General features: G+C 37.6%; 1 protein-coding gene across 3 annotated transcripts; it reads right to left on the bottom strand.

Annotated features, from left to right (window-relative positions):
* Positions 1–405: 405 nt before the first annotated feature.
* COP1 (COP1 E3 ubiquitin ligase) lies at positions 406–114,774 on the bottom strand. 3 transcript variants are annotated; one of them, XM_080649242.1, is made up of 20 exons: positions 114,110–114,774; positions 105,408–105,467; positions 102,542–102,639; positions 97,443–97,519; positions 96,270–96,389; positions 89,564–89,632; positions 76,865–76,924; positions 75,040–75,116; positions 65,026–65,083; positions 59,152–59,266; positions 55,348–55,483; positions 48,817–48,960; positions 46,385–46,493; positions 45,939–46,020; positions 45,254–45,370; positions 33,467–33,584; positions 30,027–30,151; positions 28,771–28,931; positions 7,434–7,478; positions 3,664–4,963 (listed from the first exon to the last, which is right to left on the bottom strand). In XM_080649242.1, the coding sequence occupies exons 1-20, from the start codon at positions 114,520–114,522 to the stop codon at positions 4,946–4,948; spliced, it is 2,202 nt and encodes a 733-aa protein (XP_080505368.1). In that variant the 5' UTR covers positions 114,523–114,774; the 3' UTR covers positions 3,664–4,945. The 3 variants fall into 3 exon arrangements, with proteins under 3 accessions (XP_080505370.1, XP_080505368.1, XP_080505369.1); XM_080649243.1 differs by having other exon boundaries at positions 97,455–97,519; positions 114,110–114,768; XM_080649244.1 differs by lacking the exons at positions 3,664–4,963; positions 7,434–7,478 and adding an exon at positions 406–1,026 and having other exon boundaries at positions 114,110–114,768.
* Positions 114,775–121,896: the final 7,122 nt, after the last annotated feature.

Genomic DNA, 121,896 nt, shown 5'->3' with positions numbered 1-121,896 from the left:
CCAAAAGGGTCCTAAACCACCAATCACAGACTAGCACTAACCGTAGGGCAAACACAGGGCATATAGGAAAACCCATAAAATCATCCTCAGAGACACTGCAAATACTCTACACAGTAGTTGGTGAACCCAGGCTGTTATCATCTTTGGAAACATCAACTTAGAATTCACGAGTCCTTACCTACTTCGAAGCCAAGATCTCCTTCAGAACTTGGGCACTAGGGAGTTTGCTTCTGAAACTGATAAAGGGCAAATGATTCACAAAGAATAAATTAAAATAATATGCAAATGAACAGATTTCTTGATTCTCATATTGAGAATCTATAATGACCTCAAATAAAAAGAAACAAATAATTGCAGGCACTCACATATCTGAGTAACTAACTCACAAGAATGACTAAGGACTCTATAGTATAACCTTATTTATTAAGATGAAGAGTACCATTCTCAGTCAGTAGAACTTAGGAATAAATATAGAGTACAGGGTTTACTATCTTGCAAAATTATACAATTTGTTAGTGACAAAGTGGAGACTGTAAACCTCCCCTAAACTCCGCATTTGCCTTTCTTTGTGATAGCTGAAACAGATCACTGATTTATTCCGTGTACTTCTCCAGCTTGAACTCGCACTACTGGCTTTCACTTTGTTTGGTATATGTTGAAGCTATCCTCAAACCTTTATTATTGACAAATTTTTTTTTTAGATTTATAGAAAAATTGCAAAGAAATCAAGAGTTCCATACATACTGCACCCCATTTCCCCTATTATTAACAACTGACATTAGTATGGTACATTTGTTACAATTAATGAATCAACTTGAGTCCAGTACTTTATTCAGATTTCCTTAGTTTTCATGCAATGTCCTTTTCTGTTTCAGGACCCATCCAGGACATCACATTACATTCAGTCATGTCACCTTAGCTCCTCGTGGCTGTGACAGTTTCTCACTTTCCTTGTTTTGATGACCTTGACCGTGTTGAGGACGACTGGTCAGCTAGTTAGTAGGAAGCCTTTCAGTAGGGATTCATCTGAAAAAATTTTTTTTCATTTAGATTGGGGTTACTAATTTTGGGAAGATCCCAAAGTTGAAGTGCCATTTTCAGTACCTCATATTAAGAGTATATACTAGCATCAACATGACTTACAACTTTTCATGATGACCCCGATCAACTGGCTCTGGCAATATTTGTCAGGTTTCTCCACTGGCAAGTTACTCATTTTTTTCTTTTCTTCCTCACTGGACTTTGTGGAAGGAAATCACTATGCACAGCCCTATGTAGAAGTGGCAATTATGTTCCATGAAAAATTTCTCTCTTGTTTCCATTTATTTATTCATTCAATCATTTATTTGTTGCTCAAATTATTCCACCTTTGGTCAGTAGGAGCTACGCATGCCTTCTTTTTTGCTTCCTTTGGTCTTGAATGTATCCTTGCTTTTCATGATTCAGCTGAGAAGTTACCTCCTCCAAGGAAAAAAATTCATGCCACCACCCCTACTCCCACTGAACTTTATCTCCTACCATTCTAGGCTATGATTTTTCCTATTACCGTACATCTAAAATTTATATTGATTATGTGTTTATACACTGTATACTTATCCATCTTTCCCTCTGGACAATAAGCTTTTTGATCATATCTTATTTATTTTATATGTAGTACATAGTGCCTCACTTGCACAAAGCAGGAGCTCAACAAATATTTCTAGAATGATCATTATGGTTTTTTCTTTAGTCTAGGAATGCCTAACATATTAACCAGAAGCCACACTGAAGTTGGTAACTAACTGCTCTGGGAGGAACTACAAGGTGCTACTGTTGTGTTAATCCGTCATGTAACACAACAGGCTCAGGATCTAAGTTAACACTTCCTTATGTCTCACTTCTAAGTAAGCCTATTTCCTGACCATTAATCCCAGTTACATTTGCATAACTACATTAAGAGCAATGAAATTACCTGATTGTTTAAAACCAAAGGCTAGTTAGCTTCTAGCACTGCTCACCTTAGAGAAGTGGTGTCCCTAAAATAGCACATATTTTGGTCATGAGGTTCCCAGGTGACTTAGTGCTAGTTCAGAATTGCATAACCACTGAAGAAATAAATTTGCTGAGTTGTATTCTTCATTGTCAGGACTTATGAGAAAATGACTTTAAAAACTGATCAAGACTCTCTCAGATATAGGAATTAATGCTGTGGTAAACGATTAAGCTGAAACAGTTTTTAGGTTGGATCATGCTATCATCCTTGTCTAAGTCACCATTAACTTTTGACTGATCACCTTCCTAATTATACTCTTGCTCCATCCATCCACTCACAATAAATGAGATCATGTTGTTCCACTTAACCCTTCCTTGGCACTGCTTTTATAACAAAATTCAAATTCTCAACCATGCCCTAAAAGGCTGCACATATCTAGTGGGCTCCTCTACTTCTTCAAACTCACCCCATACTTCTCTCTTCCTTGTTCATTAATGCCAGCCACGCTCATCTTTCTGAAGCTGTGGCTCAATCCCATAAATTTTCTGATGTCTAGTAACTCCATCTTGTTACAAGAACTTTACAAAGTTCTTCATTCTTTAATGTGTCTAATGCACATGTTGTGCCTAAGAAACCCCTACAAATCTGCTGAAATAGAGATTAGACTGAAAGATAAAAATCCAAATTCTTCTTGAGTTAAAAGGTGTTTTTTGGGGGGTGTTAAAATGTACATTATCTTTAAGTTTTATTTAACTGTTATGTCATTTTTCCAATAAATAATAATAGTTTGATGTTGACATCCTACAAAAACTACCACAAATTTAAAAATTGTTTCTTACTATTTACAAGAAGTTAAAACACAAACTTAAAGTACTGCCTTAAAATAATTAAAAAAAAAAAATCAGTCCCTTTGATAACTAAAGTACCTTGTTACATCCTTCCAAACCCATGAAAATTAACATGACCCCCCAAAAATAAAATATTTTTAAAAATCAGGTCACATAAAATACCACAACAATCTGCTTCTATTTTAGCACATTCAAAGAGACATGAACTCTCTGCTTCCTGTTTTGATGATTTTTCTGGACCCATCTGCCTACATGAAGTTCTTCAAGAGAAGAACCTACACTTGAATATTCCTTCTGTACCTCTGCAAAAGGTCGCTCATTAGTCTTAGAAACAAAGGTCAACTAACACTGTTCTGACTGATGACAGGCATAAATTTTGAATGACAGTGACCTTTCCTCTCAGAATTGAGTCCAAAAGTTTATCAACTCCCAGAAGTTAGTAAGATATAACTGTGAAGCTGAAAATCCATGTTAGCAGTAAACTCATTGGATGGTAAAAACTATTCTGGCCCTGGCTGGGTGGCTCCATTTATTGGGGCATCCTCCCGTACATCAAAAGGTTGCGGGTTCGATTCCCAGTCAGGGCGCATGCCTAGGTTGTGGGTTTCGATCTGTGATTGGGGTGTGCGTGGGAGGTAATAATCAATGTTGTTTTCTCTCTCTCTTAAAAATAAATAAATAAATAAATAAATAAATAAATAAATAAATAAATAAAACATATCATTGGGTGAGGATTAAAAAAAACCTGATCTGAATTGATGCAAGACTATTTTTAGCCTTTATTAAACCCATGTAAAGTAAAAGTTTTTTGGTTTTTTTTTGCTGCAGAATATCAATGTGTTTGAGAATAGCACATTTATTTTTCCAGACTCTATTGGAAGGTGTTACAAAACATATATCATTCATATAGTTATTCATACCAAGTTTCTCCAAGTGTCTATTTTAAAAAAATATATGGAGTTAATTCTGTTTATATCTTTTTCTAAAAAGCATTCAGATTTTTAAAGTAGCTCAAATAGAAAGCTTTACATTACTTTTGCTTAACCTGCTACTCTACTAACTTCTTTCCTTCTACAAACTGAAAACTATTTAGAAAAGTAACTAGACAGTCTAAGAGATTACATGGCTTGGAAATTTGGGTAAAAGGGCTTCAAATTCTTTACCTCTATGCCAGGGACTGGCAAACCATTATCTGTGGGCCAAATCCAACCCTCCACCCATTTCACTGCTATGCCCACTTGTTTACATACTGTCTGTGGCTGCTTTCCTGCTACAAGACAGAGTTGCATAGAGATACAAACCTTATCACCTGCAAAACTGAAAATATTTACTGTTTGGCTCTTTACAGAAAGTGCAGGGGTCGAACTAAGTTGATTTGCCTGCATTTAGGGCTTATGACATATATGTGTGACACTTCAGAGGCAAAGATACCTGTCACAGGCTGACATTCCCTTTCTGTGTGAATGTAGTCTTAACAAGTCAAAATTTTAGATCTTTGGTCAGAATCAGAGGGACTGAGGAGTATAGTGCTTGCTGATGAGAGAAATCTGGTCAGAGAATGAAGAAAGGAATTTGTATGGTAAAGTTATTAATATTCCCACCTACTGTAAACATTAAATTCACTGAAAGGAAGCCACATTCTTTTATATTTACGTTGACATGTATAATTCCAAAGAGGTGGGGAAATATGGGCCTTAAAAACTACTCACGGGTACATTATTCTACAGCTCATGTGTGCTACTTCTTGAGGAGATTGCCATCTCTTGCCACAACGGACACAAACTTTCCCAGCTCAACTGTGGCTCAATAAACTTTTATTATTTTTTGTTATTTACTTTTATTTAAAAGAATTTGTTTCCCTATCACAAAAATTAGATAACTACACCATCAACAGCAGCAAAGTCCACAGAGTTACATTGATGGTGCAGAGTTCACTGGGCATTCCCAATGTCCCAAAGGGCATAAAGGAGGGGGGAAAGTAAAAGAAAAAATACTCAAAACAAATTCAAAACTCATGATGATGTTTGGGGGGGGGGGACTTGTCGTGACAGTCTCTATCTTCTTTCACTGTTGGCTGCAGATATACTTCAGCAGGACCAAGTATAATTTAACTTGAGTAAACCTTTCATACCAACTCCAGCACCTAATTAGGGGGAAAAAAGGATCAGTTTAATAAAAAGTTTAAAAACATAAAGAGTTTACTAGTAATGCATCTTTACTATATTGTAAATGGAGAACTAAATCAGGAAAACTTTCTCTAACTGCTAAAATGCCAAAAAATTTGAAGGAATTAGTCATTAATCCTTTCTTGCTTTCAATTCAACAGTTGGATGAATGCTCTGAGATTAGTTATCTCCACAGTTAACTAGAAAGAAACTGGCCGATGCATAGCATGGATATAACATTTCTGGAACATATACAGGGTGTGGCAAGAGCAGGTTCATAGTTGTATCCACTTTTGAATATAATGCTAAATTAATAAATAATAATATAAGAATAAACTCTTATTCTTTAAAAAATATATATTTTATTGATTTTTTACGGAGAGGAAGGGAGAGGGATAGTTAGAAACATCGGTGAGAGAGAAACATCGATCAGCTGCCTCCTGCACACCCCCTACTGGGGATGTGCCCGTAACCAAGGTACATGCCCTTGACCAGAATCAAACCTGGGATCCTTCAGTCCGCAGGCTGATGCTCTATCCACTGAGCCAAACCAGTTAGGGCTCTGTGTTTATTCTTGTATTTTTATTTATTAATTATTATAATCACAAGTGGATACAACTATAAACCTACTTTTGGTGTCTTTCCATATTCTTAAGAAAAGTTTAAGTATTGCTGTTTTGGATTTTAAGCTATTTATTTCTCCCATTGATAAACAGTTTATAGTATCAAGGTATATAGGACCTAATATTTTGCCTTTGCCTATTGTTTCACATATTTTCTAGTTAATCATCTGGTGTCAAAATATTTTGCTAGTTATTACAGTAGAGTCTTGTCATACAAGAAAGGTGAGATATTGCTAAAATTAAAAATGACAAGAAGCAATGATCAGTTATAAAAAGAATAGAAGAAATGGCTAAGAAAGAACATAGAACATGAGAAAAATTACAACCCACTGTCAAAAAGAATGTAAGATGGAGAGTGCAATTCTAGGTGGCAAAGAATTAAAGGAGCAACTATTCCCCCTTCTGTTAGTGCTAAGGCTTGACTTATACCTGTGCTTCCATAATGGTTTTTATCTTTACGGTTAGCAAGCACGCTACTTAATATAAGAGGTCAATGCTGTTGAACAAAATCTTAGATTTGTCACTAAGATTCTGTAAGTGCTTATGTACCTTTGAGCTTACTTTAGCAATTCCAATTGCCTCAAAGTTCAAACTTACAGAAGAATAAGGTGTAGCTTTTTCAATAAATGGCTTGTCATGAGAATAAGATAAAGGGAGACTGAGAGACTACAGAGAACCACTTAAAACAGAGATTGCAAGACCTTCTACCATCTTGCTTGAGGCTTCCAGAACGTAACACTGATCAGTTCAAAAGCCTGGCTTTCGTTTAAGCTGACCATGGCTCTCTAATGAGGCTTTCCAAGTGGAGAAACTAGCTGCCTAGAAAGGAATGAGTTTGGCCAGCTAACAGTGCAGTTCTGCTTCGAGTTTGCTCCCTTCATCTGTAGGACAGGATGTTAAGCTTGGATTTTCTCCCTTGGTTGCTAGGTCATTCCCCACTTAGGATGAGTGAAAGGAAACCATGGGAAAATTAACACGATGTGGCAGGGGAAATATGATAGATATTTTAAAAAAATAAACAACTTCTTGATATCTCTATATCAACAGAGAATATGTGGAAAGAATTGATATCCACAGAATAAGAGATTAAACTCCTATACTAAAAAGCTCCTCCAAAATGGTATTTTATTTAAAAAGTTCACTGCTTAGGTCAGGATTTATTTGTCCAATGTATTGTACCCAAGTGCTAAATACCCAATGGTATAATTAGATACAACTTTTACTTCCGTAAGCTCCTAACTACAAAGAAAAGTAGGTGGAAAACTATGTATGAATTTGACACCAAGACTGTGTGCCCAGAGACATTTAAGTTTGGATCACACTAATGGCAAGATCACAAGATCGATCAATTTTCAACAGAACACTAAAATACCTTTTCTTTCCTTGGCAACTGAAGAAAAACCCACTTGTCAGGGAAGAGGACATGAAGAAGAGTAAGATATTTTTAAATCTGGTGAATGTCTAAGCATCTCCAGCTCTATCTTGGATGCCCTGAGGGTCTCTGGACTGGCATAGAAAAGAAGCTGAACAGCGCTTGGCCCACAGCAAATGCTTAACAGCCATTGCCTGTTTTTCATTCTGACCACTGATCAATCCACTGAGCATTCATATAGCCTATAACAAGTACTATCATCTTCTCCATAGTTGCAAGCTACTTATTCTTTTCCCCTTCAATCAAAACCATTTCCAAGTAGACATAGACCCATGATTTGGAAGTATCTCTAAGGCTAGTATAATTCTGTATTTCCATGTTATAGTTATAGTCCATTATAGTCTAAAAATTGAACTGAATTTAAAATGGAGATGTATAAAATAAATAGCTTACCTTAATTGTACCCTGACTGTTAGCAGCAATCAGCACATTGGACTCCTAGAAAAGAATAAGAACTTTTAAAAGTATAGAGAAGGATTTTCTGGAGGGCAGTCCAAGAGAATAAATTCCTCTTCGTCCTTCTTTCTTCTCTTCACCCCAAGAAACTAATAGAATCTAAAGCGGGGAACCAACTTTAACATGATTTTAACTACAAATTTTAAACACAAAATTCCTTATTTTGAGGTTTAAGTTTTAATAAAAATAATAAAGTTGGAAGCAGAGTAGGAAACTTTCAAATGTAAAGAAAAATAAAAGAATAGATTACTACTAGAAGGAAAGCTAAAAGAAACAAAGATTGGAAGAAAACACCAATAAAACTTGAGAAAAACAAAGTGCATAATCCTTTCCATAAAAAACTCCCCTTTCATTCATTTTCTCCCATAAAACACCAGTAATTGAAGCAAATGCTGCCAACATCTCTGTCATAAATCTCTATGGACAGCTATTCAGTATTAGGAAAACAAACAAGTGTGAATATCCATCTGGGAGAAGAAAGGCTGTCTTTCTTTCTAATTATTCTATCACTCAGTATATGCATTTTTAATAACTTTGGTGATTACTTGAAATAGAATGTATGCGGTAATATATTTTTATATTCTAAGCTTTAGGAAAAAATCATTTCTCTGGCAAGAACAAAATGGACAAGACTGAGTTTAACAGAAGGGAACTCATTAAGTAAGAAGAGTTGAGACATGTCTCCTGCTGGAAAGGAAGAGTCTGGAGCTTAGAAGTGTATAAAGTCTTTTTGCGTTTCAGAGTAGGCAGCTAAAAGGAGATAGACAGACTCAAAATGCCACAGAGGCCACATGGCTGATGGAACGACCAAGTCCAAACAACAGCTATGAGAAACAGGTAATATAGTCAAGCCTCAATGAAGAAGAGGGTCTGCTGAATATCCTACAGGCTTCATGACAAAGTGATGAAGACAGAAAGAAAACTCTTGATCTGCATCTGAGAAAGTCAGGCATCTGTGCTCTATAAACTTGTACATTTCTATTTTTTTACTTCCCTTTGATTCCTAGTAAAGTTACTTTTGGAAAATGCTCATGTTTTTGCTACTGGTGTGACAGGAAATTATTTTCTCTACTACCCCTCAAAATTTTAGTATCAGAACATTCCTTGGTTATAGTTGGTGGTGATAAAATCCATGGTCCTAATTATATCAAGAAGGAATAAAAGACATGTTTTTGCTGGCGTGGGCATGAGAACTCCTGATAGGGGGGTTGGAACAACAACAAAAAAAACCCTCAAAATATGGCACCTTGGCATATTGTATACTTTAAGCTAAAGGAATTTGAGAAAACAACAGAAGTAGGAAGATCACTCTGGCCACTCACAACTCAAATCAGGTCATAAAGCCCTCAGGTGAGAGGTGCCCACCCTATACGCAGAAGAAAGCAACACCCTTATCTCCAAAGACAAAACGATGCCAAGAAGAATCCGAACAAACAGGCCTTGCTGTTTCCTTCATGCTCTGTAACCTACCACATTTCTACACGACTGCCCCTCTTCCTCACACTTAGCACCAATTACACAGGCTTGTTTCTTTGGGTCTTCATTTCCTTGTGAAGGTTCCTGTGTCACATAAAGCTTAAATAAATCTGTATGCTCTTCTCCTGTTAATAAGTCTCTGTCATTTATTTTTCATACCTGGTCAGGGATGCTAAGAAGGTTAATGAAAACTTTTTCCTCTCCTCCTCCACTATTTTCCTAGCGGAGGTTTTCTCTTAAATCAGCACATGTATTCTTGAAAATAGTAACAGGGGTAATACAGTATTCACTATTAGAATTAGTTTCAATATCCACTTTAGACCCAGACATGATCCTTCTGTGAACACCTTCCAGATATGAAGCTACAAACAGCAGTGACTGATCTAGTTTCTGTTTGAGCAAAGACTCCAGTCTCCAAGAAAGCCCTGGCCACCATCTTCAAACACTGCAGTCACCCAAAGCTGCTCTCTCTGTTATGGGAACATACAATGATAGGATGGTGAAAATTTTATGACCAAAGCTTTATCTTTTTCTGCCATTTTAATTCTAGTTCCCTTAAAAAATACACACACACACAATGATTTCAGAGAGGAATGGAGAGGGACAGATAGAAATATCAATGATGAGAGAGAGAGAGAGAGAGAGAGAGAGAGAGAGAGAATGAATGAATACTGGGAATCAAGCCCAAAACTCAGGCTTGTGCCCTGACTGGGAATCAAAACATGACCTCCTGGTTCATAGATTGATAATCAACCACTAAGCCACACCAGCCAGGCTCTAGTCACCTTTTAATACAAAGGAGGAAGGCAGCAAAACCTGGTAGAGATGAAGGCGCACCCTCTCTGCCAGTTTTAGAGGTCATAAATTACATAATTCAAACTTCTAATTCTCAGTGGAAGAAAATCTTGGAAAAGTGTGGTATATTATCATACAGTATGAAAGACTAGGCTCAATTAAATAATACATCACCACATAAGAGGAGTCTGAAGTCTGTATAATTACTACACTAAACCTAAGTAGGAAGACATCTGATAACTATCCACCAGGAACAAACAATGTCTTTTGTAACCTCAGGACTATTGTGGCATTAACAAGCGATCCCATATCAGATGCTACCAGAGGGTTAACACTAAACATCTTTTCCTGTGGAGACATAAATATCTCATTTACAAAGAAGATAACACAGGAAGTAAGAGCCCAGTTGGAACTGTCTTTTGGGACTGACATATAGGTGACAAAGTGTTGTCCTAAGAATTCTTAGAAACACTCAAAACTGTTCATACTAACAAACAATGAAAAAAAAAGTTTACATCTCCATATACCTCCTTCCTGCAAAGACCATGAACTTATAAAAAAGAGATTTAGGATAACACTGTCTTTCAGATAACCTGGTATTGGTTGACAATAAATTAATTTTTGCATGCAACAGAAAAATAAAACCAGTTATTATAAATGGTGAAGGAAGGAGACTTGAATTGGGTAGTGAAAACACAATACAATATACAGACAATGCATTATAAAATTGTATCCCTGAATCCTATATAATTTTATTAACCGACTAGAGGCCTGGTGCATGAAAATTCATGCACTGGACGGGGGGGGGGGGGGGGGGGTCCCCTCAGCCCGGCCTGCCCCCTCTCATAGTCTGGGAGCCCTCAGGGGTGGGAAGTGACCCGGCAATCGGGGGAAGGCGACGCCCCCATCACACCTCTGCTGCTGCCAATGCCAGCAGCTCAAGCCTCGGCCAGCCCTGGTTACCTGAGCCTTGGTTGGCCCTAGGCGGCTAGGCAGCTGAGGGAACTGGGGACTCTGGAGGCAGGCACGTGGAGTGGCTGGACCCGCCTGGGGGTGGGCCCAGCCATGCCGTACGCCTGCTGCCCTAGCGGGGCTGTGGGGACTGAGCACTGCCATCTTTGAGGGCATGGCAGTCAATTAGCATATTCCCTCCTTATTGGCTGTGGGCCCCACCATCTTTGTGAGGGCGTGATGGTCAATTAGCATATTCCCTCTTTATTATATAGGATGTCAACCCAATATATTCCACAAAAAAACAAAGGTTGCTAAAAGTTGGCCATAAAACCAAAACAATAAAATAAAACCTGGTATTTTTCTTAAGCATAGAGGTATGAAAGTGGTAAGTTTAAGGTTATTACTGTAGGTTTCAAGCGATTTTTGTTTGCAGTTTGAATGACTGGTAGTTCTTAGCTGCAGCTGTAGTCTGCTAGAGCCCAAATGTAAGTAAGTTCTGGCTTAATGAGTTGTTTTCACTTGCTAAGTGAAATAAACACGCTAGCCAGTAATTCTCATTTTCTCCCTCTTTCTTGGAAACTGACAGTTTTGTTATAAACTCTCCTCAAAGTTAAGCTAATAATGCACCTAATATTTTCTTCTTAATATAAAGAGATTAAGATAATGGAAAAATTAGCAGCAAATGTTTTATAAAAATAGAAGACACACAAAAACCACCTTGCTTATAAAGTAATATTATACTCACACTGATACAATGCTAGCTTGCCTATAAAAGTGCCATCATAGCTAATATATTAAAATCCTAATTAATTATTTGCAATTAGAGGACTTATACCTAGATATAAACATAATTGATTTTAAATGTGAACTAATTTTTATTATAGATTTAAATATGTTAAAAGAAATCCCAAATAAGTCCCATTTCTGGCCATGGCAGAGTAACTGGAACACATTTGCTCTCCTAACAGCTAAAAAAAATTAAACAAAATATGTAAGATAACACTGAACAACAAGCAGTGCAAGACTGTGATTCTTATGAGAAGGGAAACAAATGAGGTGAGTCCGATAATGCCCTGGCTTTCTGCTTGGAGGCAATTTCTGGAGCACATAGGAGAATCCAAATAGAGCACAGAGGAATCCAAGCAGATCATAGGACACAAAGATGTAAGTTCATGGTATCTGTAGGGCAGCTTGAATTTGTATAGCAAAGTAGCATAGATTGTCCTATTTCCTCCCTTGCACCAAACTTAAAATTTTTCTGTTAAGATGTAATCGTTTTATTAGGTAACCAAAGGAACTTGTGTTCGCAATTAGGGAATACATACTATAAGCTGCTCTTAGAGGTGGATATTAAAAATATTTCACATCCCTAACCGGTTTGTCTCAGTGGGTAGAGTGTTGGCCTGTGGACTCAAGGGTCACAGGTTCGATTCTGGTCAAGGGCATGTACCTTGGTTGCGGGCATATCGCCAGTAGGTGGTGTGCAGGAGGCAGCTGATTGATGTTTCTCTCTCATCGATGTTTCTAACTCTCTCTCCCTCTCCCTTCCTCTCTGTAAAAAATCAATAAAATATATTTTAAAAAATATTTCACAGACACAGGCACCAGTCATAAAAACTAGTACAGCTATGCCATTACACATCTGATTGTCCCTGATTTTAGCATATCCTTGGTCACAGAATTATAGTTCCAGCCAATCTTTAAATATAACAGTAAAGAGATAATAAACATCCATCTTCTAATGGGATTTAAAATTTATACAATGAGGATCCAAGTCTGAGCTTCAAACGGCAAAGAAAGATGTGTAACTTAAGGTGTTGGTACAGTGTACAAAAATACTCACTTGCCTTTACATTCAAAGAAGCCCACCTTTAATTAATATCACCAGCTTTGATTTGTTATGAAGGGGCCACTTGATTCCTATATTCATATATCTGGTTTGAGTAGAAGCCTACTGTCATCTACTAGATTTACTGAATTTTGTGCAGAAGAAAATTTTAATGGGAATATATGACATTGCAAGAAAGGGTGAGGACACATGTAGTTACATGGGAGAACATGGCAACAAGTAGACTCAAAAAGACAGGGGCATGCAAAGGATTTAAAAACACAGCGACAATGTTTATAGTGTGTAACATTTAAAAATTAATTAATTACTTAATTTAAAAAAGAGTTGACAAAGAATAAAAAGAACACAGGGAAATTTCTTGGACTTGGTTGAGACTTCTAGAAAGTGATAAAGAGCAGTGACAACACCTCTAAAGTATATTGGACACATACGTTAAGATAGGTTCAGTCATAAGGCAGTCTATTCCCGTGTTCATAATTTTTAGCTGGAGGTCATTTTAGTGAAGGGTCTTGAATCTAGATTTGAATTTATCATACAAAGAAACAGAGCAAAAATAATACAAGTATGTAGAAAATTTTAAAATGGTTCATTAAAATGAAGACTAAAATAGACTAAGGACTTCTAAAGATCCTAGAAAAATAAGACTAGTTATTCAACAACAGTTTGATGCAATAACTGCTCAGAGTGAAAGATATGGGGTTTTCAAAACCACAAACAGGATTCTCACACAATCAGTTATAAATAAATTGCCAGCTGTGGCTTGCTTATTAGCATACCCTGGTGCTGTATATAATATCTCAGTGCATTAGAAATGCCACTGTCACTCCCGCCCCGTCCCACACCTACAGCAGAACACACTCCATGAAAAACTAAATTTTAAATTTAGTACTAAGACGTTAATAATTAATAACCAGCTTTTCCCCCTGGAAGTGGTCATTTTGGAAATTTGAGTACAAGTAAAAGAATACATAAATTATATTTTGGAAAGTGCACTTTCTTAATGACAAATCAATTCTTAATGAGAAAGATTAATGAAAGCCAACTCTGATGTGCTCCTTCAGATCTAAACTACTGATTGACTTTTACTGATAATCCTGGACTAGTTAAACCAATGTGGTCCCTCAGAAAAATAATATTTCTATTTTCATTCCACTTTTTGTCTTTAGTTTCCTGAAACAATCTCTATTTTCAAAAACCATAAGATTACTCATAAACCAGTTAAGATGGATGCAGAGGTAACCTCACTTGGTGGTCTATTAATAATCCAGTATACTGTCAGGAAAGGAAGAAGAGAATAAGGGGGGGGTGGGTGTGGGGAATAAATGGTAATGGGAAGGAGATTTGACTTTGGGTGGTAAACTCATAATATGACACAGATACCCTATATAATAAAAGCCTAATATGCTAAGTATCTGGTTGTCTGTTCAACCAATCAAAGTATAATATGCTAATGATATGCTAAGGCCACTCAACCGCTCACTATGACGTGCACTGACCACCAGAGGACAGTCGACTGGTTGACCAGTTGCTATGACATGCACTGACCACCAGGGGGCAGATGCTCCGACTGGTAGGTTAGCTTGCTGCTGGGGTCGGCCAATCGGGACTGAGCGAGAGAGGCTGGACACGCCCTGGAGCCCTCCACAGCCCTGATTGTGCACCGGTGGGTCCCTTGGCCTGGCCTGCACCCTCTTGCAATCCAGGACCCCTCAGGGGGGCACACTGACTGTCAGGTAGTTCCTGCTATATAATAAAAACCTAAGCGACTGTTATGGTGCAACAACTGGAACGACTGGTCACTATGATGCACACTGACCACCACGGGGCAGACAATCAATGCAGGAGCTGCCCCCTCGTAGTCAGTGCACTCCCACAGGGGGAGCACCGCTCAGCCAGAAGCCAGGCTCACGGCTGGCAAACGCAGTGGCAGTAGTGGGAGCCTCTCCCACCTCCACAGCAGCACTAAGGAGCACCAAGCCGAGCAGTAAGGAGTGAGCAGGCAAGTGGTAAGGAGCAAGGGGTCCCGGATTGCGTGAGGGTGCAGGCTAGGATGAGGGACACTCCCCACCCCCCCCCCCCGCCCAGTGCACGAATTTCGTGCATCAAGCCTCTAGAGTGTGTGTGTGTGTGTGTGTGTGTGTGTGTGTGTGTGTGTGTGTATGAACTTATATATACATAACTTTATTAACCAATGTCACCCCAATAAGTTCAATAAAATTTTTTTAAAAACCCAGTACACTTAATCAGCAGATATTAACAAATGGCAAAGAGAGCAGTACCTGGAGTGCAGGTTTCTCAGCTTGTATGGAGGGGAACGATCGGACTTAGACAGCTGTGCTAAGCCAGACAGAGACCTCCATGTTTATGTAGGATCACTGCAATTTGTAGACAAAGGCATTTTTCATTTGTCCACACGATTGATACCTGCAGGTCCCATTTTGGTGTGCTTCATTACTAAGCAGCCTTTTGCTATCCAGTCTTTTTTATAACAACTTCCTGACTGCATTAGATTCTCATTTAAACACACTTTAATGCATTCAAACAAGTTATGAAAAATAAACAGGATTTTAGAACCATTAAAAAGAAACACAACATACAAACTCAGAGTGATCTTTACTCAGGGAGAAAGGTTGTAAAAAACATGTACAAGGGAAGGAGGACCGAGATACACAAAAATATCCCATACATTCACCACCCTTCCTTCATTCCCAATGCTTTCCAAAGTCTTCTCCCTTCTCATTAAGAACCTAATCAACTTAATTTCCCTTACCACACAGCACTCAAATATTACCTCCAGACACCTAGTTTCCTTCACAGGCCATCCCAAACTCTAGGCTTTGGGATGCTCTCCTGCATAAAGCTGGAGAACCATGTGCTTGCAAGGCGCATCTGATGGGGAAAAAAACTCTGTCTTGAGGAGTGCATATGAGCATGGAACTGTGAATATCTAGTTACTAGTGCTATTTGCACAATTCCTCCAGAATACTCTGAGCAAAGCTGTTTCAAGACTTCTGTACTATTTTAGCTATACCATGTAATACAGTGGAAACTACAGTGGATTTAAGACAGGGAGACCTGGACCTGCATTTTGGGTCTGTCATAGTATTTCTTAACCTTATTAGAGACTCAATTTCTTCAACTATAAAATAAGTGATCTTAGGTTCTTTATAGAATTTTTATAAAAACTCAAAGAAAACACAGTAAAGTATCTAACCAAAAAGGAACAGGCATATTATACATACCCAAAAAATACGTGGCAGTTATTCTTATTAAAATACCCATTTCTTTATAATCAAAACTAGAGGCCCAGTGCACAAAATTTGTGCATGGGGGCGGTGGGGGGGGGGGGGGGTCGCCTCAGCCCAGCCTGCACCCTCTCCAATCTGGGACCCCTCGAGGGATGTCCAACTGCCGTTTAAACTGGCAGTCAGACATCCCTCTCACAATCTAGGACTGCTGGCTCCCAACCGCTCGCCTGCCTGCCTACCTGATTGCCCCTAACCACTTCTGTCTGCCAGCCTGATCACCCCCTAACCACTCCCATGCCAACCTGATCAATGCCTAACTGCTCCCGTGCAGGCCTGGTCACCCCCAACTGCCCTCCCCTGCTGGCCCAGTCACCCCTAACTTCCCTCCCTTGCCAGCCTGGTCGCCCTAACTGCCCTCCACTGCCAGCCTGGTTGCCCCTAGCTGTCCTCCCCAGCAGGCCTGGTTGCCCCCAACTTCCCTCCCCTGCAGGCCTGGTCACCCCCAACTGCCCTCCCCTGCTGGCCTGGTCCCCCCAACTGCCCTCCCCTGCATGCCTGGTCACCCCCAACTGCCCTCCCCTGCAGGCCTGGTCCCCCCCAACTGCCCTCCCCTGAAGGCCTGGTCGCCCCCAATTGCCCTCCCCTGCAGGCCATCTTGTGGTGGCCATCTTGTGTCCAAATGGGGGCAGCCATCTTTGACCTCACGGGGACAGCATCTTGTGTGGAGTGATGGTCAATTTGCATATTACTCTTTTATTAAATAGGAGGATACCAATTTCTTTACAGTTGTTGCAACTATGACTACCACTGTATCAGTCTAGTCACTATATTTATGATCTTATAAAATTGATTAAAACCATAAAGTAAATTCTCCAGTTAAGTAGCCTTAAATTTTAATATAATTCGAACTCCTAAAAATCTAAGTAGCTGCTGGTGTTGATATTTTTTGCTCTTAAAGTAGAAGCAAGGAATATAACTGGAATCACACTAATGAAGTACAATTATAGAAGAATATACCTGAATGGCAGCTGGCGGAGTGCACTCTATAGGTGTATCAGCAGCTGTGAGAAGCCAGAAATGAATGAGATGAAATGGTTAAGAAAGGGATAGAATAGTAGGGGTTGGGTTAAAAAAAGGATAAGAGAATTTAGATAAGTGGGAGGGAGAGAACAAGGCAATACAGATATATGGGGAACAAAATGAACACAAGTTCAGAGGTAAGATTAATAGCATGGGGGCAATAAAGAAACTTGCTTAACAGATTATTTTGTGCTAGAAAATAGAAATAAGGTTGGACAAGTAGCATTACTTCAAATTCTTAAAAATCTTGAACACTGCTAGCAGTTTAGATTTAATGCCTAAGATCAAACACATGAGGAAAGAGAAATAATTAAAGGAGAGTGACATCTAAACTCACATCTATGATTACTCTATACCAGTGGTTGGCAAACTGTGGCTCACGAGCCACATGCGGCTCTTTGGTCCCTTGAGTGTGGCTCTTCCACAAAATACCACAGCCTGGGTGAGTCTATTTTGAAGAAGTGGCGTTAGAAGAAGTTTAAGTTTAAAAAATTTGGCTCTCAAAAGAAATTTCAGTCGTTGTACTGTTGATATTTGGCTCTGTTGACTAATGAGTTTGCTGACCACTGCTCTACACTTATTTTAAAGGCTGACTTCTAATTAATTACTTAAATTTGAAATCTGAGCTACCTTTGAATCAGTTCTTCTGGGTAGTTTTTCCTATAATTGAAACTGGATTTTCTTAAGAATCTTATTTAATTGTGAGGGTAAAAATACAATTTTTACAATTTTTAAATTAGATAAAGGCACCTGAAGTGAAATATAAAATAATCAAGTTGAAGAAATAGATTTATAAAATTATATCCTCATTTTTAATAATGGTCAAATATACTACTTGGAGTTACATGCAAATACTGAGTTTGAAAGAAAGTTTTCTGAATGTCCTAGGATCAATTAAAGGTAATGAACAATGTTTGACTCTGTGAATTCCTATGTGTAATGATTAAGGATATTTGGTAGCAGTATAAAAAGCTAATCTAAAGAGAATATAAAGCATTGGTAGTAATCTGTGAAGGGAGGAAAGGAAGAGGAATGAGGAGATGAAAAACACAAATAAATGAAAAAAATATAGGATGTTTCAAAAAAAGTATTATTGCTGTTGGATGAATATTTGAAGATAAAAACGAGATGCAACAATAATGATTTAGGAGTTTTGGGCTTAAATGACTTAGAAGAATGATAAAGCCAAAAGGAAGCAAGGATGTTAATCTGTCGGAAGCTGAAAGGAAAAATCAAAGAAATAGCATTTAACAATAAATTCCCAAAGAGCTCACTGCTGGATTTAAATTGCCCTCACTTCTTTTTGTGGCCAGTTAGGGTCTTTGAACATTTAATTAATTTAACTTGTAAATTCAACAAATTTCTTACAAAGCAAATGTAAAAATAAAAAAGCTCAAAACCTGATTATGTTATAGCACTTGATTATATACAAATCCCATGGGCAGTGTTTTAAAAATAGAAATTCTGAAGCTTCTGAGTTGGTGAACACACTGAAGTGATGGAAATGGAAAGATGGCTTGCCCAGAGAAGGCATGGGAGCCCCATGCCACACCACCCCCACCAATAACTGTCTCTATGCATCTTTTCCATTTGGCTGCTCCTGGGCTATAGCCTTTATAATAAACTAGAGGCCCGGTGCACAAAATTCATGCACGGAGGGGGGGATGGTCCCTCAGCCTGGCCTGCGCCCTCTCGCAATTCAAGACCCCTCAGGGGATGTCCGACTGCTGGTTTAGGCCCAATCCCTGCAGTCGGACATCTGGCAATAGGACATCCCTCTCGCAATCTGGGACCGCTTGCCTGTCTGCCTGCCTGCTCACCCCTAACCACTCACCTGACTGCCTGCCTGCTCAGTGCATGTCATAGCAACCGATCATTCTGCCATAATGGTTGCTTAGGCTTTATATATTTTTATATCCTTATATATATACACACACGTATATATATATATATACACACACACACACACACACACATATATACCTAAGCGTGTGTGTGTGTGTATATATATACATATATACACACACACACACGCTTAGGTATATATATATATGTGTGTGTGTGTGTGTGTATATATATATATATATATATATATATATATATATATATATAGAGAGAGAGAGAGAGAGAGAGAGAGAGAGAGAGAGAGAGGAGAGAGAGGGAGGGAGGGAGATTGGTAAGCATTTGATCAAATTTGGCTGATTAAACATCAAGACATGCTGCTTCCTGGGAGACAGATCTTGGGCTCCAGCTTTAAGATCCTGATTTAGCAAAAGTATTACAAGAATGTTCTAGCCTGCCCTAACCGGTTTGGCTCAGTGGATAGAGCATCGGCCTGCGGACTGAAGGGTCCCAGGTTCGATTCCGGTCAAGGGCATGTACCTTGGTTGTGGGCACATCCCCAGTAGGGGGTGTGCAGGAGGCAGCTGATCAATGTTTCTCTCTCATCGATGTTTCTAACTCTCTATTCCTCTCTGTAAAAAAATAAATATATTTTTTAAAAAAGAATGTTCTAGCCTTTCTTTTTGCCAATGAGATGAAAAAGAACCCCAGCCTCTTACTACCCAATGTTACCCCTTAGAATTGGTTTTTACAACCTCTTCCAAAGTGACCAACTTCCAAAGAGACCTTGGAAAGCCTTCTTATGTGGCTCTTGGAAGGGTTTGAGATAGTGCCTGTCACTCCTGTGAAATGAAGAGGTCTATAGTAGCCATTGTTGGAAACACTTTTTTTCTCATTCTCATATGCAAATACTATTGGATCTCTACAAATTTCCACAAGTGGGACCAAGACTAGATGTGTCAGGTATGGGACCTTTACTTCTTTCTCCCATGTAATTCTAGGCTATTTAATAAAATAAGAGATTTATATGTCTTATAAAGACACACAAAAATGAAGGTTCCTGGGTCTTACCTTTAGACACTCTGACTTATAAGTCTGGGGTTTAGAAATTTGCTTTTTAAATACATATTCCAGGTAATTAATAATTCTGAAGTAAATATTAGTAGACCATACTTTGAAAGACTGGTATAGATATTGAAAACTGTCTATAAATGTTGAATCCAGAGAAAAAAGAAATCTGCACTTTTCTGCTTTGGGTTGGGGGTGGCAAGGAGGAAATTGAAGAGAAAATACTTGTTTATTTATTTTTTAAAATAACTTGGATTTAGAGATCTCACACAAACAGAACAGAATTCCAAGATTAATAGGACAGGAGTTTTTAACCTAATGGGGCTTTTAAGTTTAGTGAGAATGATTATACATTTAAAAATTTATTTGTAACACTTCTATAAAGTTATTTGGTTAAAAAAGATATATATTCAGTACTTGAATTTGAATCACAGAAATTTAGTAGAAAAAAAAACTTCACAAGTGGAGATCTATGAGAATTTAAAATAAATAAACTAGAATGGGAAGCTGAAAACTGGGGGATGTTACCTACACTAGTGCAGTTTACATATACTACAAAATGTCCACTTTTCTTTCGTATTCTCATTCCCATGTTTTAAAACTAGTTATGACAAAGTAAAACACATGAAGCCTGCACAACTTCATAAAATGCCGTTTAGAACTTTTTGCCCACATTATCAAGTGACATTGTACACTCAAAGAATTCAAGTAAAACTGGGGTAAAGAATGGGTTAACACATGACAATTTAGAAAATGTTGATTTTTACTGCATATGGAAGCATAAGCTCTTGAACGTTTCACATTTTTAAACAATGTTTACTGTTTATGAGGTAATGTGAGGAAATGAGAGACGTTCTTATGAGACAACTTTGTAAGATTTACAGTTATGGAAAACTATAATGGACTTCCTGGTAAAGCAGGAGATCCCTGTTGCAAGAAGTATTCAGAAAGTTTGAAGGATACTGCACTAGAATTATAAATCTTTCCTACAATGGAAAAGGGTAAGGCTAGATCAATCTAATGCCAGTCATCCACCCAATGATTACTACTTCTGTGGCTACAAAACTCAACACTTTGTACTTAAAGGGCTTCCAGTCAAATGGCATCACAGTATGTATCAAACAGAAGTACAAGAAAGGATATCTGGGAACAGTGAGCAGCAAGGGCAAAGGCACAAGGGTAACAAAACAAAACGAAATCCATCATGTGGTGCTTGAGGCTCTGTAAGCAGTTCAGTGGTGCTGGGTGTTAAATGTGCCCATGCAAGTGGTAGGTGAGCATGCTGGGGAGGGCTGGTGGGGTAAGGGGGCGGATCAAAGAGGATATAAGATGTCACATAAGAAAGCTTAGATTTTATTCTGTAACCAATAATCATGTTTTTCCATACATATACTTCAATATTCACTCTCTTTCCTTCTACTACTAATATGGAAATTTGTAGGAACTATCAACAGATAAACATTTAAAGACCCAAGTTAAATTCCTTCCCATCTCAAAATATTTTGGACATTTTTAAGCACAGTGGGATAATAATAAAATTTTAGGTTAACATATAATTGAGAATGCACTCTCAAATTAATATATTTTTTTCTTATAAGAAGGCAATAACAAAACCAAAAGCAAACACTCACCCCCAACACACACACACACACACAAAATGGAAAAAACCAAGTAGCTCAAAGATGTGGGGCAATTCTAGGCTTCAAAACTGACATACTTCAGAAGGACAAGCACTATTTAAAAATTTATATATATATTTAATGAGAAAAAAAATTATAAAAACCATTCTAATAGAGGTAAAATTCCATTACAGTATATATGAAAATGTCAACTAGCAAACCCATTAAATCATATTTTGTTGTTTTCATTACAATATTCACCATAAAATATCTAATGAAACAAATGCTTTCACAGAGGCTGTCCATACATTACTGAACATTAAGGTTAAGGAATATTTACATTTAATGTGATTTACGAAATGAAATAAATTATAGGTTTGCTTTAGTTTTCCACCACCTGCTTGTCTCCTCTCGTTTCTACCCCACACACAACTCTAGTATGGACACTGAGGGAAGGTGGGGGCACTTAGGAGGAAATGGGAGCCACAGTCTTCCTGGAAGTCAGGGTCCATGCTCAGAATCTTCTTTCCTTCCGTGCCCAAGACAGACAAAAGTTCATTCAGATTGGCCCTCTTCCTGGCAGGAAAATTTTCTAAAGTGTTACAAACCATCCAGCTAGAGGAAAGAAGAAAGGAAAGGAAAGATAAAAGGAAAAAGGGAAACAGAAATGAAGAAAGGAGAGAAGAAAGAAAAAGATGCTCCTATGTTGTCTTCTCAGTGTTCACTGAAGAATTTAGGATGAGAAATAGCCTGTAAGTTGGGAAGTCAAAGTATTTTAAAGGTAGCTTTTATTTTTGATTAATGAAAAAGATCACACCTTACATTTTTGTTTGTGTTTCTTCCTGAAGGCTAAGAGAATAGCAAAATCTAACGGAAGTTAGATATTCATAATTACAATTATTCCTTCTTTAGCATTCCTCCAGAGCCATTTATGCCTCTTGGTTACAATGTATAACAAATCTCTCTCCAGTATTAAGATGAGTCACCTGTTTCCAAACTTGATTGTTCGTATAATTTTCCAAGGAACTTTTCAAAATACAAATCTTTACCCTCCTGTTTCCTCCCCCAAAATATGGGTTCATGGGTCTAAGAGTAGGACTGTTTTGTTATTGGGGGGAAGAGACCCCAAGAAGATTTTAATGATCACTCAGGTTTGAAAATCATTGGTATAAATAAATTTACTATAGATTTCTGCACTTTAATGGAAGCAGACTGGCTTTTCACATGTGCTTTAAATTCCCTAGTGTTCAGTACAATCTGATGCTTTATACAAAGCATTCACTAAGTTAGAGAGGGATGCCTATCTCTTAGATAAAAACATAAAAATTGGAACAACAGATATGTTAAGTCTCCTTGAGAGAAGACTGAATTGTGAAACAGCACTAATGAAACAGAGAAATAGAAGGAACAGGCTACAAATCTAACAAAAATATCAAGCCAGTAATACCAATTTCCCTATAGCTACACACACTTTAAAATTTCCATTTCTTTTGAAAATAGGCAAAGGCCTGGAGGTTATATCTTAAGGGGAAATGGTAATTATGAAAAAACAAACAAACAAACAAACAACAAAAAACAAAACAAAACAGGGGCCCAGTGCACATTAAAAGGAAATTAATTAGAAGGTGGCCAGCGGGGCAGAGCGGGGCAAGATGCGCCAGACACGCCCTGGAGCAAACCTTCTGGGACCCTGTCGGCCGCCAGCCGTACCTGGGGCTGCGCTGCAGCTGGAAGGGCGTCTGCATAGTGAGCAGGGTCCCTCCAGCAGGTGGGGTCCCTCGGCCTGGCGTGTGGGGATTGGGCTGACACTGCAGTCCCACATCCCCCTAGGCGGGGTCCCGGAATGTGAGAGGGCACTCTGCAAAGTTGCTTTCGCATGGCAGCTCCTGCGTTGACCATCTGCACCCTGGTGGTCAGTGCACATCATACTTACCAGCTGGCTGGCCAGTTGCTTAGCCTTTTATATATATGGATTATATAGGTACCAATGAATGTTCATGTTAGAAAACTTGTTTTTTTAAATCAATGTAGTCCTGATGAGTCTTAAGTGACTCTATTAGATAGAAGCATCTCCAAAATTTCTTTAGTTTCAAAAATTACTATTTAACTAATTATACAACTTACAAGATAAAGGCCAAACCTTAAGGACTGTATCACTCATTATAAAAATTATATATTAGTTACACATTATGTGCAACAATCTGCTTGGTGCTAGAAGTAATTAAAAACTGAATGATGTTAATAGCAAACACACAGCTCTTATTATATGCCAAAAACTATTCTAAACCCTTTATGTATATTAACTAATTTTAACTGTATAAAACATCTAAGAGGCAGGTTACTATTATCATCAGCACTTTATAGACAGGAAACTGAAGCACAGTGCAGTTAAGGAGATTCAGCAAGGTAACAGACGTACTAAGTTTGGGCACTCTGATTGGAACCTGGGCAGCCTGGCTCCACAATCTGTGCTCTTTCTTACTCAACATGCTATGATGCCTTTTTTCAAGGAGTTTGCAGATTAGCAAGAAATGTGTGACATGAACACAACAGTACAAGGCACTATATCAATTCATTCAGCAAATATTTTTAATGGATAGAAATGAGACGTTTAGGTAAAGAAAAGGTCTGCTTAAGAACAAAAAATTTTAGTTAAAAACAGTTTAGAATAAGTGTTTCATTGCATAAAATTTTGTTAGAAATAAGAACAGAAAGAATATATTTCAGAAGGAATATATGACTGAAAAGGATGTTTTTACCTAATATGGTTATAATTTTGTATAGTATAGGTGATAACATAGTTGATTTCCAAGCCAAGTTTTTTTTCTTTTTAAAAAAATCCTCACCCAAAGACATGGTTAGGGAGGGAGGGAGGATGGAGAGAGGAAGAGAGGGAGGAAGGGAGGAGTGGGAAAGAGGAACATCTTACATTGGCTCCCAACTCACACCCAGTAAAAGCCAAAAAAGTCCTGACAATGCTGTACTGAAATGGCTCTTCTTCACCATTCTGAAATATCTGCTGCTCTCCACCTAGCTCACTGTAGTGCAGCAAAATACTGCCTTCTTTCTGTTCCTTGAACACTAACCACATTCTTACTTAAAGGCTTCTGAACTGTTTGCTTCACCAGGAAAACTCTTCTATATTTCAACATGGATTATGCTTTCATCTCCTCTAGTCTTTGCTCTAAGTCAGCTGCTCAGATAGGCATTCTGTCACCACCAATTGAAAACTACTCCAGTACTCCTTACTCCAGCACTCTCCCACTTTTGGGCTTTGTGTTTTTTCTCCACAGCACTCGCTCATTCCAATACAACAACTTATTTACTTTGTTTTCTGTCTTCCCCAGCACATAAAATTGTAAGTCTCCTATGAAGGCCAGAACTTTTTTTCAGTTTTGTCCACAGTTTATCTTAGGATCTAAAACTATGACTGCACATAATATTTGTTGAATAAATGAACAGGAGTCTTTCACACCTTCTGCCTCATCTAAAATAATAAAGTTATTCTTGTGGCTAATAAAAGAAATAGTATAAAAATCACTAGAGACTCAGTGCACAAATTTGTGCATGGGTGGGGTCCAGCCGGCCTGCCCTAATCGGGGCCGGGCTGGCTGGGGGGAGGGGGCACGGGAGGATGGCCGGGGTAGGGGGACTAATTGGGGGTGGGGCCAGCCAGGGGGAGTTGCCATGGGCAGTTGGGTGGCTGGCCCCTCTTGGTCAAACTCCTGGTAGAGGAGACAATTCGCATATTAGCCTTTTATTATATAGGACTAGAGGCCCGGTGCACTAAATTCGTGCACGAGGGTGTGTGTCCCTCAGCCCAGTCTGCACCCTCTCCAATCTGGGACCCCTCGAGGGATGTCCTACCAGGATCGGGCCTAAACGGGCAGTCGGACATCCCTCTCACAATCCAGGACTACTGGTTCCCAACTGCTCACCTGCCTGCCTTCCTGATTGCCCCTAACCGCTTCTGCCTGCCAGCCTGATCACCCCCTAACCACTCCCCTGCCAGCCTGATTAATGCCTAACTGCTCCCCTGCCCCTAACTGCCCTCCCCTGCAGGCCTGGTCACCCCTAACTGCCCTCCCCTGCAGGCCTGGACCTCCTCCCAACTGCCTCCCCTGCTAGCCATCTTGTGGTGGCCATCTTGTGTACACATGGGGGCAGGATCTTTGACCACATGGGGGCAGCCATCTTGTGTGTTGGATGGTCAATCTTCATATTACTCTTTTATTAGCTAGGATAGAGGCCTGGTGCCTGGGTGGAGGCCAGTTGGTTTGCCCTGAAGGGTGTCCCGGATCAGGGTGGGGGTTCCCTTGGGGTGTGGGGCGGCCTGGGCGAGGGTCCTGTGGTGGTTTGCAGGACGGCCATGCCCCCTCGCGACCCAAGCAGAGGCCCTGGGATCTGGGATTTATTTATCTTCTATAATTGAAACTTTGTAGCCTTGAGCAGAGGCCAGGGCCGGCCAGGAAGTTTGGCTTCCTCCATTGCCAGGGAAACCCAAGCCTCCTGCTCGCTCCGTGGCCACAGCCATTTTTGTTGTGATTTATTTATCTTCTATAATTGAAACTTTGTAGCCTAGAATGGAGGCCTAGGCCGGCCAGGGTATGTGGAAAGCTTGGCTTCCTCCATCGCTGGGGGCAACTCAAACCTCCTGCTCTCTCCAGCTCCGTGGCTGCCACCATTTTTGTTGGGATTTATTTATCTTCTATAATTGAAACTTTGTAGCCTTGAGTGGAGGCCTAGGCCGGCCAGGGTGTGCGGACAGCGTGGCTTCCTCCATTACTGGGGAAACTCAAGCCTCCTGCTCACTCCGTGGCCACAGCCATCTTGGTTGGGTTAATTTCCATACTCGCTCCTGATTGGCTGGTGGGCGTGGCTTGTGGGTGTAGCGGAGTAATGGTTAATTTGCATATTCCTCTTTTATTAGATAGGCTACTTAAAACACATCTGGAGTAGTAATAAAATGAGTTACAGAATTTTAAATCTTTTTATTGTGAGATAAAGAAAGTTCCTGGGTGATGCCTTCTTTTAAGAATCCTCAATTGTATTTTATTTTCAGCAGTTTTACTATGTGTCAAGGTATATTGTCCCACCATCAGGAGGGGCATCACAGTATCAAATACAACTAGCTTTAATCCAGCAATAAGTTAGATAGCTTTATAGAGGGATATAGGATAGGAAATTCAGCATGCACAGCACCTTCAAACTCATCAGAGGGCCAAGCAACTATTTACAGGCATAGTTTCTTGGATCTCTCCCCAAATCACATAAAGGGTACTCAAGAGTTGCCAAGGACAGTTAAGGTGAAAGTGTTTCACCCCCATAAAGAGATGTGCCTTGTTTTCCTGCCAGTCTTATATTGTTCACTTTGAATAGATGTAAGGACTATAAGCCAACTCACAGTTCTCTCACTCCAGATGAAATACCACAGATGAAGTTTCATAGAAAATTTAAGATAACTAGCTCCTAGCACATATTTGTCTAAACTCAGTTTATTTCCATAAAATAGTGCCATGAGAAGGCAGACCAAAGCTAAATTTTCAGGCAGGCCTAGGTCTGCAAGAGGTCTAGGTTAAATATTAAATGTATACTCACATTGTAGATTGCAAGTCATTTATTCTCTAGGATACAAACGCTTCCTGAATCTCTACCTTGATGTCTCTCATCAATTTTGTCAAGTTCTTAACAACAATCCTTTCTAATATTTGCTTCAGCAGCATTATTTCTCATCTCTCCTTTTAGGTCTCCTACTAAATATATTAAACTTTCTTACTTTATCTTCTATTTCCTTTCTGTATTTTTTTTCATCACTTTGTCTCTCCATGTTTACTTCTGTATGTTTTCTTCTAATTTAACTACAAGTTCATTAAGTCTCTTTTCAACTGTGTCTGATCTTCCATTCAATCCATCCATCCTGTGTTCTTAATTTTGTTAACTCTATATATTCAGTTCTAGAATTTTCATTTTAAAAAGTGTTTAGTTCCCAGTTAAAATTTTCAATATTTTCTTTAATCTCATCAGTGTGGGTATTTTCAAGCGATGTCTGATAACTCCAATATCGAGAGATACTGTGACTTGTTTCTACTCTCCATTGCTTCTGCTGGATTTATTCATGCTGCCTTGCTTTTTCCTAGGTCTGTTTATTTTTTATTGTGCCCTAGTTATTGCATTTGCAATTTAAAAAAACATAAATGCCTTCAAACAGGTTTTTGTTTTTAAAATACATATACCCACTCCCACTTTTCTAGTTCTACTTTAGAGGAAAGATTGGTCCAGATCACTTAGTCTGCCATTACCAATACTGAAAATTGAATAAGAGAACTTTAAACAATATAGCAATGGAGTATATCTAATTAAAGTTACCTGGAACTCAAATATCTTAATGTACTCAATAAGGATTTTTGTGTTAACAATAAAACCAACCAAGTAAGCAACTAAAAAGCTATTTTTTTAAAAGATGACATTAAAGAATGACTGCTATTTATAAAAATCAAGATAAATTTTTTCTTCATACACTTTATTAGAAAGCTTGTACTTTAAATAAGTGAGAAGTTGGAGAAAACATTTTTTTTTTGCAACCTAGAAGTGCAACTTTCTTAAGAAATTCAATGCATTTAAATATTCTTGAAAAAATATATTTTGTAGAAAGTAATTCTGCCCTGAAATAGAATTTAATTAGTTGTAGGCCACTCCCCTTTACATCAAACCTTTTTCTTTCTAATATAATACCTGGTCACTTAAATATCTTTTGAGCATATACTGCATGTGATCACTAAGAACAATAAGATATAGCCTGGCTGGCATGGCTCGGTGGTTGAGCATCAAGCTATGAACCAGGAGGTCATGGTTTGATTCCCGGTCAGGGTACATGCCCAGGTTGTGGGCTTGATCCCCAGTGTGGGGCATGCAGGAGGCAGCAGATCAATGATTCTCTCTCATCACTGATGTTTCTATCTCTCTCTCCCTCTCCCTTTCCCTCTGAAATCAATAAAAATATATATTAAAAAAAGAAAAAGAAAAAGAAGATATAGTGTATACTCTGGAGAAATTTCCAGTTTTATAGAATAGATAAAGAGACAAAGTTTTAATGGCTGTAACAGAGGCATACACAAAATGATATGGGTACATAAGAGAAACATTATGTCAGTATGACACTGTTCTATTAGTGACATTTCCATTACTACCCAAAATCATTGTTTCCTTTAGTGATTGATGCAAGGCTAAGCAAAAAAGAAAATGCATATCACATATCAATTTATATTTTAAACTTTTAAAAACTCACCTGTGTATACATAAACATAAAGCATTGTATAGAACACCAAGGTGGGATGAAAACTTACCCCATCTGGCAGTGCCCTCCAGCACACAGCACTAACAAATTCATTTGTATCATCTTCTTTTCTGTCTTTGTCAAGAACACTTTTAACTGTATCAAACTTAAACGTTAGCAAAGTCTTAGAAAGTCCTTTATAGTACAGGTAAAGAGAGTTGTTCTCGCTTCCTAAAAAAATTAAAAAATAAACAATTTTTTAGAATGGGATAACTCAGAGTTAGGACAGCACATTCATAAGGTAATTTATACCTCAGTGTTTAAGCTACAAAACTAATGATCTTTTATGGTTAAATTTGAAACAACAGAGCATGAAACTTCTTGGGAATCATGTCAGAAAAGAATTCATAGAAAAAAATACACTTTACTAATCTAAAGAAATAATCACTGTTAAATGATATAACATTGGGAATTCTAAGGCTGAAATTACCACATGAAAATCATTTCTAAGAAAGATCTCCAGAAGAATAAAAACATTGTTAATATCGCATGAATCTTTAATTACATTTAGAATGATTTCATCTAGAGAGGAAAAAAGAAAGTTATTGCACCTGTGAAAGCAAATTTTAATAACCTACAAAACTTATTTCCCATTCCCTAATGAAGGCATTACTCTGTTAGGTAAGCAGTCTAGAAACCTACATTTTTGAGCAATCTATGAGAAGGTGAATAATTATGCAGAGACTTGCTTTGGAAGGGTTTAGGTTCACATACATGTGGAGAGAGTCAATTTTACTCAATAAAGGCCAAGTCATTTGAAGGTATTGATGAAAGTTCATTTCTTCAGGCATAAGATATATTAAGAGAGTTGAATAATATTAAATTTGATTTTTCTACTTCTGATTTAAAAATATATAAATTATCAACAATAAAAGCCCCAAAGATCAGATGAAGACTACCCAAACAGACTGCTTAACAAAGAAAACACTTTATAGGGGAAAATAAATATCAAGCTCAAGAACACAAATAGTATCTCCAAAATTAGGATATTAGCAAACATTAATATTTTCTATCTTTTACATAATATCTATAGAAATTATGTTATAATGGAGAACAACTAAAAACATATTTAAAAATATTATGCTATTTCATGTGGTCAGGATTTGCTAGTGTTCCATAGAGAAGGGAAGGACTAAAGCAGCCAAACCTGGGATTAATTATTTAATTTCATATATTCCACTATAGTGGAATAAGTATAGTTCCACTGAATGCATTTTGGTGACAGATACCTGTTAAAAAAGTTTAGGAAAATATGGTTTCACATACCACAAGCTATGTAATCGCCATTGGAAGCAAGGCCTACAAAGTTTTTTTCATTGATGTGACCCTTGAAGGAACGTAGACAGTATGGTTTCCCTACATTCCACAGCTTTAACTGGCTGTCCGTTGAGCTAACGTAAACACAAAAAGTTAGAACATATTTAAGATTTCATGGCATGAAATTCATCACTACTAATTAGAGGCACTCTAGTTTTGTGGTTAAGAATGCAGAATCTGAAACCAGACTGTTAGAATGCTCAGTATGCCAATGATTTGTTTTTGACCTTGGGAAAGTTATACAACCTCTCTGGCCTGTGTTTTTTTTCCATCAGTTAAATATGAAATATAATAATTCTTGCCCTATAAATTCTTACAAGATTTTATGAATCTTATACAATATTTTTAAAATTAAATTAATTCATTTAAAATGCTTCCAATAGTCTCTAGGCATTAATAAACATTAGTCATTGGTAACACCATACTACCACCAGAAAATGAGAAAGTTCTTTTGGGAGTTGTACTAATTTCATAGACACAATTGTTCCACTTATTTGATTTACTTTTCAACTCTTGAATTGTATTGGTATACTGAATATAAATTATATTCAAAGCTTAGTTATACCTGCAGGGGTGGAATACTGTAAATAGTTGAATGATCTATATATAATGTAGTTTATCTTACTGGAAAAAATGGATCATAACACGTATATTATTTTGTAAATTGCTTCTCCACCATTCATAAATTTGTGTTACATTGTTTTCTGTAAAATAACTAATTTCTGTATCTTTATTAATGACTACATAATGAATCATCTTTTTTTACTCTAACATTCATAGAATAGACCACCATGAGAAGTGTTTTACATATTGTATTTAAAGATTCACAACATAAGATTAGTACTATTATTTAGAGATGAGCAAACTGAGATTCAGGAGGTTGAGGACATTTCCAAGGTACCACAGCTAGTAAACAACAGAGTCAAGACTGAATATTTATTTGAGAGGCCAAATGCCATCAAACTCTTGAAATACTTCTCTATTGCTTCTCATCATTTTTCAACATAACATCTATTCTTAGGTATTTATGTTGTCTTAAATTTGATTTTTGTTCAACAGTGTTGCAGTGAATATCCCTTTATGTGTGTAAACATTTTTTAACTGGCCAATAATTCAGAGGTTGTAGCAATGTGTGTATCTTAATTTTACTTTTCAGTATTTCTAAATATACTTGTGAATAAATTTATTCTAAATATTTCTAAACTTCAAAATGTCCGAGAGAAAAACCATCTTGATTTATAAAAACTAAGAATAAAAAAATTAGTAAAAATACAAAAAATATATCCACATCAATAAGATCAACTAAGATTTCCAATATATACCATTAAATATACGGATACTTTAATTGAGACACACTAAGTGATTCAACGTTCATAAACCTGAAATTAAAGAAAAATATTTTTGTCATATTCAAATCTGAATACAATTTTAATTATTTCTTTTACTCCAAATGATATAGGACACTTTTTGACTGGTAACTACTTAATTCAGATTTGTGAACCAATGATCTATATTACTTGCCCTTGTAAAGCTCAGTTTCTACTTTCTTTTGTTCCTTCTTTGTAACTCATTTCAAATTGCCAAATTCTTATCGAGGGCAACCGGCATGAAGGTAGATATGGTGAGAAATACCAAGCAGAAATCCCTGGCATTAATAATCTCCTGAGAGATTAGAAACTAAGTGAAGAAAACAACAACAACAATATATCATTTAGCTTGAGAATAATAGATATGAAAAAGAGAGAACTAAAGAATGGGTATTTACTAGGTTAATATCAAATAAAGAGAACTATTGCCGAAGCCGGTTTGGCTCAGTGGATAGAGCGTCGGCCTGCGGACTGAAAGGTCCCAGGTTCGATTCCAGTCAGGGCATGTACCTTGGTTGCGGGCACATCCCCAGTGGGGGGTGTGCAAGAGGCAGCTGATTGATGTTTCTCTCTCATCGATGTTTCTAACTCTCTATCCCTCTCCCTTCCTCTCTGTAAAAAATCAATAAAATATATTTAAAAAAATAAATAAAAAAATAAAGAGAACTATAAAATGGATCACAGAAAGAAGGGACTGCTTCTGTTAGCAGAAAAACTTTGTCAACAATATTTTGGCAAATGAGATTTATTTATCTGGTTGACCTCTTAAAAGACAACTAAAAGCTGTACTATGACTCTCTAGGTCAGAAGCTTCTAAAAGGGTATTTGTTGGGTATAAGTATTCATAGTTGGAAAGTTCTCTTCAAAACACATATAAAACTTACTATGAAATCATAGGGAGATCAAAAACATGTAATCAAAAGTCAATCAAATGTAACAAAATAAAAACACTACAGTACTGCAATATAGATATACATAGAACAACATTAGTTGACTTAAATAAAACACTTCTCATTTTATTCCCTCAACTATGTTGTTTCTTCTTATGGAGAAGCAGTGGCTGAAATTCCATCTGAAGTTCAAATATTTAAGGGGGAGACATTAAAAATTAGTATAATCAGGATTTTATTCACAACTAACATATTAAAGTGAGTAATACAGATCAGAATATGCATGTATTTTAATTAGATGTTATAAAAAATCTTTTTAAAATTACACACACCACCACAGTGTTTATATATATATATATATATATATATATATATATATGCACACACACACACACACACACACACACACACACTAGTGACCCTGTGCACGAAATTCGTGCAGATTAAAAGGGGATTAATAAGAGGAAATAATTTAATATTGCTATTTGCCCTTTCTCTATAATAGAAGTGTCAGAGATGAAAGAAAATTAGTAAAATGTATATGAAAACCTTCCTCTAGTCAGAGTCTGGGGCACACCACGGGACCCAGAGTCAAGTCCCCACTCATTCACATGTGCCTCAAAATCACATGAGACCCAGAGCCAGCTGGCCCCGGCCCCCATTGGGCTAGATCCAGACCCGGCCAGTACCACCCTTGTCAAGCCCTGCCGGGCAGGGGGTGTAGCCTCAGGTCCCCTGGCCCAGTACCAGGATGAGGGCATGGCCTGAGGTCCCCCAGCCCAGACCAGGGCGGGGGGGCATGCCTTGAGGTCCTCCATCAAGCCACGCCAGGTGGGGAACAGGGCATGAGGTCCCCTGTCAAGCCCTGCCGAGTGGGGGATGTAGCCTGAGGTCCCCTGTCAAGCCCCTCGGGGGCGGGGGAGTGCGTAGCCTCAGGTCCCTGCTGATTGCTCGTTAAGGCTCCTTATGGGAACTTGGCCTCAGCTGTGGGTGCAGCCATCTTTGTGACAGAGTGATGGTCAATTAGCATATTCCCTCTTTATTAGATAGGATATATACAGGGTAACGTTACAAAATGGTAAAGGATGACAGAGCTGTGTTCAGTTCAACCTCTGAAAATAATAATACTCACGCAGAGACAATTTCCTCACCACTCACAAACTTTGCATAAGAAACTGCTTTTCGGTGTCCTTTAAATACCATAATTGGCTGTTTAGTGTTACGAAGATCATAGTAGTGGACACAGTGATCTAAAACAAAACAAAACAGAGAAAAAATGCAGTAAATGAAGAAATGGAAAGCAAAGCTAATTTTAATTGGTTTTGGTGTTTTGCATCAAATGTTTCACAGATAATGTCAACCTGTTAATAGCCAGAAAATGAAGGGCTATGACTCAGTTTCAAAGATAAGAAAGATATAATGGGTTTTCTTTTATGAATCTAAGAAAATATGGTTGCATTAAAAAATGTAAACATATACATATGGCAATGTCAGTGTGAAAGGGAGTTCTACTGACAGTTCCTGTGATCCTGGCTCTAGAAATAGAGAATTAAGGGTTCAAATTAACTGGAAGTTTAAAAAGAAGTCTCTAAATTTTGATGGCTTTATTAAAAAGGTAACATAAATATTTTGGGCTTCTGGCTAAACATAATGCTATATAATTTTATTTCCGACATTTGCTTTTGTAAAAACACTTTCTTGAGAGACACTACATAAAAATTATAAATACAAAATTCAGTGATTTTCACTAAATTTACCCAGTGGTGCAACCATCACCATGAAAGTTTTAGAATATTTTCCTCATCCAGTAAGATCCCTCAAGCCCATTTATCACCCACTGCCCTAGGTAATCACTATATCTACATATCCATAAATTTGCTTTTTCTGGACAATTTATATAAATGGAATCATTATAATACGTGGTTCCCTGCATGGTTTCTTACACTTCACATAATGTATTTTAATTTCTGGGCTCTCACGTTGTTCCACTGGGCAGACTACACTCTGAGTAATAAGGCTGTAGAGCTTATTTATTATTTTCTTATTTACTTGAAAGAGTTCTTCATATATTCTGAATATGTGTCCTAAATATCTTACCCCAATTAATGACTTTTTAAAATTTATTTATTTCGGGTGTTATTTGATGAACAAAAGTATTATATTTTATAATAGCCAAACTTACCCACCTTTCACTTAAAGTTTACAGTTCTTGTATCTAAAGACATTCCCTGCAACAAGATTGTGAAGATATTCTTTCTTATGTTGTCTTATAAACAGTTTATAGTTTTGCTGCTCACATTTAGGTCATTTGATCACCTGGAATTGGTTTTGTGTATTTCATGAAGTAGAATTACACTGTCATTTTCCCATACCAACTGTCTAAAAATTCCATACTTTCCAAACTCCTATGCAATATAATCTTTGTCAGGTATCTACTACTGCACCCAATAAAACTTTTTATTTACTTTTCCTTATCCTTGTTTTAAATGTGTCTCTTATAAAGAGTATAATATTGCATTCTGAACATTTTTAACTAGCTTGGTTAATCCTTACTTTTTATAGTATTTGGACCCATTAAATCCATTTCCATTTATTATAATTAGGTATATTTGAATTCCTACCTATGAGCTTATTTCTTTTTTTAATTACCCCAAGTTTTCTATGTTTCCCCACCTTCCCTTTCTTGCTTGCTTTTGGATTAGCCAAATATTGTACTCCTTCCCCCTTACCCTACTAATAGTTTGAATTTTGTACTTTGGTTCTATTATTTTAATGGTTTCCCTTGACATCGTATCATGTATTGCATACTTTCCAAATGTTTGTAGTGATTACTCAATTTTAGTAACAGTTGAGTAAAAGATGCCTAACTTTAAAAAATATCTCTGCACTTAATATAAATATAAAATTTCTTGTGAAGCTCATTTTTTAAAAGATCTAGCTAGAGAGCTAATTACAGGCTGGAAGGCAAGACAGACATAAATAGCTGAGAGATTTATTGGGTGCTTCAAAGTTGTTTTTAAATTCTAGCACTCTAAAAAATATATTTTATTAATTACAAAGGAATAGAATAATTTGTTTCGTGAATACCAGCTTTATGCTCGCCACTTCCATTTAAGTCTACTCAAATTACATGGTAACTTGAAAATAAAATGCCCTTCACAGTCATACAAACCTCATTATCTATGTAGTATAGATAACTGAAACACATGTTCATGAATGTTGTGACATTAATCAAGATTTATTAAATATTCAGACATTCAATTCATTTAAATGTGAAGGAAAAGACATCATCTCCACTGGCAACTGCTGTATACTAGTAAAAGACAAGGCAGATTTATAAACTTAACACATCGAAAATGCTTCCCATTACTTAGATAAGACAGGAAAATATAGTAAAAGTCACCCTGAGCAATTACGTATCTACCTTACTCAAGTTTCTTCATGTTAACTCTATATCGTGAATTAAATTATGTGTCATAGATCCTTAAACTAAACACCAGGTTTTCAACCTGAAAGGATCTAATTATATATTGGTGACAGGGATGTTGGGAGAACAAGGAGGAGAGTAGAAGGTAGTCCATAAACTGACTTTAGAGGTCTAAAATATTCTAAATTTGTGTATGTTTTGTATAGTGTAGATGTTCATCTTTTAGAATGCACCCTGATTTAAAATCATATATATTTCTAAATAAAAAAAAAATACTTATTGGCCTCCTCCTCAAGAAATGCTATGTATTTATGGAAAGACACCTGTAAAATTATTAACAGTAGTACCTTTGAGAAAGTAGTTTAATAATTGATCAAGGAGAATTTAAACTTTGTAACAAATGAAAGTTGAGAATGAGGACATAATCTTATACTATTTAATTAAATATAAACAATTTCAAATGTAGATAATATTTTTAAGCCACAAATGTAAGATAGCCCAGATAGCTTTACTGAGAATCAAGAAAAACCTTTATAAAAATTATTTTGACTGAATATGTTCAAAAATAAACAACATGAGTAACATATAAGGAATATTGAAGCTGATCATGAAAGACCTAGAACAGAAAGCAATATAATCTGTACTTATTCTTTAGGCAATGAGAATCTTCCAAAAAGCGTTCAAGTAAGGGAAATAAATTAATAAATCCTCCCAAACCCTTATAAGGTTTTTTGTTTTTTTCTTTTGAAGACTAAGAATCATCAAATGCCAAATCACAACTAGAAAGTATAGAAAATGGGAAAATAAATGGTGCTTATGTATGTGACCTGATTAGTGAGAATAACAGAGTTCACAGTAACCAAAGCTAAAAATGTTTACTGATAACACAGTTAAATAGAATATTTCAGAATTCCTGTTTATTTGTTCTAGGAACATTATTTTGTCCCAGTGAATATGCTGTTAACATAAATGCCACTTCTGAAACAGAGTAATACTAATTTTATCTTTGACTTATATCACTAATTTGGGGAGGGGAGAACTATTATTATTTCAAAGAAAATAATCTTAAAAACACCCATATTTCCTATCTGTTATACTAATTATAATTTTAAAAATTATAAGATGCTTCAAGTTAGCATGCAAGCAACTCTAATATCTTATTAAAGCCACAGATTGCAAGTAGTTTTATTTATTTTAGTCTTACAATGCTCTCCCAAATGGGCTTTAGAGAAGATAAACTGGAGGAAAAAATGGTTTTCTATCTTTTTCTACACAATAAGAATATGTCCTTGCCAGGCTGATGTGCCTCAGTGGTTGAGTGTCAACCTATGAACCAGGAGGTCACAGGGTTCAATTCCCTGTCAGGCACATGATTGGATTGCAGGCTCAATCCCCAGTAGAAGGTGTGCAGGAGGCAGCCAATCAATGATTCTCTCATTATTGATGTTTCTGTCTCTCTCTTCCTCTCTCTTCCTCTCTGAAATCAGTAAAAATATTTTTTAAATGTCCTTGTTAAACAAATAACAGCCCTGACTGGTTTGGCTCAGTGGATAGAGCATCGGCCTGCAGACTTAAAGGTCCCAGGTTTGATTCCGGTCAAGGGCATGTACCTTGGTTGCAGGCACATCCCTGGTAGGAAGTGTGTGGGAGGCAGCTGATTGATGTTTCTCTCTCATCGATGTTTCTAACTCTCTTTCCCTCTCCCTTCCTCTCTGTAAAAAAATCAATAAAATATATTAATAAAAATAAAAAATAAACAGATAACAGACACTTAATAAAGACCTTTACCCTTATGTTGAAAATATTATCCTCTCTTTTTGTAAAAGCATGTTCTGAATAATCTCAGGGCTTAGGAATAGATGTTACATGGCTTATAAAGCCTTTTTCTCAATATTAATCACAAAAAGGTACTTTAACCTATTATTTTCAAGGGGACCATGACTGAGGATTTGATTTTAACAGAAATGTTTGTAAGTTTCTAGTCCATCTTGAGAAACTTTTCAAGGTGTAAGCTCCAGTAAAAAGAAAAAAAAATCAACAAAAAAGATAAACTAGACATCATTTTATATTATGATAAAAGATGAAAGAGCCAAATATGAAGTAAAAGCAGAGAGAAATGAATTCATTGTATAAAATCAAAGTATAAGATCTAAATGATGGTATAAATAGGCAGGAAAGTCTAGCACAATGCATCACTACCCAAGTAGGATACACAGTGTCCTTGCAATAGGAAGTCAAATTATAATTGGTGGGTAGCTCATATACTAATTATCTATTTCTCATAACTCCAAAAGCAATGTTTAACAATGTATAACCCATTCCTAATGTCAAATACTTCATTACAAATGGTATTTAATAAGCAATCTTGTGAATATGATTCTTGTACTGCTCTCAGTGGTAAAATAAATGATACAGCTAGAGAGAATGATGTTTTACAGTTTGAAAAGAAACATTTAGATAATAGTCTGCATTTTAAAAAATATTTCAATTCTAAATAAGATGATTCAACAAGAGTCACTGTTTTCTAGTAGTAAAGATTTTTCTTATGATTAAAGGTATTTCAGTAAGTGAAAGGGACAATTAAAGGCAGTGAGTAAAGTAAGACCTACTGGTTTCATTAATGCCTGTTCTGATATTAACCTATTTTATTGCCAAAAAGTAAGTCTTTAATTCATATCAAACCTCACTGTGCTGGCGAGGGCCAATGACACCCAGCATCCATTCCCACCACCTTATGCTATTTTTAGCTTATGGAAGATGGAAAGTTAAAAACTATATTGCTCAGATCCCCTTGCAGTTATGCTCCTGGATGTGACTTAGGCTCCACCAATGGGATGCATTTACTAGTATGTAAGATTTGAAAGGTAGAGATTTTGTGGTCATTCTGCTTTGGATATTTCTGTTGCAAGCATCATTGTAAAGATGTGGAGGTTCTCTGTTGAAATGTTCCAGTGTCTAGTCTCTATCTCTGTGGCAGATATACTGAAAGATTTCTGAGCCCTTGATTACAGCAAGGGCATTTTGATTTCAATAGTTCTAATGGCTGAGAAAGAAATAACAGTTCTCTTAGCCTATCGGTACTCGTGGTGAGCTAAGAGTCATTACAAAAGGTTCAGCCTACACATCTCCAACCCTTCCAACAAGTAAGAACGTATGTGGTGTTCTGGCCTGAAGCACCTTCCATCCATACATACCCCTACCTACACATACAAATACACCTAAGAAACTGACAGATTTTTAACTAGACTGACCAAGAAAAAAGAAAGAAGACACAAATGATCAGTCAGGAATAAAGGAAGTGACATTAACTGACACTATGGAAATTAAAAGAATTACAACAGAATGTTATAAATCACTTTATGACAACAATTTTAAAAATTACGTTTAAAAATCCCTAGAAAGATAATAACTATTAAAACCAACTTCAAAAAGAAATAAAAAATCTAAATAGACTTACAGGCAGTAAAGAAATTGAATTCGAAATGTAAAATCTTCCACAAAGGAAAGTCCAAGTCTAGATGGTTTCACTGATAAAGTCTATAAAGGTGAAATAATACCTATCCTTCACAAACTCATTCAGTAAACAAAGGAAGAAACACTTCCTAACTCATTCTCTGAGGCCATTAGTACTTTGCTATCAAAGCCAGAAAACAGCATAAAAAAAGAAGGCTACAGCAAACCAAATCCAGTAACCTATAAATAGGATCTTAGACTATGGCCAAGAGAGATTTTTCCCCAAAAAGGAAGGGTGGTGGAAGGAAGGAAGGAAGGAAGGAAGGAAGGAAGGAAGGAAGGAAGGAAGGAAGGAAGGAAGGAAGGAAGGAAAGAAAGGAGGGAGGGAGGGAGGGAGGGAGGGAGGGAGGGAGGGAGGGAGGGAGGGAGGGAGGGAGCCATATTCTTACAATAAAGGACATAAACCACAAGATCATCTTACTAGAGGCAGGAAAAAGCATTTCACAAAATCCAACACTCATTCATAATAAATACTCTTAGCAAACTAGTAATATGTGGAAACTTACTCAGTTGATAAAGGGTGTCTACAAAACACCTACAGCTAATATCACACTTAACTGTGAAGAAGTAAATGCTTTCTTTCTCCCTAAGAAAAGGAAGTCCCTTCTGCTACTTCATTCAACATCTCACCTAAGTTTTTAGCTCATACAATAAAGCAAAAAGGCATTAACATAGTAAAGAAAGAAGTAACAGTGTTTTAGTTCACAGATACTATCCTAAATGTAGAAAATCTGAAGTAATGCACAATAAAACTATGAGAAAATACAAAAGTAGCAAGATTGCAGGATGCAAAATCAATATACCAAAACTGATTGCATACATTAGCAACAAAAAAATCTACAAATTAAATTAAGAAAACAATTCTATTCACAAAGAATTAAAAGCACTAAAATACTTAAAAATAAATTTAACAAGAGAAGTTCAAGACTTGTATACTGAAAATAGTAAAATACTGATATTAAAAATGGTTAAGAGAATTACAGATCAATTATTGATATAGATGTAAAAATATCAGCAATGAAATGTAAAAATTTATCAAAAGAATTCCACATTAAGCTCAAGAAACAAACAGAACTGAATATCAGAAAATGTATAAGCATAATTCATTACGTCAACAAATTAAACCAAATGATTATAACAATTGATGCTGAAAAGGTACTTGATAAAGTACTAAAGTTGCTCCAAAAACTAATTAATTTTTAATTAATTATTAAATTAATTAATTAATTTTAATTAATTATTAAAATAATTAGAATTTAGTAAGACTATTTTCCAAAATTAGATATCCAAAATAGCAAAATAATAATGTGCATTCAACTAAATAGAAGTGGGAAGTAATTATCACTAGTATGATATAATACTGCCTTGTAAGAAGAGAATGCAATAAATCATTGGAAAATAAAAAATACAAACATCACTTCTGGCCACTATCAACTATAAATAGGTAACCGAAAAGATTCTATTAAAAGCATCAAACAGACTGTCAAATTACAGCGGTAAGGTTAGGGAGAGGTGGGGGAAATAAGAGATCAACTGAAGGACTTGTATGCATGCATATAAGAGTAACCAACGGATGCAAAACATTGGGGGGTGAGGGCATGTATGGGAGTGGGGTGGGGGTGGGGGGCAATGGTAAGATATGTACACATATAATACCTTACTAAAAATTTGAAAAAAAAAACAAAACTACTAGATTTAATAAGATAAATATACAAAGCGCCTTTATATGATACAAATATCCAAATACCAACAATTTTTATGTACTCTTAGCAAACAGTACCTAAAATAAGGAATGAAAAATATTTTATTTAAAATAATAACAAAATTATAATATACTTAGGGAAAAAATAACCAGACAGACCAAGGGCCTAAATGAAGTATAAAATTTTACTTTAGAAAAATATCTCATATAAATAATGTAGGAAGATATACTACCTTAATAATGTCAATGTTTCCAAAATTAACAAATAAATATGATGTAATTAAGATGGGAATCCCAAAAGGATTTATGTAGATTTAAAATATATATATATCTTAAAGCTTACATGGAAAAGTAAGTGCAAAAATTAACTATGAAATACATGAAAATTTAAACCAGTGGGGACAAAACTGCCTGCCAGATAGCTGAAGCCAGATAGCTAAAAGTAGGTTTCCCTTTTCCAGAAAGGAGAACTTTTGAAGATGCTCATATCTGGCATTTGTATATGTTCAAAATTGACAATTATGTCTATTCTTAAATGATGGCCAATGGTATATTTATAAAATAGAACATTAAAATTCAATAAACTATTTTAACTTAATAAAATTCTAATAATTAAACAATGATTGAATTCCATACTATTAGAGCTTTACACATAGCATTTTTCTTTCATAATCCTCATAAGAGGCCCAAAAGGCTAGCTCTATTTTAAGAATAAGGAGCTTAGGGAGAGAAGTAAATCAACATGTTTAAGACCACATATCAATCAGTAACAAAACAGAAATTTAAAAGAGGAAGAAGTTCAATTGGAAAAATGAATAACTCTTAATAAAGAAAAAAAATTCTATATAATAAAAATAGGGAATTCTACCCACACATAGATGTTATCCTTCTTGAATTTAACTATGAAATTATATCAGTATCCAAGTGAATTAATAAGTTGAAATAAGGAAAAGGTGTAATGACAAATTAAGATTTAAACTGTGGTTTTCTCTTTTAAAAAGCGGTAACTGTGCTCATTGTGATATGGTGTTAGCTAATCTTAAAAAACAAACAAACTGATATTATCATTAAAAAAAGAGCCAAGGAAATTTCACAATGCAAAAATTAATCTACAGATGTTTACTCTTTTTTTAAAAAATATATTTTATTGATTTTTTACAGAGAGGAAGGGAGAGGAAGAGAGAGCTAGAAACATCGATGAGATAGAAACATCGATCAGTTGCCTCCTGCACACCCCCTACTGGGGATGTGCCCGCAACCAAGGTACATGCCCTTGACCAGAATCGAACCTGGGACCCTTCTACCCACTGAGCCAAACCGGTTAGGGCAGATGTTTACTCTTTCAATAAATATTCAAGGGAAGAAAACAGATATAGAAGACAAAGTAATTAATAGTGACCCCTATGATTAACCTGCCAAACCCACAACATTCTGAAAATGAAAGAAGAACTTACTAGTAATAATAAACATATTGGTACAAGTATAAACTTGCACTACCCCAGGCAAAGAGACATTCCATCACCCTAGTTAAAAAAAAATACTTTAGGAGACACCAAGATGGCGGCATAGGTAAACACCTGAAATTACTGCCTCGTACAACCACTTTAAAACTACAAAAAAAGTCAAAACGGACATCATCCAAACCACAGGAAGGCTGGCTAAGTGGAAATTCTACAACTAGAAGGGAAGAGAAAAGCACACTGAGACTCACAGGAGCTGCGGAAGTAAAGTGCAGAGGTATGGAGGCGCGCTCGTGGAGAGGGCTGGTAACTGAGTACACAACTGGCTTTTTCAATCTGCAGAGAGACACAAGCTCCCGACCGCTCTGAACCCCAGTTCCGGACAATACTCTGGGGACCCAACTCATATGGGGAGAAATTGGACTGTCTGGCAGTGGACGCAACTCGAGGGTGGCTTTCTCTCACAGGTGCTTGCAGCGATTACCAAGGGACATTGAGACCCAGGGGCCTCTTAGGGCAGGACTGACATGAAGCCATTGCTGTTTGCTCTGCCCTGAGACTCCGCCCCATCCAAGCTGTGCACAGAGGCTTTTGCATATGAATGGCCTGGTCCTTTGAATTCTAAACTTACCTAACAAACTGCAGCTGAGTCAGAGAGACCCAGAACATCCAAAAGAAGGCCCAAGGCCCCACAGCAGCTTGCACTGCTTCACAGCTGGGCCTCATCTGGGCACCTCCAAACCCCAAACAAAGAAGAGGAATCTGCAGATCTCTCTGTAGCTCCTGCTGGGTGGCCTCAGGCAGAGGCTAAATTAGCACCTCCTTGGAAATCCAAGAGCCAGTGTACCCAGGGATCAGAGTAGGATGATCCAGATTACAACTCCTCAGATCCATAAGGAACACACTCAGGGGGCAGACTCAGTGAGCACCAAAGCCCCACTGAAGCAAGTCTTGCCTCATAAGGGTGTCTCCAGCACAGAAGTTCTCCCATCATAGACACAGCTGATCCTCACAGCCAATTGGCCTGAAGGTCAATTCCCCCCAGTGATACCAACAATAATCAAGACTTAACTACAACAAGGCTGTGCATACAGCCCACAAAGGGGTGCACCAAGAGTGTCCACCTCAGGTAATTGGGGAGTCTGAGCCACTGGGCGCTATAGGACACCTAGCACACAAAGCCACTCTATCAACACAGGGAAGCAGCCAAAATGCGGAGACAAAGAAACAGGTCACAAATAAAAGAAACAGAGGAAAGCAAACTACTGGATATAGAGTTCAAAACCACGGTTATAAGGTTTTTCAAGAATTTTCTAGAAAAGGCCTATAAATTTAGTGAGCCCCTCGAGGATATGAAAAAGGACCAACTAAAAATTAAGCATACACTGACTGAAATAAAGAATAATATACAGAGACCTAACAGCAGACTAGAGGATCGCAAGAATCAAGTCAAAGATTTGAAATACAAAGAAGCGAAAAAACACCCAACTGGAAAAGCAAAAAGAAAAAAGAATCCAAAAATATGAACATAGTGTAAGGAGCCTCTGGGACAACTTCAAGTGTACCAACATCCGAATTATGGGGGTGCCAGAAAAAGAGAAAGAGCAAGATACTGAAAACCTATTTGAAGAAAAAATGACAGAAAACTTCCCCCACCTGGTGAAAGAAATAGACTTACAAGTCCAGGAAGCAGAGAGAACCCCAAACAAAAGGAATCCGAAGAGGACCACACCGAGACACATCATAATTAAAATGCCAAGAGCAAAAGACAAAGAGAGAATATTAAAAGCAGCAAGAGAAAGACAGGTACCTACAAGGGAGCACACATACAATTGTCAGCTGATTTCTCAACAGAAACTATGCAGACCAGACCGGGAGTGGCAAGAAATATTCAAAGTGACGAACAGCAAGAACCTACAACCAAGATTACTTTACCCAGCAAAGCTATCATTCAGAATTGAAGGTCAGATAAAGAGCTTCACAGATAAGAAAAAGCTAAAGGAGTTCATCACCGCCAAACCAGTATTATATGAAATGCTGAAAGGTATTCTTTAAGAAGAGGAAGAAGAAGAAAGAACAAATACATATCTATCAACAAGTGAATCTAAAAATCCAGTGAATAAGAAATCTGATGAACAGAATAATCTGGTGAATTTAATAGAATCAGGGGCATAGAAAGGGAGTGGACTGACAATCCTTGGGGAGAAAGGGATGTGGGGGATTCGGGAAGAGACTGGACAAAAACCATACACCTATGGATGAGGACAGTGGGGGGGCGGGGGGGGGCCGGTAAGGACATTGGTTGGGGTGGGAACCAGGTGGAGGGGAGCTATGGGGGAAAAAAAAAGAGGAACAACTGTAATAACCTAAACAATAAAGATTTAAAATATAATAAAAATACTTTAGCAAAACATTCTTTGCTATTATTAAAATAGCAAACATTTTTATGAGTATTTACTATGTTAGCAAGCACTCCAAGATACAAGACTTTAAGTTAGATTTATTCACTGTCCCTATATAGGTAATTTGTACATAGTAGACACTCAATAAGTAACTGTTGAACTAATTAATTGGTTTCCTATAAGAAAAAATATTCAATATACAATATACAATATAACTGAGTGGTTTAAACATCATTATGAAGGTATAGCAACAAATGAGTAATGATGGCATAATGCATACTTCTAATTTAGAGTTTAACAATGAAAACACAATTTAAACCTACAAAGGAAGTTTCTCATTTTTAAAACGCCCTTTTATCTTAGACATGATACTCAACCAACATCAAAAGAAGACAAATCTGCTTGTATTTCTTACCTGCACAGCCGAAAGCCAAATGGTATCTAGAAGAGGGGCTAAATTTAACACAGCACACATTAGCCTTTGCCTCAATGCTTGCCACTGAATTGTCTAGGTTGGTAGACCACAGCTTCACTAAGAATAAAGGAAAATAAAAACAAACAAAAAATAAATAATCATTAGCAAATGCTTCTGTAACCTAGAAACAGCTGTGTGTTTTTTTTAGTTAATCTAAAGTAATCTGATTTACTGGGACCAAAAATTTTAAACAACTTAATAATAGAACAGTATATTGAACGTAGAATTAGAACGTAGAATAGAACGTATAATAGAACGTAGAATTTTTGCCTTGAAACATGATTAACTGTACTCAAATATTTTAGAATACACTGGAAATTTAATATAATTCAGAATGCAAAGATGTCTAAATGCATCAGAAAAAAAATTTCCTTCAATGGTATATATAAAGGAATTGGTTACAAAAATGTCACTATGTGGCATGTATCCAGAAAATATAATAATGAAGATGTAGTATATCTCTTTTTCTTTCATTCCAAAAGAGATATAGATTTTTGGAGTTCAGTTATTTTTGGAACAACCCGTAATCACAAAAGATTGCTATTAATTTCAATAAATATCTGTATTTCTGATAGTAAAAGGAATGAAGGGGGTGGGAGGGAAAGAAAGGTGATTCAAATAGTACCTTTTGCATCATCAGAACCTGAAGCCAAGAGTTTAGGATCCATCAAATTAAAGTCAACACTCCAACACCTCTTCTCATGCTCCTGGATGTAGAAGGAAGACAAAGTAGTCTCAGACAGAATATAGATCTTAAAATAAATATAGCAAAAACAACAACAAACTTGATAACAATTTATTGCTATTATGGGAGGGAGAGAGAACAGGCTATGAAAACAAAAGAGATGCAAAGTAGTTCCCAAACTTTTTATATATAATATACATTTCCTAAAATGTAATACATTCTACAAATGCAAAAGTCTAAGAAAATGCTTTTAAAAGCATGGTTTAGTATTACATAGGTATAAAAAAATACTAAATAGTGCCTTTAAATTATGAAGCATATGAATCTTTATAATTATTAAGAAAGTAAAAATTTGATTCTCAAGACAAATTAGTATTCTTAATTACCTGATAGACCTTTGACCTCTGTCCTGTGAATCCATCCCATAGGATGACGGTGCCTTCATAATCACTGCTTGCTAACAGGTTCTTATGGTAACTACTCCAACTGATACAGCTGAAAAAAAGCAATATATTTAAGCTGTACTTTATGTAAAAGTAATTAACAATAGAGATAAAAGATTTTGATATGTCCAGAAAGATTAGAATCTTTTTGAAATGTTCTACATAAGTTCACCATCATTTTTCTGCTCATAACACATCTGGGAAAGAAAGATATCAAGTATTTCCCATATTTTTCTATTGAAACTACCAAGTAATGACCCATATCATTTTGCACTCTTATCACTAGCTGAAAGATGAATATGAACCTAAAGCTGCCACTGGCCATCTTGGATACATGAGAAAGTATGCCTATGGGTGAAGATAACAGAGGCCAAGGGGGCACAAAGCATGCCAGGGCAGAATAGCAGAGATCTAATCAGATTGTTTAGGTCCCTGAACCCAGTTGTGCCAAATCATAAAAGCAAATAAACTAGTTTAAATTAAGTTTCAGTTTATATCTCAAAAAAATCTAAATCAACAGAATCTTGTGGCTGAAAATCCAATCAAAAGCATTTAACAATGAGAATTAAACTTTTAACATTTATGTTTTCTGCTATTCTCCAAAATTGAAAATGCAACATCTGAAAATGTATATTTTTGGTGAGACACAGATGTGAATCATGCATAGAGTAATAAAGCAAATAGTATATTAAGGAAGAAGCCACTTTGAAAGCAATTAGCCTAAATGACTTCCAAGCATATGAACATAATAAAATCTTTTACTCTCTACTAGTTTCATTCATGCTAAATCTCAGAGATTGGAAGAATTAATTTGCATGTTTAAATATACTTACTTGAATTTCTGAGTGAAATTACATGGAACAGTTAAGAGTTAAATTTGATTCAGATAGACCTGAGCTCAAATTCCAGATTTGCCACTGACTAGCTGTGGCTTTGGGTAATTTACTTCACTTTCGCTATTGCCATGCTCCCAATTGGTTTTAGGCATGCTTACATGTTGATTCTTTCAGTCCCAAGCCCATGGCATCCTGTCTTGAAAAGCATCCTCCATTTACTTCAAGGTACCGAAAGTATTGCCATATTTTTACTTGTCAAGAAAGGGTAAACTCTCTAATCCACATTTTCAATACAGTCACATTTAATATAAATTCTTGAGATAGGCCAAGTATTGTACTGAGTGCATTATGTGCATTTATTTTAAGTACAATCTAATAAAATAGGTATTACTCTTTGTTCTCCATGTTATAAATGAAGAACACGAAATGGTTAAGAGCACAGACTCTAGAACCAAACTACCTGTTTGAATCCTGGTACCTCCAAATCCTAGCTGTGTAATCTGAAGCAAGTTCATTAACTTTTCTGTGCTTCAGCCTCCTTGTATATAAAACAGGGCAATAAAGGTAACTATCTCATTGGTCTGCTAAGACAAAGCACTTAAGACAATGTCTGCCATGTAAGAATTCAATAAAATTATGTCTTACTCATGTTGGACTTAGGACAAAAACTATAATGGATTCTCAATAAGTGCCACTGATAAATGAGCAGGCTCACAAATCATGAGTCTACCATTTTTATGAATGAATTAGGAAACAAAAAATAAAGCTATAATTATATAAAGACTATAATACTTCATATAATTAACATTATTAAACATACACATACTATATATGTCATTCATTCAAATAAAAATGGTACAAGGATGACTGGGAAATGTTCAAAGTTCTAAATAATTTATTATTAAATGATTTCCTTATATCATCCCCCTTTAAGACAGTGGCCCATGAAACCAGCTTAGGAAGCTTATTTTTAAAATGCAGATTCCAGGACTCCTCTAAACTTTTGGGTTGCAAATCAGAAATTGTGCCTAGTTCCTCAATTTTGAACAGTATCCCAAGTTTGAATACTATTAAAAATGCAGTATTTTACCATACTCACTATGAACTCTAACCCCTAGTACAGGAAACTTAAATATTATGCTCTCAATGAAAAGAAGCAGAATGTTCTTATGAAAAGAATTCTTAAAACTATAAAACATTATAATATTTAGAAATGTGTATGCTAGGGGAAAAATTCCTGACTTTCAGACATATTCATAGGCTACAGTAATCATTTATTCAACACCTCATGAAAGGCCATGTACAACTTAACTTTGATTAAGTGAAAGAAAAATGATTTCATTTGACAAACTGAAAAGCAATAACTATAGAGGGAAAGCAACCAATATCTATTAAGAAAGATATTCTGATGTATCCTCTGTAGGCAATTACAGTGTTCACCATGAATAAGTAAGGAGTTTCCTAGAAAAGCAAAATAACAAATTCATTCTAATTATAGATACCAATTGTTGCATTATGACAAGAAAATAATGTAGATACCTGATTTTGGAATTGCAGGTCATTTCATTTTCAGGGTAATGAATATCCACCGCATCCTGAATGACTGTGCCATATTCATAGACTTTAATCTTCTTTGTAACCCCAGCAATTGCAAAATAGTCACAATCCCGGTCAAATTCAATACTGAGGGGAGAAAAAAACCCATGTATATATGTGGTCAGTAAGACTATTTATCTATACTTGTGACATTTATAATGACAACTATTCAGAATTTGGTTTATTCTATTTCTGAAGTGATTCTGTCTACAATGATAAGAGATCTACTTGAAAGGCCCTCAGATTGTACCAGGCCCTATGTCCAGATTAAGTCATGATCAAGACACCAAATTACAAGTGGTGGTGAAATGTGCATAGCTACACAATTCTGTTTACAGATGGTTCTTCTGTAAGTAGAAACTTGGACTATTTTTTTCATTTGTTTTAGTAACCATAATACAACCTACCCAACTGTCAAGCTAACAAGTTATGCTGTAAAAGTAGTGAGGAAAGTTTAAATGGTTTGCAATATTAAAAATTAGTAAAAAGGAAATTATCAATTAATATTTTCTGTAAGTTCTAGCTATTCTTCTTCCTACCGTTTTGTGGGGAAGATAGAATTTCACACTATTTAATGTCAGTTTAATAAATAAATTAGTATACAAGAGGAATTACTGAAGCAGTTAAGGGAAGGTGGTGATAAAGGGATAAAATACACATAAAAGTTGAATCATTAAATTATCATTATAGGCCAGCCATCTTGGCCAGTGATTCAGCAGCAACCTGTGAACTAGGTCGTCACAGTTCGATTCCCAGTCAGGGCACATGCCTGGGTTGCGGGCTCGATCCCCAGTGCAGGGCATGCAGGAAGCAGCCGACCAATGATTCTCTCTCATCATTGATGTTTCTCTTTCTCTCTCCCATTCCCCTCCTCTCTGAAATCAATAAAAATATCTTTTAAAAAATAAACAAACCCACAAAACAAACAAAAATCCTCCCAACAAAGTCCAGGATCAGATGGCTTCACTGGTAGATTCTACCAAACATTCAAAGAAGAATTAATACCAATCCTTCTCAAATTCTTCAAAAAATTAGAATAGAAGAGAACTCTTCCAAACTTTTCCAAACTCATTTTATGAGATCCATTACTCAATACCAAAACCAAACAAGGATGCCACAAGATGGCTGAGATGAAGCTGATAGTGGATGGTGAACCCCAACAAAATGACTGCATAACAGATGGCCAAGAGGACATCCAAAACAGTGGCTTTCCTACCAGAACTATGGCATAATCCCAATATCAGAGGCACTGGACCCTGGGAAAGGAGCTGGCGTTGGGCCAGCTTCTTCCCCTACTATTTGAGCTGATGAACTGGCTGTCTGCCTGCAAGATAAAGCTCAAGTTCAAGACTCTCTGGAGATCTGTACCATTTATTAGTTGTGTGACACCAGACAGGGCTCTTAGTAGCTTTTTTTAGTTTGTATTCTCATCCTGCAAAATGTGGGTGGTGATATTACTTCATTATTGAATGACTTTACCTTCCTCCTAGGGTGGGTAGGTGGCCCAACAAAGATAATGTGACAGCACTTCGTCAACCTAAATCCTTCTGCAAATACAGTATTGAGTTTTTAGTCATTGCAGGACTGCTCCAGGACACTCTTTGTCCTTCCCTTTTAAGGGACACCTCAAGGCAAACTTCCTCCTGGTTGGATAATCAGGTGGAGCAGCGGTTGCCAACATTTCGGACCTCACGGACCACCAGTGGTCTGCAGACCACTGGTTGGTGACCGCTGCTCCAAAGGTTTCCTTAAACCAGTGGTCGCCAACCTTTTGGACCTCACCTCGAACCACTGGTTGGCGACCACTGAGATAGAGGACTTGAGACCTGAATTGGTCTTCACAGGCTTTGACACATACAGGGAGGCAATAGGGTAAGTGGAGGAGCAGGCTTCCCTGAGGTCAAGGAAGCCTCTCTGAAAGGAGGTAAATGGGCTCTGAATGGTTAAAAAGTGCAGTCTGGGAGTAACAGTCTTATTTAAAACCAGAGGAATATCACTTGGATTTACCAAATATATGAACAGGTATGTGGATGGTGGGAAAGAGGGAGGATTAGTCATTTTATGGATTACCTGTGATATTCTTTCACAGAACAGTTAATGGTTAGTTAATAATTTAGTAAGAAGCTTTGCTGAGCTAATGATGAGATAAATAAGGAAAATAAGTACACATTAAAAATATTTCCCATAAAAACATGTTGAGATTCTCACTTTTCATTATAGTTTTAAATTCTTAATTTTATAAAAATTTTAAAGGAATTTCATTAAATGCTACTGACTACATCACAATTCAGCACATGTTCCCTCCATGTAGCAATGCAATAGATTTATTTGTGCAACAACCTCACCTGGAATGCTATCTCAGCTACTGTCCTATGGATTCTAATGCAACATAACTATATCGATGACAACTATTCAACTATCCCGACTCATTCTATATCCACAACCTCATGCCACTAAAGAAAAAATGTTTCTGGGCTGGCAAAAGACAGAGTTATTGAGGTTGAAATCCTATTCTTAACTTAGGAAGTTTAGGTATAGCTCAGACTACATGGGAGAATCCATTATATTATCTCTAAATACTTTTCCTATACGTACAAACATACATGGCTAATAAATCAACAGCATTCTAAAGTTGTACCAGTAAAAGTTAATGTACCCTTTTCAAACTATAGCTCTTAAAAAAGAAGTTTAAACACTAACTTATCAAAACAACTGTCCAAAGACACTGCAGGGAGAAAACTGACATATAAATAAAAATGCTACCTGTCAAAAGAATTGATATGATGATGTAAGTCTATTATTTCTTCTGTCCCTACCCCATTACACAAGACAGCTCTCTCTTTTTCCTACAAAGATTAATTATCTACATTTGCTCATTCTTTACTCTTATACTAAAAAATTAACTTTTTGTTTTGACTCCACTGCTTACATTCTGGTTATGTTTTGTTCTTAATATATTGGGATATAAAGGACCTGTACAGAATATCCTTTTTATATTCTGGGATATCGAGGTTCTTTATAGTTTAAATCAGTAAGATTTTCATAGGATTACTGACCAAAATTTATAAAGAATACGATTATTTCTAGTCAATCTTGATTAAAAGAGAAATACAAACAGCTGCCTTTTTAAAATATGCAAGTACTTCCACATAACTGAAACTCGATATTTAAGTACAGTTCTTTTAAACACTGAGTCATTTGTTCCCAATCTTGGACAAATTTAAGCATGTCTATTCCCAAACATAAACATAATTAGGATCTAAAATAGATCATGAAATAATTCAAGTGAACAATGTAGTTTTTAGAGAGCTTTACAGAGCTTTTCCAACATAGATGATCTCTTATTTCACAATATAATATTTCAACTGCTTTAATTATGAAATGTAAACAAAAATAAACAATGACTGGTTTGGCTAAAACAAAAACAAAGTAAAAGGTACTAGCACAAAAATAGATATACAGAGCCCAGAAATAAATCTACATATTTATGGTCAATTGATTTTCAACAAAAATGCCAAGAACATACAATGGAAAAAAAGGATAGTCTCTTCATCAAATGATGTCTGGATATCAACAGGTAGAATAATGAACTTGTACCTTTGTCTCACACCATGTACAATAATGTGTACTTATTTCAATAAACAAATGAACTGAAACATACCTGCTTGTGCAATTAAATTCAAGAGAACTGTAAGAAATCTTGCTTGTTATATAAAATTCATTTCTGCTATCCACTATCACCAGTAATTCTTAAAACCAAGTGGTTTGTGAAAGTTCATTGCAATGATAAATTCAATTTCGTAAAATGTTTTAAATTTCAAAATACACAAACATATTTTCCTTGAAAAATAATATTAATGGAGACTTACTTTAAACATGGAAATAAATTGTAATTTTTTTCACACTTGAAATGTGTCAACTGTTTTAAAAAAGTGATGTATTTAGAACAGTTATAAAATGTAATTCAGATGTAGGAAACTGATTATATTCTTTGTCAAAAGGACCATCAGTCAAGTTATTAAGCAACAAGGCCAGAGATCACACAGGACAGCTGATTAATGCACACTTCCAGTACAGTGTGGCACAAAGCAATGCAAAGATGTCAATATTCCAAGAAGGAAATTTTGTTCCCACAGTCTGTCATATTTTTTACAATTATAAGACAGATATGAACAAACAAGGCAGATTCATAATCCTGAACACTAGAATCCATTTTCTTCTAATGAATTTACTAATGTCTGATGAAATTCTATTTAAAAGAATTTGAGAAAACATAAGCAAAAATGTTAAATCTCTGAACTATAAGTGGAGTGTATAGTAATTTTAAACATAACAATCTAAGTATGTAAAATTCAAACCAGAATCAAGAACCTAGAGCCATTGCTACTATGTAGTCAAAGTTTAAACTATGCTTTAAAGCCATTCTTCTCTGGTGGCTACTCAATACCTAATTTAAGGAAAAATCCAAAAGTGACATTACTGCTATGTATAAGATGGGCTCTCCATGAATTTCACTGCAAGCACGAATTTCCATACCTGTCTACTGTTTAATTAGCTGAGATACTGTCAAAATAAACAAATGCTGCCACCTTGTGGATTTATGAGTGTGGTATTAATTAACTCAAAATTACCTATAAGGCAAGAAAAAATGTAAAAGCAAAGTTTCTGGTTCAGCTTTTTCTCTCAGTGTGATTCTCACTGCAATAAGTGACCAAGGGTAGATATATTTCTTACAATTGTACAGTAAGAATAATTTCTTCTACAACACAATGAATATACCAAATTCAACGTCATCTCTAACATGTCTTACCACTCTTCCCAAAAGAAATTAAAAAAAAAAAATCCTCACCTCAGAATATGTGTTTATTAATTTTTAAAGAGTGAGAGAAAGAGAAAGAGGACGAGAAAGAGGAAGAGAGAAAGAGACATCAATGTGAGAGAAATAATCAATTGGTTTCCTCCTGTATGTGTCCTGAGTGGGGATCAAACCTACAACCTAGGTACGTGTCTTGACCGGAAATTGAACCCGCGACCTTTTGGTGTACAGGACAACGCTCTAATCAACTGAGCCACCCAGCCAGGGCCCAAAAGAAATTCATTAAAGGTCCTATTTTGAGAGGAATTAAAACCCTTTAAAAACACACTTATTACCAATAATGCATTTGAATGTGAAAAATTAGGAAAAGCAAAAAAAATCATTTGTTCTATGAAAGTTTCCAAGTCCCTTCAATTATTTAGATACCATTTTCCTTTGTTGCTACTAACTAGTCTTCATCTCCTAATAAAGCCTGAGTATTGGAAAATTCTTTCAAAAATATTGCCTAATTACACTTATATGGGATACTTAGTCAAAATCAGAGAGACAGAAAGTAGAATGGTGGTTGTCAAGACTGGTGAATGGGGAGAAAGAGGAGTTATTTTTTCAGTGGGCCCTGACTTTCAGTTTTAAATGTCAAGTATTAAGGAGATGAATGGTGGTGACAGTAGCACAGTATTAGGAATGTATTTAATATCACTGAATAGTAACTTGTTAAGATGGCAAATTTTGTGTTATGTGTGGTTACCATAATAAAAATATTTTGGAGAAAAAAAAGGTATCACATCAAAATCTGTGGCATGCAGCCAATGCAGTGCTAGTAGGAAAATTTGTAACACAAATTATCTACAACAAAGAAGAAACAAAAAGATAAGGGCAAATTAAACCTAAAGAAAGCAAAAAAGGCAATGAAGAGTAGAAATCGATGAACAGAAAAATAGAGAGTATTAATAAACCAAGAGCTGGCTCCTGAAGAAGATAAATAAAATTAATAAACTTCTAAACCAGACTACTAAGTGGGGGGTGGGAGAGAGGGCAGGGGAGGCAAATTTCCAATACCAGGAATGAGAAAGTGAGCATCATTACAGAATTTAAAGATACTAAAAGGATAATAAAGAAATATTATAAACACTTGTTCACAAAACAACCTAAGTGAAATGGACAAATTTCTTAAAAGACAAACTAAAAATATCCTCAATCAAGAAGAAATGGATATTTGGCCCTACATATATTAAAAATTAAATTTGTATTTAAAAGTTTTCCCCAGAGAAAACTCGAGGCCAAGATTGCTTCACTGGAGAATTCTCAAATATATGGAAGAAATAATACCAATTCTTTACAAACGTGTCCAGAAAACTGAAGAAGAGGAAGCACTTATGAGGACAGCATACCTTCTCATCAAACCAGTCAAAGACATTACAAGAACACAACTGCAATCCTATGAGGTGAATACTATTAATCATCCCATTCTTGAGATGAAGAGACTGAGGGTTAAAGAGATTGAAAACTGGCCTAGGACCAAAGAACTAAAAATTGGCAGGCAACTGACTTCAGAACACTATAAAGTCTTAACCATAACACTATAACCACTTCTCAAATTCAATTAAATTCTAGATACTCTTGCAAAAGGAAATAGTGGAGTGCTGCCCAGTACTTACCTAGAGACTATGCTGGAACCATTATAGAGATCACTAGCATATGACAGGGTAGCCAAAGGTCGTACTGAATTATATCGAGTAAATTTGGACAAACATTCCTGAAATTCATCCAACTGGCTTGCTGTTCGACTATCATCTATATAAAGAAAACAAAATAAAATAAAAGAACTGCAACATCCAAGAGCAATAGCCACAAATTAAGAATAATATTTTAAATACAACAATTCTTCCCATTCTTGAGATGAAGAGACTAAGAACTAAAGAGATTGAAAACTTAGCCAATCTTTCAATTTTAATAACCCTTTAAAAGATTTAAAACTAACTTAGCCAATTCATTAACAATCTACATTAAAAGTGTCCAAATTGTAGTGTTTCTATTCTAAAAACAGCAAAAGGAACAAATTAGCATGAAATGCCATAATGTTATTGAGATAAAGCTCCTGCTACACAAAAATTATTCTCAGGAAATTTAACAAATTATAAGTAAAACATGGGTTATTGAAAAAAAATCAACTGTACTACAAAGTGGTTTGGAGGTACAGTTAATTGGTTCTCAAAAAAAAATCAATTATCATAAAGTGGCTTGGATGTAACAGTTAATTAGTTCTTTTCATATATAATCCTATTATTGTGAATGATGTAATAAATACTGGGAAGGCAGTTACTTTATTCATTTAAAATTTGTTTTAATGATAATTTATTCTTTCTTGTTTTACATCAATCCCTAAGTACATAAAATTCACAAGTATTCATGACTGTATATTCTGCCCAGCAAACATGGCTCAGGAGGTCCCGGTCAGGGCACATGCCTGGGTTGCAGGCTTGATCCCCCGTGTGGGTGAGCAGGAGGCAGCCCATCAATGATTCTCTCTCATCATTGATGTTTCTATCCCTCTCTCTCTCTTCCTTCCTCTCCGAAATTAATAAAAATATTTTTTAAAAAATAGAATGTGTATTCTGTTGAAGACCATAATCCTTTTCTAGGGTTGCTAAACTTCTGGACATCATGCCATCATTCATTATAGTAACACCTACTTTCAACAGAAGTAATAAAGTAAGTACTAAAAATAGTTATTTCTGTATATGAAAGTATAGGAATTAAATTTTACTTATGTGGTCATAAAAAGGTAGGATTTTATTTGCTTGGTTGATTTATGAACATCCATACATATCTGCTAGCATATCACCTCTCCTGTCTTAATTACAGATTATTTTGTAAAAGTGTATCTATTCAGTGTCTCTTTTCTCTCTTCTAAAGCTTTATAATTTACCTCCTCTTTCAATTAAAATTGAGAACCAAGGCATTAATTTCTTAATCTTCATCTTTCATTTTCATAGGTGAAAATAAAAAGTGGGGAAAGGGGATGTGGGGCGGATTCTCATTTAAAAATATACAAAAGAACAATCAAACTTTTAGGTAACCTAGAAGGAACTTCATATTTAGCAATATGATTAGTGTAGTCAATGTGCACATCTGACAAGATAAGCTTGAGATTCCTAAAAACTAAGGACAATGTGTATTAGGTATAATACACCATGTTCACAAACATAAAAATCTAATCTTCCTCTTGGCCTCACTTATCATTCTACTTACATCCCAAAATTAATTAAATTGGTTTGTGATTTACCTTTACCATACTATAGCATTCCTATGATGCTAATTAGTTAAAAATTATTAATAGCAATAGCCTAGCCCAGTGGTCAGCAAACTGCGGCTTGCGAGCCACATGCGGCTCGCGAGCCGGAGCCGCGGTTTGCCGCTCTGTTGAATAATGAGTTTGCCGACCACTGGGATAGGGGCTTAATCACAAGAAACAACAACAGCCTGTAATTATTGGAATTGACAGTCTAGGTCAGTGGTCAGCAAACTCATTAGTCAACAGAGCAGCAAACCACGGCTCGCGAGCCGCATGTGGCTTGCGAGCCGCAGTTTGCCGACCACTGGCCTAGCCCAATATTTCTGATCTCTTTTTTTAATGTCTGCCACTTGCCATCTGAAAGGGCTAACATGAACCTTCCTTCTGTCAATCAGAATGTAAGTCTCAGAACGCTTTCAAATTAACAGCTTCCTGTTGCAATTTATAGACTACTAGAGGCCCGATGCATGAAATTCGTGTGCGGGGGGAGAGGGGGTGGATGTTCCTCAGCCCGGCCTGCACCCTCTCCAATCTTGGACCCCTTGGGGGATGTCTGACTGCCGGTTTAGGCCTGATCCCTATGGGCGTAAACCAGCAGTCAGACATCCCTCTCCCAATCTGGGACTGCTGGCTCCTAACTGCTTGCCTGCCTGATTGTCCCTAACTGCTTCTGCCTGCCAGCCTGATTGCCCACTAACCTCTCCCCTGCAGGCCTGATTGACGCCTAACTGCTCCCCTGCCAACCCGATCGCCCCCAACTACCCTCCTCTGCAAGCCTGGTCACCCCCAACTGTCCTCCCTTGCTGGCCTGGTCACCCCACACAGCCTGCTGTTTGGTCATTACTGTTACTGTGATGGCATCCCAGACATTTGCATATTTCTCTATTATTAGTATAGATTACAGAGGCTCAATAAGGAACTCGATTCCCAGGCAAGAAAATAAAAGCTTTCCATCTGTATATTAATTGTTGATTGTTAATTTCAAACACACTTAACAATAAAGCTTTTCCTCATAGGAAAAATGCTATATAAATCTAGTATTTTTTTTCCTCCACCATCAATCCTGAGGCATATTTATCCAAAGGAACCCATGCTTGAAGTAATGTGCAAATTAAAATACAAACATGCCCATTCAAGAGAATACCAAGGCCAAATTTTTATCAACTAATAAAATAGCAGACATTTGTATCCTTAGTGGCTCTCAATTTGAGCAGGTGTACATTGTTAAAAGTTTTCCTGGAGAATTTAGGAAATTAGAATTAGTACATTCTAATGACATGAATTAACTGAGCATCCAACTTATCACCAATCATTGTAAATTATATACATCACTTAAAAACTGAAAAGCAAAACAAAACAAAAACCCATAGGATTGGTATTAATGGTCCAACTTAATTGGTGAGCAAGGATACCAAGAAAAGCTAAAGATCAGAGAGCTAATAGCAATAAAAATATCTTATACTATCACATGCATGTCTTTCCATAAGTTATTTCCTCTATTTTGAACATGTTTTTGCTTACCTTTTTTAGTTAATTAATACTAGCCTGGACTAAATACAACTCTTCAGAAATCCCTACAGCAATTATTCCCTCCAATATTTTCCCACTACCAAAGCTGGGAGAGAGATTCTTCTCTCTTCTCATAATACCCTTTGCATATTTATATAACATACATTATCCCATACAATTTACTTGTTGCATTCCCCCATTATGTTTATACTAATCCTGGACAATAAAAACCAGTTCTTACATCTTTTCATTCTTAGCACAGAAGACAGCGCTTAGAATTTAATAAATGTTGGATAATAGAAGGCAACTGAATGGAACTTATTTTTGCTATCTACATATACATGGTTGTGTTTTTTAAAAATTCCAAACACAGAAAGAGAACAAAACTAGCTATGGGAAAGCAATGTTCTCCAAGATCTCTAAGAACCTTTACAACACTCTGATAGCCTATGTCAAAAATACACACTTTTGCTTTATAAATAGGACTTTCCATAAATCCAGCATAGGAATTTAAAGATGGATCTGAAATTTAAATTTGAGGTATTTTATTGGAATGATCATGTATTAAATTATGGAATGTCTGGTCAATGGAGTGTATAAAAATAAAAAATATAATTAAAATAAAAGTCTAAAAAATAATGAAGTCCTCAAGGTGTACCTGAGATACGAGACATCCTTGTAGAAAAGTAACATTGCTCTAAGTCTTCAAAATGAGCAGTGAGTCGTTTTCGTCTTGAAGCTAAAGTGCTGTTATACCAAGGCTGTTTCTTTGTCTACGGTGTTAACAAGAAAAGACACTTATAACTCAGGGAAAAAAAACATACTTTCTGCACAGAATAACTAATTTCAAAAATTCACCACATTAAATTACAAATGATAAAAACCCATAGTTCTTACACATTTTCTAATTTTTTACTTAAAGTGAAAATATAGGTTCTTAAGGCCAATTTTATAAAAATACTAGAGGTCCGATGCATGAAATTCGCGCAAGAGTTGGCCTTCCTTCCCCCCGCTGCTGGCACTGGCTTCCCTCTGGCACCCGGGACATGGGCTTTCCTTGAAGGCCCAGCTTCATCCGGAAGGTTGTCCAGAAGGATGTCCAATCTAATTAGCATATTATGCTTTTATTATTATAGAAGATGAGAAGCTTCTTTCAGTTCTCCAAATTAAGCAAAGATAAAATCCATTATAACTGCCATTCTAAAGTTTAGAATTTTACGAATTTTAATATGTATTTTTCCATCATCCCTATATTGTAGCCTTTAACCCTTTGAATAACAGGAGCAGTGCCTGACTATACAGAATATGTATTTAAGTTAAAATTGAATATGAATAAGGGGCAGTAATATGTATGCACTAGTTTGACATATACTTTAGAAAATCAGGATAACTAAATCATATATATGTGTGTGTGAGTGTGTGTGTGTGTGTGTGTATATATATATATATATATATATATATATATATATATACACACACATTATTACAGACAAAGACAACAAACCTGAAATATATTGGCATATACTAGTAATTCCTATAAAAAATACAGTTGATCCTTGAACAACACAGGCTTGAACTGCACAGGTTCACTTAAATGCGGATTTTCCCCCAATAAATATTGTAAATGTATTTTCGCTTTCTTACGATTTTGTAAAACATTTTTTTTCTAGCTTACTTTATTATAAGAATATAGTAAATAATATACTATATAATAAAAGCCTAATATGCTAAGTGTCTGGTCATCTGTTCAACCAATCAAAGCATAATATGCTAATGATATGTTAAGGCCACTCAACTGCTCACTATGATGTGCCCTGACCACAAAGGGGCAGACGCTCCAACCGGTAAGTTAGCTTGCTGCTGGGGTCTGGCCGATCAGGACCGAGTGAGACAGGCCGGACAAGCCCTGAAGCCCTCCTGTGGTCCCTCCCCAGATGGCCAACCTCCTACGTCCCTCCCTGGCCCTGATCATGTACCAGTGGGGTCCATCGGCCTGGCCTGCGCCCTCTCACAATCCGGGACCCTCTCGGGGGATGTCGGAGAGCCAGTTTTGGCCTGATCCCGCAGGCCAGCCTGAGGGACCCCACTGGTGCACGAATTTGTGCACCAGGCCTCTATTGTATAACAACATAAAATGTGTGGTACCCCGCACTGTTCAAGGGTCAACTGTTTATATTACCTATACCATGTTAACTAAAAGGATAAGACAATTCTTCCACAGTAGTTATTATCAATTATGCTTGAGGCAAAGAAACAGATACAGAGCTAAGATACATAATGAGACCTTGAGAGATGACACAAGGTCACCGATAACTATGCCACAACGGCAAATGTATTAAGAAACATTAAGGCATTATTATGAACAAAATACAAAACTGAAACCCTGCTCAAACCATATGGTAGGTAACAATCATATTTTAAAGCAGTGCTTGAATCAGTCATTCATTTTACATACATTTGATATATTTCTATGGTTTTTGTGTTTTTGCTTTAAATGACATCTTTGTATGTCTCTTAATGCACAGGTGCGAGAGTTTTCTAGATTTCATACCTAGGAAAGGAAGTGAGGGTCATTTGGTATACACATCAATGTTTGATCTGTGTCTGCTTTTATCACACTGTTCTGATTACTTGTACTTTTGTAATATAAAAGTTTGAAATCAGGAAGTGTGACGCCTCCAGCTTTGTTGTTCTTTGGCTATTTTACTTTACCCCATTTGGAACTTTCCTCAAAAATATGAGCCCGACCTGCATTGCTCAGTGGCTGAGCATCAACCTATGAACCAGGAAGTCACGGTTTGATTCCTGGTCATGGCATATGCCTGGGGTTTGGGCTCAATCCCCAGTGTGGGACATGGGGGGGGGAGCCCATCAGTGATCTTCCCCTTCACCACTAATCTGCACTGACCAACCTTCACCACAGGCTAAACTCTTAATTATCTTTCAGTTCGCTTTTAAATTTCTTTTGTGCTCCTTCGGCTACAACTGTCTTAGAATACATTTAATAACTTATTGGGTGAATGCCATCATAATTATTATTCCTCTGAATCATTCATACTATCAATTCATTAAAGTCAGTTGGGCACTCTGCAAACCCTTAAAAATATTTTTGAGATTTTTTTTTATGGAATTGCACTAAATTAATAGTTATGATAACTGGTATATTCAAATAGTTCTATAATTTTTTAAATCTATTTATTTTATTTTCTTTAAAATTATACATTTCATTAAGGTTGGAATTTTATTACAATCAGCATTAAATTATATGTGTGTGTAGTAAGACAGGATGAATATAAAACAAATGTAATCAAATATTAACATTTGGATAACCTGGATAAAGAATATAAAGGAATGCTTTTTTATCACTCTTGAAACTTTTCTCTAAGTCTAAAATTATTTCAATACATAAACTTTTTAAAAAAAAATCTGGCCTCGCCAAAACCGATTTGGCTCAGTGGATAGAGCGTCGGCCTGCGGACTGAAGGGTCCCGGGTTCGATTCCGGACAGGGGCATGTACCTTGGTTGTGGGCACGTCCCCAGTGGGGGGTGTTCAGGAGGCAGCTGATCGATGTTTCTCTCTCATCGATGTTTTTCTGGCTCTCTATCCCTCTCCCTTCCTCTCTTTGAAATATTAATAAAATATATTTTAAAAAAAAAGTCAATGCACACGGTTTTGTGTGAGCATGACTTTAAAAAAAAAAGATCTGGCCTCAAAATTAGATTTGACAAATATCAGCATCCCCAAGTCACAGAAGGAGAGACTAAAGTGTCTAAATGATCATAATAATTAATTAGAAAAGAGGTGAAGCTGGAGTATATTTTACTTAAACCTGTAGTTTACTTTCCACAGAAAAGTATAAGGTTTCAACATAATGATGAGCAATTCATCAACGGATTACTTTCTAATCCCTGAGGAAAACAATACCCTGATTATTCGTAATTTCCCCAAGGTCTGATGTTACCATTATCAGTATGTTAAAAAAATTTTTTTTGAGGAGAAAACAAGATGGCGGCATAGGTAAACACCTGAAATTGCTGCCTCGCACAACCACTTCAAAACTACAACTAAAAGACAAAACGAATATCATCCAGAACCACAGAAAGGCTGGCTGACTGAAAATTCTACAACTAGAAGGAAAGAGAAAAAAGCACACTGAGACTCAAAGAAGGTGCGGAAGTAAAGTTCAGAGGTACAGAGGTGTGCATGCGTGGAAAGGGCTAGCAACTGAGGATGCGGTCAAACAAGGAGACACAAGCTCCTGACTGCTCTGAACTCCAGTTCTGGGTGAGACTCTGGGGACCCAGACTCATACGGGGAGAAACTGGACTGTCTGGCAGCGAGCAAAACTCAAGGGCGGCTTTCTCTCAGAGGTGCTTGCAGCGATTACCGAGGGACACTGAGACCTGGGGACCTCTAAAGGCAGGGCTGAGGATCAGACATAGCTGTTTGCTCAGGCCTGTTAATTCCATGAAACCCCACCCCACCCAAGCTGTGCACAGAGGCTTTTGCATATGAATGGCCAGGCCCTTTGCAATCTAAAATTAACTAACAAACTGCAGCTGGGTCACAGACACCCAGAACATCCAAGAGAAGGCCCAAGGCCCCACAGCAGCTTGCATTGCTTCACAGCTGGGCCTCATCTGGGCACCTCCAAACACCAAACAAAGAAGAGAAATCTGCAGATCTCTCTGTAGCTCCTTCTGGTGTCCTCAGGCAGAGGCTAAATTGGCACCTCCTTAGAGATCTAAGAGCCAGTGTACCCAGTGGTCAGATTGGGAACATCAAGATTGCAATTCCTCAGATCCATAAGGAACACACCCAGGGGGCAGACAACATGAGCACCAAAGCCCCACTGAAGCAAGTCTTGCCCCAAAAGGGTGTCTCTAGCACAGAAGTTCTCCTATCGTAGACACAGCTGATTCTCACAGCCAACTGGCCTGGAGGCCAATTCCTCCCAGTTATACCAACAATAATCAAGGCTTAACTACAACAAGACTGTGCACACAGCCCACAAAGGGGTGCACCAAGAGTGTCCACCTCAGTTAATTGGGGAGGCTGAGCCACTGGGCGCTATAGGACACCTACCACACTAAGCCACTCTATCAACACAGGGAAGCAGCCAAAATGCGGAGACAAAGAAACAGGTCACAAATGAAAGAAACAGAGGAAAGCAAACTACTGGACATAGAGTTCAAAACCACGGTTATAAGGTTTTTCAAGAATTTCCTAGAAAGTGCAAATAAATTTAGTGATACCCTTGGGGATATGAAAAAGGACCAACTAGAAATTAAACATACACTGACTGAAATAAAGAATAATATACAGAGATCCAACAGCAGAATAGAGGATCACAAGAATGAAGTCAAAGATTTGAAATACGAAGAAGCATAAAACACCCAACCAATAAAGAAAAAAAGAAAAAAGAATCCAAAAATATGAAGATAGTGTAAGGAGCCTCTGGGACAACTTTAAGCGTACCAACATCCGAATTATGGGGGTGACAGAAGAAGAGAAAGAGCAAGATACTGAAAACGTATTTGAAGACATAATGACTGAAAACTTCCCCTACCTGGTAAAAGAAATAGACTTACAAGTCCAGGAAGCAAAGTCCAGGAAGCACAGAGAACCCCAAACAAAAGGAATCCAAAGAAGACCACACCAAGACACATCATAATTAAAATGCCAAGAGCAAAAGACAAAGAGAGAATATTAAAAGCAGCAAGAGAAAAACAGTTAGTTACCTACAAGGGAGTACCCATACGATTGTCAACTGATTTCTCAACAGAAACTATGCAGACCAGACGGGAGTGGCAAGAAATATTCAAAGTGATGAATAGCAAGAACCTACAACCAAGATTACTTTACCCAGCAAAGATATCATTCAGAATTGAAGGTCAGATAAAGAGCTTCACAGATAAGAAAAAGCTAAAGGAGTTCATCACCTTCAAACCAGAATTATATGAAATGCTGAAGGGTAGTCTTTAAGAAGAGGATAAGAAGAAAAAGGTAAAGATAAAAATTATGAACAACAAATGCATACCTATCAACAAGTGAATCTAAAAATCCAGTGAATAAAAAATCTGATGAACAGAACCAACTGGTGAATATAATAGAAACAGGGGCATAGAAAGGGAGTGGACTGACAAATCTCGGGTGGAAAGGGGTGTGGGGGATGCGAGAAGAGACTGGACAAAAATCGTACACCTATGGATGAGGACAGTGGGGGGGGGGGCGTTGTAAGGGCAGAGGGTGGGGTGGGAACCGGGTGGAGGGGGGCTATGGGGGGAAAAAAGAGGAACAACTGTAATAATCTGAACAAGAAAGATTTATTTAAAAAATTTTTTAACTCATCACTGATGAGCAAATAAATAGCTGATTATGCATCAGACCTATTGAAGTCCTAATTAATGTCACAGCATTCAAAACAGCAGTCTATATGACAGGACATTACAATAAACCAATCTGATTTTACAACTCAAATGATTATATTCATAGTACCACCAAAACATATTTTTAAGCATATAGTTTACCTGAGAACTGCCACTGAAACCTGGAGGTTGGCTGTATTCTGTGGAATCAATAATACTACTGCAAAATGAAGAGAAAAACATGTCATTTCAGTGTTTATATTATTTTATCAAGAGAAAAAGCAAAACTAAAATATGTGAATCCAATATTTATAATTTCTAAGCAAATAAAATATTTATTGCCAATAATTTAATTAGACTAAGCAAACAAAAAAATCAGCAAATATTTAAACAAGTTATCCCTTTACCCCACCACCTTAAACATGCACACCATGAAGGAATATCAATAAAAAATAATCAGAGGACAGGTACATACATAGATGTATTTGCTTCAGTTTGGTTTTCAGATATTTTAATAAGTAGTTTGAAACCCCACTTACCGAAGAGTATTGGGAAAAGAGCACAAGCATGTGATCAAAAGTGATGGTAAACAGATAATGCTATGCACTAAAGAGCTATGTGTCCTTGGACAAGTACTTTAAAACCACTCAGTTTTGCCCAATGGTGTGGCTCAGTGGTTGAGCATCCACCTGTGTGGATCAAGTCACTGTTTGATTCCTGGTCAGGGCACATGCCTGGGTTGCAGGCTAGATCCCCAGGGTGGGGCATGCAAGAGGCAGCCAATTGATGATTAGTTCTCATTATTTGTTTCTATCTCTCTCTCCCTCTTGCTTCCTCTCTGAAATCAATAAAAATATATTTAAAAAATAAAAAAAATAGAACCACTCAGTTTTCTATATACAAAGTGAGATAAGTGAGAACTAATTTCTCTTTATAATATATATAGTTCCTTCCAGGTCCAAAATGTTCTGATAATCATCTCACATAAAAGAAAGCTATCAAGCCCTGACCGGTTTGGCTCAGTGGCTAGAGCGTCGGCCTGCGAACTGAAGGGTCCCAGGTTCGATTCCAGTCAAGGGCATGTACCTTGGTTGCGGGCATATCCCCAGTGGTGGGTGTGCACTAGGCAGCTGATCGATGTTTCTCTCTCATCGATTTTTCTAACTCTCTATCCCTCTCCCTTCCTCTCTGTAATAAATCAATAAAACATATTTAAAAAATTTTGTATGACTTTAAAAAAAATAAAAGAAAGGTATCAAAAGAATAAAATAAATGGTAAAATACCAATAATCTTTCTTTCATACCCAAAACCTATACACTAGTTTTCTCTGCTCTGGTCAAACATAATTTGCTCTCTGCATTGGTTCTTTGCATTTGGTTATATAGTCTGTGCATTCTCCTACTTAACCCAAGAAAAACCTGTAGAAGTCCAGACTATCTTACCATTTCTATCTTATCATTCATTACTTTCACTGCCTTCTTATCTTTAAACAAAATTAGCCTATGAAAACTATTAGCACCTGAAAATGGCACAATATATATACCAGTTATCATAAATCAACTATTATTTACATTTTAAAAAACTTTTCTTCCTTATTTCTACTATAAAAATATTTACATTCTTGTCTACGCTAATAAATTTAAGCAATTAAGGGTAGTAAAATGATTCTCTCTGCACAAATACACAATAATTATTTTAGGTTAGCACTCAAATAACCTCAAAGGTTATAATATAAAAGACACTCTTAAGAGCACAAAGTGGATTTGAATTTCATCCCACAGTAGCTAAATGACTCTGGGTAAGTTACTAATGTTAATTTGGTCTCTAGTTTCTCCATCTATTAAATGAGGAAGACACATCAGAAAGATATGAGATTTAAATAAGTATGTTAAGTTCTCAATACAATGCCAAAAAGTGGTAAAAATTCAATTAATTTTACCCTCTAGTAATAAAATTAATCAGTAACATTGAACCTCACATTTAAAAAAAATAATACATCATATGGAACTGTCCTCATAGTAGTGTTTTTCAAAAGCAACACATATTACTAGATCTTAATTCATTGTGTTCTTAAGTGTTTCTATAGAAAGACTTAATTATGTAAGAAACAGCATTCAAAGCTCTTACACTAAAAATTAAAGAATTAACACATAATGGGTTATCTCAAAATGGGTTTCTTTTGATGAAATATAACCAATGCTCACCTTCCTTTACAAAGAGTATGACAAGATCACATGCTATTTTCAGTATACTCCATCCAGGGCTAATAGGGCTAAAAATAAGGATATGCCAGGCATTCAAAAATATGTTACTTTTACTAATAAAATCCATTCCCCCAGCATTTGTATAAACATTAGTAAAATCATGTAGATGTGTATTTAGAGGTCAATAGAACAGAGCAATTTCTAGATGTCATTTTTTTATGGTGTTACTAGAGGCCCGGTGCACAAAATTCGTGCACATGGGGGGGGGGGGGTTGGAGGGTGTCCCTCAGTCCAGCCTGCACCCTCTCCAATCTGGGACCCCTCGAGGAATGTCCGGACATCCCTCTCACAATCCAGGACTGCTGGCTCCCAACTGCTCGCCTGCCTGCCTTCCTGATTGCCCCTAACCGCTTCTGCCTGCCAGCCTGATCACCCCCTAACCACTCCCCTGCCAGCCTGATTTATGCCTAACTGCTCCCCTGTCAGCCTGTTTGCCCCTAACTGCCCTCCCCTGCAGACCTGGTCACCCCTAACTGCCCTCCCCTGTAGGCCTGGTCCCCCCCAACTGCTCTCCCCTGCAGGCCTGGGTTCCCCCCAACTGCCCTTCCCTGCAGGCCCGGTCACCCCCAACTTCCCTCCTCTGCCGGCCTGGTCACCCCTAACTGCCCTCCTCTGCAGGCTTGATCGCCCCCAACTGCCCTCCCTTGCAGTCCTGGTCCCTCCCAACTGCCCTCCCCTGCTGGCCATCTTGTGGAAGCCATCTTGTGTACACATGGGGGCAGCCATCTTGTGTGTTGGAGTGATGGTCAATTTGCATATTATTCTTTAATTATATAGGATAGAGGCCAGGTGTATGGGTGGGGGCCAGCTGGTTTGCCCCGAAGGGTGTCCCAGATCAGGGTGGGGGTTCCCTTGGGGTGTGGGGCAGCCTTGGCAAGGGTCCTGTGGTGGTTTGCAGGCCGGCCACGACCCTTCGCGACCCAAGCAGAGGCCCTGGTATCTAGGATTTATTTATCTTCTACAATTGAAACTTTGTAGCCTGGAGCAGAGCCAAGCCTTCTGCTCACTCCCTGGCGGCAGCCATTTATGTTGGGATTTATTTATCTTCTATAATTGAAACTTTGTAGCCTTAACGGAGGCCAAGGCAGGCCAGGGCTGCAGAAACTTGGCTTCCTCCATCGCAGGGGGCAACCCTAGCCTCCTGCTCTCTCCAGCTCTGTGGCTGCCACCATTTTTGTTGGGATTTATTTATCTTCTATCATTGAAACTTTGTAGCACTGAGTGGAGGCCTGGTCTGGCAAGGGCAGGCAGAAAGCTTGGCTTCCTCTATTGCCGGGGAAACCCAAGCCTCCCACTTGCTCTCTCTGTGGCCGTAGCCATCTTGGCTGGGTTTATTTGCATATTCGCTCCTGATTGACTGGTGGGCGTGGCTTGTGGGCATGGCATATGGTTGTAGCGGAGGTACGTTCAATTTGCATATTACTCTTTTATTAGATAGGATAATTCAGATTTCTTTGACCACAAGTCTGAACAATGATATTGACATATTAGTGTGTATGAAAAATATTCATCTGACACACAGACAACAGTATGGTGATTACTAGAAGGACAAGGGAGGTGAGAGCAGGTAGAAGAGAGTAAGCAGGGGATAAATAGTGACAGAGATTTGACTTGGAGTGGTGAATACAATATACAGATGATGTATTATAGAACTGTACACTTGAAACCTATATAATTTTATTAACCAATGTCACCCCAATAAATTCAGTTATAAAATACTCATCTATTTGCTGAAGATATTGACATTACAAGTTTTAAATGGTACTTTAGTACTAATATCTGCAGTTTGAAATTTATTTTTATATCAAGTTTTACTTTTATTCACTAAGAAAAAATTATTATTGCATACATTCTGTGACAGAAGAAATCTGAAAAATAAAACCTAATTATGCCCTTTTTTTAATCCTCTCCCGAGGACATGTTTATTGAAATTTGGCCTATTCACACCTCAAAATTCAGAATTGGAAGGATTTGTCAATAGCTTCATTGAGCTGTGACAATTCCAGTTTATAACAAGAACCTAAAGGAGTTTTTTAAAAGTCTTGAAATGCCTATTAATCAAATATGATTACTAAAGTTTTTAGCTAAAGTCATTTTGATTATTTTAACTCTTGGAAGTGAAAGTCTATTTACACCAAATTTTAAGCAGAATAACTGATTTGCCAGCATAACTTATTTTCCATCCTTCAGCTGTGGAACTATGATAGTAGGGTTCTAGGTCTGTCATATTCACAACTGTATTCCCAGTGCCTAAAACAGTGTTTTATACATGTATGATACAATCCCAAAAGTGGCTGAGTGACTAAGAATAAATTCTTCAAATATTCTAAAGAAAATTGTACTATTTCAAAATGGTTTTCATAACTGGCTATATATCTATTACCTATAAATTTAATGAGAAATTACATATGTAGGAAGAGTAACCTCTCTATTATTGCCAAGGAAGTTTGATTTCTGTTTTGTGTTTATTTTTGTTTTAGTTCAAGTTAAAATTTCTGTAAGATTCTTGAATGATCCTCCTTCACCAATGACAAGTTCAACTCCTTTGCATAGTTTAGGGTTAGAGTTAAGGTGAATATCCCATGTACTCCCAAGAATAAAACAATCAAATGGTTTTACTACTTCTCCCACACAATCAACTTCATTAAAATACAGCAAAACATGCCCTAGCTGGTTTGGCTCAATGGATAGAGCGTGAGCCTGGGGACTGAAGGGTCCTGGGTTCGATTCTGGTCAAGGGCACATGTTAAGGTTTTGGATTCGATCCCCAGTATGGGGGTGTTCAAGAGGCAGCCAATCAATGATTCTCTCACATCACTGATGTTTCTATCTCTCTCTCCCTCTCCCTTCCTCTCTAAAATCAATAAAAATATATATTTTTTTAATTTAATAAATCTTTATTGTTCAGATTATTACAATTGTTCCTCTTTTCCCGCCCCCATAGCTCCCCTCCACCCGGTTCCCACCCCACCCTCTGCCCGTACCTCCCCTCCACTGTCCTCATTGATAGGTGTACGATTTTTGTCCAGTCTCTTCCCATACCCTTTCCCCCCAGAGAATTGTCACTCCACTCCCTTTCTATGACCTTGATTCTATTATAATCACAAGTTTATTCTGTTCATCAGATTTTTTATTCACTAAATTTTTTCATTCACTTATTGATAGATATGTATTTGTTGTTCATAATTTCTTTATCTTTAACTTTTGCTTCTTCTTTCTCTTTTTAAAGACTACCTTTTAGCATTTCATATAATACTGGTTTGGCGGTGATGAACGCCTTTAGCTTTTTCTTATCTGTGAAGCTCTTTATCTGACCTTCAATTCTGAATGATAGCTTTGCTGGGTAGAGTAATCTTGGTTGTAGGTTCTTGCTGTTCATCACTTGGAATATTTCTTGCCACTCCCGTCTGGCCTGCATAGTTTCTGTTGAGAAATCAGCTGACAGTTGTATGGGTGCTCCCTTGTAGGTAACTAACTGTTTTTCTCTTGCTGCTTTTAATATTCTCTCATTGTCTTTTGATCTTGGCATTTTAATTATGATGTGTCTTGGTGTGGTCCTCCTTGGGTTCCTTTTGTTTGGGGTTCTCTGCGCTTCCTGGACTTGTAAGTCTAGTTCTTTCACCAGGTGGGGGAAGTTTTCAGTCATTATTTCTTCAAATAGGTTTTCAGTGTCTTGCTCTTTCTCTTCTTCTGGCACCCCCATAATTCAGATGTTGGTATGCTTCAGGTTGTCCCAGAAGCTCCTTAAACTATCTTCAAATTTTTGGATTCTTTTTTCTTTTTGCTTTTCTAGTTGGGTGGTTTTTTTTTTGCTTCTTTGTATTTCAAATCTTTGACTTGATTCTTGCGGTCCTCTAGTCTGCTGTTAGGTCTCTGTATAATATTTTTTATTTCAGTCAGTGTATGTTTAATTTCTAGTTGGTCCTTTTTCATATCCTCAAGGGTCTCACTAAATTTATCAGCCTTTTCTAGGAAATTCTTGAAAAACCTTATAACCGTGGTTTTGAACTCTATATCCAGTAGTTTGCTTTCCTCCATTTCTTTCATTTGTGATCTGTTTCTTTGTCTCCGCATTTTCGCTGCTTCCCTGAGTTGGCAGAGTGGCTTTGTGTGCTAGGTGTCCTATAGCGCCCAGTGGCTCAGCCTCCCCAGTTACCTGAGGTGGACACTCTTGGTGCACCCCTTTGTGGACTGTGTGCATAGCCTTGTTGTAGTTAAGTCTTGATTGTTGTTGGTATCACTGGGAGGAATTGACCACCAGGCCAATTGGCTATGAGGATCAGCTGTGTCTACGCTGGGAGAACTTCTGTGCTGGAGACACCCTTATGAGACAAGACTTGCAAAATTGCAAAAGCCTCTGTGCTCAGCTTGGATTGGGCGGAGTCTCAGGGCAGAGCAGACAGCTTTGGCTTACCATCAGCCCTGCCCTATGAGGCCCTGGGTCTCAGTGTCCCTCGGTAATTGCTGCAAGCACCTCTGAGAGAAAGCCACCCTCGAGTTTTGCCCTCTGCCAGACAGTCCAGTTTCTCCCCAAATGAGTCTGGGTTCCTAGAGTCTCGCCCAAAACTGTAGTTCAGTGCAGTGGGGAGCTTCCATCTCCCTCCCACTTGATAAAGCCAGCTGTGCACTCAGCAGTCAGTCCTCTCCACGTGCACACGCCTCCGGACCTCTGCCTTCCACAGCTCCCCTGAGTCTCAGTGTGCTTTTCTCTTTTCCTGACAGTCCAGATTCCCCCTGAATGAGTCTGGGTTCCCAGAGTCTCGCCCAGAACTGTAGTTCAGCGCAGTCGGGGGCTTCCATCTCCCTCCTGCTTGAGAAAGCCAGCCATGCACTCAGTGCCAGTCCTCTCCGTGCTTACGTCTCCCTACCTCAGCCTTTTGCAGCTCCTCTGAGTCTCAATATGCTTTTCTCTTTCTTTCTAGTTGTAGAATTTCCACTCTGCCAGCTTTCCTGTGGTTCTGGATGATGTCCGTTTCGTCTTTTAGTTGTAGTTTTGAAATTGTTGTGCGAGGCAGCAGTTTAGGTGTTTACCTATGCTGCTATCTTGGTTTCTCCTCAATAAAAATATTTTTTAAAAATCCTGTTTTGGGAATTAAATTAAATTCTAACCCATAAAAATAGTAGGCAGAGTACAGGTGAGTGTAAAAGACCATGCAACAGAGCTGGATCTAATCCAATTTACATATAATGAAAAGCCACTAAAGAATTTTAAACAGAAAAGAAACAATCAGATTTCTGGCAATATGCTTTGGGGAATAGTTAAAAACCATTGTGGGACTCCATGTGATATTGAGTCTAAACAAGGCCACAGGAAGAGAATTGACTGGATATGGCAATTATAGCTGATCACAGCATATAGAAGACAAAAATCCTGGGGGTAGGAGGTCCATTATTTGTCTTTCTCTTTTTTTTTTTTCATTTAAATATATAATCTAATTACAAACTCAGAATCTATGATATAGAGAATTCAATGACCTGACATATAAAGAAGGTACTTAGTATAGAAATAAAAGAATCTACAAACAGACTTTTAAAATAATAAGCCTGCTTAAAAGAAATCAGTGAGGAATAAAAATTAAAACTCTCTGGCAAATAATAAAGCTAATAATTAGGAGGGAAAGTTATAATTACAAAAAATCAAATATTGATAGTATAACAAGACATTCTTCTCAGCATGTTCAATTTCACATCCCAAACTTAAGGGTCATTTTCCAAGAGTATTTAAGAGCAACATCATTTTTTCCAAATGCCTCTCTCAAACTCTGAGGAATATTCAAACTACTTGTTTTAATAAAATGTCAAAACACTCTTTTGAAGAAAATATCATGTTTGACTATTTTCCCTTCTTCAACTGTTCACCAGACTAAGTCTGCCAGAATCTCTTTTGATGATAGCTTTAAATACTAGTTTACAAATTTTCCAACAATGTTTTCATAGATTTAATGAAAGCCCTATATCTTTTATAAGATATGCTACTTTATTTTACAATACAACCACTTCTCATCTCTTCTACCATTAAAATCCTAATCCCAGCCATCATCTCCTCTCCTCTGGACTGTTGCAATGCTTCCTAACTTTCCTCCCGACTTCCAATGGCAGGGGACTAAGGGACACAACTTTTCTCTATTCTCCACATGGAAACCTCAGTACACATTTTAAAATCTAAACCACATCCTGCTCAAAACTCTCCCATGACTTTCAATCATATTAACACTTCATCATTTGTCACCTTAAATGTCAGCTCTTTAAAGAAGTTTGACTTTTCAAACTAAAACAGAACCTCTGCAAATCCCTAGTATGCCAAATTTTACCTCCTGAGGTTCTACTTATCCATTATCTACTACTTCTACATTATAAATTTGCTTATTTAGTATCTTCCCCAACCTCCACACATATACTCTCCCAAAAGCTAAATACCTTAAGGGGGGATTTTGCCAACTAGATTCAACATGTAACAGTGTCAAGTACATCAGAAGCACTGAATAAATAGAGCAATTACACGAATATAATATTATCTTGTCAGACGTTAATAAAAGCCATCAGCGAGAGACTGAGTAACAAAGACCTGGACACAATAGATATAAAGACATGCTACTATTAGAGGGAGAGGGATATGATAATGGGAACTATCAGTTTATTAGTGAATATTTTGTGATATGACAACTTTTGCCTTCCTACATGTACTCACACAGTAAATATTCGATGGACAAAGATCCCATGTATATTAGAAAGTAAAAGCGAGGTTTAAAAATAACAGAGACTGAGTCCTTCCCAACAGTTTTAAATAAGCTTGGAGAAAAACAATCTGAATTACATAGCTAAAGTGACCCCTAAATAACTAAAATTCACAAGGATCTCCATAAAATGGTTAATGGGGAAAATAGCAAACATCTCAGGAATGCCCTTTAACTGGACCATCCCCTGTACCCCTTTCCCTACATATCATACCAAACTAGACCTACAATAGCTTTCCTAAATTGACAGGTTCTGAAGGCTCATATAATCTTTTATGTTGGCATTAGATTGCATGATAATCCATGTTATCCTAAAACTCTTGGTCTAAAAAGTTTCCATTGGCCTTGGTCTATGTGCCTCAGTGGGTTGGGCATACATAAAAGGTTGCAGGTTGAATTCCCAGTCAGGGCACATACCCAGGTGGCAAGCTCATTGTCTCCCCCGCTCTTTATTCTTCCCCCTCTCTCTAAAAAATAAAAATGTCTTTAAAATAAAGTAAAAAAGCTTCTATTGGACCATTACCTAAATGGATTAGCAAGTTGAAAACAGGTAAAATTGCTCTTACTTTTAGTATTTCAAGCAAAAAACTTAGCTCGTACTTATTTCATCAACTAGAATTTTAAAAGGAACCACAGATAGTACCTCACAAATAGTGAATGAGGCCAGCCACTCAAAAATCTAGGGAAATAGTTGCAAGCTAGACAAAGATAAGCCCTGCTCTAACAGAGTATATAGGAAAGAATACTTAATTAACTTAATAACAGGGAGTTATGAGAAGATGCCACGGAGATCTAAATTCACCAATCTATCTAATGCACTCATATTCAATCTGGGGAAGTGATCTACCCCAGAAAATTCAATAAGTTATGGGAAAAGCTTAAGATTTTACTTTATTCCAAAATATTTAAAATTACTATTATTTTACGAAATCCACCAAACCTTTAATCCAACAGTAAATTCGTAATATAACAATAGTCTACTCAGTGACTGTACCTGGCATGAAAATTCAAAGCATTAAAGAAACAGGTGGGTAATCTGAATCTCATTTCTAGATCATGACCAAAAGTAATTTCTCTGGGATTTTGTACATTACATGGAAAAGACTTCCAAGGACTAATACCATATGTGCATTTTGTAACATAAATCCTATGCAATTACAAGTTTGAAGTTTTATACCTGTGTGATGGAGAAGGAGCTTCAAATTGAGGCACTGTGCTATCCTCACTGACAGGAGAGTATAAGCCACTCATTTCCTGAAAGCATAATTATTTGAATTATAGTAGGTAATCCAAACGTAAGATGTAAAAATCAAAATCAAAATCAGATATGATATTATATTATTTTCCAACCCCAGGTTTTTATCAGCCACTTTTTGTATCAACATCCAATTTTCTCAAGGCTTCCTCTCCACAGAGTGCTACAGCAAGAATATCCTAAAAAGTTAAGAGATAAGCCTTTTCTATAATACACATTCTTAAAAAACTAGATACTCTTTAATAAATATTACTTATCACTAATAAAGCTACCAAATGCAAAAAAAGGACAAATGTAAATATAGTTGGCCCTTGAACAACATGGGGGTTAGGGGCACCAACCCTCAAGCACCCTATATAACTATATAACTGCAATAACTTTTGACTCCTTAAAAATGTCACTAATAATAGCCTACTAGTGACCAGAAGCCTTACTGATAACATAAACATTTAACACATATTTTGTGTATTATATGTATTATATACTGTAGTCTTATAATAAAGTAAGCTAGAGAAAAGAAACTGTTATTAAGAAAATCACAAGGAAGAGAAAATACATTTATAGTATTTATTGAAAAGAAAACCCTACATATGAGTGAATCTGCGCTGTTCAAATCTGTATTCAAGGGTCAACAGTATTTTAAATGAGATGTACAGTATATCATGTGAACAGTGAACTGGTTAACCACTGATCCAGGTGAGTACCTACAGATAATTTTAAGATAAATATGCCAGTATGGTAACTGGATCATTAGGTTCAATTCTCTGATGTTCAAAATAACAGAATGTGTCAGTCTCTTCTTTAAAAATATCCCCTGCAAACATTTAAAAAAGTAAGACTTCTCTTGACTCAATTTAGCTTTGTTTAATAAAGACTTAAATTCTTAAGTTTTGATCATTAACCCAGAAGAAAAGGACCCTTAATCAAATATTACTGCATAAATTATGCCTCTGAATCATACCAACCTAGCTTCCTTTTTATGTCCTATATTTTGATTCATGGAAATATAGCAAATTTTAAAATGCCACTAAAGATCCATAGTCAAGCAGAATTTTTTCTGACTGATCCAAACTCAGTTCAATCATATAGCCAAGCAAGGGACATCAATATAGGTTAAGAATGCACATGGACACTGAAATTCCACAATAGTACAACTCAAGGTCAATTAACATGTATCAGCAAAAGAAAAGTATAACACCTGTGAATAATTAAAAACATACAGCACATTTAAATATAGCTAAAGATAATGAGCCTCTCAGAGATCCTCCCATGGATTTCTATAAGTAAACTATCATACTACAAATTCTTAGATTATTGGTAATGTATTTTCATATCTTTTTTTAAATTAACGCTAGTCCTAGAAAGGCACCGTAAATATATCTAAAAAATATTTACTTAGTAAAAGGATGGAATTGTGACATCTTTTAACATTAATAATAGAGGGTTTTGTGGGAGTAGATTTAAATTAATATGAAGGCACACAATTAAAGTTGAATAATTTTTTTCAACCTGCCCCAAAATAAATACAGTAATAAAAAGCAGTGAAAACAAATTTAGAATACATTTATCATAAAAAGGTGATGCTTTTTCTATAAAAAATGCACTTTCAATTAAAATTAAAGTAACATCTATCTGTTACTTTTTATATAATGAAGCCCAATCCCATAAATTTAATGCAGCAATTTAAAAGGAAAAGTGACAATTTCATGAAATTGAAAAATTGCCCGAGAAATTCTTGATATCTTACTTCCACTCTTTTAATATCCTCTTCTAAAACACTCAGCTCCTTCTGGATCTGTTCCAGTTGCTGCAGATAAAAGAGAAAAAGAAAAAGCCTAAACCAAACCATACTGACAGCACCAAGATTATACAGTAACTTACACATTTGAAAAATGATTTCTAGAAAAGTAGGCACTTTTGGTAAATTGTAGGGATGAAAATACACACACAAAAAGATCTGGAAGTGTTATGTTAAAATGTAAATGAAGAGACGTAATACATAAGAAAACAAAATGTACTTTATAAATGTAAGAATTGACTTTGTAATAAAAAGATAAACGCGACTTACTAAAAATATAAGACATCCAAAGAACCTCATTTCAATGTCAGCAATTAATGTCAGCATGTCACTTGTTAACCCATTTCAAAAATAAAAATTAGCCTAACAGAGCAATCCAAAAGCAATCACAAGATAGCATCTTAACATTTCCTTCTTAAAAGCTTTGTAAAGACATAGTTAAGATGTTTTACCTTTGCTATCCAGCCTATTGCTTCATAAGCTTTTCCCATGCCATTTAAATGCAAATATTTTAATTGTTGAATCACATTCAATACATTTAACCATTCCCCTCTCACCAGGTTTTCATTGCAAGCTATCATAAGTATCTGAAACTTGAGTCTGAATTTCAAGTTTTATTAAGAAATTATTTAAAATGAAGTTAATAGAAAATAAAGAGTAGGCAATTCTTCACTATATAAAACAAAGATGCCTTCCAGAAAAACAATATGTTTTAAATTCTATCACCAATATATAAGTTGCTGTCTTATTCTTAATTCAGCAAGTGGCAGAATTATGGGAAAGTTATGTTCAAATCAAGACAGACTTCGTGCTCCAGAATTCATGCTGTTAACCACTATACTATACTACTTCTTGAAAGCAGTACCTTATTATTTAACTTTCACTTCTTTAATGTCTGGTAAGGTTAAACAGTCTTTTAAGGTTTATTAATATTAGGACCAGTCTCTTCTGTGATAATACATACATAGTTGCTCAGACAATTGATAACTGATTATTCAAATATTTACCAATGCTAAGCATTTTGCTAAGCCCTGGGAAGAACAGTATTTAGAACCTATAGCCCTTGCCCTCATAGAACTCACGTCGGGGGGGAGGAGGTACCAAACAAGTATGTCACAATAAGCATGAGGAGGATGGTATGCACACAATTAAGGGAACATAGGTTGCTCCTAACCTAGATGGAAAACGCAGGGGCAGGAGGGAAGAGGTAACTGGATAACTGAAAGTACCTCTGAAATTAAATGGAAGGCTGAGCCTTGAAGGACTAATAGAATTTTCCCAGGTAGAAAACAGTGGGGAAATACAGAATAAGCAGTGTAAATAATAATACATACAAACGCTATGAGAACAAAACTCCGAGGAATAATAAATCTGAAGTTATGACAATGAACAAAATCACTTAATGTCAACCAGCATAACCAGAAGAGATGAGAACAAGACCTGGATAGCAGGAACACCAATGTTTAAGAGATGGGCAAAGGAAAGGGAGACACTGCATAACTATCAAGGGCAAAGTGGTAGCCACGAAACTAGAAAAGATGCATACTAGAAACTTGGATTGGGGTGTAAAAAAAGCAATTAGCACTGTCATATGCTTTCAACTCTTCATTCTAATAAACTTTCCTCCACCCTAAGTTTTTTTTACAATACTCCAAGACTACTTCAATCAGATGGCATTCAAAACTGAACAAAAGAATACTGGTACATTTTCAGAAAATAGCTGGTTTAAAAAAAAGAGTAGCAGAACTTAATTTATAAAAATATCAATGATATAACCACTGCACACCTATTAGACATCCAAAATCCAGAACACTAACAAAACCAAACGATGATGAAGATGTGCAGCAACAAAAACTCTCATTTATTGTGGTAGGAATGCAAAATGGTACATACAACCACTTTGAAAAACAGTTCAGCAGTTTCTTTAAAAAAAAAAAAATCAAACATACTCATCATATAATCTAGTAATTACTCTCCTTGGTATTTACTCAAAGGAATTGAATCCTTATGACCACAGAAAAACATGTTTATAGCAGTTTTATTCATAATTGCCAATCAACACATTTTTCAGAAGGTAAATGGATAAACAGTGTTACATCCAGATAATGGACTATATTATTCAGTGCTAAGAAAAAATGAGCTGTCAAGCCTAAGAAGATATGGAAGAAAATTAATGCATATTACTACATTTTAAAAAGCAAGTCCAAAAGGCTATAAACTCAGAAAAAAATTAAAAAAATAAAATAAAAATCTGTAAGTTGCATGATTCCAACTCTCTGATATTTGGAAGAGGCAAAATTATGGAGACAGCAAAAATCAGGTGTTACCAGGATTTGTGAGTATGGGAAGGGAGGAATAGGTAGAGTATAGAGAAATTTTAGGGCAGTGAAAATACTCTGTATGACACTATAATGATACACACATGAAATTATACACTTTAAATCACATAATATATAAAACCAAGAATAAACCCTAAAGTAAACTATGGACTTTGTGTGATTATGATGAGTAAGTGTAGGTTCTTGAACAAACGTTCCCTCTGGTGAGGAATGTTGATGATGAGGAGGCTATGCATATGTGAGTGCAAAAGGTATATGGGAAATCTCTGTACCTTCCTCTCAATTTGCTGTGAAAAAAAGTTTAAAACTGCTCTAAAAAAAGTTTTTTTCTAATCATCCGAGAGATGCAAATCAAAACAACAATGAGGTACCATCTCACACCTGTCAGAATGGCTATCATTAACAAATCAACAAAGGACAAGTGCTGGCGAGGATGTGGTGAAAAAGGAACTCTCCTGCACTGCTGGTGGGAATGCAGACTGGTGCAGCCACTATGGAAAATAGTATGGAGTTTCCTCAAAAAGTTAAAAATCGAACTCCCATTTGACCCAGCAATCCCACTTCTAGGACTATATCCCAAGAAACCAGAAACACCAATCAGAAAGGATATATGCACCCCTATGTTCATAGCAGCACAACTTACAATAGCTAAGATTTGGAAACAGCCTAAGTGCCCATTAGCAGATGAGTGAATTAAAAAACTGTGGTACATCTACACAAGGGATACTATCCTATATAATAAAAGCTAATATGAAAATTATATCCTTGGGAGTTCAACCAACCAGGAGTTTGACCACTGGCTTTGACATGTGCTGACCACCAGGGGGCAGCATGGAACAAAGGAATGCCCCAGCCAGCAACCAGCAGCCAGGGGAAGGAAGGCCCAGGCCGGCCCTGATTGCCGGCCAGGCCTAGACCCTACCCGTGCATGAATTTCGTGCACTGGGCCTCTAGTGCTGCTATAAAAAAGAAGGAACTTTTACCATTTGCAACAGCATGGATGGAACTGGAGAACATTATGCTAAGCGAAATAAGTCAGTTGGAGAAAGATAAATATCACATGATCTCATGCATACGTGGGATATAATGATCAACATAAACTGATGAACAAAAATGGATCCAGAGACAAGATGGCACTGAGCAGACCATCCAACCTCGGGGAGTAGGTAGGGGAGAGGGGGGATTAGAGATCAACCAAAGGACTTGTATGCATGCATATTAGCATGACCAATGGACACAGACACTGGGGCGATGGGGGCTCACCCTCGGAGGTGGGAGTGGCAGGGAAAAAGGAGTCTTGTAATACTTTAAACAATAAGAAAAAACACAAAGTTTTTTAACACATACACAAACTCGAAAAAGAGTTACATCAAAAGCAAAGCTAATTTAGTCATATGAAGTGAAAATTAATAATACCTATGTTCTATAATGGCAGGATTGACTCAGCCCTTCCACAGAAACTTTTTTTAGGTTGAGAAGAAATGTAGTATAAGCAAGAACCTGCCTCCCACCCCACCCCCCCAAAAAAATGGACCATAGGGGGCAATTAAGATTCCTTACTAAAAAGCAAATGTAAGTAGACATCAATACCAGTAGACTGTGATAAGTTAGACCAGCCGTGGGCAAACTACGGCCCGCGGGCCAGATCCGGCCCATTCGGCTGTTCTATCCGGCCCGCGGAGCCGAAAGAGCGGAGGGTTCTCTTGCTCTCCCCTCCGCTCCTTTACTTTGAATTTATATTAGTTCACACAAACACTCCATCCATGCTTTTGTTCCGGCCCTCCGGTCCAGTTTAAGAACCCATTGTGGCCCTCGAGTCAAAAAGTTTGCCCATCCCTGAGTTAGACTGTACAATGTAATACTTAGAGTAACCCCTAAAAAATGCCTAAAATAGTGGTTGAACGTTGACATATGAATCAGGTCACAATTCGATTCCTGGTCAAGGCACATGCCTGGGTTGTAGGCTTGATCCCCAGTGGGGGCCATGCAGGAGGCAGCCAATCAATGATTCTCTCTCATCACTGATGTTTCTATCTCTTCCTCTCCCTTTCTTTCTGAAATCAATAAAAATATTTTTTAAATAAAAATAAAAAATAAAAACATTCAAGTAGCTCAGACCAGTGTGGGTCAGTGACCAAGCATCAACCCACAGAGGTCACAATTCAATTCCTAGTCAGGGCACATGCCCAGGTTGTGAGCTCGATCCCCCGTAGGGGGCGTGCAGGAGGCATCCACTGGATGATTCTCTTTCATTGATGTTTCTCTCCTCTCTCTCTGAAATCAATAAAAACCTATTTTTTAAAATAGTAACTAAAAACATACAAGTAATCCATAAGGAGAAAAACAAGAAAAATAAACAAGTAACAACAACAACAAAAAGAAACAAGTCTGGCAGAATGGACACAAACCTTTTCTGCATAAGAAACTCCCCTAGAATATGATTCAGTAATTGATGTAACAAGGAAACAAAGAATCAATAAGAATGCAGAAAATTATCACCTTATATTCAACAAACTTTACATTGCACCACGCAATTGCAAAAAAACCCACATTTTTTTGGAGCACAAAACATTTCTAAATGTAACCAACTACTAGGTGATGATGCAAATATCATATTCAAACGAATAAAACAATGTATTTTCTGACAATCCAATTATAACAGAAATCTATAACAAAAAGACAAGAAAATCTCCATGTCCAAGTAATTAATTTATTTATAAAATAACGCACTGGCTTAAGAAAAACTTTAATAAAAATTAGAAACTATTTTGAACTAAGGAATAACAAACAGCCGAAACTGGTTTGGCTCAGTGGATAGAGCGTCAGCCTGCGGACTGAAGGGTCCCAGGTTCGATTCCAGTCAAGGGCATGTATCTTGGTTGCGGGCACATCCCCAGTGGGGGGTGTGCAGGAAGCAGCTGATCGATGTTTCTCTCTCATCGATGTTTCTAACTATCTCTCTCCCTTCCTCTCTGTAAAAAAATCAATAAAATATATTTTAAAAAAAACAAAAAACATTTCTAACCAACTACTAGGTGATGATGCAAATATCATATTCAAACGAATAAAACAATGTATTTTCTGACAATCCAATTATAACAGAAATCTATAACAAAAAGACAAGAAAATCTCCATGTCCAAGTAATTAATTTATTTATAAAATAACACACTGGCTTACGAAAAACTATAATAAAAATTAGAAACTATTTTGAACTAAGGAATAACAAACAAAATGTCATACGAAACTCATTAAATTCAGCTTTTAAAAAAATTTGGCCTTAAATGCTATATTAGAAAAAAGTCTGCATATGTACAACCAAGTTAACAATTGAGAAAAGGAACCTAAAAAAAGTAGAAGGATGGAAATTATAAAGAGCATAAATAAAATAGAAAGCAAATCTAAGTAGAGAACATAAAGCCAAAACTCGGTTTTTAGATAAGACTCAAAACTGATACATCCCTGGCAAGAACCAATCAAGAAAAAAAAGAGGGAAAGACAGCACTAATCAACAGAGTCAGGAATGAAGGACATCACTAAAAACTCTGGAGACTTTAAAATTTTAATATTGAGATATTTTATGCCAATAAATTAGAAAATTTAGATGAAATAGGTAACTCCTGGAGAGAATATAACATATCAAAAGTGACATTTAAAACAAAAACCTGAATAGGCATATAACTATTCAAGCAACTGATTCAACAGTTTAAAACTGCAAACAAACAGGTCCAGATAGCTTCTCCAGTAAGATCTTTAAGCATTCAATCAAGATATCCTTCCTAGACTACACAAATTCTTCCAGAAAATAGTAGACGGTTTATTCCCTAACTTGTTTGATAAAACAAACAATACTTATAGCAAAACTGGGCAAGACCAGTATAAAAATAATTACAAGACAATCCACCAATGTATAGAAGATGCAAAAACCCTAAGCAAAATATTACCATACCAAACAACCTATAAGAGGACATACATCATGACCAAGTTTGGTTTACATAAGGGATGCAAATAAGGTGAACAACCGTCCTGGTGGGGTTTCCTAGAATGCAGAACATTCTGTGATAAAACTATTCCTGAGCAAATCAGGACAGTTGGTCTCCTTGTGCAGTTTATTTACTTTTTAATGTTAAATCAAACTAATGATTAGGCTGTACAATGAACACCCACTAATGATTAAAGAAAAAAAAAAAAGATCCTCTTAGGAAACTGTGAATAAAAATTTACTTCCTTGAATGATAAAAAGTACCTAGGAAAAACCTATAGAAAACATCATACCTAATGGTGACACGCCGAAAGCTTTCACTTTGAGATCAGCACCAAGACTAGGATGCCCCGCTATCACCACTTCTATTCATCATTGTACCGGATGTCCTAGCCAGCAGAGTAAGACAAGAAAAATAAATAAAAGATATAAGAATCATAAAGAAAGAAACTAAACTGTTATTTGCAGATGATGATGTGTACACAGAAAACAGAAAAGAATCTACAAACAAATTATTAGAATTAATGAGAGTTTAATGAGGTTGCTGGATGCAAAAACATGTCTGTGTAAAAATCTACTGTATTTCTACATACCAGCAACAGTAAGAAAACTGAAATTAAAGAAATGGACTTCATTTACAATAGCATAAAAAATGATTGAAGAACTAAGAACAAATCTAAAATAAAGATGTATAAAAATATTACCCTGAAACATATCAAGTTTTTGTAGGACATTCTTAAGGACCCAACTCTATGGGGAAAAATATCATGTTTATGGGTTAGAAGACTCAATATTGTAACGATATAGTCTCCCAGACTGATCTAGAGTAATCCTAATAAAAAATCACAGGTATATCACAGAAATATACCAGTTGGTTCTAAAATTTATATAGAAATACAAAGGCCCATGAATATCTGAGACATTCATAAAGAAGAACATATGCTTACTTTAAAATTCTAGTATTTAAAACAATGTTGTTTTGCAAACAGACTCACACATATATGGACACATTATGTATGACAAAGATGGTATATCAGAGCAATGGGGAAATGATGAACTCTTTCTTTAGTTAAGAATGCTTAGACAACTGGTTATCCATATGAAAAGTTCCCTATCCCTCACATTATACACAATTAATTTCCAAGTAAATTATACATCTGAATGTGAAAAATAAAGAATTAAAGCTTCAAATAGACAATATAGCAAAAATGTCTTCATGACCTCCAGAGGAAAATTATTCTTTACCTGACACAAAAGGTACTAATTGTAACAGGAAAGATGAATAAATTTGACTCTAGTAAAGATAGAAACTTCTGCTCATCAAATGACATCAATTAAGACAATTAGAGGAGGAAATATTTGCTATAGGTAGGTAGATAGATAGATAGGCAGGCAGATAAGAAAGACAAAGAATTTGTATCATATATAAACAACAAAACATTAAGAAAATCAACTAACTAAAAAGAAAATAATGCAAAAAGCCTTAAGCAAGTATTTCACACATACACAAAAAATTTAAATGGCCAATAAACATAGCACCAGGTGCTCAACCAAATTAGTCATCAGGAAAATGCAAATTAAAACCATAAAGAGAGCAATATATACCCCAAAGATCAGCTAAGCTGAAAAAATCTATTGATACCAAGTATTGCCACAAGTTCAGTGTGATAGGGATACTCATACAATGCCCCTAGGAAGTGTAACTAAGTAACACAAGTGCTTAATAAAACAGTTTGTACATATCTTGACTCATCATTTCCACTTCTACATACATCCCATAAAGATATATATGCTAATATACATCTGATTACATATATAAAATAGTAACCTTTTGAAAATAAGTCAGAAACCAAAAACTCAATAGTCCATCAGCAACAAAAATGGGGTATATTCATTTAATAGAACACAACAAAAACAAATCAAATACAGCCATATACAACAATATGGATGAAGCTAACATTGAGCCAAAGACGACAATAACAAAATATATCTACAGAAGTACATTTATGTAATATAAAAAAATGGAGAAACATAAATACTTAGGCATCAAAACAATAAAGAAAAACAGAAGGTGATTACCATAAATATCAGAATATTAACTCCCTAAAGGCCAAGGAGGAAGGATATAATCTGAAAAGGGGAAGAAACTTCAGGGTCCTAGCAATAATCTATTGTTTAATCAGGATGGTGGTACATGGATGGTCACTCTACTATGATTCTTAAGCTGTAAATTTGCTTAATAAACTTTCCTGTGTTTTACTTCATATAAAAACACTGAAAAATTCAATTCATTAACATTCCAAACAAACCAAAAAGAAACCAGGACTCATCAAAACTGTCCTGTTACAGTAAATTAAACAGGTATCACAAATACCCAAAAGTACATTTAAAAATGAAATAAAATAAAAATATAAAGCAACTGTTCAAATGCTAGTACAGATTTGCACAGATGAGACTGGCTTTTATATGGAAACAAAAGCCTGATTGTTCAATCTGAATATGAAGAATAACATGTTCAGTTATAAATTAATTAAACTCTGTGGTAGACAGGCTCTAAGATAGTTTCCAAATATCCCCACCTCTTAGTATTCATACCCTTCTAAATTCCCTCTCTTCGTGTGGGCTGGAACTAATGATTTGCTTTTAATGAACAGAAAACAGTAGTCCTCATGTTGGGATGTCACTTCCAAGATTCGGTTACAAAAAGTATGTGACTGCTATTTTCTCATGTGCTTCCAAAAGGAAGCCAGCTGCCATGTAGTAAACTATCCTATGGAGAAGTCCTTGTGGCAAGAAATTGGCATTTCTTTCCAAGAGCCAGTGAGCGAACTTGGAATGGTTCCTATCCCACTGGGACCTTGAGATAACTGCCATCCTGGCCAACAGTTTGTAGCTTAGTAAGAAACCCTGAGCCAAGGCACTCAGTTACACTGCACCCAGGATATTAAATGTTTGATGTTTGAGGCCATTAAATTTGAGGGTAGCTTTTTACACAACAATAGATAACTAATTCAGAGATCTAATAAATGCACAATTCCATCTCTTCATATTTGAAAGAGTCAGTAGGATAAAATAAGTAAAAAATGAAAATTAAAGATAGGATCCTAATACCCTAAAATACTAGGAAGATGTGACATTGGAATTAATATGTTAAATCTGAAAGGCAGATTTTACTTCTTTTTGGTATATATCAATGTCTAAACCAAGACTCATCATAACCCCAATTAAAAGTTAAGTATGGCCCTGGCCAGGTGGCTCACTCAATTAGTTGGAGCACTGTCCCATACACCAAAAGGTTTTGGGCTCCATTCAGGTCCAGGAGTGTACAGGAGGCAACCAATCAATGTTTCTCTGTTTTTCTCTCTCTCCCCACCTCTCTCTCTCTCTTCCTCTTTCTAAACATATCCTTGGGTGAAGAAGGAGGGAGGGGGAGGAGGGAGGGAGGAAAGGGAAAGGAGGAAGGGAAAAAGGAAGGAATTAATGAATAAATAAGAAATCACGAAGTTAATTTTCAAAATTTGAATGCTAATCTTAGGAAAATAAATTCAAAAGCAGTACTTTGCCTCCTGATCATTCTGTATTTTACTTAAGTCCAAGTATAAATTATACTACAAGAGATAAGACTTTTTACAATTATATTCATTATGAGGATTAAATATGAACATATACTTTATAATATATGCAAAAAAATATAACCACTCACTTTATTCCATCTGCACTAAATCTTGAAGTATTATTCGACTATATTTTCTAGACTAAAGTTTATTATGATTACAAATCACTACTGTACTCAACTTCAATCATGAAGAAATTTATGAAATGTAATCTAAGTAACAGGTAAATTTTTTAAAGTATGTTAACCTAGCTCCAAATTTTCAAATGTTTAAAAGTTTGTTAACCTAGCTCCTCAAAGTCCCATGTGTAATTAAACTTGAAATACTCGAAAATCACTGAATGATGGATATACTGAACACAAGAAAACCAAAGCGTATTATTGACAGTATAATCAGTGCACAGAAGAGGCACCAATATTCAGAAGTACCTGGAACTACAGTAGTATGTATCTTGGTTAAACTGCTTACCATGATAAAATATGGACCAAGGAAAACCAAAATGAATCATTCACAAGATCACATTACTTTGAATTAAGTTAAGCTGAAAAATTCTACAGCACTATTACTCCAGACATTTAATAACAACAATAGAGAAACACCAATTAGAGAGAGGACAAATTAGGATCACAAGAAAGAGTTATTGTTACGAACCAATTCTCCATTGATCTCTCACACTTCTGCTCATCTTGTGATAGATACTGTTCTAAATTATCTTTTCAATTATGTATAAAGAATGTCCTGGCAAGACAGAAACAACGCTTTTTCCAGGAAACAGGGCAGATTTAGTTTCTGATCAATATAATAAAGTGTGTCCCTGCATCAAGGTTGGACAGGTTTGCTTGTAGACCCCTTTAAAAAGACTGGGGTTTCCAAAGTTCAGGGTTCCTTAGTTGTAATATAAATCCATCTATGTGCAGTGTCAACTGGATCCATCTCTACATTGCCCGTATAGAACCTGGGGGTCACAAGGAACTGATGCAAACACCAAGCTGATGCTGCCAGATTGATATAATTAAGTCCTTTATCTCCAACCCAGGAGTCACACATCTGCTGCCAGCATCTATAAACTGTGGCAGACTAACTTGTTAACTTGCTAGTAAGATTAAAAAACCTCAGAACCCTTACAGCTTTATTAACAGTATTATACTATATTCTCATTACCTGAAACAATTTCAAATCTAACAATTTATTGTAAGCATTAATAGACCCCTAGAGAAGCACTAAAAAACCTCAGGGGCTAATGAAAACCTTAAATAACGCAGGATACAAACAATGACCAGCCATTTCATTTAACCCCCAGATACTTAACTGATTCATTTAGTCATTCATTATCAGGCAATTTCCTATGTACTGAATCTCAGTCTCAATAAGTTCAAAGTCTAAGGCAAGAAGAAACATGTACAACTACTGCAAAACAATTGCACATTCTGTTTTAAAAGTAGGGTATTGTATGGAATGTGAAAAATTATCACTCTTCCAAAGAATTTTCTATAGAAAAAATGTTGAGTGTACATATTCAATTAATAATTTTATTTGCATATATTATAAAATTTTAAACTTTGTTATTCAAAGTGTGGTCCAAGGACCAAGAACATTATCAACTGAAGCTTGCTAGAAATGTCGATTACCCAAATCTGACACACACACCCTTAATCAGAACTTGAATTCCAACAAGATCCTCACACATATTAAAGTTTAAGAAGTACCCAGAAAAAAAAGGGAATATAAACCTTAAATTTATAATGAAGATAGTGTTTTTGATAACAGACATATTAAAATAAAAATTGTTAAAAAAGTTAAGGATAAGAAAAATAGTCATAAGCCATGTGAAAAATAATTAGCTATAAACACTAGCATAATACAAAGCTTTTATCTAAAAAGTTTAAAATACACATCATGAATAATAAAAAAAGGGGAGTTATCAAATTAAGATAATATAAGGTTCTGGCAATGCACACTTAAAGTATTTCATCAAAATAGAGACATTTCTCATCTTTTAATTTTCAAAAATAATAAAAGACAGCCGAGGACCTAGCACATAATAGGTGGTCATATTTCTTAATGAGTAAAAAGTATCCTAATTAGACAACTCAAAATAAAAATACATGAAATTTGAGATAGGAATTTAAATATAAAACAACTTTCAAAGTTATTTTATCATGTTACAAAGGGCATAGGATTTTGCCTTTGATTTTTCTATACTTAGTACAAGTATGATATGACTAAGGAATTTTATAAATGTTAAATTAGAACATTCCAGTTATAAAATGGTTCATAAAAATGATCTTCTAGCTATCCTGCATGACTTACATCTTCTAAGTTCTAAATAGGTAGCTATGTTTTTACTTGTTTTTACCCCATCTTGCATTTTTATCATTACAAAAATTGTAACCCTTTCTACCTAAGGCTCTATTTCCTAAATTTTCTTTCAGGGTGAAGGGTGGGCTGTCATTCAAGAATTCTATTTTATATTCTTCGCAGCTTTGGGGTAACTCACTACATGCAATCCTATGTACATTTCCAAAAAAGCGATTTTTAAAGAATCAAGTTGTAAAGGAAAAAGAAGTTAAAATAACAAAGCTTAAGAAAACTCAAATGCTTTTAAATATTAAAAAAAAAATTTTAACCTGGTATGCCTTTACAAAAATGGGGGAGAAATGGGAATAGTCAACAACAGTAAATAAAACATTATGTAAAATACACAAAATAATATACCTCTCTCTTATTTCTTCTTGCAACCTTGAGGAATTCCATAAGGATCTGTAGTTGGGCTGCATGTGATTCCTATAATAGAAAATTATAATTGTTCTTATAAAAATATAACTATGAGTTCAACGTTTTCTTTAATACCACAATATAATCAGTAGGAAACAACTTAATGCATCCATTTAAGCCAGTCTATTACTTCTATTCAGTCTTCCCATTTGCTAATTGGAATTTTAAAAAGCAAACCATTTTCCCCAAAACTAAAACTAATTTTAAGAAAAAGGTGCCTTAAATTACATTCCTCATCTACCTTGCTAAAAAACTACTCATGGTAAGTGGCAATTCTGCTATCTGTCTTGCCTTTCTATTTCCAATGATACCAATACAACATCAAGAAAAAAAATCATGATAGAACTGACAGAGTAGAGATTCTATACACTAACATCACTTTCCCCATAAGAATTTCATTTGCTGGGGAGTAAGAAGCATGATAAATGAAAAGAAATTCATATATCAGAAGTCAAATTTACTATATCTGATTATTACCTACTCACAGATGTGACAATACAGTTTTATAGAAGATTTCAGTCAAAATCAAACACTCAAAAACAAAATTTTAATATAATCAAGTGAAGGAAGGAGTAAATAACCCAACTTGATAACAAACAAAAATGTAACAGATAAATGATTATTATAAATAAGCTTAACATTTTCTGGGTATCAAAAAATGCAATTACAAAAAATATATCTTTTAATGTTAAAATTCACATAAAGCATTAAGGAATTGCAAGTGAATCAATAAATATATGTAAAAAGAAAATCAAAATGGAATTGCAATGAGATAGTTTATGAACAAATATAATTTTTCATATATATTTGAAAAATAGAATAAAAATGCCAGTGGAACACTTCCAAAACAAACAAAAATAAATAAATAAGAGAGATTACCAGTTAACTGCCATGCGTCCAAAACGTAAACCATCCCTCTTGCCTCTACAGACACTTATGGCATACAAAGGGTTAATAAAACTTGCATTTACCTGGCTATGCAACAGAATCATAGGAGCCAGTTGTTAAAATAAACACTGGGGCAAGTTTTACCTGATTCTATTAGTCTAGAAAAGATTCTAGGAATACATGTGTTTAACAATTCCCCAGATGATAAGAATAAGCCCATCAAAATTTGAAGAATCATTAAGATATTACATTTACTACAAAAGAGTGTGGCTACTTCACCTCCATTTCCAGAGTATATCCCCTTTGGGGATATATTCTTTAAAAGGCATTTTAAAAAATAAGAGGCAAAATAGATCAATGAAATGTTCAAGCCAAGACAAATAAGGACAAAGGAGGCAAATCTGAACTGAAAATCACATTAGGATATTCCAATTAACAAACACAACTGAATTAATGTATCACAACTAAATAAGTGTGCTCTCCCTCCTGGGAGCAAGGCCACACCTTTCCCTTTCTCTCCTTTTTCCCCCACAGGCATGTATCTCCTAAACTCTAATGGACCCAAGGAGACTTGCGATCAGGGGAGCAACGGGCAGAGGCAGCTCATCCTAGGCTAACCTTAAATCTGTCCCCAAGGCCCCCTTTTCTCTGACTCTCCAGTGAATTGACAGCAGCCCCACCTTGGTTCACTTCTTTCCCATAATGTTTCTAGAGAGCTAAAGCAGCCGTTCCTCGTCTCTCCTGTTGCTTTTCTATCCTAAGTCCTTTCTTGTTTCACTGTCCCCAGTTTTAATAAACATACTCTCAAAATCAAAATAAATGAATACATACATTTGTAAAGCATGGTGTGATGAGATTTTAAAGTGAAGTTTTTTCTTGCATAACAAACTGACATTTATTGAACTTGAGACACATTCCTAAGAAGTTAAACTATCCCAAAGAACAAACAGGGGCTCTATGTCCCAACAATATGACAATGTATCCCAAGATACATTGGGACTATTTCTTGGGACCCTTCACACTGATTATTTATAACTGGCTCCAGATTATTAATGGCTAGAGAGCCAAGATCACATCTTTATACAAAAAGGAACATGCACAACCAAGACTGTTAATAAAGAATAGAGTTCATTTGCAAAGAAAGTGTACAAACTATCTTCAAAATAGTAAGCTTGAATACTTCATTTCTGTCTATCAACTAGGACAGTGGTTGGCCGCTCTGTTGACTAATGAGTTTGCCAACCACTGAACTAGGACATGTAAATAGGTTAAGAATGCTACTGATTTATAGAAAAGGGGGAGAGCATCCTAAGCTTTATGGTAAAAACAACAACCTTTTCCTTTGATCCTGGAATATCATTTGACTTTATAAAATAGGAGAACTATTTATTACTTGGATTTTAGAAAAGGCAAGAGGAAAGAAAAGCAAGAAGGGGAGGAGGTGGGGTAGACAGAAGAGAAGACAAAACAAGGTAAGACTTGACTTTTCAGGTATTAGAGAAAGGATTCTAACCTAAAAATCTTGTAAAACTTTGAGTGCTCCCCCTACTTGGCTTAAGTCCCTATCTATAAAATAAGCAGGTAACATTTTACAAATGAAGAGTCATTTTGCCATGTCCTGTAATTGTTACTATGATTTAGGTGGTAATTTTCTCTATATCAATACATTCTTTTCCTTAAATCTACTGTCAATAAAATGCTAAAGGATATGCACTTCTGGTAGTATATGCACTTCTGGTAGCATAGATTAACTACAACCACCTTCAGAACAAGGAATATTTCACGTGATAATCAAATACAATTCATAATGATAAATGGAACAATTCATCCAGAAGATATAACAATCCTAGACATGTATACATTTTTTGGGACACCTGCACCTAATAGGGAGCTTCAAAATACAGGAAGCAAAAATCACAGAAAACAATGAAAAATGGACAATCTAAATTATATTTTTAACATATCCTTATCAGTAACTGACAGAGCTAGGAGGAAAAAACATTTGAATAATATTAACAAACTACATAATCAATTTTATAAAAGCATTACAATAAAGAGCAATGTTTTCAAATGCAAGTTATCATTTAACAAAATAGACCATATACCAACCATATAATGAAAACCACAATAAATTTCAACAGACCAGCCCTAGATGGTTTAGCTCAGTAGATGGAGCGTTGGCCTAAGGACTGAGGGGTCCTAGGTTCGATTCCGGTCGAGGGCACATGATCAGGTTTTGGGCTCGATCCATAGTGTGGAGCATGCCGGAGGCAGCTGATCAATGATTCTCTATCATCATTGATGTTCCAATCTCTCTCTCCCTTTCCCTTCCTCTCTGAAATCAATAAAAATATTTTTTTTTCAACAGACCAAAAGCATACAAATTGAACTTCTACATCTGCCTAAAATGTAGTGAGAAATACAGAATTCACACTCCTCCTTAAACAACGAAACAGCAGGCCAGATATGAAACAATGGCTTTCAGACAAAAAAAAAACAGAAATATTACATTTTCCCAGGAGCCAAAGTGGAAAAACCTTGAAAATACACAGGCAGCAGGTAGAGTTCTCAAAAAAGTTACCTCAATTAGTGGGGCAAATTAACCTAGACAAATTATCTGTTCTGGTCCAACCTAACAAAGCTTAAAAACAAGCTTCTACACAGCAAAAGAAATGATAAAAAAAAAAAGGCAAACCACAGAATGGTGTATGTATACACACATACACACAATGAAACACTATTGTACTCAGCCATAAAAAAGATAATTTTGTCATTTGCAACAGCATGGATGAACCTTGAAAACATTATGGTAAGTGAAATAAGTCAGAAAGAGTAAGACAAATACTGTATGATCTCACTTATTTGTGGAATCTTAAAAAAAAAACAACAAACAGACACACACACCCACACCCACACACACACATATAAGAAAAAAAAACCTAGAGAAAAAGAGTTCAGATTTGTGGTTGCCAAAATCAGGGAGAGGAAAAATTGGATCAAGTTGGCCAAAAGGTACAAACTTCGAGTTATAAGATATATTAAGTTCTGAGGATGCAATAATATACAACACGATGACTATAATTAATGCTCCTGTATTTGAAAATTGCTAAAAAGGAAATTTTTAAAGTTCTCATCACAAGGAGAAAAAAAAAACTAACATTATGCAGTGCTATATGTCAATTATACCGCAATAAAACTAAAATAAGTAAAGATTTAAGGCCCCCACACCTAGGTGGCATGGCCCAGTGGTTGAGTGTCGACCTATGAACCCATAGGTCCCAGTCAAGGCACATGTCTGGGTTGCAAGCTTAATCCCCATTATGGAGTATGCAGGAGGAGCCAATCATTGATGTTTCTCTATCTCTCTCCCTCTCCCTTCTTCTCTGAAATCAATAAATACACACACACACACACACACACACTACAGGCCCAGTGCACGAAATTCGTGCATGAGGCGGGGTGTGTCCCTCAGCCCAGCCTGCACCCTCTCCAATCTGGGACCCCTCGAGGGATATCCGAATGCCCACCGGGATCGAGCCTAAACGGGCAGTCAGACATCCCTCTCACAATCCAGGACTGCTGGCTCCCAACTGCTCGCCTGCCTGCCTTCCTGATTGTCCCTAACCGCTTCTGCCTGCCAGCCTGATCACCCCCTAACCACTCCCCTGCCAGCCTGATTGATGCCTAACTGCTCCCCTGTCAGCCTAATTGCCCCTAACTGCCCTCCCCTGCAGACCTGGTCACCCCTAAATGCCCTCCCCTGCAGCCTAGAACCCCCCAACTGCCCTTCCCTGCAGGCCTGGTCGCCCCCAACTTCCCTCCTCTGCTGGCCAGGTCACCCCTAACTGCCCTCCCCTGCAGGCTTGATCACCCACAACTGCCTTCCCCTGCAGGCCTGGTCCCTCCCAACTGCCCTCCCCTGCTGGCCTGATTGCCCACAACTGCCCTCCCTTGCAGGCCTGGTCCCTCCCAACTGCCTCCCCTGCTAGCCATCTTGTGGTGGCCATCTTGTGTACACATGGGGGCAGGATCTTTGACCACATGGGGGCAGCCATCTTGTGTGTTGGAGTGATGGTCAATTTACATATTACTCTTTTATTAGATAGGAGAGAGGCCTGGTGCATGGGTGGGGACCAGCTGGTTTGCCCTAAAGGGTGTCCCGGATCAGGGTGGGGGTTCCCTTGGGGTGTGGGGCGGCCTGGGCAAGGGTCCTGTGGTGGTTTGCAGGCCGGCCACACCCCTTCGTGACCCAAGCAGAGGCCCTGGGATCTGGGATTTATTTATCTTCTACAATTGAAACTTTGTAGCCTTGAGCAGAGGCCAGGGCCGGCCAGGAAGTCTGGCTTCCTCCATTGCCGGGGAAACCCAAGCCTCCTGCTTGCTCCGTGGCCACAGCCATCTTTGTTGCAATTTATTTATCTTCTATAATTGAAACTTTGTAGCCTAGAGTGGAGGCCTAGGCGGGCCAGGGTGTGTGGACAGCTTGGCTTCCTCCATTACCGGGGAAACTCAAGCCTCCTGCTCGCTCCGTGGCTGCAGCCATCTTAGTTAGGTTAATGTGCATACTCGCTCCTGACTGGCTGGTGGGCGTGGCTTGTGGGTGTAGGGGAGTGATGGTTAATTTGCATATTACTCTTTTATTAGATAGTATATGAAAAGATTAAGGCCCCCTTAAAAATAAAAACAGGACAAATCTGCACCAACCCCCTCCCCCAAAAAAGACACAGAATGGGAAACTTATTTTGGTCACCTTAACTTCACCTACTCCTTTCTCCTACTAAAATATTCCCATTCTGTGATCCAGATCAAGCTAGGTTAATCAGAATCTATCCACAGAAACTTTTAAACTTCAGTTGGAAGTACAAGTGAACCTATCATCTACCATGTGATAAAAATCTTAGAAAAGACAATCATACCTTTCTCTCTCTCACACACACACATACACACACACACACAGAGGAAGCCCAAAAGACAGATTCTCAACATTCAAGTGCCTGATCTCACTTCCCTATATTCACCAGAGAAGCCATGGTTCCAATCTTTCTAATGTTTGGTTGATAAGCTCTTCCTTCTTATGTATATGAGCTACTCACTCCCTTATCTTATCAATAAATATCTGCTTCTTATTTAAGCTAGGTCAGGGTGGGTATTTGCTTAAGGGGTGCATTGCTTATGATGAATCATATTCAAAACCTAATACATGCAAATTCACATTTTACATTTTTACATTAAATAAATGCAATTTTATATTTATTTACATTTCATTACATCAGACTGGATATATTCAGTTTCAGTTCCCATTTTTCTAAATGCCCTTAATTAAGCAATAGATTACTGCTCTACCAATGGACACCTTTTCGGAGGACTTTATGTATATAAAAATAATCTCTATTTTCTCCTTCAAATCTTGTATGTAAGGAGGGGACAATATGCAAAGAAGATATTTATTAGAAGAAAGACAACCAATATAATTGTTCCTTATTAAAATAAAATTGTACTTTCTCATGATCTTTCTTAACACTCAGCTTTTGTTAATACAAACTGGCTGCTCCAAGTTATATTACAAGAATTTTGTTCTTTCTTTTACTTGAAAAAGGGGAATCTGTTATAAATGACACCTTGAAAATGTTTCCTGCTGAATAAAATTGGATGGATTAAGTGACACTACCCTACTATTTATAAACATTTCTAGATCTTTTACAATGCAATAAACAGCACCATTTAAATCAATGTTTTTTTAAGTTCAGCTACCACTTACTGCTTCCAGTTGTTTCTTCTTCTGTACTAGTAATTCCAACATGAGGTTGACATTGGCCAAATCAAGGTTATCTTGATCAGTTCCCAGTAAATCTTGAAAGATTTGCCACCTGTGGCCATTCTAAAAATGAAGAAAAGAAACACAATAACTTCCTAAGAAGATTGTTTTGGTGTCTAAAACAAACGTTTAACTACTACTTTCTAATGTTTATTACACAGATAACAAAAATCCTATACAATAAAAGCCTAGTATGCTAATTGACTGACGGGCAGAACAACTGGTCACTATGGGGCGCACTGACCACCAGGGGGCAGATGCTCAACGCAGGAGCTGCCCCAGCCGTCAGGCCCCAGGCCAGCCAAGGTGGGTGCCAGCGGGGGTCAAAACACCCCCCCAATTGCCCCACCTGTCGCCCCACAGAGGGAGGCAACCAGCAGCGGGGGCAGGCCGGCGAGCGGGCAGCACCAGGACAGCCAAGGCGGGTGCCAGCTGGGGGAGCCACCAATCGCCCTGGCGGTTGCCCTGCAGATTGGCCCTGATCGCCAGCCAGGCCTAGGGACCCTACCCGTTCACAAGTTTCATGCATCAGGCCTCTAGTACACTATAATGTTCCAACCTATTCTTTCCCAGCTAGTGGCTTCCCACTGCCTTCTCATGATCATTTAAACACTCTTTTCCCCTTAAATTTATTTAGATAACAGATATGAAAGGTATATTCAAGACAAATGTTGAGTCAGCTTTTCTAAAGGTGTAATTCCCTTCAGAATAAGTGCCTGAGTTTTAATTCTTTTTCTAGCCATATTTTCAACTTTGTATTTAGTTGTAAGGTCTTAATTTAAGCTCACCTGCCTCAATAATTTGGGGTTAATCCTCAAGTTGAGACTCTTTCAGCAGTTTTTCCCAAATTATCACACATAGTTTTACCCTGCCGTATAATATTTCAACTGTCAAGTATTACAAGCAAACTATCTAAATGTGATCCCACCAGACCTTCCAAAAGACAATCAGTAAATTTTAAACAATGCAGTTAAGAAAGTTCTTTATTGAATAAAACAATCATAAATTTCCTTTAAGAAAAATCAACAATATACTAAAATTTGAATACCTAATATTAAAACAATAAAAACAATGAATTAAAATTTATTAAAAATAGTAATAAGAGTTGAAACATACGGTGCTACTCACTGAGTGGTCCAATTTGAACCTCTTTTCCTCAAACCTTTGCTTCTGTTTGAGAATGAGCTCATTCACTGAAAATAAAAACAAAACAAAAAACACACATAATTGTGTTAAAGATATCATCTAATTGTTCTATTTAAATGAACTGTATTTTAAGTTTAAAAAGCTCCAAATTAAAATGATGCTATGCAGAAATTTCAAATTAAAAACAGTTTCGTCACAGGCTACTCCTGGTAAAACTATTACTATTATTACTACTACTACTACTATTACTACTACTACTACAGGAGAAGAATTCTCAGAGTATGTACCTACTCTTACACATTTCAATAAAGACACTGCGGGCACTTGGAAAGAGACAATTCTTCACTGCGTGAGACTGTACCATGCTCCCCATGGTAACTGGTTGAGTCTATGAGGTGGGTACCAAAGATTTTTATTTTTTCTTTGACTCTCCTATAAATATACTGGCAGACAATGTCAGTTACCTATCCACAAAACATCCATCTTTTATTTAAATAACAGCAGATTTTTCCCAAGTGTCAGATTACCACATACTTTCAGAGGGTCTAGCCTCTGGCAAACTACGGCCCGTGGGCCGGATCCGGCTGTTCTATCCGGTTCTCTTGCTCTCCCCTCCGCTCCTTTACTTTGAATTTATATTAGTTCACACAAACACTCCATCCATGATTTGTTCGGGCCCTCCGGTCCATTTTAAGAACCCATTGTGGCCCTCGAGTCAAAAAGTTTGCCCACCCCTGGGGCTAGACCCTTCCTCAGATCCATGGTATGATTCTTGACTAAATTAAGCCAATCTAGTCATTTATACTCTTGCCAGTGACTGACATGGGGTTAAGTTTGTGACCTAGTTTTGACCAATGAGGGGAATGCTGTCTTTCAGAAAGAGAAGTAGAGGAGAAAAATGATTTCTTTCCCTTCCATCATGAACGGATAATATCTGGAACTGCTTAGAGCCATCGTGCAGTGTTGAGGGGATCTAGCCTAAGACCAATACATATGCTGGGGATGGAGGAACAAAAAGATGGAAAGAACTTGATAATATTATAGAATCACAGAATTAACTAGTTCTAGAAATTCTTTCTATGGGAATCAATACATTTTCCTTAATGGTTAAGCCACTGTTAACTGGATTGTTCTGTCTTTAACAGCTAGCTGATTTAAAAAAAATGATAAAGGGAAACTAGCAGTAGGCTAGGTAGGTACTTTAACTTACAGACATTATCCCATTGGTTGTTCTTCCCATTTAAAGAGCGTAACACACAGTACATGAGAGGGTTGGGAAACAAACCCAATTATCTAAAATTTCCACTACACCACAATCGAACTACAAATATTTTCTAACAAACAAGAGAGGTATCGAGCCCACACTAGATATCCAATCTTCAAAGGTGAGTGAGACTAAATCTAAGTAACACTCAATCCAAGACTTAAGTAGCTCAGAGTAGGAAGACAAATATATATGATGCAGTAGTTGTAACATAATGTAAAAAAATCGGTGTTATCATTGAAACAGATTTACAAAGAACACAGAAGAGGAGTAATCAAAATTTAAGAAATAGGCTTCCAGTCGAAGGAGACATTAGAATTGAGCCAAAACAGGAACACAGAGATTAACTAAGTGGAAAAAAATTCAGATAGAGGAGGGGGAGGCAAGGGGCAAAGTCATAAGACAGCAGAAGATAAAGTGATTTAAAATCAATATGGCTGAAACACAGGGTCACAGTGATTTTGTTAATGATTAACAGGGACTAAGAACTAAGATTGGAAATGTAGCTAGATTGGACCCAGATTCTGAAGAGCCTGGTATGTATCTTACAAGTAATCATTATAACCAAAGGAAGATAAAGAAGAGAGCTTGAAATAATGTAGTACTGCGAATAAAGAGGAATATGTAAATAAGAGTTTAATGTTTCAGTTATAGAATTACCCATTGGAATAAAAAATGGGTTAAATAATTGTAATACTTTACATATATATTACATTGCCTTTGACCAAGAAATCTCATATACCACTGAAACTGAAGGATAATCTATATTCATAATTATAATTTTATGGATTCTTAAAACACCCATAGTACTAAGAACAATCAATGCATTTCTATTGCTAAATTTTACTTTTTAGCAACTGTCTTTTTAGATGCAGGATAGTATAGTAAAAGCACAGACTCTTGAGCCAGACTGCTTAGGACCAAATCCCAATTCTGCCACTTACTAGCTGAATAACTTTTATACAGTTAAATTCTGCCTTACTTTCCTCACCTGAGGAATGAAGATGACAAATGATAATTTAGTGAGTCAACATAAAGTACTTAGGACAGTATCTGGCAGTAGTAAGGATGTAAAATGCATTAGCTACTTTAAAAAAACACACAGGAATTTTAAACTTTGCATTCATGTTGTTCTTTCCTTTAAAAAGAGGGCCATTCATTAGGAACAGTGGTCGGCAAACTGCAGCTAGCAAGCCACATGCAGCTCACGAGCCGCACGGTTTGCCGCTCTGTTGACTAATGAGTTTGCCGACCACTGATTAGGAAGATTTAAAAATTAATTTACAATTTTTATCTATAGACAGAGGAAACTAGGAGAGAGAAAGGGAGGGAAAGAGGAAGGGAGAGGGAGAGGAAAAGGAAGAAAAAGAGACAGAGAGAAAGGATGGGGCAGCTAAAGAGAGATCTTGTACATGAAGGAACAGGGAGACTAGAGAGCAAGCCTTGCAGGAGTGGAGGAGAACAATTGCAGAATTGCAGAAGTGGAATAGTTGGGTGAGACACTGCCACCCAACCCCCTCACCCCACATGAGCCTTCCAGGATCAAGAGAGAGAGCTCTGAGAGCTGAAGCAATGTAAGTAAATAACTTAGAAGAGTTTTTCAGTATAGAAAAAAAAAACACAAAAAACCAAGTGGTATTCTACTTTAGAAAGAGATCTCAGTGGTATTCTGAGTGCATAAGAAATATAATCCCTATTTACTTATTGTGAGGAAACCTTAGAGTCTGACCATCACTATACAAAGGTAAAGGCTGAAGATGTGCAGAAAAACAGAAATAGATATATCAGGATAAAGTGTTATTTCCATAGCTGACATAAAAAATCTCATTGGAAGCGCCACTGTAATTAAGGCTTCAAAAATACTTCATTCCAATTACCCCCAAAAAATATTTCAATCCATAAAAAGAGTTTAAAAACTGTATCATCACCAGGATAATTTCTAGCTTAGAAAATCAGTAACTATGACTTCAATATTCACTAGTGAACACACATACACACACACACTAATATATAGTACACTGTATTTATAGTATGAAATTACTTTCCAACATTTTTACATTCCTTCCATACTGGTGTATATAGCATTCTCTCTTTCTCTCTTTCTCTCTTTCTCTCTCTCTCTCTCTCTCTCTCTCTCTCTCTCTCTCTCTCTCTCTCTCTCTCTCACCATTTAGAAAATCACGTAACAGAATTTCTATCTTATGGACTTATTAAGGAATATTGCTTAAAAAATTTAGTAAATCTCCAAATTTTCAGAACATTTGATTCCCTTCCATATGTAACCATTTCAAAAGAAGTAGTTTTCCAAAGTTATGCCACTGATAGGAAAGTGATTCTAGAGCCCACACAGTAGCATTAATTCAAGTTCAGGAACAAAGGCTTTGAAGGATTTTGTTTTCCCTTTTATTTAACCTAGCCCATGAAGTCCAATCTTGCAGAATATCAAACCATTTATATTTCCTCATTTCCTAAGTTCCTTCTCCAAGTTTATCATAAAACTTTATTTATGTAGAAGAATTTGATATTTCAACAGAAAACCTTCACAATATTTCTTCCAAGGTTCCTTTCTGCTGTGCAATTATCTAATGATTTTCCTTAATGAAAAAAAATACTGAATTGTAGAGAAAAAAAGGATTGTAGCCAATGCAATTTTAGAGCAGAGGTAAAAACGAAAGCCATAGCTGAAAAGTTTCAAATTCATGGTTTATTATAAACCAGCATTTGAGCTGATAGTCAAACTGCAACTGAAGCACTAGCAGGTCAGAATCTAATATATTAGTACAAATAAACATCACACTCTAACTCTGAGTATGTTACTCCTTAGAATGAAGCATTAAATTTTGACAAACATACCCAGTAGTACTCTACTTCATATCTAAAAATTAATCTTTGGAAAATTAATCTTCATTCCTAAAAACTCAATCTAAGGCTATTCAAATCTTAGGCTATTCAACAAGTAGAATTTTTAGATATTCACAAATACCTTGATAATAATATTTTGTCTCTGACTAGATATTATTATCAACCATTTACTATTTACCCTAAGGGTTTCCTATTTTGTCTCTCTTCTCCAGCTTCCATTCCACTCTCAAAAGCTCTACATCCATATCTTCCTTCCCTACTTCTTACTTTTCTATTGCCTCCCAGGTCACAGACTCTGCACCCATGCAGGAATGCTCATGGCTTTTCTTTGCCCTCACCCCTCTACCTTAATCCTTTTTTCCATTGTTTTTTACTTCTGCCCCTGAAGCAGAAACGGAAGGAATGCACAACACTATATAAAGAGACAAGTATTCTGGACATCTGGCATTCTCCTTTAGCCTCACATTCTGTCCAGCCATCTATACAAGAATCTAAGAGTTGTGTCAATCGCCGAAGCCGGTTTGGCTCAGTGGATAGAGCGTCGGCCTGCGGACTGAGGGGTCCCGGGTTCGATTCCGGTCAAGGGCATGTGCCTTGGTTGCGGGCACATTCCCAGTGGGAGGTGTGCGGGAGGCAGCTGATCGATGTTTCTCTCTCATCGATGTTTCTGGCTCTCTATCCCTCTCCCTTCCTCTCTGTGAAATATCAATAAAATATATTTTTAAAAAAAAATAAGAGTTGTGTCAATCAAATAAAAAAAAATTAAAAATAATATGATAAGGCATGGAATCTGTCACAACCCAGTTAAGACTGGGGAAAGCATCTGGTGAGTAGAAAGGAGAGACTTGCTTAGTCGAAGCTATGTCACTGAATAAATTAAATGCTAGCATACACTTTGGGGGAAAAGGTATTTTAAAAATAAAAAATCATTCCAAAGACTCACCTAAGAAATTAGGATACAGATGGTCAATATTATCCACAACATAGTTACACTTGGGACATCTATTATTATCCTCCAAACTCTGATGAATACACTTGTAGCTATTAGCAGAGAAAAACAATAAAATAGGTTTAAGTCAGCGATAGATTAATAAACTGGTCACAAAATAATACCTATTAGTCTTCTATTCCTCGTTTTCAACTTAAGCAATCAAACCGTTTATCCAATTTATTCCAGCTTATATGTGTATATCCCAAAGAAGATACATAGAGCATTTATTAGACAATAGTATGCAAAAGTTATTGAAAAATAAATTCAAATAACAAATCTACTGAATATAAAATTTAAAAAGTTTATTAACTGCAAGTAGAATATACCACTCCCAAACAAAAAAATAAACAACAGGAATTAAACATACACAGATTACATACCCATTAAGATGGCTACTATTTTTTAAAAGGCAAAAAACAAGTGTTGGCAAGGATGTGGAAAAACTGGAACCCTTATGCACTGTGGTGGGAATGTAAAATGGTACTGCAGCTATATATAGAAAGTAGTATGGCTATTCCTCAAAAAAATTAATCATAGTATTATCTATGATCCAGCAATTCCACTTCTGGATATATAACCAAAAGAACTAAAAGCAGTGTCTCAAGGAGATATTTATACACCAATGTTCAAAGTAGCATTATTAACAACAGTTAAGAGATGAAAGTAATCCAAGAGTCTACTGACAGATGAATAGACAAAATATAATATATACATGCAATGGGATATTATTCAGCCTTAAAAAGAAAGGAAATTTTGACACATGCTACAATATTAATGAAACTTGAGGACATTATGCTAAGTAAAATAAGCTAGTCACAAAAAAGACAAGTACTATTGACTCCACCTATATGAGGTCTAGAATAGTCAAAATTACAGAAATGGAAAGTTAAATGGCAATTGACAGAGGCTGGGAAAATGGAAAATGAGGAGTTAATAGGTATAGAGTTCCTGTACGTCTGCTTGTAGTTAAATTTTGATCTCAAGTATACAGTGAGTTAATTATGTTTTACATTATCCTCTGGCCTATCCAAGGCTCCTCTCTCACTTTTACTTTGTTATATTTCTTTTATTCTGAATTGAACGTTTTTTTCTTCTTTTACACTTTGGCATCTCTGAAAATTGGGTTATATGTTATAAATGATGGAATTAAAAATTTTTTCTATTGGCTAACTAGCCATTGGATGTAGTAGCTGTTCTGCAAGAAAAGTTCTGGATATTGAATGAACAAAAACAATGTGCACATATACTTAACATTACTGAACTTAAAAGTGGTTAAGATGGTAAATTTTATTGTGTGTATTTACCACAACTAAATTTTACAAAATATACACATAACAATGACACTGATAAAAGTGTTAAAGAGAACACAGAAGTTTTTAACCCTCTATACCAGCCGTGGGCAAACTACGGCCCGTGGGCCGGATCCGGCCCATTCGGCTGTTCTATCCGGCCCGCGGAGCCGAAAGAGCGGAGGGTTCTCTTGCTCTCCCCTCCGCTCCTTTACTTTGAATTTATATTAGTTCACACAAACACTCCATCCATGCTTTTGTTCCGGCCCTCCGGTCCAGTTTAAGAACCCATTGTGGCCCTCGAGTCAAAAAGTTTGCCCACCCCTGCTCTATACCCTTTTCCAATGTCCTTCTAGCCTGCTTTACTGGGCTTCATACCTATCCCCACAAGTGAGTTAAAGGTGCTTTGTCCTGATTACCCAGAACCACCACCCCAATTTTCTAAAAGAGCAGTTAAAAGCTCTTTAACAATTAATAAACCCAGAAGTTTTAAAATCCGCCTGTAAAGCCTATGGTAAACCTAACTACTCCACAGATTATTCTGCACCAACCATATGCTTACTGCCTTGAGCCAAAGAACCTATAGACTAGTGGCCCGGTGCAAGAAATTCGTGCGGGGGCGGGGGGGGGGGGGGGGCCTGGGGAGGTGTTCCTCAGCCCGGCCTGCACCCACTCCAATCTGGGATATCCCCCTCACAATCTGGGACCACTGGCTCCTAACCACTCACCTGCCTGCCTGATCGCCCCTAATCACTCTACCTGCCGGCCTGATCACTCCAACTGCCCCCCCTTCCAGCCTGATCACCCGTAACTGCCCACCCCTGCTGGACTGATGGCCCCTAACTGCCCCTCCCGCCAGCCTGCTTGCCCCCACTGCTCCCTTCCACCAGCCTGCTCGTCCCCAACTGCCCCTCCAGCCAGCCTGCTCCTCCCCAACTGCCCTCCGCCAGCCTGCTCCCCTGCAACTGCCTCCCCCCCCCCCCCCCCCCCCCCGCCGCCAGCCTGATCGCACCCAACTGCTCCTCTCGGCTGGCCTGCTCCCCTCCAACTGCCCCCACCTTGCCGGCCTGCTCGCCCCCAACTGCCCTCACCTGCCAGCCTAATCACCCCTAACCTCCTCTGCATCATCCCCACCACCATGGCTTTGTCCGGAAGGTCTCCCGGTCTAATTAGCATATTATCCTTTTATTAGTATAGATCAGTGGCTCGTGAGCCGCAGTTTGCCACTCTGTTGACTAATGAGTTTGCTGACCACTGACCTAGACTCTCGACTCCAATAATTACAGGCTGTTGTTGTTCCTTGTGATTAAGCCCCTATCCCAGTGGTCAGCAAACTCATTAGTCAACAGAGCGGCAAACTGTGGCTCGCTAGCCGCAGTTTGCCGACCACTGGTATAGATATATCAAAAAAATAATGATTACAAGATAACAAAAATTACTTTAAAAAAAAACAAAACCTCTCACTAACTACATTTACACACAGATTTAAGAATGCCAAAAGGCAATTTTGCTAAGTAAAATCATCTTACCAAAAGCTGTGGCCACATTTCGTCATGTATGCTTCCTCGATCATATCAAAGCAGATAGGGCTAAAAAGAAAATAGAAAATAATTGATACTTTTAAAGTAGAGTGATTTCAAATTAGAAAAGGCAAACAACAATACAACAAAATCCTATTTCCATACACAGCTAAGTCTCCAAACATCTTATCAATGAGAGATGAAATTTCTCTTGAGCTGAATAAACTTCAGGGGATTGCAGGTCAAATGACAATTTGTTCAAGATGGCACTAATGGCCATCAAGCTCTAAAATGAATTAAATAAGGCCGAAACCGGTTTGGCTCAGTGGATAGAGCGTCGGCCTGCAGACTGAAAGGTCCCGGGTTCGATTCCGGTCAAGGGCATGTACCTTGCTTGCGGGCACATCCTCAGTGGGAGGTGTGCAGAAGGCAGCTGATCGATGTTTCTCTCTCATCGATGTTTCTAGCTCTCTATCCCTCTCCCTTCCTCTCTGTGAAATATCAATAAAATATATTTTTAAAATGAATTAAATAAGTATATTAAAATGGCCCCAATACTTTAACTCACACATAATTTTTAACAGTGCAATGCAATCACAAGAATCCTTAAGAAAGTTCTATCATCTTCTTTGATCATCCGTACTCAAAAACATCTACCCAGATCTACTAATGCAAATGTGCTTTTAGTTCCCATCTCAAAAAAAAACTAATTTCCTGAATGATAAATTTACAATTCCAATTTCAATAACTCTTCCAGGTAATTAAGATGGTAATGATAGTTTTAATACTCAAAATAGCACAAACTATATCCATTAAAACAATGACATATATTAACCCACTTAATACTTTCAACAGCAGTGTTGGTAGGTACCTATTACTAGATGTACATTCTTACTACATACACTTAGAAAACTGAGGCAGGGGGTAAATGAAACAATTGCTTTCAGGCATTGGACACTACGCAGCACAGTACTGATATTTTTGATGGAAGATGAATAAATAAGGAGCACTATCACAGACCCAGTTTTCTGTTTTCACAGAAAGATTCACAGGCCCAAGGAAAGAGAACACAAGCATAGTACAAATATCTTGCCAAGTCCAGAAAAGGATTCCTTAAGTCTAGGAAAGACAAAAGGGAAAGAATTTACAGGACAGGACAGACACCAGAGGAAGGAGCTACAAGGAGAAAGAATTCTACAACTCTATACAGGGTTCTCATCAAGTCCATTGCTGAATACTATTCATACATGTCTAGAGTAAAACTCTACAAGATAAGTTAAAAAATAACCACATAGCCCTGGCCAGTGTGGCTCAGTTGGTTGAGCATCGTCCCATGCACTGAGAAGTCACAGGTTCGATTCCCGATCCCCAGCAGGGAGCATGCAGGAGGCAGACAATCGATGTTTCTTTCTCTCTCTACCTCTCCCTCCATCTCTCTCTCTCTCTCTAAAATGAATACATTAAAAAGCACATTTATGCACATAAATACATATATACCTATGTATATACATTTATCCCAGTTTAATGTGAATCTCAAAAATATTATTATGCCAAATTAAAGAAGTGAGAAACGAAAGGCAATGTATTGAATGACTATATTACTTGGGCCTAGGATCATGTGTTCCAATTCTGAATTTGGAGACAAAGAGCCTCACCCCAAAGTACACAGACTAAAAGAGAGAAGGATGGATTCCCAACGATAAAATCAGAACTACGATAAACAGAAATCAGACCATCTTTTACAATCCACCTTTCACTCTACATAGAAATAGAGACAAAAATCAGTTCATTAAATTTAATTTTGAAAAATGAAAAGACAATTAACTTATATATGAGAATATGAACAGAAAACATGTTACTCAATGAAAATATTGAGATAGTAGGGACCTATTCAAACAGAACTTGATACGTACATATATGAAGACAGAAGGCAAAGAACAAGCAAGGTAAAAGGCAACGATGGAGAAACAACACATGTTAAAAACAAGTCAAGAATCATTTTAATTTTGTATAATACAAATTTTAACAGGAAAATGAAGCATGACTGTCACAGTCCTCCTCCCAAGCTAGAGAAGCTTTGAGGATAAAGGATTGCAGGGTAAACTTATTTAAAATAGGAAGAAATAGCTTGGCTAGAGTGACTCATATGTATGCAAGGAGAAAAAATAAGCAACAAGGTTTAAGGTTATACTGATTTTAACAATTCTTAGAAGGAATATTGATTGGTTCATTATTAAGAAAGGTTTGTAAAGGGAAAAGGTAGTCTTCAATCAGCACATTCTTTGGTAATAAACTACTACTGTACAAGTACCTCCCTCTCAATTTATAGACCAGAATTCAAGTTAATAGTAGTCTTTTATATCCTGCTTCATGATCACCTCATTTTCTCTGCCATTTGATGCACCTAAATCTTATGTTGACACTGATGCTGATAAAAGAACTTTAATGAACTGCTATGACTTGACATCATCTTCTGCAGAGTACCTTTCATGATCATTGTCATCCAACCAGCACATTATAAAGCAAAAGAATGAAGGTGTTTTGTTTTTTTAATAAACAAAATAAACTGACGAATAAATAGGTCCAGAGACATGGAAGCATGGAACAGACTGATAGATCTCAGAGGAAAGGGGGAGTGCGGGAAGAGATTAACCAAAGAATTTATATGCATATATGCACAGCCCATGGACACAGACAATAGTGCAGTGATGGCCTAGGGTGGGACAGGAGCTGGGTGGAGGGAGCAAAGGGGGTGGGAAGTGGGGGACATTTGTAATACCCTCAACAATAAAAGTAATTTTTTTGTTTTGTTTTTAATAATTGTTTGTACTGATCTTAGAGAGAGGAGGGAGGGAGAGGGGAAGAAAGGGAGAGGGGTAAAGAGAAAGAGAAACATTGATGTGAGAGAGAAACCTTGATAGGCTGCTTCCTGCACAATCCCCTACCTGGGAACAAACCCACAACCTGGGCATGTGCCCTGACCAAAATTGAACCCGAAACCTTTTGGTGTATGGGTCCATGCTCTAACCAAATGAGCCACACTGGCCAGGGCCAAGTTTTGTTTTGCAGATTCAAAGAAGTGCTTGACTGATGTTGCTATAACAAGAATGTAATGAATTCTAGCTTATTTCAGTAGTTGAATATGCTTTAACATCTCTTAAAAACACTTTTTAATTGTTGGGAAAACAGTAGCAACGTGGTCACAGGTTTCATCTTTAATGCTAAGTGTGATTTATAGATAATGGCTGCCTAGGATGCAATGCAGTGAGATAATATCTGAATTCAGAAACATTTAACATCTAAGTGAAGTAATAATGCCAGGATATGACACAATTATGTGATTAAAAAGTCTTTCTTTAGGATAGTCTATTATTAATAGCTTGACTTGAGAGGCAATGACATATTTAATAAGTGGCAGATCTATTGAATGTAGATCCTACCTACTTCTTATCAGACAGATGATTAGAGTTAACCTTCCCACAAGGGACTATCTACTTGAAAACATTTATTTCTGCTGTAACTTAGAGAATAACGGGGCCTTGCAGAGGTAGAAAAGAGCATTTCAGGTAGTTGAAAAGCTAATGCAGAGGCAGTAGTAATGTGAAAGAATAAAAGAAGTCATCTTTCAAATACAGGCTGGACTCAAGTAACTTTAATTGAATGGATCATGTAAGAAAAATTTGAAAAATAAAAGTAACAAAGACTTCCTTGAATGTCAACAATTTTTCCAACTTCAAGCTAAATACTACTCTCCTGTACTACAAATTCTGTCTATAAATCCGTTAGAATGACCTGCAATTTGATAATATATACTTTTGATCCTTTGTGTGAAAACTATAAATCCCTAAAATGTTCAATTTTGCAATTAAAAATAAACTTTTTAAAAAATATAAGTCAAGAGAGGCCAATATGTATTACTGAAAATTAGGCATTTGACTTTAAATCAATTATTCTCAAGAAAATGACATGTCATTATCACCAGTGGAGCTATTGCGAACTAGATTGCCCACTCCAGCCTTCAATTCTGGTAAATCCTCTCAGGAGGTAAGCAGGCAGACAGGCATGGGGAGGAAGAGGTTAGGGATTAAAAACATTTATCTCATGTGATTATAGAACAATTGTTTCCCTCCAATCTATCACATTTAAAAACCACTAGGCTAAACCCATGTACTCAAACCTAAGGATATGTAGTCTAATTCCATACAAAGAAAGCACTAGGTCGAAAATTAGGAGATCTGAGTTCTGATTTTGTACCTTAGCTGTCCAATTAGAAACAACATTACTTAAATTCTTTGTACCTCAATCGAAATATAATTATACTAGAGGCCTGGTGCACAAAATTCGTGCATGGCGGGGGTGGGGTTATCTCTCAGCCCAGCCTACACCGTCTCCAATCTGGGACCCCTCGGGGGATGTCCGACTGCCAGTTTAGGCCCGATCCTAAACCGGCAGTCAGACATCCCTCTCGTAATCCAGGAGCACTGGCTCCTAACCATTCACCGGCCGGCCTGCCTAATGTCCCCAACGGCCCTCCCCTGCTGGCCAGGTTGCCCCCAACTGCCCTCCCCTGCCGGCCTGATCGCCCCCAAATGCCCTCCCTTGCCGACCTGGTTACCCCCAACTGCCCTCTCCTGCCAGCCTGATCACCCCTAACTCCCTGCCAGCCTGATCTCACCCCTAACTGCTCTCCCCTGCCAGCCTGATCACCCCTAACTGCCTCTGCCTCGGCCCTCACCACCATGGCTTTACCTGGAAGATGGCCAGCCAACCCGGTCTAATTAGCATATTACCCTTTTATTAGTATAGATAGATTACATAGGATAGGATTGCTTAAATGGGGGGGAGAAAGCCTTTTTCAGCAGGAGATGCTCTTGGCAGACAAAAATACATAACCCTTATATTTGGACTGATAGCCAGCCATATGCACTATACTGCCAAATCGGTTATTAAAAATTGAACCACTTTCTGCCGAAACCGTTTTGGCTCAGTGGATAGAGCGTCGGCCTGCGGACTGAAAGGTCCCGGGTTCGATTCCGGTCAAGGGCATGTGCCTTGGTTGCGGGCACATCCCCAGTGGGAGGTGTGCAGGAGGCAGCTGATCGATGTTTCTCTCTCATCGATGTTTCTAGCTCTCTATCCCTCTCCCTTCCTCTCTGTAAAATATCAATAAAATATATTTCAAAAAAAAAAAAATTGAACCACTTTCTTACACCTTATACCAAACAGCTGTTGCCCTTAAAACCCCTCCTCAGCCTTTGCAGGTTCTGCCTTTGCAGTTCACCCAGATTAGGTTCTGATTGGTCAGTTTCTATGCCAGTCAGCGTCAAAAGCTCTGCCTCCTAAGCGGCCACTGGCTCCTTGCAATTCACCCAGATTTGGTTTTCACTGGTCGGTTTCTATGCCAGTCAGCATCAAAAGCTCCGCCTCCTAGGTAGCCATTGGCTCCTCGCAATTCACCCAGATTTGGTTCTGATTGGTTGGTTTCTATGCCAGTCAGTGTCAAAAGCTCCGCCTCCTAGGCAGCCATTGGCTCCTCACAGTTCACCCAGATTTGGTTCTGATTGGTTGGTTTCTCTGCCAGTCAGCATCAAAAGCTCCACCTCCTAGGCAGCCACTGGCTCCTCTAGGAAATCCGGAACGGCCCCACCTTCACTTCGGCTTCAGCCCTTCAGTCACGCCCCCAGTCTGCTACCAGGTGTATCTCTGGCAGCTCTGAGAAGCGGCACCTCAGGTCTGTGCTGGTGGCAATTTTGAATTCTCATCCCTGACCTAACCTTCTTACAGTGCGAGCTCCGTGAATGTAAGCATTTGTCTTGTTCATTCTTAGTTCATTCATAGACTTTACCTGTGTCTATGCATCTATGCTAGCACCACATGGTGACCGGTCAAACGGTCGTTTTGGTTGTCACGGTCATTGCCTTTTTATATATATAAATTAATATTACATTAAAATTGGAAGTCTAGATAACTTCATAGAATTGCTTTAAGGATAAAATGCAATATGAAGTATAAACATCTTTAAAATGTAATGAATAAGGAATTGTCAAACTTCACTCTCATTTAGATGTAAAAGCATAGAGTAATTGGGACTGATTCAGTTTGACTGTGAAGCATACAAGAAAGACCAACCACACCCAAAGTTAATTAGAAATGAAAAGGATTCCTTGAGCCTTGCTTAATCCATATCTTCCTACTCCAAAAGATTGGCCAAATCAAATCTAGCTTGAGAATCGAGAAACTAGATTCCTATTAATGAATTCTTCTGAATAGTCAACTTCACCAAAAATAACCTTACTCCTAAAAAATAAAAAAAGTGCCAGCTACTTACACTCCCCATCCCTCACCAATCCTATATAAAAAAAGGCTAATATGCAAATTGTCCCCTCGGGAGTTCGACTGACCGGAGTTCGACCACTCACTATAACGTTCGCTGACCACCAGGGGGGCGGTGTGGGACGAAGGAAGGCTCCAGCTGGCAGCTGGAAGGAAGGCCCCGATTGGCCCTGATTGCTGGCCAGGTCTAGGGACCCTACCCATGCACGAATTTTGTGCACTAGGCCTCTAGTTTACTATAAAATAGCTGATAATAAGTACAATGAAACTCATACAGTGCCTGGCAGACAGTGAGTGCCAAATAAATATCTGCTGAATGAATGCTTGATTCCCTTATTTCTCACATAGTGTACTTATATGGATGCTGGCATGTGTTCTTTTAGCCTACTGAAAAGTGAAATGCAAATGGTGGCAAAAAAACAACAACAATTGGTTTGATCCCCAGTGAAGGCACATAAGGGAATCAACCAGTGAGAGCATGGATAAGTGGAGCAACCAATTGATATCTGTCTGTCTCTCTCTAAAATAATTCAATCAGCCCAGTAGGTGTTATTCAGTGGATTGAGTTTCATCCTATGCACCACTAGTTCAATTTCGGTCAGGGCACATGCCCAGGTTTTAGGCTCAATCCCCAGTAGAGAGTGTGCAAGAGGCAGCCAATCGATGTTTCTTTATCATCAATGTTTCTCTCTCTTCCCTCTTCCTTCCTCTCTCTGTAAAGTCAAAAAAAATAAATAAATAAAACCATTCAATCAATCAATAAGACAATTGAACCCTGCAAACCCTCACTTTGTTTCATTAGCTTCTACTTTACCATATGATGCTCTCTACTGAGTGTGGGCACAAACACCTCTTAGACCCAATAATAAGCTACTTCAGTTATTTATAAGTGACAATCACATTTATAGCCCAATTTCAATTAAAAATGAATTAATTCTGAATCCAGACGTATTTAAGACAAAAGCAAAAATATAAACAGACATTACTAACTGCAAGAATTGGACATTGTAAGACTACATAACTTCCTATTATATTTATTATAACTGACCCTTGAATAACACAGGGGCTAGAGGCATTTACCCCACAGCTGAAAATCCACTTATAACTTCTGACTCTACAGTTGGCCCTTCGAATGGTGGATTCAACCGATTGGAGATGGAAACATTATTTTCTATCTGAGGTTAAGTATATGAAAATACTGTTTTTGTTCAGCGTTAGTTGAATTCATAGATGCAAAACCATGGATACAAGGGCCGACTGCATTTATTTTTTAAAAATCCAGGTATAAATGGACTAGGCACTTCAAACCCGTGATTCAATGGGCAACTGTAACGACACCAACTCAGATCATCTTCGACCCTGAAGTGAATCAACTTCCCCTATGAGAGGGCAAGCCAACTTCCTATATCGCTAATATTCTAAGTCTATATACAATTTTCTCCAGAAAGCAAGCACAAAATCCTACCAGTTCTCACTCAGCTAAATACAATTCCTTTCTCACAATTCTACCATTTAGACTGCATTTCGGATACAAATCCAATGCAAATCCCAAAACACTCTCAACAATACAATCAACTAAATCTTTCACTTATTACAGCTAACTTTACCTCTATGCCAAATATCATAACTAAACACGGTGTTTCATTCATGATGCCAACTATGATACAAAATGTCTAATACCTAGTGTCTCTCAAATTAGAAGTTCCAGTACACTAATGCATTACAGCAGTTACATCTGATACATGAATGAGATTTAGTAAGTGTGGTTCCCCTCTTTCAAGACATTCAGTTGAGAGATGAAATTTTTTTTTGAAACAGACTTTCTTGATGACAGTAGCCTCAACAGCCGATTTAAAAGGGGCCCGCCCTTGGAAATAGGACGGATACTTACATGAAATACTACTTCTCCTTAAAACATTCATACCTATGCTTAGAGCACCATCTACCACAGTCTCAATAAGCAAACTCTGGCCAACAATTCCATCCCTCGAGCAACCCAGGAAGCTTAACCCTCTTCCTTTACAAGTTCAATCCACTTCGACAAGCAATCGGACTGATAGGATGCCTAATTCACCAGGCAGCCAGAAAACTCAAGGCCCACCTCCCTGCCCAGCTTTCTTCTTTTATGCACATCCATTTATTTGATTGCCCATCTCGCCACCCCCCTTATTTCTTATTCCCTAAACTCCCTTCATTTACCCCCCACCAGCACTTACCTTGTTAGTACGGCACCCTGCTCGGGACCCCAAAGTCCCCCCATCTTAACCCCAACCACCAGCTCGAATACCCATGCAGCACCGAACAGCCACCTCACCCGGACCCACCAGCCCAAACAGCAGCTCAGACTTGAGCGACAAGGGGCTGCTCTTCACACCCACCAGACAAAGTCGTTGCTTTTGTCCTCGTAAGAGTTGATGAGCCCGTTGCAGAGGGGGGCGAGCAGAGGTCGCTTTCTGCTGCCGCTGCCGAGGCTAGAGCTGCCCCCTCCTCCGCCGGCGCTGGGCCGGGCCGCACAGCTGAGCCGGGACAGGCCCGCGGACACCACCCCGCCGCCGCCGCCGCTGCCGGACACGGCGGCCGCCACCAACACAGGCCGCCCTGGGCCCCCGAGGCCGCCGGAGCCCGCGGCCTGGGCTGCCCCTCCGGACCCCAGCGCCGCTGCCGAACCCGCCACGGAAGGGGGCGACGGGGAAGAGGATAAGGACGAGGAGGCGGAAGTCACCGAAGAGGCCGCCGAGGAGCCAGGGCTGGTCCCAGCGGAGCCCGACCCGGCCTGGCGGCTCCCGGACATCGTGACTCCCTCCCCTCCGGCCGGGCTCTCGGAGGAGAGGGACCGCGACCCGCCGCCGCCCCTACCCTCCGCCTCAGTGCATCCTGAGGATGCGCTCCGCGCCAGGAGGTGGGGCCGAGGAACAATAAAGTTGATTTTTTTAAGGCGACCACACAACAGCGTCCAACGGGAGGGGGCGGAGGAAATTAATCACGCAGAGTGAAAACCACTACCGCCCTCCAGGCCGCCGCCGCCGCCGCCGTCTCCGCCGCAGCCAACCCGGGCGCACCGAGGGCCGGCCGTGCGCGTGCGCGAGCGACGGAAGGGGCGGGAGCGGCGGGGGAATACGACTTCAGACGCCGACCGGGTGGTGCTCAGATACGCACGGCGCGCCTCCGGTGACGGCGGTGGCCTAGTAATGACAGCAGCTGTCTACGAGAACTGTTTTCGTTCGTGACGTACCGGAGGGCAGGCCTTCTAAATGGAGGACAAGGCGGAGGATGGCAGAATGAATGGTCAGGGTGGCGAACTAACTGGGGGTGGGGGAGCGGAAATCGCTCAAAAAGCGACTGCGCACGCGCGCCCTGGGTTACCCAGGGTCCCCGCTCCAGGCCTGGGAGTGGCGCCGGCGCGCAGTCGCCTAACCACGCATGCGTGCGGGAGAGCCGCATTCCTGAATGGGGAGAGGGAGCGGTGGCCCTCCCCGAGAGGGAGGCAGCGTAACGCAGTGGCGAAGGCACGACAGGTGCTTCCGCTTAGGGAATTGAAGGCCCTGTAGACTGGGACACAGAGAAAGGACCCAGAAGCTCCTTTCCGAGCAGTCGAAAGCACTGGCCGGGAGGCAGGGACTCCAAGTTCTGTTTGAAGCCATTCCACAGTATCCTGAGGAATAAATTAAGATGAAGTCAGTCAACAACGCTTTGTAAGTGGAAAACGTGGTAGCAAACGTTACCAATTTTATGCATTCGACCTTCAGTTCACTTTTGCATTTTGAAAAGTTATTTACCAAATGAAGCATATCAACAATGGAAAACAAATTATACTTAATCAGAACACAGCTGAGTCAGAACCCCAGTTTAATGTGGATCTGATAAAATTCTAGCACAAAACAAGTAAATCTGGCATTTTAAGCCACCAGAAAATTTGCTCTTTCTGGTAGGCTTTTTGGAATAGTAAGAATTGATTACCAAAAAAAGAATTGATTGCAGATTTCCATTTGCCTTTTTGAGAATCCCTAAGATTCTCGGGGATGTAAATTAGAAACAACCGAACTGGTTGATTTTCGGTACTCTTTCTAACTCTATCGTTCTATGATTCTTAGAGGGAAAGTTCCCTGACTTAATGTTCACAAGTTTTGAAGACTAGGGGCAGCGAGGACCTTTCCCTAGAAGCATCTATCCATGCTGAGGGAGCAGGACCAGGGAAGGACCTACTTGAAGGCCCAGCAACAAGACCTAGCCATTCTCCTGGGCAGTGAGCCATCATAAGGATGCCATCCTCCTCAACTCTACCTTAGCTGCTCACCCTCTATGCCCAGCTCAGGTTCCTACTCAGCAAAATAATATAGGAATGGCCTTAGCAGATTTCCAAGAACCACTCTTCGTGTATGAACACTGCATTATCCAACCCATGTTTATAATCACTTTCTAGACCCACCTGAAAATATAAAACAAAAAAAACACCAAAAAAAAAAAAAAACACCAAAAACAAAACAAAAATAAAAAAGAACAACAGCCGAAACCGGTTTGGCTCAGTGGATAGAGCGTCGGCCTGCGGACTGAAAGGTCCCGGGTTCGATTCCAGTCAAGGGCATGTACCTTGGTTGCGGGCACATCCCCAGTGGGAGGTGTGCAGGAGGCAGCTGATCGATGTTTCTCTCTCATCGATGTTTCTAGCTCTCTATCCCTCTCCCTTCCTCTCTGTGAAATATCAAACAAATATATTTAAAAAAAAAAAAAAAAAGGAACAACAAAACCACAAAACAAAAAGACCCACTTCACAGAAAAATGTGAAGCCTCACTGACTCCTTGGCAGAGATAGTTTCACCTTCATATGTGCTCCTAGGATATTTTGTTTGCACTTAAAACATTGCATTTTAGTGGTTTATATATGACTAGAGGCCCGATGCACGAAATTCGTGCACGGGGGTGTGTGTCCCTCAGCCCAGCCTGCACCCTCTCCAATCTGGGATCCCTCTCACAGTCCAGGACTGCTGGCTCCCAACTGCTCGCCTGCCTGCCTTCCTGATTGCCCCTAACCGCTTCTGCCTGGCAGCCTGATCACCCCCTAACCACACCCCTGCCAACCTGATTGATGCCTAACTGCTCCCCTGCCAGCCTGTTTTCCCCTAACTGCCCTCCCCTGCAGGCCTGGTCATCCCTAACTGCCCTCCCCTGCAGGCCTGGTCCCCCCCCAACTGCTCTCCCCTGCAGGCCTGGGTCCCTCTCAACTGCCTTTCCCTGAAGGCCTGGTTGCCCCCAACTTCCCTCCTCTGCTGGCTTGGTCACCCCTAACTGCCCTCCCCTGCAGGCTTGATCACCCACAACTGCCCTCCCTTGCAGGCCTGGTCCCTCCCAACTGCCCTCCCTTGTTGGCCTGATCGCCCACAACTGCCCTCCCTTGCAGGCCTGGTCCCTCCCAACTGCCCTTTCCTGCTGGCCATCTTGTGGCGGCCATCTTGTGTACACATGGGGGCAGGATCTTTGACCACATGGGGGCAGCCATCTTGTGTGTTGGAGTGATGGTCAGTTTGCATATTACTCTTTTATTAGATAGGATAGAGGCCTGGTGCACAGGTGGGGGCCAGCTGGTTTGCCCTGAAGGGTGTCCTGGGTCAGGGTGGGGGTTCCCTTGGGGTGTGGGGTGGCCTGGACGAGGGGCCTGTGGTGGTTTGCAGGCCGGCCACGCCCCCTGGCAACCCAAGTGGAGGCCCTGGTATCTGGGGTTTATTTATCTTCTACAATTGAAACTTTGTAGCCTGGAGCAGAGCCAAGCCTTCTGCTTGATCCGTGGAGGCAGCCATTTCTATTGGGGATTTATGTATCTTCTATAATTGAAACTTTGTAGCCTTAAGTGAGGCCTGGGCCAGCCAGGGTGTGCGGAAAGCTTGGCTTCCTCCATCGCCGGGGGTAACCCTAGCCTCCTGCTCTTCCCAGCTCTGTGGCTGCCGTCATTTCTGTTTGGGTTTATGTATCTTCTATTATTGAACTTTGTAGCCTTGAGTGGAGGCCTAGGCCGGCAAGGGCAGGCAGAAAGCTTGGCTTCCTTCATTGCAGGGGAAACCCAAGCCTCCCTCCTGCTCTCTGTGGCCGTAGCCATCTTGGCTGGGTTTATTTGCATATTCGCTCCTGATTGGCTGGTGGGCGTGGCTTGTGGGTATAGCAGAGTGATGGTTAATTTGCATATTACCCTTTTATTAGATAGGATTGTCTACCACCAGCAGCCTATCAGCTTTAACTTTGTATTCTCTGCATGTAGCACAATACCTGGCCTATGATTGGTACTTATCAAAATTTCTTGACCAACAAATGAATAAAGCAGTTGATCTCATTTTAATTATTTGCTGAAAGTGTGCCTTTACAACTAAATTGTAAGCTCTTTGAAAGACAGGACCAATTTTTTGATGAAGGAGTGCATAAATAAATGAAGTATATAAAACATTGCTCCTACATTCAGGAAGTTTATGAAATAATTGAAGGGTTAGAAAAATATGTAAAAAAGATAAGTAATAGTACCAAGAAGCGCATGCAAAGTGTTAAATGGAGAACGTAGAGAATCACAAAAGGAGCTGAAGCAAGAACAAGTGCTGAGGGCCAGCCATGCTGGTGGGGGGAAAAGTTTGGCCTTAAGAGAGAAAAGTTATGGTCTGGTCGATCAGAAAGTGTAATTAAAGTCATGAGTTTAGAAAATAAATAAGTAAAAATACCTACATCAAGTTCAGCTGTCTAATTGATAGGGATAAAGTTTGTTCAGGAAAAATTCATTTGTGGGGCAGATTGTAAACAGCCTTGAAATCACTTTGGAAAATAGCCTGTAAATAATTGGGAACAATGAAGACCTTAAGTGGGGGTAAACTATATTCAAAGTGTTGTTTTGAAGATTAAGTTTTCAGCAGATTAATCTTCCAGAAGAGATGGGAGATTAGGGCCAAAGAGACTAATTTAGGAAAAAATTATAGCAGTCCAAGCATAAGTAGTGAGATTTTAGATTAGGGTGTTGACAAGGAAAGTAAGGGAATAGCCTGAGAAAAACAAAAGACTATAGGAGTAAGTTACTCTCTGAAAGAATCTTGACAGTCCTTGAGGACATGACCCATGTCTGTGTTCAGTCTTTCCCAGTGCTTGGCACAAAGGCCAACAAACTGATTAAGTAAAAATGATGGAATGCAAAGAGGAGTGATTCCAAAAATCAGGGATACTAGCATGAGGACAGAATTGGAAACAGCCAATGGGTGGTTTAGTTTTGGATGTGTTGTGTGAGTGTGGGATGAAAATACATTCAAGTGAGCATATCCAGGCAGTGATTGAGAATTCAGGCCAAGGCACAGGAAAAGTTCGGCACAAGAGAGAAATAAAACTGCAGATTCCTGAGCTCTGCCTCCAAATTCTGACTCTACAGGTCTGGTGTCAGGGCTATGAATATGCATTCTTACCAGCATCCAGGTGAATCTGATGCAGGAGACTAACCCTTTGAGAAGCACTGTGATTGATAATGTAGGTAATGTAAGAGAAATAGATAAAATAGTCTCTTCCTTTTAGGTTGCTTTATTCAGAGGACAGAAAGAAATATGGCCCTAACCCTTTTGTCTCAGTGGATAGAGCATCGGCCTGCGGACTGAAGGAACCCAGGTTCGATTCCGGTCAAGGGCATATACCTTGGTTTTGGGCACATCCCTGGTAGGGAGTGTGTAGGAGGCAGCTGAATCGATGTTTCTCTCTCATTGATATTTCTAACTCTCTATCCCTCTTCCTCTCCATTCCTCTCTGTAAAAAATCAATAAAATATGTTTTTTTTTAAAAAAAGGAAAGAAAGTAATATGACTCCAGCTTAGAAAAAAAAATGGTCAGTGCTTAGTATTACCACTTTTGTAAAACTGGTAAATACCAGATAAACGTATAAAGACTAATCTGAAAGTACACAGTCCTTAATACTTTTTACAGGCAAGATCTGGGGAAGCAGAAGAGAAAAGAGGAAGCTTGGCAAAACACAAAAAGGAAGTCAGACAACTCAGGAGAAGTAGCAAATAGGAGAAGGGAAGAAAACATTAATGAAAAATGAAAGTAAATGTAATATAAAAACTAAGTTCTAATAATTAGAAGAATTTCATTATATTGTTAAATACATGAATCCTTTGAGTGACAAAAATGACAAGACAAAATCCAAAGCGTTCCACAAAAACACTGCTACTGAAATAAAATCTAATCGACTTAAGATGAAATGGAACTAACTACCTAGAGAATTGAACTGCCCAGACATATTTCTAAGGTGTCTTATCCAAATATAATATTTTAGGGAAATGGGGCTGCTAGTTTTCATCTCCAGCTAACCCTGCCCTTTGGTAACCAATCTCCCAAAAAGATCCTCCCTAAAAAACTATTTACCTGCTCACCTGAAGGGTTTGCTTGCTACCTGTTAGCCCTGTTTGCTGTTTAACCAAATCTCTCATCAAATTTCTCAGTAAATAATAGGTTCCTGTTTGGTTTTTTTTTTTTTTTTTTTTTTGGTTTTTTAATTTAATGTGTCTGCCTTGTTGTAAAAAAAAAAAAAAAAAAGGGAGGGGGGAGCTAAATTGAGAAGAGAAAGGAGAAAAATTTTTTCGATCAGTGTGAAAGAAATAAATAAAAAAGCTTCTGTAACCTGATAGCATAATAAGGCATCCAGAAGAAAATTATCCATAACTGTAGGTAAAATGAAAAGCTCCAACTTGAACATTAAAACTGGAGGTAGACACTTACCTATGGAGAACTATAATTTTAGAGTTATTATTTGAGGACAATCTCTTTTCCAAAAATGTCTCTGACACTGTTTTTATTGTTAGAATTGCATCATTAGCCTTTATTCCTCTCCCAGTCTTCCTGTGTAAAATTACAAGCACTTTTTTAGAGAAGGTAAATTAATAACACTAATAACTTGACAAGTCAGTCATCATATTAAAAGAAGTTCATTTCCTTTATTAAAGCACTTCTTTTGCAAGTTACTGCTAAGCAATTTTAGCCAAGGTAGTTGCAAAATATGGCCTAGGCTGGCTGGTCCAAGTATTGTAACAATGAAGAATTATATAAGAGGAGTTGTATGTATGTGAGTGCAAGTTACTGAGTAGGGTTAGTCAGCTTAAAACACTCACACACACACAGAAAATCAGAGAGCATTTGAGATCTTGCTCCCCAGTATATGTCCTCAGTTTGGCTCAAACTAATAGAAACTTAGTACAAACACACACACACAACAAAACAAAAATCAACATTGACTAGAAAAACATTTACTTGTATTATACGGTGAATGTATACATATTTTGTGACTATGTGGGTAGGTTTAGATCCATTTGAAGATCATAAGCAAAAAACAAAATAAGGTCTAATGAATTCTGCAAAAAAAACAGAACAATTGGTGTCATCATGAGATGGAGACCAGGTAATATTAAAGAGCAGGGGGGATTTGATCACCCATGCATTTAATGTGGTATAATTAAGTGATCTGGGAAAGTAAGCTAGAATCAAGAAATGTTTAGAAAGTACATTATCCATTGTAGTTTGCATCAAGTCTCCTCCCTAGCTTGTGAATGATATTTCTTTCTGCCTACTACCCTGAGTATTCAGATGTAATTGCTGGCAAGTCATCTATGACATCACCTCCAATACCCACTCCTCTCATTGAATTAGCTAATTAATTGATTTGAATTTATTACACCCATTGAATTCTATAAGAAACTGGGAATGCTAAAGTAGCACTAAATTGTGAACTTGTCTAAACAACTTAGAATAAAGATTGAATAGTATTTGGATATAATAATTATAATTAGATTTATACCCAGTTGGAAGAGAAGTTAGTTTGGGAGCCTATTCTTAACCTTTGAAGGTGATGTAAAGTAAAATAAGTATTCTTTCTGACAATGTTTCCTCTTATCCTCTGAGTCTGTATGGTAATTCTTTTTTTTTTTTTTTAAATATATTTTATTGATATTTTACAGAGAGAAAGGGAGAGGGATAGAGAGCTAGAAACATCAATGAGAGAGAAACATCGATCAGCTGCCTCCTGCACACCTCCCACTGGGGATGTGCCCGCAACCAAGGTACATGCCCTTGACCGGAATCGAACCCGGGACCCTTCAGTCCACAGGCCGACGCTCTATCCACTGAGCCAAACCGGTTTCGGCTGTATGGTAATTCTTATATTCTA

Source organism: Plecotus auritus (genome assembly GCF_963455305.1).
Source record: "Plecotus auritus genome assembly, chromosome: 12".
In the NCBI taxonomy this organism is placed as follows: Eukaryota; Metazoa; Chordata; class Mammalia; order Chiroptera; family Vespertilionidae; genus Plecotus; species Plecotus auritus.
This window is presented reverse-complemented; position numbering and strand designations above follow the sequence as displayed.

Excerpts from the sequence above, each read along its gene's own strand:
- COP1 (XM_080649242.1), bottom strand. The coding sequence starts at position 114,522 with ATGTCCGGGAGCCGCCAGGCCGGGTCGGGCTCCGCTGGGACCAGCCCT. Across the intron at positions 59,267-65,025 it reads GTTTCAGTGGCAGTTCTCAG|ACAAAGAAACAGCCTTGGTA; the intron begins GTAAACTATATG and ends TTAACACCGTAG. Across the intron at positions 33,585-45,253 it reads TTTGGCTTTCGGCTGTGCAG|ATCACTGTGTCCACTACTAT; the intron begins GTAAGAAATACA and ends GTTTTGTTTTAG.